General features: G+C 31.9%; 1 protein-coding gene and 2 long non-coding RNA genes across 5 annotated transcripts; 2 read left to right on the top strand and 1 right to left on the bottom strand.

Annotated features, from left to right (window-relative positions):
* The first annotated feature begins 21411 nt into the window (after positions 1-21411).
* LOC115880687 lies at positions 21412-22118 on the top strand. Its single transcript, XR_004049925.1, has 2 exons — positions 21412-21576; positions 21818-22118. It is a non-coding gene; the product is annotated as an uncharacterized LOC115880687 (long non-coding RNA).
* Positions 22119-41957: 19839 nt separating this feature from the next.
* LOC115880660 (anoctamin-10) lies at positions 41958-121378 on the top strand. Of its 3 annotated transcripts, none has more exons than XM_030897941.1 (12): positions 41958-41983; positions 51488-51787; positions 53702-53939; positions 59720-59875; positions 81489-81661; positions 90653-90811; positions 91004-91211; positions 95406-95629; positions 97809-97937; positions 102499-102723; positions 109275-109523; positions 121146-121378. In XM_030897941.1, exons 2-12 carry the CDS (start codon positions 51590-51592, stop codon positions 121215-121217), a joined length of 2031 nt encoding a protein of 676 aa, XP_030753801.1. In that variant the 5' UTR covers positions 41958-41983; positions 51488-51589; the 3' UTR covers positions 121218-121378. The 3 variants fall into 3 exon arrangements, with proteins under 3 accessions (XP_030753801.1, XP_030753802.1, XP_030753800.1); XM_030897942.1 differs by lacking the exon at positions 41958-41983 and adding an exon at positions 42257-42417; XM_030897940.1 differs by lacking the exon at positions 41958-41983 and adding an exon at positions 42257-42468.
* On the bottom strand, positions 83099-86962 carry LOC115880661. The gene is made up of 4 exons (XR_004049919.1): positions 86314-86962; positions 84270-84380; positions 84076-84215; positions 83099-84003 (listed from the first exon to the last, which is right to left on the bottom strand). It is a non-coding gene; the product is annotated as an uncharacterized LOC115880661 (long non-coding RNA).
* Positions 121379-144179: the final 22801 nt, after the last annotated feature.

Here is a 144179-nt window from a genome sequence, read left to right as displayed (position 1 = left end):
ATATATCCTCGTACATGCGTTTGCACTTAAATAAAATTTTCAAGTTTTTTATTCTAGGAGCTACACATGCCCGACGTACTATTAAGGTAAGCTCGCATTTGTTCGCACCGAACGCAACGGACGCATCGGACGAATCGCAATATACTTGTTATCATCGCATATTATATTCGGATTTTCTTCCCGCATTTTCATTTTAGTGCAATCCTCGAAGCGGGCTAATACGAAACTTCTGTTTTTCACATTTGCTTCCCAAATTTAAAATGAGTAGTATTTCTGATGAAGAATTATTATTTGCAATTGCATGTGCATTTTAAGAGGAAGAGCAAAGGAACAAGAAAAAAAAACGAATTTGGGTCCATAATGTAAATATGAACAGTATTTTTAAAAAGATGTTAAACTGATTTTTCTGCTGTTTAAATATACCTATATGTTAAAGATTTATTCTATTATATTCCGTCTACGTCCCTGGTTGTTTCATTATCTGCCCAATTTCCTCCCATATATTTTGGCGACCTTGCTGATTACTGTACTCTTTGTTTTTTAAATTATAAAGTTCATTTTATTGTTGCACTAAAGAAATTAATAGTCCGTCATCCATTTTCACTCTTTTAGGCACCTGCTCAAAATAATGTTAAAAACAAATCAAATTCTGCAAGTCGATTCCTTTTTACATCGCGCATTTCATCGAATTTACGAACGACGTCATCCGCACGCATCGTATATACGGATTTAATTCTTTCCTAATAATTCTGAATGGATTTCCGTGTCTACGATGCGTCCGATACGTATGTATGTGCGTTGTCTCATTTAAAATAAGGCAAATAATAATTTTCGTCCGTTCCGTGTGTCCGATACGTCCGTCCGATGCGAATAAATGCGCGCTTACCTTTACCGAACCCTATAGGTCAGGCGTCGAGTTTTTGAAGTTTTTCTTAAATTACTTAAAATTGGCCACGGGTATGCATCACCTGGTATATAAACCCATTCATAGTTTTTCCCTAAATTTAGGGAAAAATATGGGCTGACCTTGGGCTCAAGTGTCCCCATGCCTACTGTAGTAAATCTAATCAAATTTACCTTTATTTTAATCGTAGAAACTAAAAATGTAAAAATATACAGGGCGTTCCATTTAAAAAAATACATCTTTAATATTTTTTATTTATTTGGAACACTCTGTACCTTTTGAAAATAATTTTAAACTGTCGCTTTAGTAGTCCTCGAACGATACCATCACTCACAAATTTCCAATTTTTCCAAAATCTGTTTGCCAGACTGTATCGTGGGCATTCCTCATGCATTTAAGTGTCTAGGGACAATACTAAATTTTTTCTTCAAACTTGTTCTTTTGTTATTTTCCTCATATTTTAGAATACACTGATGTAGTCACAATCTCCACTCCTCAAGAAACCATGGATGCCGTGTACGATTCCTGCAAAGATGTCTCTCTACCAAGTACCGGCGAAGCAGTACTACAAAGCGCTTGTGGAAACTACGGTGCTATTTGGTGCACTCCTCTAAGGTGAGACTTACAGAGATATAACAAATAGATGCGAGTAGTGTTGTAAAATGCACGAGAAAAAATACTAATATTACTCTAAAAGTTTAGTTACACTTTCGTTTTAAAGGCCCTATTTTTAAAACATTTCTTGTTTCGTATTTGGATGGTGTACCTTAATATTATTAAAACATATGCATCTCATATTCTAGGTGGTTTTTATATATGAACGATCCTGATCAAAATATTAAAAATATTTTTAGTAAAATAAATGGATTGGTATGGCCGTCATCTGCTTTTTTTCTTTCATCCTCTGTCCAAATCTTACCTGAGTCGTAAAACAGAGTCTATATAATATATTTATGTATTAGAATATTAAAATTAGAACCTATATCTTGAAGAACGTGGCATACAACAGTTAAAATAAAGATATTTCAAATATAACTTTTCAAAAACAAATTCAGCTCACGTCATACATAGACTAAACGGAATAACAGAATGCGTTTTCTAGGTAACACAAAAATAATCAAAAAAGCATTCTCACAAAAGAAGCTGTCCTCGACATGCAATCGGCAAACACAAAGAAACGGTCGGTCCGTTTCGAATTACTATGCAGATTTGGCCGTTATTATTCCTGGCAGTAAATTGACTTGTCAATCCTGAGTAATATATGAGTCCCAGGAGTGGAACCACCTATTATACCACGGAGCAAAGGGTGTCACATTAGATCTTAGGCTCTAGTTAAAAATAGATGGAAATATGCTCGGATTTATTTAAAATTCAAAAATTGGAATTTATATTTACATTTTTTTTTCATAGCAACCGTTAAAATTGCTTTATATCTATCAAAAATAGTAGATAAAATAGTATTTTAACTGCAAGGGTAGGTTAAATGATACTTTAACAGCGAGGATAGGTTAAAAACTTTATTTCTTCTCGCACGTTTTTTAATTGCTTCCATTTTTTAAAATTTTTGTATTCCTTTTCATAAGTTATTCGGGATTTAAATGGAAGTAGTTTGGATATGGCATTTGTCGCCTCAGCCTGAATATCTGTTGGTAATTTACCTATTTTGTTTTGAGCCATTTCTGGCTCCAATTCAACCAGCAATCGACACGAAAGAGAATTAAAAAATATTGACTCAACACTGTGACAACTAAAGAGACAGCTTTATTTATTCGTCAAATTACATAGAAACCAACGCCAACCCATCACAATATTTTTTCTACTCGTAATAAATTCCTTGAAATAATAATTTCTGAATATTTTTTAAAACGTAACTTGCTATGGAAAAAAAATATTGTTTTATACACGACGATAAAATTGCATTATCGTCTCCCGAAATTAATTCACTCGCGATTTCATCGCTCGTGAATTAATATTATCCCCCCGGTCGACGATGAAGTACCACTTTACCGTCTTGTATAAAAAATAACTAGGTATTATATATGCATGGTGTGGTTTTTAAAGCACAATACGAGCCCTAACAAATAAAATGTTCGGATAAACAAAAATTTATTAAAAACCTTTATTTTCATTAACTGAATTATTTACATTTAAGAAATATATTAAAAATATATTGAAATCTAACATTTCTAATGAATGTTTAAATAGTTTAGTTTCTATAAACATTAAAATAAACTGTAGGCCAATAAATAAACAAAAATATTGCACATTATCGTGACCAAACCAAACCAAACTAAATGTTCGGACACTCCAAAAAATAACTGTTCTAATATGGCGTTACATCGGCATGAACTTTTGCAACCACTGCATGTCTGTTTGGCATTGTTTTTATTAATGATTGACATACGCCAGAGTAAAATTTTTGCCATAATTCACTTAATATTTATCATCGTCAAATGGGCAACGGTTTCTTGAAGATCGTGGCACAAATTTTGTTTTGCTTTATGCCACATGTCTCGCTAACATTGAGGTCCGGACTGTACGAAGGCCATGAGGGGACCTTGATGTTCATGTCCCTAAACCATTTTTTAGTAGTTTTAGCCATATGGCATGCCCCACCATCCTGTTGAAATATAAAATTCATATCCTGGTACAGGTCTCTCGCACTTGGCACAAAACTGTTTTTCAAAATTTCTTGATATTTTGACACATTAGTTGTGCCTGTCTACCACTTCATACCTTCCTAAACCCATTGCGGACATAAACTCAAAAAGCATAATGTCTTTAGGAAATTCCACTGTCCATATTTCATAAAGATCATGCATGCGTGCAGATATAATCCTTGAACTTGCAATTGCGATTAGAATTATCAGCGTCGGATTGGAACTTCTGATGTCACAAACTACAAAAATGACATCAAGGTAAAATATTTAATTATTTCACAATCCGACGCTAATAATTCCAATGGCAAATAGCAAGTGCACGGATTACATGTGCACATGAGGCACTTAATATCGATATAATTAACACCGTTAGAGTGTCTATTTGATACAGATTACCTCAAAAGGACAGTGAAATTTCCTAAAGGCATTATGATTTGAAGGAGTATGTCCAAAATAGGCCCAAAAAAGTATGAGGTGGTAGAAGGCATAATTGATGCGTCAAAAAATCAAAAAATTTTGAAAAATATTCTTGTGTCAAGTGGGAAGGACAAAGGTCCTTGTAACCAATTGTTCTGGTAAAGACCAGGACAATAATTTTATATTTCAACAGGATGGCGGGACATGTCATACAGCTAAAACTACTAAAAAATGATTTAGGGACATGAATATCAAGGTCCCCTCATGGCCTTCGCACAGTCCGGACCTTGATGTTATCGAAATATGTGGCATATAAAACAAAACAAAAATTGTGTCACGATCCCCAAGAAACCGTTGCCCATTTGACGATGATATTAAGTGAATTATGGCAAAATTTTGACTCAGGCGTACGTCAATCAATAAAAACTATACCAAACAGACATGCAATGATTGCAAAAGTTCATACCGATGTAACGCCATATTAGAACAGTTATTTTTTAAAGTGTCCGAACATTTAGTTGTCACGATTTTGTGCAATCTTTTTGATTATTCATTGGCCTACAGTTTATTTTAATATTTATAGAATCTAAACTATTTAAATACTCATTAGAAATGTTAGATTTTAATATATTTTTAATGTATTTCTTAAATGTAAATAATTCAGTTAATGGAAATAAAAATTTTTAATAAATTTTTGTTTGTCCGAACATTTAGTTGTTAGGGCTCGTATATTTAAAAAATATTTACCCCCCATTAATCTTTAAAAGATATTTAGGAATCATTATGTAGCTATACTTGCTTTCTGCGAATGAAAAATTTTATACAGGGTGTTTCAAAAAACATGTGCCATCTCTCGTGGGGAGATTCCTCACGTAAGAATTAGGTTTATTCTCATATCAACATAGGGCCGATTCTGCTTTGTTTCGTAGCTACAGGGTGTTTCAAAAAACATGTGCCATCTCTCGTGGGGAGATTTCTCACGTAAAAATATGATTTATTTTTCATATCAACATAGGGCCGATTCTGCTTTGTTTCGTAGCTACAGGGTGTTAGATTTTTAATAATATTTCGATTTATTATATTTTTTTTCCTAGTACTTTTAGTGATTCGAATGAAGTTTTGAGGGTAAAAGTTACTATAAGTGCTACGTATTTTAAAGCTAAAAAAGTGTCGATTAATTCATCAGGGACGTGCATACGGGTTATCACTGAAATATTTAAAGAAAAATCATGTGTGCCACTGACTTTTTTTCTTTTGAAATTAAAATTGTGTAGGTCGTTTAATGCCAATTAAAAGTTATCTCTTGATATTTTGTCAAATTCGACCTCCTTTGATATGAGATATGCAATTATTTTATTAAAGTAAACGTTCTCTAACCCAGTGTGAGTACATATTATCAAAGTAAAACCTCTGAATGCGGGTAAGGGGACAAATAACTCACAATCTTTAAGATGTTTATTTAAATTTAAATGCTTCAAAAAAAGCAGGAGCAGCGACATGTTTTGGGACTTAAACAATTCCCATCATCAGGCCCAGAAAGACAAACGTCAACCTAGGAAGTACCACCACTCGGAAGAAATAAAGTTATCATCAGCCTAACAACTCACATTTTATTTCTTCCGAGTGGTGGTGCTTCCTAGGTTGACGTGTGTCTTTATGGGCCTGATGATGGGAATTGTTTAAGTCCCGAAACATGTCGCCCCCCTGCTTTTTTTTTGAAGCATTTAAATTTAAATAAACATCTTAAAGATTGTGAGTTATTTGTCCCCTTACCCGCGTTCAGAGGTTTTACTTTGAATTATTTTATTAGTCACAGTTAATAAAATTAAAATTAAAATAAAATTAATAAATTATATATTTTACCTAATTTCTTAATTATTACTATTAGTCCAACCTACAGAAATTTCAAATAAAAAATAATGGTATTTAAGATAATTAAAACTATGCATTTACATACCCATGTTTATAGGAACCTATTTTCATATTTTTTGATAAGGAATCAATGTGTACTTATTTAAAACTTTAGCAAGTTAATAATATTAAAATGTTTTAAAGGTTGCTATTAGACTTGGAAGGCAAATTAATAAAATTGCGTTTATCTCATCAAGGAGGCCGAAATCGACAAAATAACAAGAAACAATTGTTAATCGGCATTAAACTGCTTACGCTATTTTGCTAACAAAAGAAAAAAAAGTCAGTGGCGTACATTCCTTTTTAGAAAAATACTTCAGTAATAACCCATATACACGTCCCCGGTGATTAATTATAATAAATCAATAAAATATTAAGAATTTAAAACCCTGTAGCGGGCCCATGTTGATATGAAAATAAACCTAATTTTTACGTGAAGAATCTCCCCACGAGAGATGGCACATGTTTTTTGAAACACCCTGTATCATTTATTACATTTAGATGGTCCAATTTTCGTTATATTTCCGAAACTAAAATTTTCTATTAAAGCATTATTTGTATTTTAACGAAAAATGGCACTTATACAGACTATACGGCGAATGTCTTCCCAGCGTTGATTCAACCAACTCTTGAAGCCTTTGTTACAATATGTTGCTAAACAAATGTTGCAATTTTTAAAATATGTTAACAAAATCGCCTTTGAGAAATTAATAGATAATATAAAATATGTTCAGGCCTGTTAAGATTTTTGGTTTTAACACATTAAGTAATTGTGATCAGGTAGTTAGGAACAAAGGAACGCTTATCAGGAAGATTCCTATTTAGATATCTTTAAGCATAAGCCCTTGAAGCCAAGAAGCAATTTTGAAGCTAAGAAACAACTGAAAATCCAGATTCTGTGAGGAAAATGGTAAAACACCAGAACGCCTCATTACTGGGTGCGCCGAGACGACGACCATTTATGTCATAAACTTTGGTACGACTGGTATCGAAAATGGAGAACTAACCTCTGCAAAACCGTCTGAGATAGACAAAAGCTGGCTTTTATCAAAGCTTTCAGGCGGTATGATGAGTTATGACATAAGAAAGAAGGACACAATGGATCTATAAGTTTGCGGTGATATAACTTCCTTCTATACAATCTACAATCTACACCTTCTTAGAGCTGGTTTAGCACTTTCTAAAAAATCAATTTAAATTATTATTTTATGGTTGCTCTAACATTCAATTTAACCAATTATATGTAGGTACGCTATATATTATTTCAACCTTATTACTGTCATTAGAAGGTCGAACAATACCAATAGAGCAGCAGTGAATTATAGTATCATTAGGGCAACGCTGAAATTAAACCTGCACGAGTAGAGGCTCTAATCTCTCGAGTGTTATTGCGATTATCGGAGCCGAATACGATGCAACTGTAACCTTTAGCCGGGCCAGAGCAGCCTGCTTCGCAAATTGCAATGGCTTTTAATCAGAAATTGTCCGTATCTGACTTTCCTTACAACGCTAATAATAATTAGTATAAGGGTTGTTAGTTAGTATCTTGATAGACTCTGTTTTGTTTTAACTGAAAATAAATCTAATTAAGTAATTATTCAAATTTATAACTATTAATATTTTTACTAATTTTACTTAATATAGTCTGTCTAACAACAACATTCTTAACAGTAATAGATGTGTCTGTCATTTTAGTTTCAAAATAGTTTATTTTATTTTACAAAGAATTAAGTTTGTAGAAATAATAAGTAATGTCAATAATGTAAGTAATGTAAATAAGTTGTTATCTTTCCGTCACTCCAGTCATATTGGAATATGATCTGTCATTACTAAAATAAACCAATAACACACATCTGCTTTTTTTTGTCATCGTAAAAGAGTACCAGTCCAAGAACATACTTTATTTCTTAATCATCATCATCGTCATCATTTTCAGCTGATTTAACCTTTTCCATTTATGGTATAGCCTCCCTCATATTTAGATACTCTGTTTTTAGTTGGACCCATTGTTGCCTGTTGTTATTGTGTTGTTGTTGCCTATTGCTTCCTCTAAGTCTATTAATTTCTGCTGGGTACTATACTGTAATTTTTGTGATCCATCTGTTGTCTGTCCTTCTTGCCAAGTGTCCTGCCTATTGCCACTTGAAGGATTTGATTCTGTGAATAACATCTATTACCAGAAGTTTTTGTCGTATCCACTCTCTTCTTTTACGGTACGACTGGTATCGGAAATGGAGAACTAACCTCTGCAAAACCATCTGAGATAGACAAAAGCTGGCTTTTATCAAAGCTTTCAGGCGGTATGATGAGTTATGACATAAGAAAGAAGGACACAATGGATCTATAAGTTTGCGGTGATATAACTTTCTTCTATACAATCTACAATCTACACCTTGTTAGAGCTGGTTTAGCACTTTCTAAAAAATCAATTTAAATTATTATTTTATGGTTGCTCTAACATTCAATTTAACCGATTATATTTAGGTACGCTATATATTATTTTAACCTTATTACTGTCATTAGAAGGTCGAACAATACCAATAGAGCAGCACTGAATTATAGTATCATTAGGGCAACGCTGAAATTAAACCTGCACGAGTAGAGGCTCTAATCTCTCGAGTGTTATTGCGATTATCGGAGCCGAATACGATGCAACTGTAACCTTTAGCCGGGCCAGAGCAGCCTGCTTCGCAAATTGCAATGGCTTTTAATCAGAAATTGTCCGTATCTGACTTTCCTTACAACGCTAATGATAATGAGTATAAGGGTTGTTAGTTAGTATCTTGATAGACTCTGTTTTGTTTTAACTGAAAATAAATCTAATTAAGTAATTATTCAAATTTATAACTATTAATATTTTTACTAATTTTACTTAATATAGTCTATCTAACAACAACATTTTTAACAGTAATAGATGTGTCTGTCATTTTAGTTTCAAAATAGTTTATTTTATTTTACAAAGAATTAAGTTTGTAGAAATAATAAGTAATGTCAATAATGTAAGTAATGTAAATAAGTTGTTATCTTTCCGTCACTCCAGTCATATTGGAATATGATCTGTCATTACTGAAATAAACCAATAACACACATCTGCTTTTTTTTGTCATCGTAAAAGAGTACCAGTCCAAGAAGATACTTTATTTCTTAATCATCATCATCATCATCATCATTTTCAGCTGATTTAACCTTTTCCATTTATGGTATAGCCTCCCTCATATTTAGATACTCTGTTTTTAGTTGGACCCATTGTTGCCTGTTGTTATTGTGTTGTTGTTGCCTATTGCTTCCTCTAAGTCTATTAATTCCTGCTGGGTACCATACTGTAATTTTTGTGATCCATCTGTTGTCTGTCCTTCTTGCCAAGTGTCCTGCCTATTGCCACTTGAAGGATTTGATTCTGTTAATAACATCTATTACCAGAAGTTTTTGTCGTATCCACTCTCTTCTTTTACGGTCTTTTTTGGCTATTCCCAGCATATTTTTGTGTCTAAGTGTTCAAGTTTTGCACGCATTGGTCATGACTAGTAGTACACATTGATCGAATTTTTTTTCTTGTTTAGATAAAGTGGCATTCTATACTTGAATATGACCGAGTTTTTTTCATAAGCACTCCATGCTAATCTAATTTTTCTGTTGATTTCTGGTAGTAGAGATCCAGAGTTGTGTATTACTTGTCCCAAATATATATATTCTTCTATTATTTCCAGTGTTGTGTTAATATTTTTTTTTTAAATAGATGTTAATATATTAAATATAAAAATAAATAGTGCTACTTGTAAATTTGTCCACTTCTTAAGGTCTGTTATTTAATTCCATTGAGATTTTATTATTAGAAATAATGCGGTAAATACTAACTAATAATATATCAATTACTTCTTATTATAAGAGAAAACGTTCAAAAAATATTCAATAAATTAATGTGATTCGAAATTTACAACTATCACTGCCATTATATTCTTTCGTAAAACAATCTCTATTTACAAAGAAAACAATAATAGGAAAAAAGGAAAGCCAAAATATTAAAGAATAAATTTGAGATACGATTTTATGGCGGAATTTATTCTATGGTAATATTGGCATCCGAACCGCATAAATGTAAACAAAGCCGTATCCAGCCAAATCGTCCAAAATATTTCGTCTCCAAAAAAAGCAAATCGTAAATATAATAATACAAATTCGACGGGAAAAAGAAAATCCAGATTCCAGGGCGAATAGAAAATCTGTGTAGATTTTTTGTGACGTAAGATGTGTATAGATCTCGAACAAAATTTAATAAATATTGTTCGTCAAAAACAGGAAAAATCAAAATATTTTAAATTTATAGTTTAGTGTATTTTTTGTGATTATTTTTATTATTGTAATATCGGTGAATCGTAACAAATAAGATTATGTAATTTTGTATTTTTTGAAAAAATAATAATTACACCCGCCAACAAGAAGAACTGAAAACAAATAGACCACAAAAATTACAGGATGGTACCCACGAAGAACTAAGAGACCTAGAAGAGGACCAACCCTAAGATCAGACCATGATATTAGGAAATTGGAACACAATAGGCCCAACTACAAAGACAGTATTTAAATATGTGAGGAAAGCTACATCATAATTAAAAAAATACATACTACATTAAAAAATGTCGATTATTCACTTCTTTAATCACAATTTACTCATTTGCAATTAAAGCAAATCAGTAAAATAAATTATCTTACATGACATTATTAAATTATTTATTTAAAAAGCATATCACAAACCGTCGCTATATGAGTATAAAAAGGTACTACTACTACAGTAAACAAAACTAAACGATGTGCAAACGTACATTTCTCATAAAATAGACAGAGATAGGAAGATAGTAAGTGGCGCAGCATCTGATATTTCCATATTTTCGAAATATTTGGGAAAATAGGTAAAGTAGATGTACCTGTTAACCGTTACCTGTTGTCGGAAATTTCGCGCCAAAGTATTCAATAAATAGTAAAATAGAAAATTTAAACTCTTCAAACTCGGTACCTATTTTCGGACATTATTTCCCCACAACTTTATGTGCCACAAATGTGCCACCTCTTGATGGGTTAAGACTAAATTAGCAGTAATGAAAAATTTCTATCATGCAGTCACAGCATCGCCATCCTGAATTAGGCTAAACATTTTTCAAAGGCTAGCCAAGAAGAAAATAGTAAGTAAAATTATTTATATTCGACTTTGCGTTACTTTCGGGATAGCTTTAAGGTAAGTGCATAGTAATTTATATTATAAAGCATAAAACATTGAACAAATATTACATTTATGAATTTTTATCGTGTGTACAAATAACAGGTCTTATAAATCGGAATAAAACCCCGAAAACATCTTTATATTTTACCTGCTTATTTGATTTTTTCCTATCTTTTATTTTCTATTTATTGTCTCGCGATCAGTTTTTGTACACCAAAATACCACAAATGTGTCAGTTATAAAATACGTGAAAAGATGTCCGAGAAAACGTAGAATTAATTCTCGAACATTTTTGGACTGTTTATATGGGTATGGTTGCACTATGTCTTCATTTTAATGAGAAAAATAAGCACATCCTGTAGATAAGTGCTCTTTGTGTAGATTTTTTTTATAAAAAAACTAAAATTCTATTGTGGATAAGCTAATTGTGTTTTCAGATGACACCTCGAAAAATATCCCAACCAGTTAAAATCGAACTAACCAAAAAAGCTTTGTCATAAGAAAAAAAAATAAAAAAATACAAATTATAAGATAAAAATAATAAAAATAGAAGGAGAAAGGTAAAAGAGAAAGGTAACTTAAAATATTATAAAAGTGTTTACTGATATAAAAAAACTATGAAAGGGTGTGTCAAAATATCAAAACCTTTTTTCTCTTATGACAACAGAAAAACTATATTTATATTATAGCTGTGTTAAATTAAATAAAACTATGTTACGGTTAGATAATATGAATCAAAAGAGAAAGGAAAAGAGACAGCAGCAAACTAATAGTTATTATTTAATTATTTAACTCTTACTGATCAAACAGGTCAATGCCCAAATCGGTAGCTTCTACGGAGAGTAGGGGGGGTTATAACTAAATGTGTCTAAATTAAATATAAATAAGCGCCACCCACTTTCTGGACCCTAAGAGTAAAAGTGATGTTTCTGAAAGAAAGTGGGAAACAAAATACTAAATAAAACAATAGGAATCACTTAACTCATTTAATAAAGAAGGTTCAGCAGCAATCACGATAAAAAGGTAAAACTCTAAATATTGTATGTATGGCTTAAGATAAAACAGGAAAATCAGTTGTCAATATATCAAATTAAATTATAGAAATCTACCAATATATCAAATAAAACTATTTAAATCTTATACTGAAATAAACTTAATAACTCAGTACATTTATACTAAGGCAAATAATGAGAAGTAATTAACTACAAAACAGTACAGCTCAAAAAGTATCAGCAGTACACAAGTGGTAACTTGAACGATAGTGTCTAAACTTAATACGGTTATAGCGATATCCTAAATCTCAAAATAGTTATATAAACAAACGCCATAAATTACTGAAACGGAAATACGTACTCGCGACACTTATTAGTAAGTTCACAGATCGAGCCGCAAGTAAAAAGTCTAAAGAAGTTAAACTACAACTATCTTAAATTTATACACAAAAATAATTAAACTCAATAAACAATTAATACAACCGTTCGACTGTAGTAATCAAAACAGTAAAATTAAATGAAATGGGTACTTATCAGGACATTCCAGAATCTCGGTGGTCGGTGACTCAGATGGTTGCTTTTTTACTGATTTTCAAAACGGCGGACGGTGAGCTGGCTTCAATACCCCATAGTGGTCGGTCTGGTCGGTCTCAGAAAGTCTTCTGGATCAAATGAGCTAGGTGATGAGGTGATGGTTAGCTCAGAACCACATGGTGGAGAAACTGGATACTGGCTGGCAAGAAAACGGCAGCATACCAAATAAACGTAACCAAATGTTACAAAATGGTCAAAACCAAACTCCAAAAAGAAAACAGAAATAAATAGGAATTAAATTAAATTAAATCCAAATTAAATTCAACCAAATTAAATGGCCTGAAAAAGAAGTTCAAAATTACCTTCAAGAAAAACTACAAAATGGCGTAAAACATACCTGAGATGTCATGTGGCCATTCGTTAACTCTTTTCTTCAAATTCTTGCTATTAAAATAATTGGGAAAATCGGAAAACTCCACTTGAATAGTGCAGAACGGCAAAACTATTCACAAAGTAATTATTTAACAGAATTTGCTAGAACTTAAATCAGCACAAGGCTTTGATCCCAAAACGTGTCTACACACCAGACGGATCATTCTAGAAGAAAGAATACTTGTGTCTAGCCCTAGCAGGCAACTGTTAAGCCCGACCAATCACGTTAGAGTTTTTGACAAACACGAATGAATTAACACACTCCAAATAACCACGCTAACCAACCTGATTGGTCAAGCTTAATAGTTGACGGCTAGAACTAGACACTTCTGAAAGAATCATGGATGAACACCGGACAAAAGGGCAGTAAAAAAATACAGCAAATCAATGTTGCCAATAAACCAAATAACATACTCTCTAAGAGCAAAACATGAAATACGTAAAATATAAAAAATCAATAAATCGAAAGTATTGAAAGTAAAGGAAAATCGAAGAATGAAATCGAAAGTACTACAGAAAATAATATTACGCAACCAATATACAATGTAAAGAATTAAAAAGTCACCATCATATATAAATGTCATATATAACTGTCAATCAAACCCTATAATTCGGTAACTAATGCTAATATGCTCGATATTTACGTTGCCGCAGAATAAGAAACTACAAAATAACCTCAAATATTATTCCGCTGTAAACACATCGCTGTCAAAACACTACTCAAGCCATAGATAAATGAAACAAGTTTTGATTGGAAAGCCCGTAAAAATTTTGGGTCGCGATATTATTTTGGGTCGCGACCGTTATACGCGATCTGGCGCTGCTATAGCGGTCGCTAAGAACAACGGCAAACAAAAACAGAAATAATTTTTTCTTGTCAAAGTCAGAATCTTCAAAAATCATAATAATCTTTCAAAATCTAAACCGCTCTCATTAAAGAAATTCCGAAAAGTGTTTATAGCGTCCATTTACAAAGTAATAATTGCTATCTTGTGAGTTTAATTCAAGTTTTATTTACTCCAACCGGTAATAATTGTGAAAAAGTGGCATTAAAAACTTAAAAAGCTGTGCTGTGAACTGCAAAAACCATCGTGGATCGTGGCATAACGTCGGTTTCCAATGTTTCATAGGTATTTCATACATGAGTCCTTATATAAAATAAAGTTTCTTGTATGCAACACACTGTCTTTTATTTATAAAATTAAACGAAAATATTAATAAATTTGAATAAACAATATTTGGCGATATAATTCCGGAAAAAGCCGAACCGCTCCGAAATTTTCAAAAGTTTTGGGTCGCGACCGTTGCAAGAATAGCGCCAAATAGTGTTTACATTGTCCTTATGAGCACTTTCCAATCTAAACTTGTTGCATTTATCTATGACTCAAGCTAATTTTAATAAAATGACGATTTTGCAAGCCTTTAAGAGACTAAATATCAGCCACACATCGTAAGTAATATATTTAAAAGTACCTATTAATAATTACTAAACGTTTTATTTACTTTTAGTTTATGATGTTCAACAATTGAATGTGCTACACTGATATCAACACTTGTTCGATTCTAAATAAAGTTAAATCCGTATTATAATCATGGGAAAAACTATAGCATTTTTATAATAATGGTACATTCCAAGGAATTTGTGTAAAATATGAGAATATAAACCAAATTTAACTTGTTGAAATAGAAGGCATCATATTTAGCTTCGAAGAACTATAAAGCAGTACGAGACAGAGAAATTTACAGTGAAATTAGATCCTTTTTTATGTTGTTAAAAGAAAAAGTGTAAGGCAACAGTAAATAAACATATTTTAGCCTAGAAATTATATTATTTACCGATTTGTTTTTAGATTTTAAAGAAATGGCGAATGTTCCAGGTTTGATAAAACAATAAACTAAATTCAAGAACTGTCTCTAAAATTACAATATTGAGCCCAAAATAAATAAAATTATAAAAGAAATCTATGAGAATATAAATCCCGTAACAGCTTTTCATTATTCTGAAGAAAAACTGCAGCTGGCATTGCAGTCAGTAAGAAAATTACTAAACATTGAATTAAAAATTATTGATGAGTTATTATTTATATAAATGCTTTAACGTATATGTCGGTGTTATTTTTGTTTAAAAAAAATTACGCCCATGTTTTATTTAATTTTTATAATCGAAATAGAATAAATGATTTCATTTTCATTTAACTTCTTGATTTGTTTTAGTTCTCGTGGACGAAAAACTGTAATTCTCGGCCACCAGCCGGTAAAATGTCTATTTTTTGAAAAAATGCTTTTTTTTAAATAATGGTATTAATTTGGCACTACTTAATATACTGCAATCATTTCTATATACTATAAGGTAGTATATAGTAGTATGTTTAAAGTTTAATGCAGTTAAGTTGTTTAGTTAACTAGTTTAATGCAGTATTTTTATATCGCCATTTCATTCCAGAAATGTCCTTAAGTGGCCGACAACAGGTACTTTCACTCTACCTGAGGACTGTGAGTCCGCGCGCAACCTCAGAAAAGTTAAACAACTGAATATCATAAAATGTAAGAGAGAATGTTATTGCATAATTTAGCCTATTTACTCGTTTTTATTGTTTGTATCTTATTACTGTTATTAGATCCTTTTCAAACCATTCTACTTATTCGTAATTATCGAACATAAATTCAGATAAATATCTCTAAAAGCTCCAAAATGAAATCAGCGCTCACACAAATTCACACATGCAACCACAGTTCTAGGAAGGATGCGGAGGCGTTACCAGCGCCAGCCCTACCGTGAAATATGAACGCAACTGGCGTTAAGTTCTTGTTGCGATTTCATTAACGCTTCTCGCCATTCTCTTTGCCTTCCACGAGGTTTAATCTAGGTGCGAGAGATTAAAATCGGTCTTGTTTCCAATCATTATAATTGGAATTGATGGTGGAATATGGGGAGATAGATTGTTTATTAATAGGTCTTATTAGTTTATGCATGAATCGTCAATTAACAGTCTCGTAGCTTCGATATCGAAGATGAATAATAATTTAGTAACTATATTAACATTGATTTAAAAATATTTTAAATAATAACAATGTGAATATTTTAATGATTTATATAAGAAAGTAACAAAACAACAAATTATTAAAAGTTTACAACAAAACAAAATAAATTTTCACAAGTTTTCCAAACAACGAACACATCCATACTTTCCTTGCACACTGAAGGCATATTGCCTGCTTGCAGGTTACACATAAGTATTTAGTCAGTCTTCTATATTTGCTAGGGCTCAACATATCATTCTACTCAAAGTGTTATTTTCTATCGAATAAAATAGAAATATTATACCAAGGGTGCATTTCCGGCGAAACAGGAAGTGACTAAAAACAATTGAATATGTCAATCAATCCTAATTTATGTCATATGCTAACATATCAAACATATCAGTCGGTATACGACTTCGCTCTAAAATCATTAGAGGAGAGTTTTACCACAGCCAAGGGTCTAACTGAGGTGTAATATCTAATTAGAATGATAAAGAATAAAATAATCCCAATAATACATAAGTTTGATGCTGACATAGTTAAAGAAACATTGTAGTTTTGAAGTTTTTAAAGAAAGATAGTAACTGTTTTTTTTTTATTTCAATAATGAATTATATGCTTAATATAATCAAATTTTTTGTTACGTACTTATATTTTTGAATTTTATTAATACAATATTATAAATTAATAAAAACATAAATAAACATATGAAACAAATTGTCTTGAAACGTGAATGTAATGGTCTATTTTTAGTAAAAGTATTGATGAAGTTATTTGTAATGACTAGCGGAGTAATACCAAAATTACTTCAATATAAATAATAGAGCAGTTTGATGTCTATACATACTAAACTCATACATAATGGACTGGCTGTCATTTATACAGAACCATACTCAATAAAATATCTTTATTTGATTACACTATTACAGTTACATTAGCTGAATAATAATTTGTTTGACAAACAAAGCAACACTGCGGTTTCCTAGACACCCACACTGACACACAGATACACATACATTAATAATATCGGGGGTGATATCAAACCAACTTAATGTGAGATTGCTTTAAATAGGATAGTGGCCACTTTCAATATTGTTGTGCTTCACCACTGATAATATCTGAAAACGCAATGCTGTCATTATGCTGATAATGCTGTTATCTAAATATATTTTAATATTATTAGTAATTATTGTAAAAGAAATGCCATTAAAACACAAAATGTATAAAAGTCTCGCAATCTAGTTTTCCACTACAAAAAGTTGTGAGATCTGATGTAAAACAAGATCAGTTATTGTAGTTAGTATTTATGGAAGCACCTATTTAACAACTTTGTTATACAGGGTGTTTCAAAAGACATGTGTCATCTCTTGTGGGGAGATTCCTCATGTAAAAGAAAGATTTATTTTTCATATCAACATAGGTCCGATTTTACTTTGTTTCGTAGCTACAGGGTGTTAAAGTCTTAATAATCTTTTGATTAATTATAATTTTTTTCCAAGTACTTTTAGCGATTCTAAGGATATATATCTTATATTCTAAGGATAAGTGCTACATATTTTAATGCTAAAAAAATGTCGATAAATTAATCAGGGACGTGATGGGTTATCACTGGAATATTTAAAAATAAATATGTGCGCCAATGACACTTTTTATTTTGATATCAAAATTGTATAGGCCGTTTAATGCCCATTAAAAGTTATCTCTTGATATTTTATCGAATTTGGGCCCCTTGATGAGATAAACGCAAATTTATTTATAACAATTAATAAAATTATAATAAAATAAACTATATATTTTACCTAATTTATTATTAAATATTATTACTATTAGTTATTATTACTATTAGTCCAACCTACAGCAATTTCAAATAAAAAAATAATGGTGTTTAAGATAAAAATGGTATACAAACAACATAATTTTACATAGTTTTAAAATCCTGTAACTCTAAAACTATGCATTTCCATACTCATGTTTATAGGAAATGTTGTCGGTAGTATTTTTTGATAAGGAATCAATGAGTACTAATTTAATACTTTTGTTAAAGAGTTAAAGGTGGCTATTAGACTTGGATCAAGGCAAATTAATAAAATTGCGTTTATCTCATCAACGAGGCCGAATTCAACAAAATACCTAGAGACGACTTTTAATCGCCATTAAAGTGCTTTCACTATTTTGCTAACAAGAGAAAAAAAGTCAGTGGATGACCCTTATGCACCCTGGTGAATATGTCGACACTTTTTTAGCTTTAAAATATGTCGCATTTATAGTAACTTTTACCCTCAAAATTTCCTTAAAACGCTAAAAGTCTTTAACACCCTGTAGATACGAAACAAAGCAGAATCGGACCTACACTGATATGAAAAATAAATCTTATTTTTACGTGAGGAATCTCCCCACGAGAGATAGCACATGTTTTTTGAAACACCCTGTATAATTAATAACCTATAAACATTTATAGTGAGCCTATCAATAATATACATCTTACTACATTACTGGTTTGCAAAAATATTTTTTTATCTCGAGCTCTAACACCATACTTGCTGAAATATGATCAAAGAAATTTCTCACATATCTCATAAGTTAATAACACAAAACATGACAAATATACATACACAAAGATACAGCATAAGTCTTTAAAAGAAAGACACCCCTTCACAACATACGCAGTTATCTCCAAGCAGATAATTTTACCGAATTACCTACTAGGCTTTATTTATACACGCAACGCCATTTTAGCCTGAAACGACAGGATTTTAATTACCTGCCAAATACCAGACACTTCTAATGCCGAAAAGCGCCGAAATGCGTAGACGGAAGCATCCTTGTCGGAGATTAGAAAATTGCCGCATGAAACAAAATTAGGGGAGAAGAAATGTCATTGGAGACGCAGGTTATAATACAAAGGACTACATATAGAGCAGCAATCTACATAGAGTAGCCTAAACATACCCTTTTGCAAATTTTGCGAATTGAGTGGTATTATAGATAGTATTGTAGATATTTAGTTTAATATCTTTCTTGTATTATATACAGGTTGGTCCAAATTGTATTCCGGAAACTTCGGCAGATTATTCTGCAGATAAAAATAAGTAAAAAAGTTCGTATAAATACCCAAGTAGCATTTGGACATAGGATAGATCCAACGACGTTATCTAACGTCGAGTATACGTCGCGTTCAATAAACCCGACGTCGCGTCGGTCACCAACTTCGCGTCGCGCGTCGGTTCGACCGCCTGACGACCCTTATTTGCACCTAAATGGGGAATACAGACTCTGACCTAATAGGGAACGTAATTCTACCAATTACCAACGTCATATTACGTTGGATTTCAGTTACTTAAAATTCGTCGCTAAGCACTTACGTTACGTTTGGTTTCAAATTCGCTACCAAGAATATATAAAAACCTAACCAAACTACCTAATTACAAATGGATTCATAATCATTCCTCGAATATAACTATAAGTGCCTACGTAATTTCATATTATAATAATTCTGAATCATTAATCCAGACATCAGTTTTGTCAACGGAAGACACTTTTTTGATACATCTGATTAAAATACTGCGGAAAACAACGAGCGCCTTCAAAATTAGGCAGATTTATGAAATAGAAATATCTATAAAAAGGTTCTCTCTAGCTGGTTTAATTATAAAACTGTACTGTGGTTTCCCCCAAACTTAACCTTATCAATATTATTCTACTAGAAATCGGAATGTGAATATAAATTTTAAAAACAAAAACGATTTTAAAATGTCTGACAATCGGATACTTGTTAAGAATGGCGGATTTCTGTGTCCGACTTAATATGAACTAACAATATACCAATTCCGACCGGGTCTCCAACATTAGTCGTCTCACACGACTGAAGTCATCAAACCGGACGACCGGCAAGCGTATTATGACGTATATAATTACAACGTACGCCACGTAAAATTAAGTTTGTTTTTTTTCAAAAACTTTATTAGGTTATGTTCATGATGTTCATTAGGTGGCAAATGCTACTTAATGGGTTGTATTTACGGACGTAGAGATACGTAAATTAGATTATAAATATGAACATAAAATACAACAAAATCAAATTGGATACTTTAGGGATTATCAGTGAGACGTATTCTATTCGGACAACGGGTAGACGTCGGACTAGTTCAAGTATATGTACGTCATGCAAGCCAACGTGGGAACGACTTTGGGAAATTAATAAAAATGGTACGTTGTTATTTTGTACGTCGACAGATCGTTGGATTTACCGACTCGGATCCAACGACGTCGCTTTTAATAGGAAAGCGACGTCGCCGATCGTATCACCAGCACCCGACCTAAATTTGCACAAAGTCTGACGTCGCTTCAGGTCAGATTTAGTTCGAAGTCAGAATCCTAAAGATATGTCCTAAAATGCTTCGATTCGGATAAAGGGTGTAGAAGTTTTATTTTTATTTCGATTCTTTCCAAATAATTTCTGAAGTAACTCTTGTAGAGGGCGCCACCTGCATATTTGTAACTGGTTTGAAGAGTAATAACTTTTCGTTCGTACCTGTATAAAACTACTGGGTAAAAAAAGATGCACTTACAATGTTTTTTACGTAAAAAAGGTCTCTTGGTAATAATTCCCACGAGTAATAGTTCGCAATTTTTGGAATTGAATGTCTGTCATCACTGACATAAATTAAACATATTGACTAAATATGTAGCTATCAGACTGAAATAATTAATTTGAAATGTTTTTGTGCCAAAAGTTTAACAGAAACTGTTATATCAATATTTTTTCGAAGCAAAATTTATGATTAATTTAAAAAAATAAAAAGGTTCCAAATTTATCATTTCAGTCAAATAACTATCTACTCAAAATGTTTATTTTTTGGCAATAATAAAATGTATTTACTATTTTTTTTCTAAATATCTTGAGAACGGTTGCTTGTAACGATTTTTACCAAGAAGCATTTTTTACGTAGATAATCACGGAAATGTATATTTTTTTCTCTCAGTAGTTTTATACAGACAGGGACAGAAAAAGATATTACTCTTCACAACAGTTAAAACACATGTAGGTGGCGCCCCTTATAAATAGGAGTCATATTGGCATCAAAATCAAATTTTTCTACAGCTAACCTAGAAAATGCAATTTAACACACGGAAAACTCGATCTGAAATTGGCGTTTTGCAAACTGTCGTGTGCTAAGGACTTAGCGCACGACATGTGTCTTAGTGCACACGACATGTGTTAATTTTAACATTTTTTACTTTAATTTTTTTTTTTTTTTAATTCAATTAAAACTGATATTTTGTGTAATTATATGGAAAATTAGAAATCTCGTATGAAAGGAAAAAAGCATGTATATTTTAATATACAAACAATCTTCCCAGATAAACAATGGTTTAAAAATTTCCAGTATATAGATAGAAGACATATTACAACGTTAATTAGAATGCGTACAGGCCATTGCTTAACAAAAAACCATTTATATAAAATTAAAGTGAAGGAAGATCCATTCTGTGAGTGTGGCTCTGTTGAAGACCTAAATCAGATCTTTTTAGAATGTCCTATAAATTTTTTGTTTAATTTGGATTTATATCAAAAATTTATTGAAATGAATTTTCCTACTCCACTATCAATATTTACAGTTTTGTCTAAGCCAAGTGAAAAATTAATAGAAACTATTATGATATTTTTTAACATTAATAGAATTAAATTATAATGCTCAACTTTCTATTTTTTATTTTCTTTTTGTTTCAGTTTCCGAATGCAGTCTGTTTGTGTGACCTCTATCCTATGTGCCTTTGTGTGTGATATAATCTTCCTTTCAGCGCGTCATTTATATATTTAATAAATAATAATAATAACATTTTACAGTCACAGGTCACAGGTTACCTTCATAGAAGTTAGTTATATTAAAATTTACCCATTATACATTTTACTCAGATAAGAATCAGTGGCCTTGATATGGTTTAGAGCCAGTCAACATCTTGGTCACTCCCAAATTGAGCTGGCGGTTGCCTTGTAGCAGAGCCATCATAAAAAAAAAGAAGAAAAGAATTGTCATCATTACATCGAAGAAGAAAAGTAAGTTATTTATTAAGAAAATTATTCCACAAAACTGACAAAAACTGAGTGAGTCTGCTGCTAATTTGTAGTCGTAGAAAAATAGCGTAAAAAACTCGTTCGAAAACTTCTTTGTACACTCGTTCGATTTGTGGCTCTTGCCTGCGGCTCGAGTCAACAGACTGTCGAACTCGTGTGCAAAACGTCGTTTTCGAAACTCGTTGTTTAATATACTATTCTCATGTTAAACAACTCCCAGATATCAATTTTCATCCAAATATTGACGTTACTTCAGAAATTATTTGGGAAAAATCGAAATAAAAATGAAACTTCTACACCCTGTATCTCCGAAACTAAGCATTTTAGGACATACATTTATACGAACATTTTTACTTTATTCTATCTGCAGAATATGCTGCCAAAGATTCCGGAAAACGGTTTGAAGTACCCTGCATATATTTTTTTCAGAAATGTATTACCATTACTTGCATGTATTACCATTACTTACATCATGAAACCGGTTGCCGGAGTTGTACCACTTGGCCTATCATCTAAAATATATATGAAATATATATTTAGTTGGGATCCATTCTTGGTTTTGAATCAGCAATTGAAAACACAATAATTAAAAGTTATTTTTATTGGCCCAACTGAAATATAGGTATACTATGATTACCTTCTTCATTCATTTAAAAATAGTGTCACTACTGAAAGTTTAACCAACACTTCTTACCATTCGACTATCGCTTTTTCCTATTTTTTTTTTCGATTAAAATCTGCAAATGGAAAAAGTTTTTAATTTTATTACATCGGGTCCGCCAGGTCTCCTTGTCTGAAAGTGGCAGATTTAAGACTTTACCCTGCGTTCCCTAGCTGTAATATTATGCGGAAATATTTTCCAAAGTTTGTTTGTCCAGGACTTGTCTGTCCAGATTGCATTGATTTCACAATTATTATAAAGCACAAGTTATGTAGAGGATTTTACACGTTATTTTGTAATCAAGTTTCTCCAATAAAAAATATACATATGAAATTTAATCCTTTTAGTTCAGAGAATGACCCTAGATATTATGTGACAAAAAGGATTTGTAGGTTGGGACAAATTCTATGTGAAATATGTTTAGTTAATAACACACGACTGAGATTATCGAGTCGCTCTTATATAATTCATCTTATATAATTCGGAGTACTACGACGGAATAAACGAGTTGGGAAGGAAATCCAGTGTTTTATTTATAAAATACGTTCTACGTTTTTATATCAGAAGTGGGATCAACCTATTAAAAGTACCACAAATGTTTCAAAAGTGCCAATATACTATGTTATGTGTGAATCTGCTGGAAAATGAGTTAAAGTCATACAGCAAAAAGTCCAGCAGTGTTTGTTAGTGTATAAAAAGGATGATAGTACCTATAGGAAAATATAGCGGAATTCAATTACCCCGGCATCGGCAGTCGGATTCCGGAAAAGGCAATATCGGCTCTGAAATTCATCACAGAATTAGCACCGCCTCAAGAGCATTCTGAAAATTAAAAGACAGGGTTTCCTACAATCATGACTTGAGCACAAAAACGAAACCTCCAGTTTACCGAGCAATAATAATCCCACCATGCTATATGGAAGCGAAACCTGTAAGCCGTACCGCCGCGCCGACACACGAACGCATTAAACAAGTTGCAAAAGAGACATCTTAGACAACTGTTAAGAATCAAATGGTACCACCATGTCTCAAACGTATACAACCTTGAAAATGCAAGAGTGCCGATATCATGATTACTAAATCCCGCTTAAGATAGGCTGGTCACGTATGCAGGATGCGAGAAAACCGCCTACCGAAATCTCTTCTTTACGGTGAGCTTGTAGGCGGTAAACGGAAACCGCGTAGAAAATTCAAAAGGTATAAATTTTCGAAAAACGAGTTTTATTAAATGATAAATTAGTCGTTTCAATTAGCGTAGAAATTTCAATGTAAGCGTTCAGAACGTCAAAATTAGTGGTACACATTTTCAATTAGTAGAAAAATTTATTAAACTTTTAACTTTTCCACCAATTATACTTCAAAATTTGCGAGAAATGTCATTTTGACCTTTAATTTTCCGTCAAGAGAAATTGTGGTTAGAAATCAAAAGTTGATTGTTTTATAAGCTAAATATTAGGTTTTCTCTATGGATACAACTGACTAACGCAAGCTGTTGCTAGGATATTCTATTAATTTTAACTGTGTTTTTTAAACATTGTGAATGGTCGTAAACTAAAAAGTATAAAGTGTAATTGAAACCACTAATTGCGAGGTTCCGAATGAAGCATTAATCTCAATATAGTTATAAAAAACCTTTTATTATCCTAAGTCAATTATATGTTTTCCGATATAAATAGAAAGGAATTCAACAACCTTACGGAAAACTTTATCACTGTTTGAAGTATTTAACGACAAAACAGGATATAACTACTTCGTCGTCTCAGCCAAAAGTATTCCTCCGCGCTGTCATTCCGCCGATTATGACGTGAAAACGAGAAAAGTTTCTAATTTTATTAGTCTCTGCGGCGGTAATTTCGGCTAAAAGCACAAAAGACGACGCGGTTGGGAAGATAGAAGAAGAACAAAACTTGGCCCTTTTCTTTGTTTTTGCGTTCGTCCTTTTTTGTTGTCGTCGTTACGCTTGTTTCGCTTCGTATGTGACAAGAACGAGAGAAGCCTTTGAAAGTTGTCGGGGCTTTTGCGAGTTCATAAGGGAATAATTACATGGTGTAAGCCTGGAACATGGAATCTTTTAAATTCTTTTGCAGCGTAGTTTAGAGAATAAGTTCTAATGCCGAGATTTTCTTTTGTACATAACAAATTCGAAATATAGATGGGGTATGGGATGGTATTTTTGGATGGGGCTTTTCATTCGACGTTTCGTACACTATAAAACTCCATCCTCAATGGCGAAAAAATCGTCCGATTTAATGGGTCCGTAAGAAACGTCAAAAGTTGATGTCGTTCGATCACGACCAAATTTAATGGGTATAGGCTATGTTCTGACCGTAGTTAGTGACGGTGCAAACGGTCTCACCCTGCAAAGTTGGATACGACGTTTCGTTTACATCTTTATCAAGGTGGGACTAACGATTTGATAGTGAAAAAAATGTGGGTTGATTTCATTGACATTATTCGAGATGGGCTATAGGATGACGTACTCGACGTTTCGAACCGATGCCTCTAAAGTCTAAATGGACAAAATCATCAGGATTTTTCTTAATTATGGGTCGATTGGAACCAAACTCGGCACGTCGATAGAGGTATCCGATTGGAGACCTCAATCGGATAAACAGACGGAAGTAAGAAGTTTCCGGTCACATACACCCTTCCATTTTTTTTTCTTTTAAAGTAAAAAAAAATTTTACTTTTCTTGCAGTAATAGAGTTAAATAAACACCTCATCACTGAGATACATTCTTTCTTGACTGTTCATTGTTTAATTGTATTCCAAGAAGTAATTTCACTATTCACTTTACAGAAAATAAATATGAATTTTCGTTTATATTTTTAAATTACAGCCACAGTTGATGTAAAATTGGCCTTGTTTAATTTTTTTTATTTTTTTATCAAAATCGTTGTCCCGCTTTCAACGTAGTAGAAAAAAACCTATTATAATGTTGTAACAATGTAATAATGACGTAGGGTAAAACATTGAATACGGAAAATCAAATGCAATAAAATATAATATAAACAATCAAATCATTTCCCCGGAAGATGAAATGGAAATTGTAGAGCTGTATAATAGCCAGCGAGGTTCCTGGACTTGGCGCCAAGAGGCGAGGGACATTACTTGACTATATATGAGGCTGAGTCTCAACATTTCTAAAACTAGAGCTTTGTCGTATAAAAACTCGCTGCAGCCTTTTGTACTTAACAACACCTCCATTGACGTCGTAAAATCTGTAAAATTCTTAGGGCTTGTTGTAGACAATTCTTTGAAATGGGACATACATATTGAAGCTTTGTCGAAAAAATTGAGCTCTGCCTGTTTTGCATTAAGTTCTGTTTCTAAGGAGCTTAACTTGTCAGTGGCTAGAACTGTTTATTATGCACTTTTTGAGTCGCACCTCAGGTATGCCCTTCCATTCTGGGATACGTGTTATGCAACTCAATTTGACTGCATTTTCAAGCTCCAGAAGAGAGCTGTTCGATATTCACTGGGACTAAACAGCAGAACTCACTGCCAGGACTTTTTTAAAAAATTAAATATATTGACTCTTCTTTCCTTATTTATATTTGAATCCGTTTGCCTAATACGTAAGCGTGTATCAGCTTCTCAAGAAAAGCCATCTCACACTTATCCACTCAGGAACGCGGAGAAAGATTTTTATCTACCTATCCCACGCTCAGAGTTAGTTAAAAGTTCAATATTATACAACTCGAAAAAAATGCGCAATCACCTGCCTTGAAATCAAATCCATAACATAATTTTCCTCATTTCGCAAAGCATCGAACTCTTATTTACTAGGCAAGGCTGCCTACGCTGTAAATGAATTATATTTTAAAAATCGAATTTGATCTTGTAAACACTGGTCTAATGTTTGCTATTGCTATATTTACTAATGACATCGAAATAAAATTATTTAGAGGTCATTGATATTTACTATAAACTAGCTAAATGTTTTTGAAAGTTGTTTTTATTTTTTTGTTCTTTGACATTGTAAACATTTATAAATGTTTATTTTAAACAATAAGACTGACAATATTATTTGTATAATGTTTTGTATTATCTTTTGTTTGTTTGTTTGTATACCTTGGTTGTTTACTTTGTTTGTTTAGTTTATTTTTGTCTACAAATTGAAAAATTTTTTGACAATAAAGGCATTTATTTATTTAGGTATCAATTACGGTTTCCGAGATACCAATGCTCGTATTGTAGCACCCTGTATACTCAACGTATTGATTTTTTGTCAATAATGACATGTATTGACTATTTCCATTTTCAATATCTTGATAACGATTGCTTGTAGCGATTTTTTCCAAGAGACATTTTTTACGTAAAAAATCACGAAAATATATTTACACACATTAGTTTTATACAGGTACGAACGAAAAGTTATTACTCTTCAAAACAGTTAAATCACATGTAGATGGCAATCCAATTCCAAATAGGAGTCATATTGTCATCAAAATCAAATTTCTCCTATCAAAAAACACCCAGATCCCAAGTTTCATCTAAATATTGACGTTACCTACTTCATAAATTATTTGGAAAAAATCGAAATAAAAATGAAACTTCTACACCCTGTATCTCCGAAACTAAGCATTTTAGGACATCAAAATCATTTTTTCTTATTTATATCTGCAGAATGCGCTGCCGAAGTTACCGGAATACAGTTTGAACCACCCTGTATATCAGCAGATAGCGTGGTAAGAACAATATTAGTAACGTTTCATTTTATAGTATTTTTTCTAGATTATTTTTCTCTCAATTTGTCTCGAAACCTTTTTGTAAAAATTTGCCACAACATTTTCACATGCTTTTCTTTATTATCCGTCATTTCCCAAAGTAATCTAACGCATAATTCTCGCCAACGTAGTCTACTTAACTGGTAAAAATGTCCTCCTATTCCATTCTATTTTGTTCAGCGGAAACCCATCTCAACAAAGCTACTGCCCTCATATATCAGGTGCGGGCGTAGCGCGTTCGTCTCGCCGTAAAAATAAATGTGAGCATAAATTCGCGGCGGTTTATACTAAATTTTAACCGTTAGTTAGTTTTTAACCGGCCGGGCAAATATGCAAGTAATGCAGGGAGTGGAAAAAAACTGCGGAAAAAGTTGATCCGCAATGTTGCGTTTTGATCTTTTAACATTGAAAATGTTTCTGTTATCCTATATAAGGGAGCCCAAATCGAATTAAAATGCTACATTTGCCACACCATGACGTCATATATACAAGGGTATAGGAAATCTCGGCGCAGCGGCGGCAGTCGGCCAGCGCGCGCAAAAACCATTACATCGCTAATTGTTTATTGATATATCTTTATTAGTTTAAAAGCAAAAAATATGGGGTTTGCTTTGATACCTTGTCAAGACATAAGCGAAACTTTTAAATTGTTTCTTTTTTTTATTTAGGCCTACGTTTTTCGTTAAATGAAAGTTATATTAAAAAAAAATTATTTTTAAATCAAATTTTCGCATGATTGAAATGATTATTCATGTTTAAAGTTTTTTTTGATCATAAGCGCTAATGGAAATGTTTTTTTGTAAATAATTATAACAAATTACTCCCTACGAAGACTTTATTGTGTACTGGATCAAAAAATAAGTATTTGTTTTCTCTATACGGTGGTATTAATATATCGATTTTTCATGATAGTGCCCTTTTACCCGGTCTAATTTTGTACTACTTTCGGAATAAGGGTCCCCATATCATGTACTGTACTTCTATCCCTGAAAAATTCAGCTTGTGACACCGAAGTGGGAGGTAATGTCAAAATAAGCTTTAATCTACCTACATCATAGGTAGGTGTAGGTACTCTAGGTATATTCTACCTAGACAGTAGCTGAACTAGCTGACAGTAGTAATTAATTTGTTATCCGATAAGTAGTTGTCATTATATAAGTTTAATCATCTTATACCTCCTATAACGGTAGGTTTTGGATTTTTCCTAATTGGTTTGTTAAACAAAAATATACTGGGCATATAAATATCTGTTACAGGTTAATTCGTTAAAGAAATATGTTACACACATATTATTTTAATAATAATAGTATAATAGTAATGGCTATATTATATTATAACACATACATATGTATTGAATGTACTTATTTTAACCAATGCATTGTTTTGTTTTTTTAATCTCACAAATAAGAAATGTTTTATAGTTTTTATTATAAAAAACAGTGATTACACAATTTATTTACACCCCTTACACTGTTTTCTGTAAGGGGTAACCAGGGAGTATATTTCGTAACCTCTTACGATATAAGAGGGCACAAAGTGTTTTATTACTTAATGCTTAAAATTTAATAATATATTTGTACATAAAATAAAATAGACTAGAAAGTCAATTAATTAATATTGACGTAATTACTAAATAAGTACAAGATTTTTTTTTTCTAATTATTTTAGTGTATTTTTAGTCACCTAATTATGAAGGAGAGATATCCAACCATTGCATTATTTTACTCACAAATAAATGTTTTATGGTTTTATTATAAAACAACGATTAATTTATTATACACCCCTTAACCCAAACACTCCAAGGAGGATATTTCGTGACCCCTTATTTAAAGTGGACAAGCTTTATTAGTCAATGTTTTAATTACCCAGCGTCTTTAATAAAAATCTAATGTAATTTTTCATAGAAATGATCTGACATAAAAAGCAAATTTTATCAAAAAACTTTTTGATTATCTACAAGGAGTAAACCGCTGACAAATGTCTGTATACTAATGCCAAAGTAATGCCAAAAATACAAATTAAATACCAAAATTTCTCATATAATGCCCCACTAATGCCAAGCTGATTCCAATATAATACCACTAATACCACTAATACCACGAATAATATGTAACACATTTGTTTCACCAATGTAGATTTGTTATGAAGTATTTTTATAGTGCTTAATGGCTATTTCTTTGTGTAAAACGACTAAATACTAAAACATACCTGAAAAACACCTACACACAATACCTCCAGAAATAAATTATTTGTCATTGTCAGTGGTGTGTCAGTTAGATTATATATTACGATTTTAAATATTTTAGAGTGAGTTCATGCCGCCAGCTTTAGATACATAAATATTAGCACAAAGGTTCGTTTAAACGACATTAGTGAATTAGCTACACAAAGCGATTTTAGGAAATTCATCCTCTTAGAGAGTAAAATTATCTCGGAACAGTTTGTTGTATGAAAATTCCTTACTATTTGGTCTAGAAGAATGAAATCCTACAAAAAGAATTAGAAGAAATTTTTGAAATTCATCAACCAAATGGGTAAAGTTAGTAAAAATTTATATAAAACTTGGTGACCTCTGGATTATACACATAAAAATTGGCACAAAGGTAAAGCGAATTTATGAAATTTATACCCCTAGGGAGTAGAATAGGGAATGAAAGTTTGCTGTACGAAAATGCAATACTATAAGATTATAAACCAGACAGTATAAAATTTTACACAAGGGTTTATTTAGTGACATCATAACGAAATATATCTTCCTCAACTATCCTTCAAAGAATAAAAAATAACCTATAAAGAGAGTATTAGCGCTCTTAATAAATAAAAAAAGATGAAAAATAAAAAACATCTATGCTCACTAGCTCTCTATAAAGAAGTAAAAAATCATTTTAATCAATGCATGAACGATTCGAGGTGTAACGCAAACGTAGTCGCGAGAAAAAGCTAGTAATTTATTAAATTATTTTATTTAACACATTAATTTTCATTGAAAAGGAATTTTTGTAATTCGCCACTATATTAGTTAAAAACTAAGAAACTCATATCAAATTTAAGTTTTGCGATACTTTTTATCGTTGACTTATACTTTTTACAAAATCTGAACACATTTTAAAAGAAAAAAAGTTTTTGATAATATTTGTGTAGATTGACTACAAGTTGTATAACATAAATTTCTACGACCGGTCTACCTAGTGGTCTGCAGCATCGCCTTGTGGTGCAATCGTGGGCCTGTTAATCTGTGACGTGACGCACAACAGCCAAGAAAAACAGAAGCGTGGCTAAGAATTTAGTAATTTAAAAAAAAGTCTTTTAGATACAGTAGTAGGTATTAAAAAGTTTTGTGTTTAAATGGGGTTTGCCTTTAACAGTTAAAAAATTATATCGTAAAGTGTAACTTTCCGTAAGAATTCTTTATCTGTCATTGATCATGATCTGTCATCATGTTAACCTGATGTTTTGTATCTTATTTTGTTTTTTTCGAGTTTTTTTTTGCTTGCTTGTTTTACGGATAGGTGCGATCGCATAATTATTATTGATAATGTTTTATTTAATGTTAACATTACTACTTTTTCAGTGAATCTTTAAATCTGTTGTTTTTTGTTAAGTTCGTTATTTAAACATATGTATGTAATACACTCATATTAACACTAATCATATTTTTACGTTTTTATTCATCATTTTCAATGCCCCCCCGGTTGCATCTTTGTAAAGGACTGTGAATTTTTAATTGTAGCGATGTAAACTGTGAAGAAGTTACGACGATTTTGTAGCATTATTATTGAATGATAAATGCTGTTAGGCATATCAAGTATAGTCTGTTCAACGACATAACCCTTGACAGTGATTGATGTGTTTGGCATTTTAATTTCAATGTAGTTTATTTTATTCTAAAAATCCAATCGAGTTACAGAGAGAAAAATTACGGTATGTGTTCATGAGGGTTAGTCTTAAATAAGCGCAAATATTTTCAGGGGTGGTATATTTCGACCCCAGGAACACGTCTATGAGGGTTTTTTTCGCAAAAAAGATGTTGAAAATCGTGCATTTTCTTTTAAATTTCCATGTATATTTTTCGAAAACTTTTTAGAACTGCCTGTTCACCGCAAATTTTCCCACGGTACAGTTTCTTAATCTCTGATATTGTCATAGCTACAGCTTTACTCCTTGGTTACAGCACTAAAAAGGATGCAAATACAGAAAAAAATCCGGTGGCTCTCAAAATTTTTTCAAAAAAAAATCATTTTGACTTAAATAACTCGGTTATTTTAGACTTATATGAAAAATGGTAAAGAGAAAATATGTTTCCTTTATCGAGATCTACCAGCCCTGAAAGTATTTGTACTTAGACTCACAAAATATATAGAGTTTTACAGGGTCCCCAAAAAAAAGTTACGCATCAAAGTTGTTTTGTTTGTAATGGAACGCCCTATATATTAATTGATTTTCGGATTTTAAGATAAAAATAAAGGGGAGTTTCATTAACAAAGCATACGCCTAAAATGTAAGATGAATGCACATTTTGTGAAAATAAAGAATAAACATTAAATTTCAATAACAGCTATCTAAATTGTTATTTACCCTGTATAATCTGATATTTAAATACAATAACTTTTGAATGTTAAACCAAATTAAAATTTGACCCCATATGTTATACAGAGTGAGACAAAATTAATATTGAACATTGGCCACTTTGAAAAGCAAGTTACTCCTTTATTTTAAATGAAACACCCAGTATATTATTCCGGTATTCAATGGAAAATTCATATATCTTCAAAATACAAATACCCTCAGACAAAGATTTTCCAAGATATTTTCATTTTTATGGATTTGCGTCAGTAGATATTTACTATTTCATAAAATCTAGATGGTTGTGATATATCTTTTGTTAATTTAACAAAAATTAAAGGATTAAAACATATTTTCATTATTACTGAATTAAAACTAGATATAAACGTATAATTATGTGACAAAAATTAGATAAATGAAATCAAATGCTCCAAATGTTTCCTTTCCTGTTCACTGCATAAAATGATTCTCTTTTCCAAAGATCTTTTCATGTTAAAATGCATACGTGGAGTTCTACTTCGAAATTCAGCCACAATCATTTCTCTCATATTGTCGATAATAGTTGGTAGAGTTTTGTAAATACAGTCTTTAACATATCCCGATAATAAAGTCCAGACTAGATAAATCAAAATCATATTTAAGTATTCTATTAATTGGTGAAGGCACACTGCAGTCCACAACTAATAGAATCATATCAATTCTCTCTGATTTTAGGTAATGCCATTTTCGACAAATTTCTGAGATTTTTTTTTGTTTTAACTGACACAAAATAATAACTAGTTATTAAAGTTGAACTAATCTGACAGCGATGTTGAAATAACGTCAGACATATCACAGCCACCTAGATTTTATCAAATAATAATGATCTATCTATTGACACTAAATCATAAAAATGAAAATATCTAGAACAATCTTAGGGGTAGGCAATATTAATAGTAATTTGAAGAGACATGAATTCCTCATTGAATATCGGAATAATATACTGGTGTTCCATTTAAATTAAAAAAGTAAGGTGACAAATGTATAATATTAATTTTGTCTCACCCTGGATAAATTTTTGGGTCAAATTTTAACTTAAAATTATTTTTTAAAGTACAATAGTTATTTTAACTACATGTTAAGCTATATCGAGTAAGTTCCAATTTAGGTACCTTTTATTGTAATTTTAAAAATTATTCCTCATTTTAAGAAAATGTTAAATATTTCAAAAACCTTACATTTTAGTCATATACTTCTCTAATAAAACTCACCTTTATTTTTCTCCTAGAATCCGAAAATCAATTAATATATAGGGTGTTCCATTACAAAAAACACAACTTTGATGTGTAACTTTTTTGAAGACACCCTGTAGAACTCTCTATATTTTTAAAAAATACTCTAAATTAACATTATGCTCACAAAATTTCATTTCAATACAAACTGTCGTTCTCCTTGAAGCCTACGCGTGGTATGAGAGGCGCCACCCTGTACAAAACAAACAAGGGTGTATTTTAAACAAAACCACATGCCAAAAAATATAAAAAAGAATAATAATTTTAAGGCTTATAGTTAGCGTTAAATTTATGTTATCAACGATCATCAATTTACGTGATTTCATTACTCTTTCTAGATATAATTACCGATAAAAAAATTATAAGGTAATAAAAGACATAAACCTATATGATAACCCTCTGTCATGCTAGACGATTTTAAGATGCAATCGTAAATTTTACATCAGCTTCAATGGATCATAAAATTACTGACATAAATTTTTGATATCCCACTTTATGATAAGAAAATTGTTTCACGGCTTCTAGTTCCCATAAGCTTAATTAAATAGTTTAAGAAAACTACTGGGTGTGTCAAAAAACGTGTGCCATTTCTCGTGGACAGATTCCTCACGTAAAAAGAAGATTTATTTTTCATATCAATATAGGTCTGATTCTGCTTTGTTTCGTAGCTACAGGGTGTTAAAGTCTTAATATTTTTTCGATTTATTATAATTTTCTTCCAAGTACTTTTAGGGTTTTGAAGGAAATTTTGCGGGTAAAAGTTACTATAAATGCGACATGTTTTATGTGTCGACATATTTACCAGGGACGTGCATAGTGCATATGGGTTATAATTGGAATATTTTTCTAAAAAAAGCATGTACGCCACTGAAAAAGTCAGTGGCGTCATATTGTTAGCAAAATTCTCTGGACTGTTTAATGCCGACTAAAACTTGTCTCCTGATATTTTGTTGATTTCGGCCTCCTTGATGAGATAAAGGCAATTTTATTAATTTGCCTTGATCCAAGTCTAATAATTGCAATCTTTAAAACATTTTAATATTATTAACTTGGGAAAGTTTTAAATAACTACTTACTCATTGATTCCTCATCAAAAAATATGAAAAAAAGTTCCTATAAACATGAGTATGAAAATGCATAGTTTTAGAGTTCCAGAGGATGTTAAAACTTTTTAAAATTAGTTTTTTTGTAGTTATATCTTAAATACCATTATGTTTTTATTTGAAATTACTGTATGTTGGACTAATATTAATAATAACTAATAATGTATTAATATTCAGTAATAAATTAGGTCCAGTATCAGTACTAGGTAGTAAACCAGTAAAATACCTAACTGAAATTCAACTTACTGGCGAAACTGAGGGGTTTATATGCGCTATTCAGGATCAGGTGATAGCTACAATATCACATAGATAATTTGTTCTGAAAGAAAACATAAGGGACAGATGTAGAATATGTAACCAATTTTCAGAATCCATACAACACATAAGTTCTGGTTGACCCACGTTAGCACCAACAAGTTATACAGATAGGCATAATAACATAGCAAAAATAATTCAATCCTTGGTTTACAACCTGTGCAGATGAAGTATTTTAATTATAGCCCAAAACCTGTAATGGAAAACAGCAGCCATAGACTATATTGGGATAGGTACACTTATTTAACAGATAAAACAGTAGGTATTACATATAATAAACCCGATATACTCTGGATAAACAAGGACAAGAAAGAATGCTTCATAATTGATGTGGCCGTACCATTAGATCAGAATCTTCAAAAAACCGCAACAGAAAAAATGCAGAATTATCAAGATCTTGCATATGAATTAAAGAGAATATATACCAGCTTAATAAAGCCATGGTTTTACCTTTTGTAATTTCTGCTAATGGATTTATTCGAGATTTTACAAAGAATACGGAATTATTGAAATTAAACCAAACAAAAGCTTACTAACGAGTGCTTAAAAGCAGCCATATTGGGAACAGAGAGAATTGTCCGAAAAGTGCTTAATATTTAAAAAACCCTGAACTAGAGGAGTTCTGCTCGAGAAACCTAACCAACCGAGTTAATTGTGAATTAAAGAAAATAAATTAGGTAATAGTTATTTTTTATACAAGACGATAAAATGGTATTTTATCGTCGACCGAAAAGATGAACGTTGAAATCGCGAGCGAATTAATTTCGGGAGACGATAATGCAATTTTATCGTCGTGTATAAAACAATATTTTTTTTCCATACCGAGTTACGTTTTAAAAAATATTCAGAAATTATTATTTCAAGGAATTTATTACGAGTAGTAAAAATTGGTAAAAATATTGTGCTGGGTTGACGTTGGTTTCTATGTAATTTGACAAATAAATAAAGCTATCTCTTTAGTTGTCAGTTTTGAATCAATATTTTTAATTCTCTTTCGTGTCGATTGCTGACTGAATTGGAGCCAGAAATGGCTCAAAACGAAATAAGTAAATTACCAACAGATATTCAGGCTGAGGCGACAAAGGCCATATCCAAACTACTTCCATTTAAATCCCGAATAACTTATGAAAAGGAATACAAAAATTTTCAAAAATGGAAGCAATTAAAAAATGTGCGAGAAGAAATAAAGTTTTTAACCTATCATTAAGTTTTTAACCTATTAAAGTATCATTGAATCTACCCTTGCGGTTAAAGTACTATTCTATCTACTATTTTTGATGGATATAAGGCAATTTTAACAGTTGCTATGGAAAAAATATATAATTTATTAATTTTATTTTTATTTTAATTTTATTAATTGTGATTAACAAGATCATTTACAAACTATTTTTTAAAGGCGCGTTATTTTAAGACACATTTCACATTAATTTTAAATAAATTTTAATCGGTATTTTTTTCTGACTGTGATATTGTTATTCAACAATCGTCGATCTAATATTGAAAGTCAATCGTCAGAATGGACAGGTTAATTGACTTTTTCATATATCCCCATCTTTCTTTTCTCATCCCTTCCGCAAGAACTGGTCGCGTTATCTCCCTCACTCTCACACAGTTGTCTTTGTCCGTATCCTTTTTGGTGTTCGCCATTCGAAGTGGATAAGTTTTTATCAGTCCGATATACTGGAACAGGGTTGACTGGTCGCCAAAAAGGACTAAATCAAGTGATAAGGATTCCGAATTGAAACTCTATAGAAGGTTTTAATCAAACAGGAAGGGCTGCCGGAGCGTCGAACTACGCTCTAAAATATCGTCGGACTTGTGATATAGAATTAATATTTTTAGTTTTATATAGTTCGCATCAGGTTCGCATTATTAGATAATTCCTTCTATAATTTCATTAAAGGGTTGAATAAAAGCTTTGAATAAAAATAATAAGGAAGGAATGTATATTTATTCAAGTATTATAGATGTAGACATGGGACACAGGGCACAGAATAGATTTAACAACCCTAAATTATAATGAAAGAAAGGATAGCCTCTAAAAGAAAAATAAAAGAGGCATTTTTAATACAATCTAATAAAAATAAATGTATTGCCCATGCATCTGTAGATGTTAGTTATGTATGGCAATCGCTTCTTTGATTTTAAAGAACATAACTTAATAGATATTTACGATACAAGTAAGTTAACAACAGCATCATTAAGATACGCGTGTGAAAGTTGCGAACCTACAGTATAAACGTCAAATTGTTATTAGATCAACATTTTGATAGTCTTTTATCTTTTAATTGCTTTTTCAAAATGCCAAAAACTTCAACTACTTCAAATAATAAAGGCATTTTGAAAAAGCAATTAAAATATAAAAAAACGCTGCTAAGACTATCAAAATGTTGATCTAATAACAATTTGACGTTTATACTATTACGTCAAAAGCAACTTTTTTCCAAAGCCCACTATAACTTCACTGAATCATCGTTTCTTTTTCACTGTTATTAATATCTTAATTATTAGATATTAATACATCTGGTATTATGGTATTCTGGTATTTCGTCGAATTTAAAATGAAATAACTGTTTCTATCTTATTTTTTTGTTAGAATGAGTATAATCAAGAGGGCTACTGATACTGTGTTGGAAAAATAAGGAAATTAAGGGCATATTTTTTGGTATTTATTATAATTTTGCTAATATCTTCGGTTTGAAAGAAGATATCAAGAGGTTTTCGCTGGCTTTTTAAGCTTTTACTACTCTTTACTATCAGCTAAAATTACATATACTATCGTACTTAACTTTTTTGAAAAAACGCGTTATGTTTATTAAATTGTAAGAAAGCGCCCCCTAGCGTCTACGTTCAAAACCCTATTATTATGATTTTTATGGTATAATATATAGTAAGAAACGCTCTTTTAAACGAGCCCTCGCTTATTGGATTCTGATCATCCAGTCCGGAGTTATTAACATTTAAATAAAGATAGATCTAAACTTCCCCCACCACTTTATTTTAGCAGATACGGGAAAATGGTTCTAACAAAAAAAAATCCAAAATTGACTGAAGATTATGAAGCTATTATTTATAGTACCCATTATCTGGGCAAAATTCTGTAAAAATTATATTTGTTATTTTTCATAGCAGTTGCGCCCCCTAGCGGCCATTTTACAAACTTGAAAATAATTTCCAGCAATTTCTCATAGCCCCTTTAGTTATAAATATTTTTTTCCCTAAGCCGTACGCTTAATACATTCCGAGATACAGCCGAGAGCTATTCTTAGTGGGATACCCGGTACAATATTTTATCTACGTCTAACTATAAAAACACATAATGAATTTTAAAAATTCTTGTACTTAACTACCCATATAACACACAATATCCGCAGGATATTCATAGAATGTCGGAATGTCCCATTATAAGATCATCTTATAAAGACATCTATAGGATATCCTCCAGACATCCTGAAATCCGGTAGATGTCTCAGAATAAAATATCCTATGGATATCTCTGTCATATATCTAATGTACATCCAGCTGAGATATTCAAACATGCTCATGATAATAAAATATCCTAACAATATCGTCTAGATATTTAGGAAAAATAAATAATGTACTACTTTTTATATTACATAAAATGCAATAAACCATACAGATAGATATATATTACGTCAAGGCAACAAAATATCCTGTTGATATCTTCTGGATAATCTGGATATTTATGAGCTTGGCCACTCCCAGTAATACAGAGAATTTAAAACGCCCGCGCCAAAAATTTCCCACAATCCATCTCGACCACAGAACACACTAAAGAAGAACGCTAACTCCCATGCATTTTTTAGTTTCAAAACGGTTTCAAATTTGTAAAGAAATCTGTAATCTGTATATTGAAGTGGCGCCATCTAGCCACCCATCTCGACAGTTGTTTATTTTTGCATCGTGTATTATTCAGTTCTTTGATTTAGTGAAATTCGAGGTGAATTCGGTCGTTTGTCGATATTGGATGGGCTTAAAAATGACTGAAACTAATAAAACTGGTTGAGTTTGACTTAGTTTTTTCTTATACTCATAGTTCTAGCCTTGTTCTAGCAGAAATTCTATCCTAACCTCAACCAGGGCCAGTCAACTGAGATATACGACCTTGAACGATCTTTTTTTGGGGTAGTAATTTCCTGGGGCGCTAGATGGCGTATTTTTATTTTAATTTTTCTAGTTGCCTAACAATTGCGTACAAAATTGTTTTTATAGTTGCCTAAATAAGCCTATTAATTATGTTCTGTCATTGTGCTGTATGTCAAATCAGTTTTCCGTTTCCGGCTTCCTCCTTCCTCTTCAGTTGTGTTTTGCAATTGAACGGAGATGTGCGTTTCGCTGTTTTCTGGTTGTTTGGCTGTGTTTTTTGCAATCTTCATTTTACAATCGTGATTTTGTATTTTTGAATTTTTTGAACTTTGTTTTGTGTTTGATTTTTAAGATCTTATTAAAGGTAAGGTTTAAGTTAAAGGTCTTTGATTTATCTAACAATTTTATTTAATAATCCGAGAAAGTGAGGTGAGGTAACCTAACCAAGTCCAAATGTTTGTGAATTTTATTTTTTAACAATGTAATATTTACAACGCCATATATTTTTACAAAAAAATATTGATCAACTCCATATTTTTGTACATAAATTCCACAATGTGATATTACACAATTGTTCAAGTCCATAATGTAAAAAATACACGTAAATAAAACATTGTTTCTAATGGACGTCACTTTCTCTTGTATTCCAACGATATTTGTTATGTGTTCTTAAATCTGGTACTATAATAAATATTATACTTTTAAATCTGTTGTTTTATTTGTCTGTAAAATGTTTCATGGTATAATTTTCTGTAAATTAAAATAAATTATTTATTGTAGGTTTTTATGCACATAAAATGATATAAGCAAACCATTTAACACTTTACAATAGTTTAACCTGGTTTAACCTTTATATATAAATCCTTGTTTTTTACCATTTGACTTGTTTGCCAATTTGGGACCAATCAGATGACTACACATTATTTTGTAGAAATCTGATTGGCTCTAACTGGCGAACAAGTCAATACGTTTTGCTTAAAAATAAATTACATCTATTTAAATTTGCCGCCACATTTGTTACTTTCCTGGGTGGCTAGATGGCGCCACTTCAACATACAGATTACAGATTTCTTTACAAATTTGAAACCGCTTTGAAACTAAAAAATGCATGGGAGTTAGCGTTCTTCTTTAGTGTGTTCTGTGACCTCAACTAATGTCGAAAAACGACGAACAACTCAGGGTCTCACAATGAAAAATTTGTGACAAAATTATAGGTGAAAATTTGTTGAAAATCGCTTGTTCTTTATCCCTAAACCCATTTTCGTGTTTGATCTATTCAAACAGAAATCCTATTTTTGGGTTTAAATTGTGAGTTTCTGGAATGTGTGGTGTTAGAAATTATACCTGTATCCTGTGTGCTAACTTTGATGTAAACTGTTAGACATAAACTGCTAGACTCCATAAAGGGTAGTATAATCTGGTATAATACCATATGATCTAAAAAACGGCGTCAGAGGTGGCTTGGAAATGAAGATAGCTGTTACTTGGTACGTAAAATTATATGGGGAATGTCATCGATCGTAATTTTCAAGCCAATTGAACGCCGTTTTTTTTCGATGGTACAGTATAAATTGAAAGCTCTTAACTTATACAAATAAACTTCTAAATTTTGACGCAAAATTCATTGACATGTAGGTATATTTTAGAGCTGTTAATAAAAATATCCAATGAATAAAGTCAAAATGTGGCTAAATAAAATTAAATCGCGAACGTTTTTACTATAAACTAAGGATGAAGTAAGTATTGTCAAATAACAGTCCTCATATAATGTCCTAAAAATATTCTATAATACTCCCAACATCATCCTTGTATTATCCTAGAAATATCCCAAATAATCGTAAAAGGCTTGCTAGGGATGTCTTGAAGATGACTTTTTTTGTCCCACTTGGATATCCCATCAATATCCTCCTCTAGTTTTTGGATATCCCTAAGATATTTACTATATCCTTGGTGGATATCCTCAAGATATCTATAGGATTGTGTTGTGTTATATGGGATATACCTATCCTAAAAATCAATTACCTTAATACCTTTGTTCAAATAACACCATGCATGGCAATATCAATATGACAGTAGGTAAATAATATTGATGTCACTAGTTTAAAAAATGAGCGGTTCGGAAAGTATTCCCTCTGACATTGAAGAAGAGGCATTCAGAGCCATTTCTGGATTGCTTCCAGCAAGATCGAAACAGGAGTATGAATATACATACTCTAAGTATAAAAAATGGTGCACCGAAAAAAAAAGTACACAACTATGGAAATGAAAAGGTACTCATAACATATTTTTCCAATTTAGTGCAAAATAAACGTTTTACAAAATATTTTTTTCTCTTTGGTAGTCATCTATACAAGGAGTACGGTAATGAAAATGCGTGAGTTAAGAAGCTCTTAACTCACTCAAAATGCGAGTTAGGAGTTTCTTAACTCACTGATGTAGATAAATAAACATAAAATCAACATACGTAAAAATTACTTCTACTTAGATAGGTATATTTGCCCGTTATATTTTAATTTTAAATTCATTACTCCTCTTGAGAATCATCATGGTCTAATCTGATTAAATCTATTAATGTATAAGCCAAATCTAAAACATGTAATGATATTTGTTTTGTTTTTTTCTCTATTAAGTATTTCCTACTAAGTAATTATAATTTTGTTACCTTTAATACAAATTCCGCAAAATATGATAAACGATATTCCAAAATATATAAGCAATATTTTGATCCAAACATTTATATCTAATTGAGCTTCAAGCATGATTAAAGTTAAAAAATATTTTTATTAAAAATGTCAACCCTATAAATAAAATAATCAAATAAGTGTGTCTGTGGCGACATCTTACAGTAACTCCGAAATATAAAATACCTTAATTTATTCATTTAAAATTACAGTCATCATTGTTGAGGATGCAAGACGGAAAAAAGTATTCTATAATTCTATTGATCCATTTCGTGCTGCCATCTTTTGTTGCCTGACAGAAGCTTTCAATTACAGCTTTTTATTTTACAAAAATAATTAATGAAAAGTGATGAAAATGTGACCTGTGAAGAAAAAAATGTGCCTGGACAGGTATACAATTTACATTTTGTTAATTTATTGTACAAACATTTTTTGTAATTTGAAATAGATTTAATTTTTAACAAAAATGTAAAATTAATTATTCTGAAAAGCCGTCAATGCTAGTATATTCTGTGCGTCAAATGGCGTCAATGTAATTTAAATCTGGTGTAAATAATAACCGTAAATTTATGGTTTATGACATGTCATAAAAGATAATAAAATACAGGTTTCTGTTTGATGACTTAAGCCCTGGAATTACCACTGATTTTCAATATTTTCACTTAAGTAATTTAAGTGTAATTGCCGTGGTAATTTCTTAAATTAACTGCAGTAAATTGAAATCCTAACCTTACTTACGTGATGTAAAATATTAAAGACTGAAACATATTTTTAAACATGAAGTGATTATTTAATGAATGTTATTATATTAGAGTTAATATTAGGTATTATTTAATTATTGTTATTATATGCATAATTATTTATTTATCTTATCGGTAAGTGTCTTGTAAATGTACTATGTTGTTACTAACAAAACTAACTTTATTTAATTTTTGAATGTTAATAGGTAAACCATAATATTCAACATTTTAAAATTTACAATTTTTTTTAGTTACTTATATACTCATTGTGTCTATTTTTAAAACATAATTTATTACCATGTCATAAGATGTTTTATGTTATATTTATTACAGCTAGATAATGTATTCAAAACAAACTGTAATTTATTTTAAAAATTGGACATTTTGTAGACCAGAAAAAAGATAATAAACTCGTTCATTTTAATCTTGATTATTAACCAATAAAAGTTTATACCTATAATATGAGGATTATAACACGGCTTTATACATAAAACCTCTGGTCAATTATCTATTTTTATCTAGGAGTTTACTTAAAAACCACACATATTTTTTTGAGAATTTCCATGCTAAGGTTTTGTTCCTAAGTACCTATGGGGGCATCATAAAAAAAACATTGCAAATACCTATCTATATGTCCAATGCTTTTCCAAACTGTAAAACTAATGAGAAATAATATAAAATAAAAATAGGTTTCTAAAAGGTATAGAATGATGTGAGGTAGCAGTGGGCACATCTAGATAATAAACTTAGTTTGGTCTGGATTGGGATTAATAATCACATAATAATGTGCTTTTATCTATAATAAAATTATAGTTTAGAATACATGGATTAATGTTTATTAATCGTATAATATGAATTTCATTCTTCTGGCTTATAAATGGCGAATGCGCCAGGTTAATTCATATATCTAAGTATAAGATTTATTTATATTGAATAGAAATAATTCTTGTAAATACATAGGAATGTGATTCTATACAAAGTATTCTGTTAATAATATATTTTTTATACAGTGTGCCACATTGGATTTTATTTCTATTATTATCATAATTATGTTTTGCTTCTACTATACTTGTGTTACTACTTATTGTTAATCTAAGGCATATCTAAGGTTACTACGAACTAATATGCGAACTAATCGGTTCTAGTGTTAAGATTTTTTTTTTTAATGTCACAAAAGTATTAATTTTTGCAACGTGATTAACAATATAAAAAAGTCATTTTAAGGCCTAGGCATAAACATATGATAAAAGTAAAGCATTTTTACGCCGAAGCACAAAAGTAAGAAAATATATTATTCAGAGAGATATTATTAAACTGATATAAAGTGTCAAATTCAACGAGCGTAACCATAGTTTCTCGATATATAATTACTTGCTACAAAAAGTATCATTTTTACTCCTAATAAAACAGTATACCTACTATTTTTCAAACGACTCAAAATTATAAATTTTTGCTACGTGATTGACAATATAAAAAGTCATTTTAACGCTTAGGCATAAAAGTAAATCATTTTTACGCCTAAATCTTTGAATAAGAAGACTAAGGAAGGAGTATATCAAAAATCTTAGGTCCACCGCGATGGGCCTCGAATATGGCCGACTTAAATTCCGGTTTGTCAGTGCCGTTCTAATTTTATTTAAAAAATGTAAAACTATGATGTAGGGTAGACGTGGGGTAGACTCAATATATTTTTTTTAGTATTGAAAATACTTCTGGGCGCGTTTATATGGGACCCATCTTTGAAAAAGCGACATGCTAGATGCGATGTGGTACGGCCGAGTTCAATAACCTGCCTAATCATCAACTTGTCAACACGTATAGAGCAAGGACGTTCAAGGGCCGAAATGAGGTCTTATCAGTAGGCCAACTATTTTATGGATATGGATGTTTAGTATGGGCCGGTGGATAAAAAAAGCCAATATTATAAAAAAGAATATGCGTCAAGGCATATGGGTTGTTAGGTACAGGTTGACTATTTTAATCTAACTCTTTCCGTATGCGAAGCAAGGGGCAAATTATACGTGAAAGAGCGGAATAACATAAATAATAAATTTAGACTAATGCAATATTTTTTCTTGGCGCGTAGGATAAGATAAGTAAATGCATTAAAGGGAATAATTAATTAAATCATTAGGTTCCAAAACATAATAACCCGGGTCTCATCGGATCTGTTGATACATTTTTCTAAAATTTAGGCTATTAGGACTTATATATTTTATGATTATTTTTTTAATTAACAACTTAGGACAAAGCAATAGCTTGCATGGTATCCACCGCCAACAGGCGTAAAAACAAATGAATCCAAGGCGTTGCCAAATATTTATTGGGATAAGTTTTTATCGTTCGAATATTGTTTTAAATAATAATTATCATTTAATTAGTGCTAACTTATCAAAGTTCACAACACGGAGAAATTTCAACAAAATCGGCCAACGGATCTTTGAGATATTAATAAAAAAAGGTCTATTAGGAAACACCTTGACACCCTGTATCTTTAAAATTATACATTTCCGGACACATGTTTATATGAACTTTTTACCTTAAAAAACACTCAAAGAATCACCTCCTGAAGTTTGGCCAGATACTTAATTAACACCCTGTATTTAAAAATGGCTAGCTGTGTTTTAGTAAGCTATGTTTATGTTTATTTTAATGAGAAAAAATACATTTCATAAAAAATAAAAAAACTCATAATACAAATACTAGGTATACCCTAATTAATTAATTCTAAATGTATCTAAATAGGCACTTTAATAATTGAAAAATCGACAGAGCACTTAAAATCACTTCATAGAATATACCAAATATGCAAAAAAGTCCAATAAAAAAACCACAAATGGCACATTAAAATCTGCATTATCTGAAATCAAACTATACCCTAAAAGGCTAATAAAATAATAGTGACAAGACTAAATAAAAGTGACAAGACGCCGACATCGATAACGCGATGAGCAGTTTTTAATAATTATTCCGAGTTATTATTACATAAGTTGTTTTACAATTATTGTAATATAGTAGCATTCCTTAAAATAATTTTTTATTTAAGTATTGTTAATATAGTCATATTAATGATTATAGCCCGTATGATATCTAAAATAAAAAATCAAGCGTGTTTTTATCAGAATTATTAAATGACTAGCGTGTACCAGCGACTTCGTTCGCATCGAATTAATCATTTGTAATGATGATGATAAAACAAAGCAAGAATTTCCATTAACATACAAACTGGCTGGATAAAATTTTCTCACATTTATGTCAGCATGAGAAAAAACAATATGGCGATATTATTATACAACTTGGTAATATTTGAGGGGTAGTTTCATCTTGTTGGAATTTGACTTCAAAAAATCCGTTTGCCAAAAATAAGCTTTTTACGTCAAGCAGTTTAAGCAGAAAATCGTGGTTAAGAAATTACCCAACTTTTTGGAACACCCTGTATGATATTTTAAAAAATTTCAAAATATGTAAAAAACCAAATAAATTATGCTTGTCCAAGCGTTTTCTCGAAAGACTAACCGTTTTTTAAATAACAAATATTGTAATATTTGAGGGGCGTTTTCACCCTCTTGGAATTTGAGATTCGAGAAACCCCTCCTTATCGAACTTCTACACCCCACAGTCAATCCGTTTGCCAAAAATCAGCTTTAAACGTCAAGCAGTTTAAGCAGAATCGTGATTACTCAATGCGTGTGGTCATATTTTATGAAACACCCTGTGGGGGAAACATAGTGTCGTGTCGTTTACAAAAAATCCATCACGATAAAAATCAAATTGCGCTGCGAACGGTTCACTTGTTCATTATACGTATCTGGAATATATTTGTGAATGGCGATTAGCGATACGTTTACGTTAGACTGCCGGAGTGCTGACGTCACGAATATCAATTACTTTCCATACAAGGTTTAGTTCTTTTATATTTCTATTGAGCTCTTCCAAATGACGTCACAAGTTAATATAAAATTTAAAACAACAGGTGATTGCCGACAACCGCCGACTTGTGTCTGGTATTTTCAATACACCTATGACGGTTGCGCATGTTGCAAAATCTGTGAATTTTTTATTTTACGTTGTGAATTAATGTTGATAGTTATTAAAATTGTTATAAAAATATAAAATTTTAATAAAAATAGATAAGTTATAATAATTATTTATGACCATGAACATCCGATACGCTACTGAAGCAGGTAAGTCCAATTGACGTATCTAAATTCTTTGACATCTAATCTTTGACAAGTAGTAAATAAAAGGAAAAATGCAAGAAAAAATATATAATTAGTTAATTTAAGTGAATTTCATAAATGATCGGTTTACTACACGTATGTATATTATATAGTCACTTACTAGCGAAAAGTTTTTCCATTATTTCACTCGATTTTTGCCGAGATCTACCACGCGCTACACAACCAATTATTTTAGAGTATATTTCGATAAATCGCGATGGTGTCACTGTTAATTTAAGTTCTGCCACAATTTCCATCTAGATTTACTACCTTTGTACAACTATCAGTAGTTGAATAAATAATAAATAACATAAAATAAGCTCCGTAAAGACTGACAAATCCACAAAATCTCAAATCAAATTCAAATGTGTCAAATGAATCGTCAAACAGAACTGTCAAGGATCCCCACCCTAGAGTTCTTTTTCCGCCCGCCATGCATGAATCTATCTATGTATTCGTTATGCTCCTTCCTTAGTCTTCTTCCTAGATCATATACACTACTGGCAAAGGAATATTATCAATAGGAGGTTTTCAATGCGATAAAAAAAGATGGTAAGGCTGCAAAATACACTGCAGTGCAACAGAGACGGATAAAGTGTCTTTTCCCTACCATCGTATAGGGGAAGTGATCATAGAAGTGATACGACGAGAGAGCCCCTGCGAGAGGGGGCGCCGGGCGGGTCTTTAAGACGCTTGTGTGGGGGCTACCGCCTACTAATAGAACAGAATCGAAAAAATAGAAACAGGACGGACAGTGTTGCCATTCAATTAAATCGAAATTATGTTGGCTTGTCAAAATCCTAAATCTTCTAATCCCATTATCTTGCCTACTTAATGAAATATTAAATAAAGTACGAAACAATTTTACGAATGTTTTCTCTAGGCACATAACTTCTTTCTAAAACGAAAAGTAACATGCAAAACTTTGATATCATTTCTAAAATAGCAAGTGCAATTCTATGAAATGGCAATACTGTACGATCTTCCTAGCAGTCGCCCCGACACAGTCGGTCGGCGGCGGCGCTTCACAAAGCCGCGGCTGTGACAAAGGAATTAGGCCGAAAAAAACTTTATAAGGAGTAGACGAACAGGGTTGCCGGGTTTGTTAGATTATAATTCCATACGAGAACAAAATTCTCGGTAGATCTTCAACAAAAATTAAAAGTACAGAAACGAAATAAAATATAATATTTAAGTCCAAAATTAGCATTCCTATGTGTCGTAATAATAGATCACTCAAATAAAATACAAATATAATAAATATAACAAGAATTAGAAATAGCTAGGTATATTATTTAATATTAAAAAAAATATTGAATTAAATAATATTAATATATTAATAAAAACATATAAAACTATAACAAGTAGGGATAGCAGTCACAAATTAGTGTAGCAGTCACTTTTTACCTTTGTACAAATTTTGATCAGTGATATCTAAAATTAATTTCATTTCAATGGGAAAGCTGTAGCAACTCTCAACTCTTTTTTCATATTAATATATTTTTTTGACGGGAAAATCACTAAAATATTTGTCGGAATTTAGGTTTCTTAACTTAAATTTTGTTTTTTGTTTACATTTTTTGGGGGAAAATATGGGTTCAACTTTAGTAGATGAATGAAATAAAATCTTTTCAAAAGATATCAACTTCTTCGGGCATGTCGCCAATACCGCGCCTAATAAGGAGTAATAAGGATTTTTAGGAACATATCTGTAACTCTGCAACTACACAGAACGATGACCTGTATGTGTGTTATTACTAAATAAAATTTAATGAAACAATAATAAAATCAGATTATACAGATTCCAACGCGGCAGTCGCTTAATTTTTAGTCAAATAAGTCAGCTTTTTAAAAGTGCTTCTATTGTAAAAACTAAAGACGCAGTTGAATATATCGTTAGATTTTTCTTTAAATCGGTAGATCGGTAGCTTACAGACGAAACCGGTAGACCTGGCAACTCTGTGATGAACTGACGGGAGTCGGAATAGCGAGGTGCGGAGGCGCGGAGGGAAATAAAATAATGGCGATAAATAAAGGGCAGGAGATGGGTATCATGAGTGGATGGGAGGTGGCGGAATTTCCAAAATTTGTTATCTTATTGGAGTTTGTCTAAGTAGACAGTCGTAGTGGAAGTGGAAACGGGGAAGTTGTTGTCCATCTCTGTTTAAGCATAGACTTTTTATAGGCGTTTCATTCCAATGCATGTAATTCCTATGCCTAGAGATCCATTGCCGGGCCTGTATACTTACGTGGATAAGTAAATCACTATGGAGACTGTCCCAATCATATCAACGACTTCCATTTATCTTCTTTTTTTGTTGCACATGCGGTGCTTCTACTCTATCTATCCTTGTCGAGGACCTATCGCCAAATTTGAACATTAATTTTAGAAATTTAATTTGTAAAATGCATATATTTCAACAATAATTGAATACTATCACAAAAATTAAATTATATAAAAAATAAATTAGCCACTCCGTACGAATATCAATATTCTTAGGAAATCTAACCAGAAAGTATGCATGTGGATTAATATACATAAAAGAACAACTGAATACTTTACTTGCCTGTGAAAAGATAATTCGGGGACATTTATATTATAATTTCCACACACCAAACACTTTCTTGTCATTTTACGAGTATTTACCCAAAAATTAAAACTCAACGAATAAAGAATAGAAATATAATTGCACAAACTTAAAATTAACTTCTCACTGAACACACTTGCATCCTTGGCTATATAAAAGGGGTCGATAAAAGAGTAATTAATACAATGTTCAAAATAAAAAACGCAAAAAACAAGCGTCGTTACACAATGAAAATAACATTATGACATATGATTATGACAATGAAAAGTTGGTTTCCATAACAATGTATAATTTGTACTTTCTAAACCGGATAAAATTGTAATTATTTTGGAAATACGTCCCACCTTTAATGCGCATGCTTAAAGTCAGGTCCTCGAGAAAGACAAACCTATTGAACGTTTCATAAGTGCAATAAAGAAGGTTTGAAAATGGCATGTCGTGATATTGGGGACATATTTTTTAATGCTAAACTTATGGCGTTGCTTTATCCACGTAAGTATATATGATCTAGGGTCTTCTTATTCAAAGGCCTAAACACAAAGATACGAAAATATATTATTAAAACTGACATAAAGTGTCAAATTTAACGAGTGTAACTATAGTTTCTCGATATACAGGGTGATTCATAAATAAGTGCAAATATTTTTAGGGGTGGTAGATATATTTCGACCCCAGGAATACGCCTATGAGGTTTTTATCGCAAAAAAAAGATGTTGAAAATCGCGCATTTTTTAAATTTTTTAGTGCAAATTTTTCCACGGTATAATTTCTTAATCTCTAATATTACCATGGTTACGGCTTTATACTATATGGTTACGACACGAAAAGGGATAGAAATAGAGAAAAAAATCTGCTGGATCTCAAAATTTTTTAAAAATAAATCTTAAAAAACATTTAATTTTTTAATTTTTAACTTGAATAACTCGATTATTTTGGACTTATTTGAAAAACAGTAAAGAGAAAATATGTTTTTAGTGAGATCTACCAGACTTATTACTTTTTAAATATTAGTATACAGGTATTGCTTTTAAATATTTTTATATTATTTGCAACGTTTGAAATTGGCCAAAAAAATATATGTGACGTTTGAAGAAAATGCATGTTCTATTCGGAGTAAAAATGTACGAAAAGTATAATTTTTACTCCTAATAAAACAATAAACGGGTAAAACGCGGCAAAACAATAATACTAATGTCTCAAAAGTGGCTCACCCCTATATTTTTTTTTATTTTTACACTTTAAAAAACGAGGTTTCGTATGTTAGTATATGATATAAATTAGGATTTATAGACGTATTTATTTGTTTTTGGTTACTTACTATTTCTCCGGAAATGAAAACAAATTTTGATTTTTAAATGGCACCATCGGTATATTTTTACTTTATTCGATAGAAAACGACACCGAATAGAATGACATATCATATGTCAACTTAAATTTCATTCTAGAGTGCCATGGTTGTGTTAAAAATACGAATTTTTAATCAAGGAGCCTTGGAAAAATAGATTTGATCTTTTATTGTTTTCGGTGTCTTGTCCTGGCTGGTTAAAAGATGCCCAAATCGTAGGTATTTTTAATCATATCTCAATTTTTTTTTAAATTGAAACAAAGGTGGCTCATTAGCATATTTGGAAACAACATTTTTTCACGAATAATTTGGTACCACACACTTGGTATTTTGAGGCAAATTGTCGTTATAAACCGCAATGTTACAATTTCAAATAAACCATATGCAAGAATGTGAAAAGTTGACATATTATATTTTATTCTATTCAGAGTGTCATTTTCTATCGAAAAAAGTAAATAAATACCGAGTGTGGCATTTAAAAAACGAAAGTTGTAGTCATTTCCGATGAAACAGGAAGTGACCAAAACCAATTGAATACGTCAACCAATCCTAATAAGTCCTAGTATGTCATATACTAACATACCAAATCTCGTTTTTTTATTTGAAAAAATAAAAAAAGCTATAGGGGTGTTATTATCATGATTTTTATATTTCACTTTATTCTAATTTATAACATTTGCGGTAAATAAATATACCCATTTAAAAAAATGGTTTTTGTAGCTATACATGGTGATTGAAATATTACCAGTTGTATTTTTTTGTCAATGAGTTTGCCATAATGATAGAGTCTATATATATTAGTAGAAATGAAATAGGTAACCTAGAAAAGTCGTTCATTTTCCCAAACCTGTCCAAGATATGGCTCGACGTGTTCTGTAACAATATTAAATATAATTTAACAAGGTTAAAAATTAGTTCTCTCAAGTCGAAAAACTCCATAACTTGATCTCCAATTCCAGCTTAACACAATTCTCTTATTTTTATTATGTTTTCTTTTTCAGCAATTCCCAATCCGTCCGAATCAGCGCAAAAATCATCTAATCTCGTAAAACAAATCCGATAGCCGGCTGCGCCCTCTGTCCGCCGTCCGTCGCAAACCGGAAATGGGATACGCTTCCGCCGTGGAATTGGCGGACGACGAGGAACAGACGCAATTACCGCCGACGTACGTCGTGGTCAAGGTCGTGCCGGACATCCACGAGAGGGCGCTACAGTGGCTGGTGGGCAAGATCAGGGCGAAGAAGAGCGATGGGGGTGGGGAGCTGGTTATCATGATGGAGGAGAAGTATTCGTCTGAGCAGGTATAGGAGAATGATTTTCTTTCCTTAATATTAAAAGGTAGTCAATAATATTTAATGCTTATTATATTAAATATTAAAAAATTATGTGTGCTCATATTGGAAGTGAAACTTCTTACTAACAGCTATTAAATCGAAGGATTTGAAGGACATGTTTGAAAAAGTGTAGTTTGAAATGTTGAAAAAGTAATAAATTAAAAATTATTAAAGAATTTGATTCATTTTCACAAAATTTGTATTAAAATGACCACCTGTCTGTCTGATGACTCTATTCGGGTACCTCTACACACGTGCCGCGTTTGGTTCCAATCGACCCATAATTAAGAATAATCCTGATGATTTCGTTCATTTAGAGGCATCGGTTCGAAACGTTGAGGGCGTCATTTTGTAGCCCGTCCCCAATTATGCCGAAATAGATCCACATTTTTCTTTAATATCAAATCCTTAGTCCCACTCTGATGAAGATGCAAACGAAACGTCGTATCCAACTTTTGAGGATGGGACCGTGTGAACCGTCGCTTACATAGCCTACCCACTAAAATTGGTCGCGATCGGACGACATCAACTTTTGGACGTTTCTTATGTCAGAACTATCTGCCACAGTGACACGTGTCACGTGTCGTATACGGTCAAGTTGACCTTGGTCCAATCTATCGACATTCTTCTTATCACGCCCTCTCCTCCAAATGGCAATTGTGGCTCTGGAAACTGCAGCTCAGTTTTGTAGTGCATGAAACGTCGTCAAAAGATGGTGCTCTTCGAACCCATCTACATTCCGAGTTTCAGCTTCTTAGCTCACATGGGGCCCGAATTACAACGCTCCATAGACTTATTTCAACTTCCTCATTGGCGTTCCACGGTTACCATTTTTCTTTACCACTACGAAAAGTCTAAAGCGATATGACAAGTAATTTATGAATATTACAGTTGAGGGTTGGAACCTTTGGTGTTAGAACAGCCAAATAAAGCATTAATTCTCCACAATACACCAAAACACTTTTACTTTTACACTGGACGTGCGATTCGCTAAGAGTAGTTTAAGTTTGTAGATATTAGTTTAATTTTAATCAAGTGTTTTGGGGTATTATGGTGAATTAGTGTTTTATCTTGCTAATTTTTTAAATACTATATAAGTACTATAAAAAGTTTTTTAATAAGTTACAAATAAAAGTTAGAGTCAATTTCTTAGCGTATTGTCTAATCAAGCTGTCTTTTGTGATGTTTTTAATAAGATAGGAAGATTGCTGGTTTCTATTTTCGTTTATTTGAAAGTATCAGTAGTATTTTTTGTTATGTGATAGTTGGTGATAGTAGCTACACTACTATAATATAATAATTATCGCATATTTCAAAAAAAGTAATTATTACATATTTCTAAATGAACCTTGCATTTTTCTGACTTCCTCCTGCTGGTTTTTTGGGGATATTAGGCTACGTGCTGGATATGTAATTTTTAGTCGGCCAACTTTAGTTGCAAAACTGAAACCAATACATTCTTATGGCTATTTGATTGCATTGCGTAGCCATAAGCTATGCGATGACAAGCAATTTTTAGTCGGCCGACTATTTAGTTGCAGATTTGTAACCAGTATGCTCTTATGGAGCCGCGCTCACATACAATTAAATAGTCGGCTGATCGGCTTCATAAGAATGTATCGTTTTCACATAACTAAATAGTCGATAGTCAACCGACTAAAAATTGCATGTCAGCGCATAAGCTTATTGTTTCGAATTTCCCTTTACAGTATTTAGTATTCCACTTATTTAAAAACGTAATTCAGAGAATTGAAGGTGTCTTGTTTTTCAAATTACCTAATATTATTTGTTAAAAAAATATGCGATAATTATTTTGAATAGTTTATATCATTAAATTAGGCGATGAACAGTGGTTGTTACTAATTATTGTTTTTTTTTCAGGAATATACCTTCCATATATCCGCTACTAAGATCAAATTACTAGAAATAGCCGAAGAATTAGAACTAATTAAAAGAGATGCTCATGGGAAACTTAGGGAATTTACAGTGGCCCAGCTCGATGACTTTCTTCCTAATGATAAGACTATAGATGATCTCCTAACTCTCTCTGATAAACAAACTCTAGTCACTCACGAGCTGGAAAATATTAGAGCATCATCCGATGATAAATTTATACCAGGTATGTACTTATTGAGAACTCCTCACCTATATAATCCTATTGTTTTGGGCATACCTCAAAGTTCATTGTTGTGTACCTATCCTATATTCTTATCGGGCAACGGCCCAGCTACGTCGAAACACCGGTTCCCATTAGAACACCGAAGTTAAGCGACGTAAGGCGATACTGGTGGATGGACGGGTGACCGGTTCGAAACTCTCTATCGTGCTGTTATCCAATAAAAAGGCAAAAGTGTAAAATCTATTGACACACACTGCTCATTCACTCCGGTTCGAGGCCGGATGAGATCGGATATTTCATGAGTAAGAGTCGATTTAGACACCTGCCAAGTCGGTAGGCCATTGACCATAATATGGCCGAGGACCGCGGTTCGGATTCCGCGTAAACAAACTAGGCCCCGTCCAGATTAGCCCTGGCAGCAAAAAGGAGACTTTAACTGAAATATTTACTTTACTTATATTCTTATCTTCATCTATACAAATGAGGTATTATAAAAGTATCATACTTCAGCCACAAATTAACTACAACAGATGCGAAAGAAAGCGACTGCATCGGAAACCGCTCGGCAAACCCGACACGCCTATTGAGTAGTGTAAATACACCAGTCGTTTAGTCCGGAAACCTATGCTGTGTCGTGTTCGCTTGCTGGAATGACATAGTGCGTGGTTATATGTTTCTTTTTAAAAACGCGTGTAGGATTTTTGTTGAACTTTTGAACTGTTATTTCTAAGTTTTGGTAGTTTGGTTTGGTAGTTTGATCTTATTTAAAACGGGATGCAAATGTGTTTATTTATATGGAAAAAAAAGATATTTATAGTATAAAAAATTAATTTATTTAACAAAATTTAATTAAAAATGTGACAAAATAGTTACCTTTCTATTGGTTCTATCGGACTTTTTTGGACTATATAAATCTTTATTTTTAAACTTTAATACATCAAATATCTTCAATCTAATAAATCATTTAATGATGCAAATAAGAGGAAATTTCTCACATGGGTGGTAAAAGTTTATAGTTTTCATTGTATCAAACAGCCTCTGAGAAATGTTTTCAACTCAAAATGCCTTTAATTATGTTTGACTACATCATTAAAAAGGATCTTCAAATACATCAATGTGATATTTGTCTAAAATTTGCAAAAGAATCCGAATCTCTGGATAACTCGAAATTATTTACCCATTTAAAAGCCTTTGATCATGAAAGTGGAAAAATTTGTTCATTTTATTTAGAGGCTGGAAAAATTATTTATATTAAATTTTGATGAGTTTTGCACTGAAGAAAACATTCAGAGGCTGTTTGATATAATGAAAACTATAGAATTTGATCACCCATGTGAGAAATTTCCTCTTATTTACATCATTAAATGATTTATTAGATTCAAAATATTTGATGTATTAAAGTTTAAAAATAAAGATTTATATAGTCGAAAAAAGTCCGGTAGAACCAATAGAAATGTAACTATTTTATCGCATCTTTAATTAAATTTTGTTAAATAAATTAATTTTTTATACTATAAATATCTTTTTTTTCCCAATCTCCTACGAGCTGATATAATATGACGAGCAATCTATTAAATTACTGTGAGATTATACAGAAAAGTCCACAGACTTCGAGACATAGGAAAATCAAGTCCATTTAGCGTGTGTCCAAATTTTGACAAGTTTTCAAAAATGACAGTTTTGTTTAGACTGACGTTTAATTTCACCTGACTTCTCGGTGAATGATTTCTTTTATGGGGGGTACATAAAATCTAAAATTTACGGCCATGAAGAAATTCAAAACTTGGAGCAGTTAAGGCAGAAAATATTTAATGCCTTTGACACTGTCACCCCTGATATGTTATCCAATGTGAAGAGGGGATTTTATGATCGTTTGGATTAATGCAAGAGGGAGGCACTTTTGAACAATTTTTGTAATTTTTTAAATTTCATTATCCTGTTTTTTACCGTTTACCCATTACCTACCTTGACGAACATGGGAAAACGAAGGTCCTTTTCAGGACCACAAATATTTTGATTGAGAAAATTGGTAACTTTTTTTGGATTAAAAAACAAAAGTTGTTAATATAATACCAATTTAAAAGTGTTTTAGTAGTTTTAATACACACTATGATATAAAATTTATTATTATTATAATGTACATTATTAATACTATTGTTCATTCGAAATGGCATTAAGGCCCAATTGCAACAATCATTTAAATTTTTCTTAAAGACAAGTAGAGCTTAGAATGAGCTGTATTTATATTTACTTTAATATTCACCTTAAATGAGGGAATTTGACTGATACAATTTTTGAATTTGAATTGTTTTTAATGATACTAACAATTTTAGTTCAATTTTTAATAAAATTTATTTAATATTAATAGAAATCCAAGAGATTTGATACCTCTTTTAGCGATTTATATCATTCTCAAATGAATTACAGGTGCCTTTATTTTTTATGAAAATCACACAGCTTTTTTCATAGTCGCTGCAGTTGCTATAGCTATAAAAAACTAATTTTTTAAGGTGTGAAAATTGCGACACACGCTAAATGGACTTGATTTTTCGTATGTCTCGAAGTCTGTGGACCTTTTTGTATGCCTCGATAACATATTGGTGCAGATTATTTTCACCCAAACAAATAATAACCCAAACTATACATTAATGCGGATTGTCTATAAACTTTTTCTGAAGGTCACAGAAACCTCAACGCGTAATTCGGTGTTCTTTCGCATCTGTTATAGGCAGGGCCAGTAAACTGAGATATACGGCCTTGAACGATCTGTTTTTGGGATAGTAATTTCCTTGGGCTCTAGATGGCGCATTTTTATTTGAATTTTTATAGTTGCCTAATAATTGCGTACAAAATTATTTTTGTAGTTGCCTGAATAGGCCTATTAATTATGTTCTGTCATTGTTCTGTATGTCAAATCAGTTTTACGTTTCCGGCTTCCTCCTTCCTCTTCAGTTGTGTTTTGCCATTGAGCGGAGATGTGCGTTTCGCTGTTTTCTGGTTGTTTCGCTGTGTTTTTTTGCAATCTTCATTTTACAATCGTGATTTTGTATTTTTGAATTTTTTTGAACTTTGTTTTGTGTTTGATTTTTAAGATCTTTATTAAAGGTAAGGTCTGAGTTAAAGGTCTTTGATTTATCTAAAAATTTTATTTAATAATCCGAGAAAGTGAGGTGAGGTAACATAACCAAGTCCTAATATTCGTGAATTTTATTTTTTAACAATGTAATATTTACGCCATATATTTTGACAATATAAAATCGATCAACTCCATATTTTTGTACATAAACTCCACAATGTTATATTACACAATTGTTCAAGTCCATATGTAAAAAATACATGTAAATAAAACATTGTTTCTAATGGACTTATATAGTCACTTTCTCTTGTATTCCAACGATATATGTTATATGTTCTTAAATCTGGTACTATAGTAAATATAATACTTTTTAATCTGGTGTTTTATTTCTTTGTAAAATGTTTCATGGTATAATTTTCTGTAAATTAAAATAAATTATTTATTGTAGGTTTTTATGCACATAAAATGATATAAGCAAACCATTTAACACTTTACTTAGTGTTAAATGGTAATAATAGTTTAATCTTTATATATAAATCCTTGTTTTTTACCATTTGACTTGTTTGCCAACTTGGGACAATCAGATGACTACACATTATTTTGTATAAATCTGATTGGCTCTAACTGGCGAACAAGTCAAAACGTCTTGCTTAAAAATAAATTGCATCTATTTAAATTTGCCGCCACCTTTGTTACTTTCCTGGGTGGCTAGATGGCGCCACTTCAATATACAGATTACAGATTTCTCTACAAATTTGAAATCGTTTTGAAACTAAACAATGCATGGGAGTTAGCGTTCTTCTTTAGTGTGTTCTGTGGTTATAGGTAATTTGTGCTTCAGCGTTAAAAGCTATGCCGTTTTTTGTAACATTGGTTAAACCTAAGTCGTATTATATTATATATTTTATTACATATTTTATATCGATATGGAAATTAATGCGTATAAAATGTTCAGTCATGTAAATAGCATTAATAATACTGGTTGTAATGTCTAGTTCAATACTGGTTCTGTCAGCCAGAATTAATACTGGAAATAAATAAAATAAATATACATCAGTGATTTCAAAAATATAACAGAACGTTTAAATAATTAATATAACAAAAAATTGATTATTCTTTACCAGAAATGTGATGATAAATTTATTTAATGTATAATTATTTTTTATTTTTATTAAAAAGTAAAATATTATTTAAAAAATTGAAGGGTAATAATACCTTAGTTTGATACATTAGGTACATAAAAAATAAATACAGGATTTTAAAAAGTGGTTCACCCCCTATAAATTTTTTATTCTTTCAGATAAAAGATCGAGATTTGGTATATTTCAGCATATGACATAAATCGGGATTGATTGACGTATCAATGAGTTTCAGTCACTTCCCGTTTCACTGGAAATGACTACTTCTTTTGATTTTTAATTTGTGCCGTCGGTGTTTTTTTACTTTATTTGATAGAAAATGACATTCTGAATAGAATGACATATCACATGTCAATTTTTGACACTTTCTCTTAAAAAGTGTATATAAATATCAATCTAGAGGCTCATGACTTTGTTAAAACCACTAAATTTTAATCAAGGAGGCTTGGAAAAATATATTTGATCGTCTAATGCTTTTCTTGTCCTGTTCTAGTAGGATAAAGAATGCCTAAGTCGTATTTTTAATCGTTAAAAATAAATAACTCATTTTTTTCAAATGGAATGAGGGTGGCTCATTAGCATATTTGGCAAAAACAGGTTTTTACGAATCACATCCTTGACATTTCGAGTTTACTTACAAATAAAATAAAATAAAAATACAGAAGGTACGGTTTAAAAATCAAAAATTGCAGTATTTACAGTGAAACAAGAAGTGACCGAAACTACTTCAATACGTTTATCAATTGTAATTTACTTCATATATTAAAATATCAGATTGGTTTTTTTATTATTTCATTCAAATAACTATCTACTCCACATGTTTATTTTTTGTCAATAATGACATGGATTGACTATTTCCATTCTTATAATCTTTGGAACAGTTGTTCCTAACAATTTTTATAAAGAGATATTTTTTGCGTAAAAAAGCACGGAAATGTATATTTTCCACCTTTTATACAGGTACGGGCGAAAAGTTATTACTCTTCAAAACAGTTTAAACACAATACATGTAGGTGGCGCCCTCTACAAATAGGAGTCTTACTTATATCAAAATAAAATTTCGCATGACTCCCAGACACCAATTTTTATCCAAATATTGACGTTACTTCAGAAATTATTTAGAAAAAACCGAAATAAAAATGGAACTTCTTCACCCTGTAGCCCCGAAACTAAGCATTCTAGGACATAGGTACATTTATACGAACTTTTTTATTTATTTTTATCTACAGAATATTCTGCCGAAATTTTCGTAATACAGTTTTTGCTACCCTGTATTAAATTTTTAAAATTTAGTATTATATAAATAAGTTTATGTTAAATTTATATTTATGGATATAACAAGACCCACCCGATCCGCCAAAGCAAGCCAAACGAAAACTAGAATTTATTTCCATACCTTTTGAAAACGTATGCAAATGGAGACAAATATTTCTTATTTGTACATCCAACTTACATGCCCTACCTATACATACGCTTCTTTATACCTGAAAGAGTTCATATTTTACTTCAGCCTACTCCGAAACCCGTCATTGAAATCCCCCATAATAAATTTAACGTATTTTTAGGTTATCCGTTATTCAAGTTGTACGATAACCAGGCCATAATACCCTTTGCTCAGAATTGGGGCTTGATAACGAAAATATATCCGTTGCACGAGGAGGAGGCGCTGAAAAAGCTGGCTGGGAGTTGGTACATGCCGAGGTTCATGAGGCAGCCCATCGGTAAGTTTGCGGTCAAAGTACAGTATGATAAAAAAAATGTTATTCTATTTAGAATGTTATTTACTAACTAAATATTATTGCCCGGTTGCGTAGAGGTACAGGCTTTCGTCTACCAATCTCAAGGTAGTGGGTTCGAATCCCACACCCAGCATTTCATCAGCCGACTATTTTTATTAAAATAAAAACAGTTTGGTACGTAGGTCGACTCAGCCTTAAATGAGTACTTGGGATTCACAATCTTGAGGTAATAATAGGCGGTTGAAGCGTAGTGCTAGCCACATTACCTTCCTTGTATACCGAACGGTTCTAGTATGGCAAGCTGTATCTTGCTACTCCCAAGGTGTCAAACGCTATATACGGGAGCTATTATTATTATATTTTCTATCAAATATTAAGGTGCCTGGTGGCGTAAAGGTACAGCTCTAGTCTACCAATCCAAAGGATGTGGGTTCGAATCCTACAGCCGGCATTTCATCAGCCTACCATTTTTAATAAAATAAAAATAGCTTCGGTACCTAGGTCGGCTCAGCCTTAAATGAGGACTTCGGATTCACAATCCTGAGGTAATAATAGGCGGTTGAAGTGTAGTGCTAGCCATATTACCTTCCTTTTATACTGAACGGCTCTAGCATGGCAAGCTGAACCTTGCTACTCCCAAGACGTTAAAAGCTATATCCGGGAGCTGTTATTATTAATATTTTCTATCAAATAAGCCAAAAAATACCGTGGGCGCCCTTTAAAAATCAAAAGTTCAAGTCATTTCCGGTGAAACAGGAAGTGACGGGAACTAATTGAATACGTCAACCAATCAAGATTTATGTCGTGCACTAACCTACCAAATTTTGTTTTTTCTATCTGAAAAAAATTTAAAAAAAATTGTGTATGCGCTATGTGCGCATATTTGAAATGAAACTTCTTACTAACAGCTATTAAACTGGAGGATTTGAAGGACATGTTTGAAAAAGTGACATATAATGCTGTTTTAATATAAATGTTATTGTCAATTTGTTTCCGTAATCTGTACATTTTCTGTTTCGCCAATAGCCTGCAAATGCTATGCTGCACCCACAATACACACTTTTACACACGTTTAAATATATATAAGAACAGAAAATTTTTTGAACTTAACCAACAGTTTGTATTTATAATGGTTTACAGTAATTTTTTTTCAAATAAAAGTTCGAGTGGCTTAACTCTAATAACTCTAATTCTGACGTAGCTAAATGATTTACCTTACCTTAATTTATTTAAAACATATCAATGAAAATATGTATAAAAATTTACTTCCTAGCACACGACCAGAGGATATTGATACCGAGATCAAGTTTACTATAACTCTGGTCTTAGCTTTAAATCAAATGTTTTTTGGTGTTTGCGCAATCCTTACCTGTCAAGGTCATGTCGTGTTGAATTTTTGTATTTTTACTCCAATCGCGCGTAAAAAGTTTCACTTCAAAAAGTTATAGAAGTTGTTATCCATTTTTTTTGAAAAACACGGTATGTTCCACAAAATTAAGATTTGAACACGCATTTTTAGCATTTAGGTATAGCAAAAGTGTGAGGACAATTTTTTCCAGTTAATGTATAGGAATATAATTATTACAATATTTTTATTATTTTTTACAACACGTTTCAGGTATTCTCTAATTAGACATATTTTACATAAATAAAATCATAATTTATTGTTCGATGCATTTTGTTTGGATTGTCTGGAGCATTACTTACTTACTTACTGCCATTACTCGGTGAAGAGAGTATTTGACACGCATCAGAAGATGGTTACGCAAGGCATTTCCCTTCGCAAGCTTTTCTGTAACTGAAAAGCCCAATACGTGATGGATGTTATCTCTCTTCCGCACTCAGGACATTCAAAAATCTCATTACTTTGTTGCCTCTTTACTTTTTGGTTGTCGCTGTTAACTGAGTTTACAATTCTTCTCCATTGCGTTCTATTGTGCGCTGCTTCCTCCCACTGATTCCGTGTGCTTTTACCCTTTAAGTTTTCATGGAAAATATCCTTGTATCTTTTTAGTTGTCCACCCGGTTTCCTCTTACCGTCTGCAAGCTCACCGTAAAGAAGATATTTCTGTAGACGGTTTTCTTGCATCCTGCATACGTGGCCAGCCCATCTTAAACGGGATTTAGTAATCATGACTTCAGCGCTCTCACAGCTTGCTTTTTCAAGGAGTGATACGTTTGAGACATGGTGGTACCATTTGATTCTTAACAGTTGTCTAAGGTGTCTCTGTTGCAACTTGTTTAATGCGCTTATGTGTCGGCGGTACGGCATCTGCACCCAGGTTTCGCTTCCATATAACATGGGGGGAATTATTGCTCGGTACACTGCAAGTTTCATTTTTGTGCTCAAGTCATAATTGTAGAATACCCTGCCTTTTAATTTCCAAGATGCTCTTGAGGCGCTGCTAATTCTGTGCTGAATTTCAGAGTCGATATTGGCCATTTCAACTGCCGAGGTAATTGAATTGCTCTACATATTCCAGTAGTTCTTTTCAGATGTTTCTAGCAGTGTTATGATTTTTCAGGGGAGTGCACACGATATTAGTTTGATCGATGTTCAGCTTAAGGCCCAAAGCCTCGTATGCCCAGATATACAGGGTCCGGCAATAGTGCGTCGGGCATTTGTAGCTCCTAGAATAAAAAACTTGAGAATTTTGTTTAAGTGCAAACCTAAAGTATGTACCAGGATGTATTTCAGGAAAATATTTTAACTTCTAAAGGGTGGCACAAAAAAGTGTGAGAGGATCTTGATGATTTTTTTTAAATGGAACACCCTGTATATTATTGCATTTTTGGCTTCCTTTCAGACAACTTTACATAACCCTAAGATATGAATAAATATATTTCGATAGTTTCAGAGATATTAAAAAATAAATCAAAAATATATATTTTTCAGCCCTTCTTTAAAAAAATATTAAAAATACAAGAACTGTTCTGAAATCAAAACTATATTAGGTACTTACTTTAGATAGTCTGTACTTACTTTGCTATAAATATGAAAATCGTAAGTTATACAGGATGTTCAAAATTCTACGCGAAACTTTCTAAAATATAAAATACTTTCTCTTCGTTTTTTTTAAATGGAACACCCTGTATATTATTTTTTCAATAGACAGAGAATTAAAAAATGAACATTTTTTGTATTAAGAGTATTTAAATTTTTTTAACGGTTTCGCAGATATTTGCGGGTTTGTCTTTCATATGGCATTTTCCACAGTAAATTTTTATCAAAGCCACCCAATCATTTTTCTCTCGTATTTTACCATTGAAAGCGCCACGTGAAATAATACTGCGCGTATCTGCGAAACCGCTAAAAATTTTGAAATACTCTAAATGCAAAAAATGTTCATTTTTTAACTCTCCATCTAATAAAAAAATAATATACAGGGTGTTCCATTTAAAATAACAAAGAAAAATTATTTTATATTTCAGAAAGTTTGGCGTAGAATATTGAACATCCTGTATTATTTACGATTACCATATTTATAGCAAAGTAAGAACAGACCATCTAAAGTAAATACCTAATATAGTTTTGATTTCAGAACAGTTCTTGTATTTTTAATATTTTTTTTAAGAAGGGCTGAAAAATATATATTTTTTATTTATTATTTAATATCTCTGAAACTATCGAAATATATTTATTCATATCTTAGGGTCATGTAAAGTGATCTGAAAGGAAGCCAAAAATGCAATAATATACAGGGTGTTCCATTTAAAAAAAATCATCCAGGTCCACTCACCTTTTTTTGAGCCACCCTATAGAAGTTAAAATATTTTCCTGAAATATATCCTGGTACATACTTTAGGTTTGCACTTAAACAAAATTCTCAAGTTTTTTATTCTAGGAGCTACAGATGCCCGACGCACTATTGCCGGACCCTGTATATCTACAGCATTTCTTTTTGCAACTAAAACGCAGTTATCAGCATATTGAAGTTCTGTGATGAATTTTATAATTTAATTAATTTTTTTGCCCTGCGTCTTTTTATGTTGAACAGATCTCCGTCATACCTGTATCTATTATGGAGCATAGAGTCTGGAGCACTTGTTTTATTCTTCTACCTATACTGTGTAATAAAAAAAATACTATACGATAAGAACTCTATATTCCACAGTCGATATTTTGGCATAATATTATTCCTAATCATACTTGGTTACATTATACGCTTTCCGCTCTGCATCAAGCGGTCTGTTAAACAAAATAGAAGAGGCCGAAAGGCGGACTGGAATTTGCGAAATAAAATGTTGGTTTGCATAGAATCCGGCATGGGAAATTGAATTTTAGAGGGTCGTCGCATGATCGGCAAAAATATATTGTAGGCATGTTTGTTTTTTAGTTGGAAAATACACTGGTTTCGTATATTTGGCGGCGGATTTAAAAACGCTGTTTGCATATTTCCAGCTCCATTTGCATAACTTTGGTTTTAAAATAATTGTATTTTTTTGGTGTGTCGGCTGATGTTTAGAGAGCATTTTAGAGATTTATGCCTGGATTTATGGATATTTTTTAAAAATACACAAATTTATGTTTTTTGATTTTTACATTGAATTCAGGTTATTGTATGTTATGCGCATGGCCATCGCTGTACAACGAAACATACGAGAGTCTCCACCAATCAGGTTGGTCGAGTACAGGATTGAATTGAAGCAGTTATTTTTAGAAAATATTTATCTTCTATAATAGACAGAACGAAAGAACTCAGTTAATTAAATATATGTACAGGGTGTCCCATTTTGGTTGAAATCTTACAGTATCTCCGTTATTAGTAAAGATAGGAGGATGCGGTTTGTCAAACCGATAATGCTGTCGACAAAATTTTCATAACTCCCTTCGTTTCTGAGCTACACTGTCGTTTTGCAAATTTCGCAATTTTGGACAGCCGCCATATCTTCGTTATTGTGAAAGGTATCGAGAAGGTTAAAACTGATTCTTGTAGATTTTTTTACGTAGAATACAGTGGCGTAGTCTGTTTTCTACGAAAAAAAAATTAATCAAATATACCTATATCTACAAAGTTGCGCGAAAGAGTTTTGATTGCATTGGTTTCAACTATGCGGAGGGGATTAATTATTTTTTGTTATATTATATTAAAAAAAGGTTAACCCCCTCCGCAAAGAAGTTACATAAAGACTATTTATATCCCCGAAGTTGCACGAAAGAGTTTTGATTGCACTGGTTACAACTTCTATGTGGAGGGGTTTAATCTTTTTTTGATATAATATATAGCGATGGGAACTATCGAATGAATTAGACTATCGAATGGTTACTGAATGAATGATTTCAACTATCGAATGGTTTTATTCGAATAAAATCATTCATTCATTTGTATACTAAAGCATATGTGACAACCTCGCCGTGCGACTAAATGGTTATCGGAGCCACGACTATCGAATGCTTTTGATAAATGAAATTTAGTATTCGTTTGATGTTTGTGTGCGTCAGTGCATTATTAGTTCTTCCAAATTTTTATAACTTCGCCTTATAAATACTGTGCTATTTTTGCGTTTATTAAAATATTTAAAATACTAAAATAGTAGTTTATTTTAATTGACGATTGTGTGCGTATGCAGGTGTCAAAATTTTTCCGAAAATTTGTGTGATTTTCCGTAGCCCGATCTTTCAATTATTTTATTTTATATGGTATATGGTCTATTTTTTAATGGGAAATTTTGAGAAGTAGCAATTTTTAAGAGAGATGAGATGAACTTGGAATTCATTTTAAAAATACATATTTGTATTTTAGATGTTTTAATAATATGAATTAGTTGAACTTAATAATCATATTTAAGTAATGTGGTTAAGTAAATGGTTATCGAACTCAAACTATGGGGTGAGAACATTAAATGGAAAGTTTTACACGTGCCAATTTAAAAAAAAAGTTCACGATGTATTTTGTTTATGCTAATTCTCTTACATGTAGTTTTTTGCGAAGAAATATTTCATTTATTTTTTAAAGTAAATGCCAGTAAAAGTAAATATTATTTTTAAATAGTAATATAAAGTAGGTACCTAATATAAATAATTTTGATTTCTAATTTTTTATTTATATTTTCCTTCCATTACACTGCATGATTAGAAAATTAATAAATGTTTATATTTCATGATTTTAAAGTTTGTTGTTAATATAACAAATTAATTCTGTAATAATTATTATTTAATAAACCAACGTTGCCAAAAAATTTAAAGACTATATTATTTTCAAATAGGATCTAATATAAATAATTTTGACATCTAATTTGTTGTTTATATTTTGCTAGTACGTAAAAAAATGTTTATATTAAATTATTTTAAATTTTGTTGTTAATAGGTATAACAAATTATTACTGTTATTATTATTTTTATTAAACCAGTCTGCTTAAAAACATTAAAAATCATTTTCCTACATCCAAAATAACAAGTGTTATTGCAGTGTAACAACAGAATATTAATAAAAAAAAATGCAAAATATATAGACATACTATCCCTAACTAACTAAAGCCAAACAATAATATACTTTGCTAATATCAACTAATACCAATATATGGCAACAGCGCCCTTCATAATGTATTTTCTGTGTAAATACTAGCACCTCAATAAAAAAAATAATATGTCCTTATCTTTATATGACTCCGCAAAAAATCAGATGCCGGCTTCTTTCAGCATTGCCACCGACCGCTGTCGGGTTTCTCGGAAAGAAACCTTCGTCGCCGGGCGACAACTAAAATCCAGTTAATATTTTATTATAATCGATCCTGACGAATAAATGAATTTCATATATGAATGAATTTTATAAATGAATGGTTTTTGCTGCCGAATTACTAGAATACAATATTTCAAGGCAGATGACGCATCTATTCGATAATTTTTACTAGCTATCGAATTATTCGAATGAATTGCAACTATCGAATGTTTCGATAGTATTCATTCGATAGTTCCCACTACTAATAATATAACAAAAAAAAAGATTAACCCCCTCCGCATAGAAGTTGTAACCAATGCAATTGAAACTCTTTGCCGAGGGTTGGTATAATATAACAAAAAAATTCACAGATTTTGCAACATGCGCAACCATCATAGGCGTATTGAAAATACCACACACAAGTCGGCGGTTGTCGACAATCACCTGCTTTTTTACATTTTATATTAACTTGTGGCGTTATTTGGGAGAGCTCAATAGAAATATAAAAGAACTAAACCTTGTTCGTTGGAAAGCAATTTGACATTCGTGACGTCAGCAATTCGGCAGTCTAACGTAAAGGTATCATTGATCGCTATTCACAAATATATTCCAGATACGTATAGTGAACAAGTTTAACGTTCGCAACGTTAAATAATTTTGATATTTGATTTTTATCGTGATGGTTTTGTGTAAAAGTGAAGAATTTAGTGAGGAAAATATTAATGATGGATATGAACGTGTGCGGATTCGTGATTTGTCACGATCACGGTCACGACACTACGACGGGCTCCTATACCCACGTAGGAGCCCAAAATATGCAAAAGGGGCAGTTTTGCTTAAGTTTAGATTAGGTCTATATTTTTTATTAATGCAAAACAAACTAAAACCTAATTCTAATCTAACCTAAACTCACTTCTTCTTTTGCATATTTCGGGGTATTACCTCGGTATTCCTAGGTTTAACCAATATTCGAACTTAGGTGTAAATTTAAATTTATGGATGGCCCATAAATTTATATTCGCCGTACAAAAAAAATACTTTTCACCAATTTTCACAATAAAAATTAAAAGTTATAAATCATAATACTTTTTTAAAGAAATGAGGGAATAAGGGTGAACGGGGTGCCGCGCCGGTAGACCAAGAAGATACTTGGAATGTAAATGTTAATTTATACTCGAATGGAGTTGTCTCACAGTATAGTCATATTTTGAACCCCTACCGTGCATAGTTACTGTAGATAAAAATAAATTAAAATATAGTTGGCTCCAACGATAATTTAGTTTGCAGCTTCTTTTCATCATGCCTAATAAAAAACCGTCACAACCACTACTCATAGCATGTACCTATGTATTTTTAAACATCATTATGAAATTAAAAATACATAGGTGCCCATAATATGAGTAGCGGTATTTTTTTTTCGTTTCATCATAACGGATTTTGTTGTGCTGAAAATAAGCAGCAAAATATATTATCGATTGCAACAACTATACCTAGTTTACATTTATGTATATAATGTTACATTTATGTACAATTAATATAGAACATTATAACTAAGCATATACTTTTAAAAATTTGCTACCAATATATTTTGATAGTTGAGTTTTTGAAATTATTTGTTAGCTTCTTAAACAAAACAGACCCATAATAATTCAAATCTTTATCATTCAAGACTTCCAAGAATTATGAAGTAATCTCACGTCAAATTTTTTTAAAATTATTACATGCCTTAAGTATTTGCAAAGTTAACAAAGATATTTCTTTGTTCAATTTAGATTGTGTGTGACAGAACGAAGAGTTAAAGTGCAACGTGAACGACCAGAAAAATATCAAGTAAAAAAAATTGTTAAGTTTTAATTACTAGTTACGCAGTCCTTCCCCCCATATTGGTTTCCCTCTTGCCTAAAATTTATATTGCCTTTCCTAACATTTAAAATATAAATGATTAAAACTCATACAAGTTTACCATAATTTAAACTTAAGATATAGTCCCTAATTATATTAAAATATAACACTTACCAAGTTAATAAATATTAACTATTTCTACTTATTTTTAATCATTTAATAATTCTGATAAAAACACGCTTGATTTTTTTATTTTAGAAATTATACTGGCTATAATAATTAATATGACTATATTAACAATACTTAAATTAAAATTTATTTGAAGGAATGCTACTGTATTACAATAATTGTAAAACACGTATGTAATAATAACTCGGAATAATATAATAATTATTTAAAACTGCTCATCGCGTTATCGATGTCGGCGCCTTGTCACTTTTATTTAGTCTTGTCAGTATTATTTTTTTTATTAGCCGTTTGGGTATAGTTTGATTTCAGATAATGCAGATTTTAATGTGTCATTTGTGTTTTTTTTATTGGATTTTTTTTGCATATTTGGTATATTCTATGAAGTGATTTTAAGTGCTCCTGGCCGATTTAGATACATTTAAAATGAATTAATTAGTGTATAGTATTTGTATTATGAGTTTGTTTATTTTTTATGAGATGTATTTTTTTCCATTAAAATACACATAGCTTACTAAATCACTAGCTAGCCATTTTTAAATACAGGGTGTTACTTAAATATCTGGCCAAACTTCAGGAGGTAATTCTTTGAGTGTTTTAAGGTAAAAAGTTCATATAAACATGTGTCCGGAAATGTATAATTTTAAAGATACAGGGGTCAAGGTGTTTTCCAATAGACCTTTTTTATTAATATCCCAAAGATCCGTTGGCCGATTTTGTTCAAATTTCGCCATGTTGTGAACTTTGATAAGTTAGCACTATTTAAATGATAATTATTATTTACAACAATATTCAAAGGATAAAATCTTATCCTAATAAATATTTGGCAACGTCTTGGATTCATGTGTTTTTACGCCTGTTGGAGGTGGAAACTATGCAAGCTTTTTCTTTGACCTAAGTTGTTAATTAAAAAAATAATAATCATAAAAAATATAGGTCCTAATAGCCTAAATTTTAGCAAAATGTATCAGCAGATCCGATGAGATCCGAGTTATTATGTTTTGGAACTTAATGATTTAATTAATTATTCCCTTTAATGCATTTACATATTCTACGCGCCAAGAAAAAAATATTGCATTAGTCTAGATTTATTATTTATGTGATTTCACGCTTTCACGTATAATTTGCCCCTTGTTTCTCATACGGAAAGAGTTAGATTAAAATTTCTCGAAGAAGTTTCTGAGGGCTTATGATCAAGAAAAATCACAGATCTTCCTGGGTCTGAGTAAGAACAATCTTCGGATTGTCACGGGGTTTTTAACAGGACACTGTCTCCTCAATGAACACCTCAGTAGATTGAAACTAAGAAGAAACGGCGAATGCAGATTCTGTGGGGAAGATGGGAAACACCAGTACACCTCATCACTGAGTGCGCCGAGACGACAACCATTCGTGCCATGAATTTTGGTACGACTGATATTGGAGATGGAGAACTACCCTCTATAAAACCGTCCCAGATACTGGCTTTTGTCAAAGCCCTGGGACTGTATGATGAGTTATGATTCAAGAAAGGGGGACACAATGGATCTGTAAGGTCGAAGTGATTAACCCCCCTCCCACTCATTCTAAATTCTAAATTCTAGATTAAAATAGCCAAACTGTACCTAACAACTCATATGCCTTGACGCATATTCTTTTTTATAATAATATGGGCTTTCTTTATCCGCCGGCCCAGACAAACATCCACATCCATAAAATAGTTGGCCCACGCACACACACACACACTGATAAATTAATAAGACGTCATTTCGGCCCTCAAACGTCCTTCGATGATCAACGCCGGCTAAACTATCGACTTACGTGTTGACAAGTTGATTAGGCAGGTTATATTGAACTCGTGTGGCATCGAGCATGTCGTTTTTTCAAAGATGGGTCCCATATAAACGCGGCCAGAAGTATTTTCAATACTAAAAAATAACCCCCTTCGCATAGAAGTTGTAACCAATGCAATCAAAACTCTTTCGTGCAGCTTCGTGGTTATAAATAGTTTGGTTTGGTTGCGTTTGATCTTGTTGGTAAAATAGCAGTTATGGGATGGAGCCATTCCTCTGGCGACCGCCTTTCGTAATCCCAGAATGAGCGAAAAAACGCGCTAAATTTAGGTTTAGCAACGTTGCTTTATATATCAGAAACACATAACCCAACATTTTCAGATTGTTTACAAATTTATTTTAGCAAATTTTCCTCTATTATGCATAGAATTGGTTAACAAAGTAACAGAAAATAGCAAAAACCTCATTGTTTATTGAATACCTAACAAAATATATGCCAGAAACCCTTAAAAATATGAGAAATTAAGAAAAAATCGATTTTGAAATCATATTTCGTTTTTCTGAAAAACGGTAAGAGACCGCCAGAAAAAAAGTTCAGATTCGTAATCTACGACCTCAAATTAGGGTGTATACCAGTTTTGTTGAAAATCGGACGAGTTCCAGTTTTTCCAATAATTACCGATATTACTTAGTGTGCATTTTTATATGGGACACCATGTATAATGGGATGAGGACGATTAAAGTATGAAAATTAAATACTCGACGAGTTTTGAGGATAACGGGAACGCACCGTTGTCGAGCGGTGGTCGGTGCGCCTAGCATTCCTATCTTCGGAATTAATATAACGTGATTTATAGAGTTGCGCTGAGCGGAAGATTATCAACGAATTTTATGGAGGCGATTACCCTTCGCGGCATTATTTCTAGACTGAATTTTATACCGCGTCGCGCCGGATCAGATTATGCATTTTAAAAATCCGTCAGATAAAGAATTATTTAAAAATACAATCCAGAAAGAATAGAAAAAATATTATTGTACAGGGTGGGTCAAATTCGACGCTTTTAAATAGAAACACCCTTTTCTATAGGAGATAGACGAAAACTAATATCGGTGTCTGAGCTCAATTTTTATCAAAAACATGATGGTGAAAACCGCACATCAATATCTGTTACCGTGTCGGAGTTACGGGGTGTTTTTCAAAAATGTGCATTTTTAACAAATCGCTGTAACTTTTTCGCTATGGACAATTTTGTATTTCTATGAAAACATTTCCAAAGCACCTTTTTACGTAGAATTTAATGGTTTAAGTATAATTTTTTTAAAATTAATAATTTAAGAGTTATCAACAGAAAAATTGATTTTTTATTTGGGACACCCTCTATATTTTTAATTAACTGAAAATAATTTAAAATTACCTTTTTAAAAATATAGCACACTTGATATTTTGTTATAATACATACATACATACATACATACATACAGCCGTTACTCGCTGACGAGTATTCGACACACATAAAGAAAATGGTCACGCAAGGCGTTTTCTTTCATGAGCTTTTCTGTGACTGAAAAGCCCGATACGTGATGTTATCTGCCTACCGCACTCCGGACATTCAAAAATCTCATTGCTTTGTTGCCTCTCTACTTTTTGGTTGCCGCTGTTAACTGAGTTTACAACCCTTCTCCATTGAGTTCTATTGTGAGCTGCTTTTTCCCACTCATTCTGCATGTTAATTCCCTTTAAATTTTCGTGGAAAATGTCCTTGTATCTTTTCAGTTGTCCACCCGGCCTCCTCTTACCGTCCACAAGCTCACCGTAAAGCAGAGATTTTGGTATGCGGTTTTCTTGCATTCTGCATACGTGACCAGCCCATCTTAAGCGGGATTTTGTGACCATGACTTCAATACTCTCGCAGTTAGATTTTTCAAGGACCGATACGTTTGAGACATGATGGAACCACCGGACTCTTAAGAGTTGTCTAAGGTGTCTCTGTTGCAACTTGTTCAATGCGTTCATGTGTCGGCGGTAAGGCACCCAGGTTTCGCTCCCATATATCATGGTGGGGATTATAATTGCTCGGTATACTGCAAGTTTTGTTTTTGTACTCGAGTCATGTTTGTTATAATCCCCTTCGAAATACAGAATTTTTCAAAGTTCGCCCCTTTTAACTAGTAGGCTTTGGACCCCTTATTGATGATATGCTCTTAATGGAACTCGAAAACATATTTTTCCAGCAAGACGACGCACCGCCTCTGAACGCTGAAGTTATCAGCCAATTTTTGCAGCCAATTTCAAGAATAATTGAATAGCTAACCAAGATCCCAGCCGTTGGCCGCCGAGGCCGCCTGACTTAGTGCCCATGGATCTAATCCTATGAATATATTTGCGGAAGAATAAAGGTTCCTTATTCTTCCGTATAATCTAGACAAGGATTAGAAATACTTAGCAGTTATGAAAGGCTATCTTTCACCCCCAATGAGTTAATGAATTCCGCGAGAAATGTTCAAAAACTGCCCCGTCTGTCCATAACAGAAGACGGTCGATATGTCGAACACCTGTAGGCAAAATCTCATGTCTTGGTTTGCTACTTATTTTTATTGTTATTAGATATAGTTTAAATGTGTTGATGCTGGTTAAATATATTTTAAATTGTTATAAAATTCTGCATCTCTCATAGCAAATATTATTTTCGTTTTAATTGATGCTCACAGCTAGATTTTTTTTTGCATTACAGCCGGTGCCGTTCAAAGCCTACTTATTTAAAGTGGGCGAATTTTTATATACTCTATATCTCGAAGAGGAATCGAGCAAAATATCAAGTGTGTTATATTTTTGGAAAAGTAATTTTATATTCTTTTAAATAAATTAAAAATATACAGGTTGTCCCATATAAAAAATCAAATTTTCTGTTGACAATTCTTAAATTATTAATTTTAAAAAAAATATACTTAAATCATTACATTTCACGTAAAAAGGTGCTTTGGAAATGTTTTCATAAAAATACAAAATTTTGAAATACAAAGTTTTTCAAAAATGCATATTTTTGAAAAACACCCTGTAACTCCGAAACGGTAACAGATATAGATATGCGGTTTTCACCATCATGTTTTTGACAAAAATTGAACTCCAGGCACCGATATTAGTTTTTGTCTCTCTCCTATAGAAAAGGGTGTTTCCATTTAAAAGCGTCGAATTTGACCCACCCTGTACAGCGTTGCAGTCTATTTGTTTTTTTTTATTTTAAAAATAAAGGCACGGTATTATGTAAAAATTTACTAGGTTTATAATCCAGAGAGGTACAATTCTCAGTTGTTCTATATTTGTAGAGGAATATTTTTAGTAAAAAAAAATATGTTTTGTAGGGTATGTCCTCCTTCTTGTTGGAAGTAAATAAAATTATTTAAATATCTTTAAATATTTTTTAAATTATTTCTAAGATTCTTTGCTTTCGTGATGGTTGCAGGTAGATAGATACCTTTTGAGACGTTAGGTATTTTCTATTTGAACAGGTGTAGTGACCTGTAATACTTGTAATAATTATCTATTTGTAGGTTTACTAATTACAGTAACAGGCAATGAAATAAACACTAAAATTTGAAAATCAGAAAATTTGCAATGAAATTGTGAACCCATAACAAACTAAAAAATTGTTTTCAAAATACACTCAGATATTAGGCAGTGTATCATTGACCGTTATCAATTGTGAACTCTTGATAACGGTCAGTGATAGTTCTGACCGAAACGTTGTGTAAGCAAAATAAATAAAGACAATGGAAGTCCGAAACTCTTTTAGTTTTAATACTGAAATCAAATCTCATTGTTTACCACATTCATGCTATAATATTGTTAATTCCTAAAATTAAAAAAATGGCGCTTATCATCACATCAGGCACATTTTATTTGCCATTTTTTTTATTAGGGTTCCGTACAAAAGGGTAAAAACGGGAACCCTGTTACTAAGACTTTGCTATCCGTCCGTCCGTCTGTCACAAAGGTCTATCTTATGAACCGTTATAGCTAGACAGTTGAAATTTTTACAGATAATGTATCTATGTTGCCGCTATAAGAACAAATACTAAAACCAGAATTACATAAATGTTTATAAATAAAAAAGTACTTTCACTAAACATTATCTTTTAAGTAAAAATTTTATATAGAATCTTTCAAGTTCTTGGTGGCCACGTGGTTAAAGGCGTTAGGACTTTACGCTGCTATGACGTTGGAGCCGTAGTAAGGCAGGTTCGAATCCTAGTCAAGGCGACTTTTTTTAATCGTTTTTTTTAATCTTTACATATTTTTACATATATATTTTTACTTTTTACATATTTATTAGTGATTAATACAATTTTTAGGAATGTGTTTCTTCATTTTTTTTAAATTACTTATACGCGCATTCAAAATTTTAGCTAAATCGGAAAAAAAGTTTATAATAATATAGTGTCTAATGTTGTATAGATAATGAATGGCACGGAACCCTTCGTGCCCGAGTCCGACTCAATCCTGACCAATTTTTTTATGAATAAGAGAGAATTTTGAAAAAGAAAACAACTCAAATCATTTATTTTGATAATATGTCTATAATTGCGGTCAGTTTTCTAACGAGAAACACACTGGGTATCATATTGTAATATATTATGAAGATATTTGTATTTTCGTAAATACATTGTCCCATTTTACTTAAAATATATATTTTTGTTTATTAATAAAAAAAAGAACCTTAAGGATGTTGCAAACCTTAGTTAATTTTTAATGAAACCAAGATTGCCACAAGTTTCCATGCGTTCAAAATGGTAGATATTGCACATGTTATAAATGCAGTACTTAGACTTAATCTTAAGTCTCTAATAACTTATCAAATATTTAAACATACTAAAATAAAACAAATAAACAGGTCAATAAAAAAGCAGGTCCGTATTTAAAAAAATTAAATTGGCCTATGATGTATCTCATAAATTATCAGTTAATTTGAAAATGTAATAATACTATCAGATAGCCCTGATAAAGTGTCTACGACATTGTGCAATTAGTTTTTTGAATTTTCTAAAAACTAACGACAGGAAAAAATAAAATTTATTTTCAAAAAAAAAATCGTTTTTTCGAAATAACTCAGCAATCCTTGAAATTTCTGAAAGTTTTTTGACAGCATGTTGACGAATTTTTCAAGGTGAAACTTTGCCCCAATTTAGTCATCTTCATATCTATTAGGGTTTTCGAGATACCAATGCTCATACCTCGAATCTGTAGCACCCTCTATACCCACAGAATGTTGATCCAAAATACTTTTTTGTGTGTTCTTTAAAAAGTGTATAAATAAAGTGTGAGAAGCTCTGGGAATTTTCACTTTACTTTTTCGATATAGTTTATGTAGTGTAAACACTGGCTGATGGATTTCATACTTCGATTAACTTTTTTTTATTGTATGTGCAAGCTCGAAAACGGCGGTCGGCGCGTACCCATTAAATATGGCGTTAGTAATTCGATAAGCCATTCAAAATTCCGAAATAATTGAATTTTCGACTCCGTCTCTCTCTCTCTCTGTACGAAATTCCCATAAACAAGGTCTTGCGTGTAAGCGGAGGTTGCGGACGCATTTTCGCCCTTAGAGTAACAAAAGGCATTAATTGGCTTGTTTGTAGTTATTTACCATGTACATGGTTATGTGTATTGTTTTGTGTACTTAACCAGATGGATGCGTGAACAAAGATTAGTAATAGCTGTAAAAAAGGTGATTTACTGAGCCGCAAGCGAAATTTCATCATATAAAGTTTAATTTTAAGGATATAATAATAAATCCAGTCAAATTAGTCAACTATCTATACTTAGTATACCAATGCTTCGAAGCAAAAGGTATCTACCCCAGCATCCTTCAGGCTGAAATATACGCTATCGAAAGATATGTAAGTTATGAAGTTGGTCAAAAAATAGAGAATCTAAACAAATTAGGCAAAGAAAATAAACTCTTCCTACTTTGGATGCCAGCTAATGAAAAAGCAAACGATCTAGCTCAAAAAAGAACGAACAATCTACCAACTGGACAAGAAGCGTTCTGCTTTGCAAGTGGAAACCAATTTATGGCAGAACTTAAGAACCTGGGGAACCTCGTCCGTAACCTGGAATAGGATTCCTGCAACGGTCTAAGACCTAGAAACTCAAAGAAATTTCCCAGGACTTACTACCGAGAAAAATCAAAGATGTTCTTAGATTAAATTAAGAACAATCTGGATTGTTACGGGGTTGTAAAAAATGGGGTAAAAAATGTCTCTTGGTAAAAACCGCACCAAGCAACCTTACTCAAGATATTTGGAATGGAAATAGTCAATACATGTCATTATTGACCAAAAATAAACAGATTGAGTAGATAGTTATTTGACTGAAATTATAAATTTGGTAACTTTTTATTTTTTTAATCATAAAATTTGCTTCGAAAAAATGATGATAAAACAGTTTCTGTTGAACTTTTAGCACATAAAACATAAAAAAAATTTGGTCTAATAACTATTTAGTCAACATGTCTTATTTATGTCAATGATGACAGGTATTGATAATTTCTATTCCAAATATCTCGAGAACTATTACTCGCAGCAATTCTTACCAAGAGACCTTTTTTTACGTAAAAAACGTTGCAATTGTATATTTTTTACTCAGTAGTTTTATACAGGTACGGACAAAAAGATATTACTCTTCAAACCAGTTAAAAAATATGTAGGTGGCGCCCTCTACTAGTAGGAGTCATATTGACATTAAAATCAAATTTCTCATGTCAAATAACTTCCAGACATCGATTTTGATCCAAATATTGACGTTACTTCAGAAATTATTTGGAAAAAATCGAAATAAAATTGAAATATCTACACCCTGTATCTCCGAAACTATGCATTATATTTTTATTTTTTATTATATTTATACGAACTTTTTTACTTCTTTTTTATCTGCAAAATATTCTGCCAAAGTTTCCGGAAGACAGTTCGGACCACCCTGTTTATTTACTTTACTGCCTTGCAGATTTTGACTTTCTTCTAAGTCCTTAGTTTCAATTTAGAGGTTTTTTTTATTACTAGCAGATAGTCTGTTTGTTTATTATTATTTAATAATTATGCTTTAAAAATGATTGGAACTATGCATTTCACTGGAACCTTAAAAAATATAAGAAATATTTATACAGGGTGAGTCAAGGCTGGTAGATCTCGATAAAAGAAACATATTTTCTCTTAATCATTTTTCAGATAAGTCCAAAATAACCGAGTTATTTAAGTTTGAAAAATAAAAAAAAAATATTTTTTTTGAAAAAATTTTGACAGCCACCGGATTTTTTCTGTATTTGCATCCCTTTTATTGCCGTAACCATGGAGTAAAGCCGTAACTACGGTAATATCAGAGATTAAGAAATTATACCGTGGGAAAATTTGCGGTGAACAGGCAGTTCTAAAAAGTTTTTGAAAAATATACAGGGAAATTTAAAACAAAATGCACGATTTTCAACATCTTCTATTTGCGAAAAAAGCCTCATAGACGTGTTTCTCGGGTCGAAATATACCACCCCTGAAAATATTTGCACTGATTTAAGACTCACCCTGTATAGAGATGTAGTGTTACAACCCAAATTCGTCAACAAAGTTGAAGAGGTAATATTTTGGCCAACTGTATAACAAGAAATTTAAATGAAAGAAAGGAACCTACGTTGTGTTAAATATTTTTTTATTATGATTACCTCGGATGCGCCTCGACAAAGCAATATTTTGGGAAATTTGAGGAGAATAGGTTATGTAAATAAAACGCTAAATTTGTAAATAGCCCTACTTATTTTATTAAATGAAATGAAAGGAGTGCCGTACTCTGCCTGGAATTCACATGTAAAAGAGCACGGCAGAGAAAACCATGATCACTATTCCAGAGAATCTAACTATGCTGTCCTGAACTTTCATAAAAGAGAAATAATACTATAGAAACTGTCCTCATACCTAGGTTTATAGTTTAATACATTCAAAACATGCCACATTTATATCGTTCAAAACTGAAGAGGTTTTTGTTAGTTTAACGGGTCCCCACCCGTAGGTACGAAGTCCCTTGTTGCGGAATCGACCCTAAATTGGAGGTTTGGCGCCAATATCTTATAATTTAATAAATTGTAAGTTATTCTATGAATTATTTTATTTATTGTTTTTGTTTGCCCTTTTGCGAGCTAAGATATTCGCCCATGCAAGGTCGAAAATTGTAAGTACACTCAACAAGGCTCTTATTCTCACAAACCACAAACATCGGCACGAAGGAACAGTAAACGATTTTATTTAGATTACTTTTAAACTGAAATTATTTACAGCATAAATAGATTCCATTTAATGTATACACATGTTATATATTGTCTTTGTCAGATCAAATGAATGAGGAATAACTTTAGAAAAGAATTACAACAAGAAAACAAAATAATATGATTTAGTTAACATTAGTTAAATAATGAGAAAACATTTGCTTTACCTTTAATAACATTCTTTTCACAAAACTTACGAACCAAAATAATATTAATGCGTCTTGAATGGTAGTCTAGAAGCTATTATCTAACAAACATCACCTCTGTTCGTCGCCTGATTTCCCTCTCCCTAGTTTGTGAATAATATTTTAAAAATCAATAATCTTGTTTATGTATACAGAGTGTCTTAAAAATGAATGTTTTGAATTTAAATAAATATGTCTATTTTTAAATAGGCGGTTCATCTCAGAGAGAAAACTTGTTTTTGCTTTGGGGTTCTTAGGGGACCTATGTTGAGTATTTACGTTGATATTAAAAGCATGGGGGTTTAAGGGTTAATGTATAATATATGTATGAATGGCACTTTTTTATTTTTTTATTGTTCTGAGCCTTGGCCTGTTCGCTTGCCGGCCAGACCGACCAACCGACCCGGTCGCCACGTCTGAAATTTTAGCATACGAGCAGATATGAATTAAGCAGATTAAATGCCTCGCGTTCCCCCTAATAATAATAAAAATGTTGCGGCTCTAATTTTATTTAATCGTGACTGCCCGTTTGTTTTTGTTTGTATTTAGAGCGCGATGTTTGGTTTTGTTGCTATCCGAGATTTAAAACAATTCACATATCTTTATAGTACAAATATTGTATATGTTGATGGACTCAAAGGAAGTCTTGCTGAGACAGTACCTAGTATTTTTGTGTCTTTTGTTATAACTTCTAAAGATGTCTCAAAGTTCAAAGTGGAGTTAAAATCATCTTTTTGCCGCCAAGGCTAATCTGGACGTGGCCTACTTTGTTTATTCGGAATCCGAACCGCGGTAGGTACTCGTCCATATCATTGTCAATGGGCTACAGACTTGGCGAGTGTTTAAATCGACTCTACGAGATATCCGATCTCATCCAGCTGGAAATTGGCCTGAATGAGCAGTGTGTCCCAATATATTTTAAATTCTTGCCAATGAACAATAGCACGACAAAGTTTTTAACATCGCTTAACTTTGGTTATCTATCGGGCCATTGCTATAAAGATGTCTATATGGTCTATATTATCATCATTTCCAATTTATTCAACCATTTCCAATTATGGTGTAGCCTTCCTCACATACTCTTTTTGTAGTTGAGCTCATTGTTGTATATTGTTGGCTACGCGGGCCCAAGTTATACCTGCTAATTTCCTCCTATCATGGTCCCGTCTCAGGTTCGGTCTTCTTCTAGGTCTCTTAATTCCTCGTGGGTACCATGCTGTAATTTTTGTGGTTCATCTGTCGTCCGTTCTTCTTGCCCGGTGTCCTGCCTATTGCTATTTGAGGGACTGGACTCTGTGGATGACATATATTAATTACCTGGGTCTTTTGTCGTATTCATTCTATTCTTTGTCACTCATTCTACAGGGTGGTCCCAACTGTATTCCGGAAACTTTGGCAGCATATTCTGCAGATAAAAATAAGTAAAAAAGTTCGTATAAATGTATGTCCTAAAAGACTTAGTTTCGGAAATACAGGGTGTAGAAGTTTCATTTTTATTTCGATTTTTTCCAAATAATTTCTGAAGTAACGTCAATATTTGGATGAAAATTGGTATCTGGGAGTTTTGTGCCACGAGAAATTTGATTTTGATGTCAAAATGACTCCTATTTGTAGGGGGCGCCACCTACATGCGTTTTAACTGTTTTGAAGAATAATAACTTTTCTCGTCCGTACCTGTATAAAACTACTGACTAAAAAAATATACATTTCCATGACTTTTTAGGTAAAAAATGTCTCTTTGTAAAAATCGCTACGAGCAACTGTTCTCAAGATCTTTAGAATGGAAATAGTCAATACATGTCATTATTGACAAAAAATAAGCATATACGTTGAGGATGGTTATTTTACTGAAATAATAAATTTTTATTTTTTTAATTAATCATAAATTTTTCTGGGAAAAAATGATGATTAAACAGTTTCTGTTTAACTTTTGGCACAAAAGATTTCAAATTTATGATTTCGGTCTAAAATTACTATTGAGTCAACATGTTTAATTTATGACAATGATGACAGGTATTAATAATTTCAACTCCAAATATCTCGAGAACCATTACTCGTAGCGATTTTTACCAAGGGATCTTTTGTATGTTGAAAAAGTTGTAAATGTATATTTTTTTTACTCAGTTGTTTTATACAAGTATGGACGAAAAGTTATTACTCTTCATACCAGTTAAAACATATGTAGGTGGCGCCCTCTACAAGTACGAGTCATATTGACATGAAAATCAAATTTCTCATGTCAAAAAACTTTCAGACACCAATTTTCATACAGGTCATCCAAATATTGACGTTACTTCATAAATTATTTGGAAAAAATCGAAATAAAAATTAAACCTTTACACCCTGTATCTCCGAAACTCAGCATTTTAGGACATACATTTATACAAACTTTTTTACTTAATTTAACCTGTAGAATATGCTGCCGAAGTTTCCGGAATACAGTTCGGACCACCCTGTATATTATTATTATATCCTTAATCATATTTGGATAGTTTACGAATATGAGGCCAAAAGAAAATATAATTAAAATTGATTTAGTAGTTAAGAAAATAATAAAATGGATTTATTATAACATAGAACCGTGAAATTATGCCCTAATTTTGACGAGAAGTTCTGACTGAGATTAATCTGTTTTATTTTTGTTTCAGAGGACATTAGGAATTATTTTGGAGAAACTATTGCTCTTTACTTCGCTTTTTTGGAATACTACACTTTATCGCTGGTTGTGCCAGTTATTTTAGGACTGTTAGGATACGTCTTCACAGAAACCGTGCCATTTTTCTGTGCCTTTAATGTCGTTTGGGTGACATTATTTTTAGAAGTGAGTATTATAGAGAGAGTAGTAAGTAAGTATAGAATATATAGTTTATAAAGAAAATGAGATTTGGTATGTTAGTATATGACATAAATTAGGATTGATTGACGTATTCAATTGTTTTCGGTCACTTTCTGTTTCACCGGAAATGACAAACTTTTGATTTTTAAACGACACCCTTGGTATTTTTTTACTTTAATCGATAGAGAATGACATTCTGAATAGAATGACTCACTTTCCGCAAATCGTATTTTAAAATTCAATCTAGAGTGTAATGGCTATGTTAAAAACACTAATTCTTAATCAAGGAGTCTTAAAAATAGATTTGATCGTCTAATGTTTTTAATGTCTTGTCCTGGCCAGTTAGAAAATTCTCAAATCGTATTTTAATCATATCTCAATTTGTTCAAATGGAACGAGGGTGGCTCATTAGCATATTTGGAAAAAGAATTTTTTACAAATAATTTGATACCACACACTTGGTATTTCGAGTCAAATTGTCGTTAGGAACCGCATGTTACAATTTAAAGTAAACCATATACAAAAATGTCAAAAGTTGACGTATGATATGTCATTCTATTCAGAGTGTCATTTTCTATAATAAAGTAAAAAAATAGAGAGGATGCTATATAAAAATCAAAAGTTGTAGTAATTTCCGGTGAAACAGGAAGTGACCGAAAACAATTGAATACGTCAATCCATCCTAATTTATGTCATATACTAACATACCAAATATCGTTTTTTTAACTTAAAAAATAAAAAAGTTATAGGGGTGAGCAACTTTTGAGACGCAGCCGGTATACAGAGAGAAAATTTGAGTTAATTTTATATGCAGAATTATTTATATAAATACACTTATTTTCAAGTCGGTGTCAAAATATTATTATAAAATAATTATACTTTTAAGTCTATGTTAATATCAGTTGAATTAAAAGCCCTATGTAGTTCAAATTATATATAATTTTCAAATACAAATTTCAAATTATATACACCTGTAAATAATATCATAAATATGTATGAATGTCTAGGCCAATCTTTAGTAGCTTCTAGTGAAGTAAAATATCTATAACTTTTTAGTATTAGTAGATACTAAACATATAAACATAATAACATGTAGACTAGAATAAGAAAATATTAAAAATAATAATTGATCTAAAAGTACGACACAAATAAGTAAACAACATTTATCGGTTCTCTTTTCACAGGCTGCATAACAAAATTTACTAGTACCATTTTTTTTCCTAAAATACATTCTAGTAAATACACAGTTCTCAAATAATCCTTAAATTCTTTATTATGCAGGGTGTTCCTTAATTGTGTACTAATATTATTTAAGAGAGTAATTCTCTAAGTGACATTCTAAGGAAAAAATTTCATATGTATATATGTCCATACAATAATAACATAACTAATAATAATAATGTCAGGCCCGACAGAGGAAAGTAACCGGGATAGGGTTCTTTACTGTGTCCGCTACGGTACCCAGGGCAAGCCGTACAGCCTGTGCCATACCCCGACGGGAGCGGGCTCCACTAATACAGACTATCTTCCCATACACCTATCCCCATACAGACACATAACACAAAACTTGACCCTAGACGGTCACAACTACTCCTTTGGCGGGCTAACCACCCTTCAAGGGAAGATAAAATAATCGGTTCTACAAACTAGAAAACAAGCCTCGGATGCGACAGGTGGAGGATCGGCGCCTGTTCGCCAGACTGAACCGACCTTAGCGGAGGTAGGCGAAGCAAGTGGCGCCCCAACGCGAAATCGTACCACAAGGTCACGCGACGGAAACGGACAAAGCACCGATAATGGAGGGTTAGAAAACTTGGGTCGTACTCAAAATGACCCCGTTCCTAACCCGCAGCCCCGCACGAGACGTGTGCGCTGGACCAGGAATGATAACCTAGATTTGATACGCGCATACTACAGGGCAACTAATGGCGAACAGAACAAGACAGGATATAGAATACGGCTTTATGAACAGTGGATCAGTCTTAGACCCGATTTCCCTAGAGAATCGCAACAACTTGCAGACCAATTACGCTCAGTATTACGTAGAAAAGTCATATCAAACGCAGAACTGGATCATCTAAAGCAAGCAGTACTAGCAGAAACACAAGACCCGGAACAGGAACAGAATGACAACCTAAATGAAATTTCAGAGACCACCCACAACACACCTCAATCCCGTGAACACGCGTCTTCAATTCGCAGACAATCACGGCACTCGGTCATACCACACCCTGAAGAAAATATAGTAACCGAAGAAATTGGACGGATATTTGAAGAGTACCGTATGAAATATAGTGGTGTTGACTTCTTAAGTCGTCCAAGGCTTCCTAAAATTAAATATAATAATCAAACAAAGTCAACTGTCGCCATCATGAATAGAGCATTAAGCCAATACTTACCGCAAAGTTTATCTCTTCAGGACACATGTGATTTAATCTACTGCGCCGCTGCTGCTGTCTGTCATGTTACCGGATTGAGGATAGGAGAGATGGCGCAATCATCAAATCATAAACCTCAAATACCACCTTGGAAGAGGAGACTGGAAAATAAAATAAAAGATATTAGGGTAACTATTGGAGTACTACATACATACCTAACAAATGATAACCCGTCGAACAGAACCAAACGAATAGTAAATGATATCATCCGACAAAATAACTTGGAAGCTGGTTCCGTTCGTATCCTAAGGGAATTTATGGACAACCTGAAACAAAAAATAGCTGCATTAGGGTGTCGTTTGCGACGATACAATGAGAGTGAAAAACGGCGCAAACAAAATAAACAATTTATTACCAACCAGAAGTTGTTTCTTAGAGCACTGAGCACCCAAAAAGAAGAACCTGATAGGGCGCTTGTTAAAGCTGATGAAATGTATAACTTCTGGAATAACATCTGGGGAAATGAGCAAGAACATCAAGATGCTTACTGGATTAAAGAAGAAATACACCGCACGCAAGATTTACCGAAAATGAGGGAAATCCAGATAACAGAGAACGATATTAAACAGGCCGTTAGCTCACTAGGAAACTGGAAAGCACCCGGAATTGATAAAATCCAGGCATACTGGTGGAAGCACCTCACACATGTCCATGCAGTCTTGGCAATACAATTGACCCAAGCAATAAAAAATCCCGCTGAAACAATACCTGCTTTTTTCACCATGGGCATCACGCATATGATACCTAAAAATAAATTTATTGATGATCCTAAAAACTTCAGGCCAATAACTTGCCTACCAGTCATATATAAAATTTTCACGTCTGTATTCGAAAAATCAATATCAAAACACCTAACAAATCACCATATACTGGCAAGAGAACAAAACGGCAGCCGAAAAGGGTCTAGAGGAAGTACAGAGTGGCTTATAATTGATAATGTAATCGGAAAGCAAGCATATAAAAACCAAAGAAACATATCTATCGCTTGGATCGATTACAAGAAAGCGTTCGACTCTGTACCACATTCATGGCTACTTAAAATTCTGGAGATCTACAAGATAGATACCTCAATAGTCAGAACTCTTCAATATTTAATGCAGCAATGGCAAACATCTCTTCTCGTTACTTCCTCAAGGGACAGCTATCAAACCAAACCATTAAAAGTCCGAAGAGGGATATTCCAGGGGGATAGCTTGAGCCCACTAATGTTTTGCATGGCCATAAACCCACTAAGTTTTATGCTTAAGTCTAGCAAATATGGCTATGCTGTGAAGAACAATCCCCAAGTAAAGATTTCCCATTTGCTTTACATGGATGATTTAAAATGTTACGCGAGCAACCCAGAACAACTTAAAGGGCAAATGGAACTTGTAGCATCCTTTAGCCAAGCTGTTCGTATGGAATTTGGTATGGAAAAATGTGCATTCTTGCACTGTAAAAAAGGGAAAATCCAAGAATCTAACGAGATTATTTTAACTAACGAAATAACATTCTCACCGTTACATCTGGGTGAAACCTACAAATATCTTGGTATCCATCAAGCTCTAAAAATTGATGATGGAGTAATAAAGAAGACTGCGGAGGATGCATTTATGAAGAGGGTTTGTAAAGTCTTGGGAACAGAGCTTCATGCGAAGAATAAAATAGCTGCGATCAATGTGTGGGCAGCACCTGTAATTCTTAATACATTCGGAGTTCTAAAATGGTCACAAACCGACCTGGAGTCTCTCGATAGGAAAGTCAGAACATCAATGACAAGGCACCGAATGCACCACCCTCATGCTTCAACCATTAGACTCTACATGCCAAGGGACAAAGGTGGAAGAGGAATTATTAGTCTCATTGCTATGCATGAAAAGCATATCAGAAGTCTGCAGCATTGCTTTGACCAATCAAATGACCCTCTCCTTTCAGCTATTAAGACCGCCGACAGGAATTTCACACCTTTAAACTTAGCAGGTCAAAGATTACCTGCAGGTACTAGGGGTGCTGAGGAACTAATCGAAGAATGGAAAGGGAAAGCCTTGCACGAAAGATATCCATCCAACTTATATAACCCAGACGTTGACCGAAATCTGTCATTACGTTTTCTCAGAGATGGAGAGCTCAGAGCTGAGACCGAAGGATTTATTATAGCTATACAAGACCAGCAAATACCAACTAAAAATTTCCTAAAAATAATAGCCAAAAAGGACTTACCTAATGACAGATGCCGACTATGCAATGCCTTTCCGGAAACAATTCAACACATCTGCTCTGGATGTACCTATCTTGCACCGCGGCATTATCTGGACAGGCACAACCGGGTGGCTGGTATTCTACACCAAGAAATCTGCAAAAAAGAAAATCTTTTAAATGAAATTACACCGTACTACCGATACTTACCTGAAAAAATAGTAGAAAACGAAAACGTAAAAGTATACTGGGATACTGACATCATCACAGATCGTACTGTGCAGCATAATAGACCTGATATAGTAGTCTTCTATAAAAAACAGAAACATGCTTACCTGCTGGATATCAGAATACCACTAGACGAAAATATTAAAAATGCAAGAAAAGAGAAAATCACAAAATATGAAGCACTGGCACAAGAACTAAAAGCGATATACGATTTGAGCAAGACTTTTATATTACCAATAATACTTACCTGTAACGGCCTAGTAGACGTAAACCTTGTTCAAAGCCTTAAAAAACTCCAACTTCACAACCCGGAAAGAATCATCTCTACCATGCAGAAGTCCACAATTCTTTCTACCTGTTCTATCGTTCGCACTGTGTTGAACCGCGATTAGGTCGTTGATAAGAATTATCCCGACTTAGTCGCTAAAACCGGCTTTAAGCTGTGAAAAAAAAAAAAATAAATAAACCTCGTTAACTTTTGAGATACAGGATGATAATTTTTTTTATTTTTTTTATAAGAACTCTGAGGTTATTATAATTATGTTTATGTAATTTCATACTCGTCTTCTATGAGAAAAAGGTTTTTTTTATATTTACCACTCTATATCTCAAAAGTTAAGACGTTTAGAACACACATTCATATGAACTTATTTTTTCTTAGAATAGGTCCAGGAATCACCCTTAAATACTAGCATGTTATTAAGGAACACCCCTGAGTGTGCTTAACGCACTGTTGCAGAAACCTGTATAAATATTTTAAATATTATAAAATTATTCATTAGTCTGAAATAAAAATAGATACCCAAGTAAAAAAATATTTTATGTAATGAGCAAAAATAAAAACTAAATCAAATTCTCTACACTAGATGTAGCTTAAAAACATTTGATTAATACTTTTCTATATACACTAAAACAAAGGAATCTAAACCTAGATATTAAATGCAAAATCCCTTTCGCTATTTTTACATTTTACAGTTTTCCGTTTACCCTCTTAGGGATGATTTAATTCACCAACGCCGCTTGCTATAACTGGCTACACTCCAAAATAACACGTTTATATTCCGAATAATTTTCTTCGGGCTTATCTTTGGCGAGCGAGAAAAAACCTCGAAATGAAATGAAACAAAAAGAACAACAAATTTGCGTCATTCCAGCACTCGACAATAACTGTCTTTTTTAACCCCAATAAAAAAAGCGGTAATCCTTTTGAAGTTCTTTTAGAAACATTTGGACACTCCAATCAGCGCTAACGGTTATAAAAGAAATTGTTATTCGGTTAGCGGGGAGGAATGTCGTTGGAAAATTCAACCTGACCTAGAAATTAAATTGATAATCTTGGACGTGTCTAGGGAACTAAAGAGACGCAAAACCCCAAAAATTTGACGTTACATAATAACGAATTTTCTTTATGAAAATAAAAACCATAATACCTATATTTGCAAGAAATAATAATGGAGATAAGACACGAAATTATGTATAGAAAAATTTGAATCCAGAAATACGATATTTGAAAAAAATGTCCACTAATCGTATGCAGGATGTTTCAAAACAAATTTAAAATACTTTAAGGGGTGATTTCTTGTTAAAAATAAAGGGTAGTTTGTTATATAATCATTGGATGCATCAGCAGGTATAGCCTTAGCAACAAATTTAACATAACCATACTAGGATGGGAAGATTGCGATAGAAGGTGTACCCATTCAAGCTGATGCAATCTGGTATACCAACGACTTAAGAACATTGGAGGGTGTAGGAGCTCGAATAGTAGGGCCGGCAAGGAATATATTTCTACGTAGGCCTATCTAAGCCCACGGCCACACAGAAAGCGTTTGCGTTTTTTGCGTGTCAAGCGTTTTTTGCGATTTTACCGTTTGAAGCGTTTTTTTCGATTAGTGAACACGCAAAAGACGCGGCAGGTCTGCAGTTTCTATCAAGATGTTAATTAGTAACGTCGCAAGCTCGTGGATTCTCGGTCCGTTTAACAATCAATCCTGTGAGAAAGAGATAAGTTTCGTTAAGTTAGGCGAGATCGGCGCGGTTAGCGTTGAAGAGACGAAGATAAAAGATGCTGGGATTGAATTGTGGACGGGCCGGGGCATGCAGGGTGGTCCGAACTGTATTCCGGAAACTTCGGCAACATATTCTGCAGATAAAAATAAGTAAAAAAGTTCGTATAAATGTATGTCCTAAAATACTTAGTTTCGGAGATACAGTGTGTAGAAATTTCATTTTTATTTCGATTTTTTCTAAATAATTTCTGAAGTAACGTCAATATTTGGACAAAAGTTGGCACCTGGAAGTTTTGTGACACCAGAAATTTTGATGTCAAAATGACTCCTATTTGTAGGGGGCGCCACCTACATGCGCTTTGACTGTTTTAAAGAGTAATAACTTTTCGTCCGTACCTGTATAAAACTATTGACTAAAAAATATACATTTCCGTGACTTTCTACGTAAAAAACATATCTTGGTAAAAATCGCTACGAGCAATCGTTCTCAAGATATTTAGAATGGAAATAGTCAATACATGTCATTATTGACAAAAAATAAGCACGTTGAGTATAGTTATTTGACCGAAATAATACATTTTTATTTTTTTTTAATTAATCATAAATTTTTCTGCTAAAAAATTATGATTAAACAGTTTCTGTTGAACTTTTGGCACAAAAAGATTTCAAATTTATGTTTTGATTCTAATAACAATTTAGTCAACATGTTTAGTTTATGTCAATGATGACAGGTATTGATAATTTCAATTCCAAATATCTCGAGAATCATTACTCGTAGCGATATTTACCAAGAGACCTTTTTTATGAAAAAATGTTGTAAATGTATATTATTTTACTCAGTAATTTTTACACACTAGTGCCAATCTAGACTAGTCTAGACTGTCTAGATTGTGTGTGTGCTCCAAATACTTTCGGTGGGCGTAGCAATGTTACTTCAGCCAAGGTACCAGGGCACGATGGTCACAAGCGTAACGAGAAGGAAGATGAAATGGCCAAACAAGGCTCAACAAAGGTCAAACAGTCACAAGAATGACCACAAAATGGTGAATGGCCCACAAATTTCTAGAATGTTGAAGAAATTTATCAGGACAAAGACAGGCAAACAAGTTCATAGTGGAACATTCTCCAAAATTTATGGCAGACCTGATAAGCAAAGGCAGAAAGACAGTCAACGCTGTAGTGGGTTTACTTGCATTGTAAGCTTAATAGGCATATAATGCTGATGATATTGCCATGGACGAAGCCACGTGTAGATTTTATGTCGGTAGGGCCTGGTAAATGTGCGATTCTTTGTACTAGAATGATAGGCCATTCAGAAAGAGTTATATGGAAGTTGCTAAGACTTATCTCGAAGTTGCTAAACTTTTTGAAAAGTACAGGACTGGAGAATGTAACCTTAAGATCAGAAGAGGACTAAAATAGATCTGAAAATGCCTCAGTGGAAGAGGACAACAGCCACCTCAAAAATTTAATCTATATGATCATTGGATCAAAAGTCAACCATCAGGAAGATATTGCAGTTAAAAAATGACGATTTTTTTTTTCTTTTCAATTTGGAGTATTACTACTGTGAAAACACTAACTTTATATTTTTTGAGGTTGAAATAGACTATCGCTAAAAACTAACTCTCTTCGAAGACACTAAATTTGGATATCTTAGTATATTTAGAAAGTGTTTCACTTCCTCCAATTTTTTTACGTAACTTTTTTGTGAAATTAAAAAATAAAATATAAACATTACGTATCGAGACAAAGAAATTTATTTAGGATTCTAGTTGTCTACTTTCAAACACAATTTTATTTTTAAATTTTCTTACAAACAACATGTCTTAAATATCATTGATTAAAAACATTTTGACTCATCAAGAAAATCGTCCTAGAAAATAACCATTAAGTTTCAGATAATTTGATTTTGATTAACCTAATAAATAATAAAATATTTTATGTTAAAAACTGAGATTGTCAAATAAAGCAATAAGCAATACTAGAAGAGTTCAATAAACGTTCACTTACAACCTAGCATTTTTCTTTTAACATTTGGTTTGTATATATTAGCTTCGTTAGTTTTTACACATTAAGGTTTGTCTATAAATATTATTTATCTGAGAGATTATTTGTTATTGCAGCTATGGAAGAGGAAAAGCAATTCGCTAGCCTACAATTGGGGTACTATTGGTATGACGAGTCTGGACGAACCGAGACCTGGTTTTCGTGGAGTCATGGGTGTGGATGCTGTCACAGGAAAAGTGTGTCCGCAGAGTCCCAGGTTTATGACTACCCTCAAAGTAATTTACTTAAAATCGATACATTTATGTAAAATTACATAAAACCCGTTCTTAAAATACTTCTAGTTTATAACTTTTGATTTAAATAATTTTGTTTGATTTTTTTTTGTATATAACTTATTCCCTAATTTTCAATTTCCAATTTAATAGTCATTGTAAATATTATGCTACAATATTGTATGTTTATTTTAGATGTACCTTGTGTCCCTTCCCATTGTGGCTGTATGCATGGTTTTAGCCTTCTACCTTATGCTGATCTCTTTTTGGGTGGAGGAGTATATGAAAGAGTATGTGGATCCCGATGGATGGCTTATTATGATCCCTAGTGTGGTGTACAGCTTGCTGGTCACTATTGTTAGTGCTTACTTTAGGGATTTTGCAACTTATCTTACGGAATGGGGTAAATTTCATTTTATTTATTTAGTGACGATTTTTTCGATTTATTTATTTTTTTTACATAATATAAAGATCATGCAGTTATTAACTGCGAATCATATTCTGATATGTTATGAATAAATTTGTATTTCTGTGTGTTAATAATAATTTTATTTCTCTATTCCATATGAGTAATATTCATAAAGGAAATAAATTTATTTTTTAGAATGAGAGAAAATACTTAAACTCTTAATGCATATACGGAGCGATCAAAAATGATTTAAGTAGTTGGCTATTCTGATTTTGCTCGTTCGATTGGTAATCAATTTAAGAAATACGAATATTGATCGGCTGCTATCACTAGCGTCAGAACAAACCAAAAATTAAATAATATAATTAATTTTTTGAAAATATTCAAATTAGTTTTTTTATAATAATTTTGGTGAATCAAAACAAGATGAGAAATAAATGGATTTAATCTGAAGGTTTCTTTAATTTTTCGTTTTTTTTTCGAATTACCTAGTAGTAAAAATTTCAACAGATTTTTATAAATTTAAAATGCAAAATATACCTTTATATGGGCTTATCAAATCGTTTCATCTAACTTTGTTACTTTCTGGTTATACAATATTTTGAAATCGTTTAATATACTTTTCTGATATTCAATAAATAATTAAACTCTGCTTAAAATTAGGTTCATTTTCTACCTTGTTTTGAACACCGGTATATATATATATATATATATATATATATATATATATATATATATATATATATATATATATATGTAAGTAATATTTTTTGCATGTTGAACATTATATTTGTATTGAAAATTGTATTTTTTACATTGGAAATTGTGTCGATTTCACAAATAGTAGGGTTAAAATTTCTTTTAGTATCAACAAAGTTAAAACTTTTTGACACTAAAGTAAAACTTTGTTGACCCTAACCCTAACGTACATTCTCAAGAAAATTAAGAAAAACCATAAAACGACGTCAATGAATTGACATAATTTACTAAAAATTGTCTTTCAATAATTTCTTCTAGCGTCAGTGTTGCCAGAAATGTTCGAGCGAATTTCTTCAACGGAGCATTAAAAACCCTTCATATGTAAAATCGCTTATTTCTGGGGCTTACTCAACCGGGTCTCACAATGCAAATTCACCTCAAATATCCATTTAGTTGGTCATGGGCAAGCACTCTCTCATTGTACATGAAAATAACAAAACAAACATTTACTGATCTGGATAAAATTGATAATTAAATACTAAGACTCACCCGGGGGTACTCCGCCCCCTAATAACTGACATCACTGACATTCTATTCAATATATGACATTTCATATCTTTCATCTAATTCAAATATTATTCGGATTTATTGGTTAATAATCTTTAACAACTAGCTAGTGTCACCTGAAATAGTATAGGGGCTTCCCCCGGACTCAAATCTGCCGCTAAACAGATTCGCATCCCAATCGAATAGGCTAATTGGGGTAGCTCACTACCCCAACGCCGCATCGTGTCAATCAAGAAGACAAGGGAGACCTCAAACTCTCAAGACCAACCTCGAAGGCAAGACGTCACACCACAAGAGGTTTTCTTCCGGTCAAACGACCCGTTGCCTTACAGTACTTGCAACGTTTATAGTCAAAAGACTTTCAACCCCCAAATATCAGCTCTATGACAAAACACAACACAACAGCCGGCCGGCATATCAACTACTGACTCGCTTTCGGCAAGCTAAGCCTCCTCTTACATCACAATTTTACCGGATAGTAAATATTTACATTACTTGCCAATGAATCATACTATTTTCTCTAATCGACTTTAAAATAGAGTGTTTTGGCATTACTAGATAAATAAATAGAGAGTTTCCGAAGGAATGCATATTGTTTATTAGAATAGTTAATAAATAAAAGCATTATTATGACGAACTTATTTTCCAAGTTTTACACATATTTCTTTAAATTTACAAAAAAATTCAGATCTTGTGAAAAATCACCAAATTTCGTGTATTTTACCTACTTTATAATTAGGAGAAAATTTTTAAAAACTTGTTTGTCGTAATTTTTGGACACCGATGGTATTTAAATAAACTTTTTATTAAAAAATAACACGATCGAAAATGCTGTGATAAATACTCGACAGCAGTATTATAAAGCATGTTTCAAAAAATGTATTGCTTACAATGAGATAAATTAATCGTGCAAGACGCCATGATTAGCTGACTTATTAGATATGCTTCCCATTTACCTATTTATTTCTTTTCAGCATTAAGAACTTTGGTTTAATTATGGTATAGTGTGTGATAAGACGTGTTGAAACATAAAAATATATATTATTTTTTTATTAACTGTTAAAATCTTTTGAATTGCGGACTTTTTGACAGCAACATTGCTTTAAACTGAGGCATCCATAATTTAAACACCTTTAAAGAGAAAAAATTGATGCAGAAAAAACAAGAAATACTCCTACTACATATTTTAACAATTTTTATTGTACAAAACTGCCAGAAACCTTCATATGGTGTTCTTTTTGGATAAAAATTTGACTGTAAAAGCCTTTATATTTAAAGAAATCCTTCAATTCTGGCAACACTGATCAGTACCAATAAAAAATATAATATTCTAAAATCCTTTCACAAAGTATCGTCATCTATTTCATTGGAAGCAATGAATAAATATCGATAAAGATTTTTTTTAGATGTATATTTATTTTACTTTTTATTTTATCTATATTTATGTATTTATAATCTAACGTTTCTCATTTTTTATTATTAAAAAAAACTATTAGCTGATCTACAGGGTCCGGCAATAGTGCGTCGGACATCTGTAGCTCCTAGAATAAACAAAATGAGAATTTTGTTTAAGTGCAAACCTAAAGTATGTACAAGGATGTATTTCAGGAAAATATATTAACTTCTATATGGTGGCTCAAAAAAGTGTGAGTGGATCGGGATGATTTTTTTTAAATGGAATACCCTGTATATTATTGCATTTTTGGCTTCCTTTCAGATCACTTTACATAATCCTAAGATATGAGTAAATCTATTTCCATAGTTTCAGAGATATTAAAAAATTAATCAAAAATATATATTTTTCGAACCTTCTTAAAAAAAATATTAAAAATACAAGAACTATTCTGATATCAAAACTATATTAGATATTTAGTTTAGATGGTCTGTTCTTACTTTCCTATAAATATGGTAATCATAAATCATACAGGATGTTCAATATTTTACGCCAAACTTTCAAAAGTATAAAATAATTTTTCTTCGTTTTTTTAAATATATTTTTTTATATTATTTTTTTATTGGATGGAGAAATAAAAAATGAACAATTTTTGTATTTAAAGTATTTCAAAATTTTTAATAGTTTTCTGGATACACGCAGTATTATTTCATATGGCGCTGTCAATGGTAAAATACGAGAGAAAAATCATTAGGTGGCTTTGATGAAAATTTACTGTGGAAAATGCCATATGGTATACAAAACCGAGAATATCTGCGAGACCGTTAAAAATTTTGAAATGCTCTAAATACAAAAAATGTTCATTGTTTAATTCTCCATCTATTGAAAAAATAATATACAGGGTATTCCATTTAAAAAAAACTAAGAAAAATTATTTTATATTTTAGATAGTTTGGCGTAGAATTTTGAACATCCTGTATGATTTACGATTTCCATATTTTTAGCAAAGTAAGAACAGACCATCTAAAGTATATACCTAATATAGTTTTGATTTCAGAACAGTTCTTGTATTTTTAATATTTTTTTTAAGAAGGGTTGAAAAATATATAATTTTTATTTATTTATTAATATCTCTGAAATTATCTAAATATATTTACTCATGTCTTAGGATGATGTAAAGTGATCTGAAAGGAAGCCAAAAATGCAATAATATACAGGGTGTTCCATTTAAAAAAAATCATCCCGATCCACTCACACTTTTTTGAGCCACCCTATAGAAGTTAACATATTTTCCTGAAATACATCCTAGTACATAATTTAGGTTTGCACTTAAACAAAATTTCCAAGTTTTTTATTCTAGGAGCTACAGATGCCCGACGCACTATTGCCGGACCCTGTATATTAATTAAACGAATTCCATCTTTTGTTCGCTTTTGCACCCAAAAACACTTTCTTCCAGTCACTTACAACTTAAATTAAGCGATCTAAAAACGAACAATAGCTTATTATTCCCACTGTTGTTCTCTCAGAGAATCATCGCACCCAGTCACAGTTCGAGAGGCATCGGGTGACGAAGTTGGTGCTGTTCGAGTTCGTCAACCAGTTCCTCTCCTTGTTTTATATCGCCTTCATTATGAAAGACATCTCCATGCTGAGAAGCCAACTGAAAACTATGCTGATAATTTCGCAGGGCGCCAATCATTTCCAAGAGGTTTTTATGCCGCTTACCATGAATTACTACTATAGCAGCAAGGTGAGAATTTCTTGTTACTGCGTTCTAGTCTAAGTTTGTTTTGGAATTTATGGAATTTGGGATAGTTGTCGATGTAGAAACTTTGCTGAAACGACATTATTAATTATTTATTATACACTAATATAAGACGTCATATTTTTGATCTGCTTAATGGATATTTAAAAAGAAATTGTGTGTACACTATGTGCGCATATTTGAAGTGAAACTTCTTACTAACAGCTATTAAATTGAAGGATTTGAAGGACACTTTTGAAAAAGTGTAGTTTGAAATGTTGAAAGTGTAATAAAATAAAAATATAATTTTTTTTTTATTTTATTACCTTGTACGTGTAACAAATAGTTTTATACACGTAAAAAATAGTTTCTTACTTCACAGTGCTATAACAAATTCTCATTTTTATGTTAATTTAATATACAGGATAAAGCACAAGAAGTGTAATACTTTTTAACTAAAATTTAAACTGCGACACCGGATTTTTTCTGGTATATATAGGCAATTACACACCTATGGTATTGTAAAGATTTTTTTATGCATTTTCTTTTTTGCTTATCTTTTTATCTTTAACAGTTTTAAAGTTATACCACTTTATCCAGAACATTACTGACATTGATGACATTGATGACACATTACTTACGTGATGATAACAAAATGAATACTTACCGAAAATTAGTTAATAGGTATTGATGGTATGCGCACAGCTTGTATTAGTATACAGGGTGGTCGTCCGAATTGCATTTGGGAAACTTTGGCAGCATATTCTGCAGTAAAGTAAAAACGTTTCTATAAAAACTTCCCAAATTTACAATTCCTGTGTTTCTTAGATAAAAATGACGGAAATGTATATTTTTTCATTCACTAGTTTTATACAGGTACGGACGAAAAGTTGACTCTTCAAACCAGTTAAACAATATGTAGGTGGCGCCCTCTACAAGTAGGAGTTGTATTCACATCAAAATCAAATTTATCATGTCAAAAAACTCCCAGACACCAATTTTCATCCAAATATCGACATTAGTTCAGGAATTAATTTGAAAAAATCAAAATAAGTATGTAACTTCCACACCCCGTATATTCGAAACTTTTTTACTGATTTTTATCTGCAGAATACACTGCCAAACTTTCCCAAATAAAATTCGGACTACCCTGTAGATCAGAATAGGTATTTAATAATTATATTAACATTTTTATTTGGAGAGAAACAAAAAAGAAAATGTAGAAAAAATAACTTTATTTAAAATTATATGCGTCTCGAAAGTGGCTCATCCCTTTTTTATTTTTTTTTTAGATAAAACACGAGATTTGGTATGTTAATATATGACATAAGTTAGGATGAATTGACGTATTTAATTGTTTTTGGTCACTCCCTGTTTCACCGGAAATGACTACAACTTTTGATTTTTAAATGGCACCCTCGGTATTTTTTTTACTTTATTTGATATAAGATGACACTCCGAATAGAATGGCATATCATATGTCAACTTTTTACATTTTTGCTTGAAAAAAAAATCGTATTTTAAATTTCAATCTAGAGTGCTATGGCTATGTTAAAAATACTAATTCTTAAACAAGGAGTTTTAGAAAAACAGATTTGATCGTCTAATGTTTTTAGTGTCTTGTCCTGGCCAATTAGAAAATGCTAAAATCGTATTTTAATCATATCTCATTTTTTTCAAATAGAACGAGAGTGGCTCATTAGAATATATTTGGAAAAAAATTTTTTTACGAATAATTTGGTACCATACACTTGGTATTTCGTGTCAAATTGGCGTTATGAACCGCATGTGGCAATTGCAAATAAACCATATGCGAAAATGTCAAAAATTGGCATATGATACGTCATTCTATTCCGAGTGTCATTTTCTATCGAATAAAGTATACAAATACCGAGGGTGACATTTAAAAATCAAAAGTTGTAGTAATTTCCGGTGAAACAGGAAGTGACCAAAAACAATTGAATACTTCAATCAATCCTAATTTATGTCACATATTAAAATAAAAAAGTTATATTGGTAAGCCACTTTTGAAACGCACCCGGTATTAATTCGAATTAAACGAAAGAAAAAGTTTTATTAGACAGTAGTAGCTCTTTTTAAAGATTTAATCATCGTTTAATCATTGACTTTTTTCTATAATTTTCTTCTCTATAAGCACTTTTTAATTCCCAACTTCTTTCTGCAGACTGAAAAACTGAAGCAAAAAGCTAGACGCAGCTCGGAGGCCGGCCAGGCCCAGGAAAAAGCCGTCGAAAGAAGTTTTCCTTTATTAAACATCCCCCAGTTGCCAGTCGACGATCCCAGAATAAGTCAGGTAGTTTTTCTCTGTTCTTTTTCTTTTCGGGAAAGTTTGCTGCAAATCGACAATTCATTGTTTCCGTAAGGCGCGTTCCATTACTACTTAACGACGTTTAAAATTGTTTCGAACGAGATGATGACGACAGTTTTCCTTCTTATGCAAATTGAATTAACGTCAGAAATAAAATCGGTCTATGGAGCCAGTCGTTTTGCGTCTGTTACCTCTATATAAAGTTGATTAGGGTTAGACCTTTGAATAAAAAGGTAAAGGAATGAATACTAAGGGCTGGCAAAGGTTAGTCTTGGGTCGAGATTTCCGTATGTAAGAAGAGTACAATGCATTTATAATGTACTGAACAAAGAGAGGACAGTAAACACGTTGCCAAACATATGAAATAAACCGAGAAACTGTGCACATTGCTAAGAGACGTGGAAGGGGATATAGCAGATTTGTCGCAGTTGGCCGGTCGACCCAATCAATACCTCTGTTAGTACTTAAAGTTCTAGGGAAAGGTGTACGTCATGCGTTCAGCTTCACCATTTAATTACGTCTCGTGATACTTAATTTGTTCATTTATTAACGAATCGTTGTAATTTTCCCTATAGCTTGAATTTTTTAAGTGCAAGCTAGAAACAATTGCATTTTTGGTAAAAATAAATGGAATTGAGTGGGTGTTCGATAGTGGTCGCGTTATTAGAACTCGATATCTCGAAATCTATTAGAAATAATAGATTGTAGTTTTTTCAAGAACTTTGTTAATATTTCTGCTGTATTTTCTTTGTAGACAGTATGTGAAAATCTTTATCAATAAAAAAATTACACGATTGCTGAAAATTGATATGCTCTAAAAGTAAACGGATGGATTGTTTACAATTTTTGAATAGAAAAAACAACCTTATCGAATTTTTCTTATGTAAATATATTGTAAAATATCCGATCTTGAAAATAAAAAAAAATTTCAATATGTAAAGTGGTTCTTGAGTTATGGCCTGTTATGTGTTAAAAAGTTGAGTTTTTAAATTATCGCGATTACTGAGGTTTTTTCGTTATAAAAAAAATGACACCTTAACGATATCCTTATAATTCCATTTCAGATACTCAGAAACATGTCTAATGATTTTATTTAGTTATCTCTTGAAAAAAAGTCTTTTAAAAATAAGCGGTTTGCGATCGTGATTTTACTTTACTTGATAGGTAAAGGCATATCGGCAACGCCGCAACAGCACACCGTCGCGCGTCGCGTCGGTCGGTCGCATTTCTCTCACTCCGACTTAATAAGATCCCTATGCGATTTACTTCCACACATGTAAATGCCGGCCCAAAAGTAACCGTTGCCAGCACGGTATAAATAAGATGTATATCACAGAAATATTAAACGATTTTCAAATAGCCCGACAGATGGCTATTCCAGAACTGTCTGATATCGTTTGCTAATGTTATTCGTTTCTTGCTTATCATTTATCAAAACATCATCATATCATTTTACCAAAACAGTTCCCTTTTTTAGTATTGGATTCAGATTTAATAAATTTCACCCTTACTAAATTAAAAGTATGCCCAAATGACACTTCAGTTTGAGTGAGTGCTGTTGCATTTTTTATGTATTTATGGCCTTGCATACCTTTTTCTAGATATTGGGTAGTCTGCCCAATATATAGTATGTCCCCGGATTGTCTATACAAGAGGAAAAATTTTTTTAGACGTTTTGAGAAAAATGCATTCTTCATAAAAAATTTGCTTGTTTTAAAATGGTAAATTCCGTTTATATTTATGAAAATATGGTTGATTTTTTGAAGCCCTAAAAATTAAATTGCGTTTCTATGGTAATATAGCATCGATTTCATTCTTTGATAGATTGTTATTGATATAATTTTAATCACAAAACACCCCCCTTTAGAACTTAATCTGTCATGTTAAGAAATGAAGGTAAATATAATAAAGCGCCTCTCGTGTTTGTTCGCACTCAAAAAAATCAATTAATGCCTGTATATATTTTTAATACATTTTTAAATTTTTTTTAATTGTAAAGTAATATATTACATTTACATGGAATATATTACATAACAATTATGTCAATTACAGGATTACAAGCTTGTTTTCTAACATTTTTTAAATAAAACGAATTATAAAATTTCAATATATGTATATTATTATTTGTCGTAGGTATGAAAAAAGTAAAATATAAAATGGACAAACGCTTACTTACATTGAAATAAAACTTCCACATTTAGTTTTGCAATCCAAACGCAATATTTCTATTTCACAAATAAAAATATCCTATAACACTAAAATCACTGAAACTTCCGCGGCTGACAACGAAAACTGAAAAATATAACGGCACTTTTTATTTTGGACCTGCATATCAACATTACGCTGTACTATTATGTTTTTGTTGTTGAAATAATATAAAATATCTAATTATAACTTGTAAATTTTAATATTTTAACATGATTTTAACTACTTTTGACAATAACTAACTTTTTGTTATCAAGATGACATTTTAGACGGCAACTGACATATGTCATAATATTTGAATCTTAAATATGTATGTAATATAATTTAAATTACTATAATGCAACTTTATACTAAGAAAACATTTATACATTCACAAAATACAACAAAGTCTAATAATATAGTTTGAAAACAATGAATATTGAATTAAAATTGAAAAAGTTAAGCGCGATCCCTTGTGTCAATATTAGATGATTAAATTTTTGCAATTTTTACACCATTTGATGACCGCGCCTCTAGTGTTTGTTTGGGCGGTTGGTCTTTTACTCCCGCTAATGGCCATTAAAGAAAAAGTTCTAAAGGGGGATGTTTTGTGATTTTACTTAACGTCATATTTTTTGCTGTTTTAAAATATCAAAGAAGCACAAAATTTATTTAGTTCAATGCTGCTGGGAGGGTGATAATAGTTATTGGAAAATATGATACTTTAATAATAGAAAAAATGACTTTAATCAAAATTAATAATAACCAGTTATCAAAGAATGAAATCGAAATTATATTACCATAGAAACGCGTTTAAATTTTTAGGTCTTCAAAAAATCAACCATATTTTCATGGTTTTATTATTTTTTCTCTGAAAAGTATAAACGAGATTAACCATTTTATACAAGCAAAATTTTTTATGTAGAATGTATTTTTCTCAAAATGTCAATGATAAAAAAGTTTTCCTTTTGCAAAGACAATCCGGGGACATACTGTATGTATACACCATTGCAATTTTTACAGTGAAATTTATATACGACGTTTTTTTTATTGGCTATCTCAGCCAAAACGCGTAATGTTTATTAAATTGTAAGACAGTGCCCCTAGCGTCTACGTTCAGAAGCTTATTATTATTGTTTATATGGCATAATATAGAGTAAGAAAGGCTCTTTTAAACGTCTGTCCGGAGTTATTAATATTTAAATAAAAATAGATATAACCTTCCCCCACCACTTTATTTTTGTAGATAGGGGAAAATGGCTCTCACAAAAAATATTTAAAATTTACTGAAGATGATGAAGATATTATTTATAATACCCCTTATCTAAGCAAAATTGTGTAAAAACTCCATTTTCTTATTTTTTGTTTCAGTTGCGCCCCCTAGCGGTCGTTTTACAAACTTGAAAATAATTTGCAGTAATTTCTCATAGCCTCTTTAGTTTTAAATATTTTTTTTTCCGCAGGCCCTACGGCTAATACTTCCCGAGAAACAGCCGAGAGCTATTCTTAGTGGGACACCCTGTACAAATCCAAATTTTATTATATCATCTCGAGAAATAAAAGTAATTCATATTTTCTAAATAAAATAAACTATTAATTGATTTAATAATATAATAATTTTTGCAAAATAAATATCTATTTAGTTTTTTTATAGGGGATATAATAAATTATACAGGAAATATGTATCCTAAACGTCCAAATTATGAAAAAAATTGTTTATTTTAATTATTTAATTGTAATTGCTTTATATAAATATCGATAGATATGGTTTATGTATTGTTATATCACTATTTTAGATTTAGACTGTAGAAAATCAGTCTTATCGTTTATAAAAATGCAAATTCTAATTTGAATTTTGAATTATGCAATAAATGTTAACAAGACGACTGTGACTGTATCAGCAAATTACATTTGCATTCGTAAATTTTGTTGGCAGAACTTGCATAAGCTATATAATAAGTATTTTGTTTCAAACAAGATTGTCTGAGATCTCAAAGCTAAAAGATGTAGTTTTGTTTTAAAAAAAGCAGTTCTTGTTAGAACTATTTTATTATTTTTACGTAAGCTATATACGATGGGCGTTCTAATTCAAATTTATCGATATTTCAGTTTATTTTTAAAATTGAATTTTAATATGTTTTGTTATTTTTAAAATATATGTACTAATGGCAAAAAATAATGGTTTATTATGAATCCATATAAATGGCCAGCTTATGACAAAATAAAAATCTTTTTTATTAAATTCAATAAGTTTTATATTAAATTCAATAAGAATATAGTAGACTAATTATACAAAATGTAATGTCAACAATCAAAAATATTTGCGTAATATTTATAAAACTTTTCTTTTAATGCTTTATAGGCTGAAAATGAAGGAAATATGGAAGAATACCAGGACACTTTTGACGATTACTTAGAGCTTTACATACAATTCGGCTACGTCTTTTTATTCTCTTCGGTGTATCCGATAGCTGCTCTGTGGGCGTTGATTAATAACGTCCTTGAAATCAGAGCGGATGCTTACAAGATTTGCAAATTGTACCGAAGACCGACAGCAAGACGAGTTAAGGACATCGGAGCTTGGCAGGTACTAACAATAATGTGATTAATTTATTAATTTAGAATATTATTATGATAAATATAGGTCTGTTTGTTCTCACTGTTTCCGTTAAATAATCTTTCTAATTTAAATTTCTAGTGATACAAAAAATATTTTCAAATTTTTAATTTTGTTAATATGTACAATTTTACTACAAATTAAAGAAATTTTAATATTAATCTTTATTTAGAATTACCTGTCAAAAAAAAACTCTATTAGGTTTACTTTTCTGTTCTTATAAATTAAATCTATTAATTTTTGTTTTCTATATTTCAATTTATAAAAGCTGTGATAAAACCATCAAAAAATTTATTATTTGAAAATTGTCTCTTTTAGAACGTTTTTCACTGTTCGAAATTCTAAATACGTTCATTTTTAAAACAAGCATAAATATACGATACAGGATATTTTGCCGGACGATTATCGACTATAATTACAAATTTAACAAAGTTAAATGATAATTTATACGTTTGCTATGAAACAAAACACTGCACGCATTAACAATTAGGACTTGTTTTGACGTTTTTTGATAATAAAGTTACAACTTGGTATACTTTTTCATTAAAATTGCACGGCGTCATAAGGTTTATTCCGAATTTAATGGGCCTAATTTTTGCTGTTATATAATTATAGGCAGTTTAAATTAAAAAAAAAATACTTTTAAACTATTTTCTTAAGGCGGGTGTACACCTGTCAGTCTCATTGTCGCAGTTTGACTGATTCATGATTAATGAAAAATTAATGGAAAACGGCGCATGTTTCACTCTATTCATTTTGCTGGTTAAACACATTCGGTTGTTCGAGACATCTTTATCTCGATCCTCATATGGCCATAAATTATTCAACACAAAATGTTTTTAAATAATGGAGTATTTTTTAACCTGTCGATGAAAGTTTTGAATTTACTGGTCAGATAAAATTTGAATTTGATGTAAATTTCTTTGGGGTATCCACGTAACGCAACTTTTCTAATTTTATTTACACAGTTAGCAAGACGAGCAATCAATCAGCAAGCTCAACAATCAAATAAAACTAGCATAATTTTATTTGATCTACAGGTGTTAATTACAACCGCACAAACCTGAGTTTAGTTTCTTCACACGATCCAAATTAATGACTCCTACCTCGCGAATTAACCAAACGTTTACCTTCTACTTTAAACTGCTACGGACATTTTAGCCGTACTTTTCTTATACTCGCTTACAGTTTTAACTGGTAATAGTGGAGAGTCTATGCTCAGAGTAGTAAAAATATTTAAAAATTAATTATATAAAAAAGTTGTTCTTTTAAGGCTTGTTAAGTTATTCTCGATCTGAGTGATTGAAATAGAATCAAACAAGGGGTGTCTTTTTTTCTTGGCAGTCGCTGGCATCAGTTGACTATAATTGCATGGCAGACATCTTTGAATAAGAAGACTAAGGAAGGAGCATAATGCTATTCATGTATTCATGCATGGTGGGCGGAAAAAGGACTCTAGGGTGGGGATCCTTGACAGTTCTGTTTGACGATTCATTTGACACATTTGAATTTGATTTGAAATTTTGTGGATTTGTTAGTCTTTACGGAGCTTATTTTATGTTATTTATTATTTATTCTACTACTGATAGTTGTATAAATGTAGTAAATCTAGATGGAAATTGTGGAAGAACTTAAATTAACACTGACACTATCGCGATTTATCGAAAAAGACTAAAATAGTTGGTTGTGTAGCGTGCGGTAGATCTCGGCAAAAATCGAGTGAAATAATGGAACAACTTTTCGCTGTAAGTGACTATATAATATACATACGTGTAGTAAACCGATCATTTATGAAATTCACTTAAATTAACTAATAATATATTTTTTCTTGCATTTTTGCTTTTATTTACTACTTGTCAAAGATTAGATGTCAAAGAATTTAGATACGTCAATTTGTCTTACCTACTTCAGTAGCGTATCGGATGTTTGTCTTAATAAATAATTATTAAAAATTATCTATTTTTATTATAATAATATGTTTTTATAACAATTGTAATAACTACCAACATTTATTTACAACGTAAAATAAAATAATAAATTATTGAATCTACCCTACATCATAGTTTTAGATTTTTTAAATTAAATTAGAACGGCACTGATAAACCGGAATTTAAGTCGGCCATATTTGCGTCCCATCGCGGTGGACCTAAGATTTTTGATATTCTCCTTCCTTAGTCTTCTTATTCAAAGGCAGACATAGATAGTCTTCTTCGCAGTCATTGGCAGTCGCTGGCCAGTAAAATGATATCTTGGCAGTATATGTACATGTTTTACCCAAGTGCCCTCAAGAGGCACCCCTCGGAATAGATTGAAGAAATTCGAGTATTTATGTTACCTTTTTTATGAAACTAAAGATGTTACATACAGATTTGTCCTAAACCTCTTTGTTCCTAAAAAGGCGAATTTGAAATTGTTGGATTTTTTGACACCCTCATATCTGGCTTATCTTCCGAGTCCTGTAGAGTTTATTACGTAGAATTCCGTGGCTAACTATTTATATAAAATTAAATTTCGCTGTGACTTGTGATTCTTGAATTATGACCTAGAGTTATTTGTTTTTTTAAATGAAACTCCTTTACGCGCGATGGGAGTAAAAATTGAAGGCCGTGACACACGAGACGCGAGAGGAAAAGTGGTAACGTTGACTTTTTAATCTTGGAGCGTCGTAACTTGGGTCCTATGCGGGCTAAGGGACTCAAACTCGGAACGTAGCCGCATTTCTTGGAGCCTCATTTTTTCATGATATTTTGACGACGTTTCGTGCACTACGAAAACCCATCATCAATAGATCAAATAAAAAAATCGTCCGATTTAAATGAAATTTGGTCTGTCGATAGATTGGACCAAGGCCAATTTACCGTGTGCGACACGTGTCACTGTGACAGTTAGTTTTGACGTAAGAAACGTCAAAAGTTGATGTCGTCCGATCGCTATCAAATTTGGTGGGTAGGCGTGAGCGATGGTGCACAGGGTCCCACCCTGCAAAGTTGGATACGACGTTTCGTTTACAGCTATATCAGGATGGGACTAAGGATTTAATATTGAAGAAAAATGTGGGTCGATTTCGGCATAATTGGGTACGAGCTACAGGATGACGCCCTCGACGTTTCGAACCGATGCCTCTAAATAAACAAAGTCATCAGGATTTTTCTTAATTATGGATCGATTAGAACCAAACTCGGCACGTGGATAGAGGTACCCGTATAGAGTTTTCAGACGGACAGACGGAAATAAGAAGAAGTTTCACTTCAAATATATGCACGTAGTGCACACGTATTTTTTTAATATGGGATATCGTGTATACTATTCCTTATTATATTTATTTTTCATGACCTGTCTAAAATTATAATATATTCTATACTTATTTATATGATCAAGATAAGAAAATGCATTCTTTAACGTTTTAACATAGGCGGCCGGTATACAGTAGGTAATCAAAACAATCGAATAATTTATCCGACGTCAAATTTTGGTTATTGACTATTCCACGCTAGTTTCTGTATATGAAATTACTGCATAGTGCATCAAAATATCAATAAATGCGATTGACAGCTTAGTATTTTAAAGCTGCACAAGTCTATTTTCAGTGTGTCTTGTTAATATAACACGATGGAAAGAATATAACACACAAAATTATCTGGCTAAATAAAATAAAATACTCTCTTAGTATATTATATTAAGAGTGTATTACGCTGTACTTTCGGGTCGCCCTCAAGAATCAGGTAAAGCTGGTGTGTGACCGAAGGAAATATATATTATATTTCAGAAATTTGCCTAAGGCTTAGCCCGATCCTGTCGTGTTAAGCCACACCCAAAATTCCAAACGCACGTGCTTTCATTAAGACTTGATTAAGGTTCGCAGAGCTTCAGCATTTGCCATAAGCAAATTGTTACAAAACCATATAGATTATATATCACTGTAATCACAAAACCTTAATCTATTTCCGTATTGTAACGGAATTTGAAATTATGGCTTTATTTTCGAGAAAATTTAGTCCAAATATACGGAAAATTTTGTTGATGTTTGATCATCAAAATCTTTAAAATAAAGAAGTTGTCTGAAAATGTGCTATAATACGGATATAGTATATATCCTTTATCTTTAATTTCCTTCTTCATTTGTGTAAAAATACCTTGTTCCACATCATTCCGTTAACATACTTAATACTTCCAGACACATTTTTAGATAAAGAATTTTTTTCTCTTACTCTGAACAATTTTCTATGTGCTAGCCGTTTCCTTAATAAGATCGCGGAAATTAGAGCGAGCGACCGCCTCTAAAGTTTGCAAAGTATTTCGTCGGGCGTCAGCTGGAAAAGTTAAAGATATCGGAGAAGGTTGGCAGGTAATTTTAGTGGAAAGAGAGTTGTTTTGCGCTTGTTGGGGTGCACGGTTGGGCAGTTTAATTTAACCGAACGGTTGTTGAGGTTTTTATATCTGATGATGTTTTAAATTTATCCTTTCTAATTTTTGCATTTTTTAAAATCCTCTTTTGTAGTAAAAAATATAACAGAAAATTTTAGCTAACCTCAATTTTGCTCTTTTTGTGACAGTACTATAGTCTGTCCAACGACAAGATCCTTGATCCAAGTGATAGATGTGTCTGTTATTTTAATTTCAAAGTAGTTTATTTTATTTTACAAAGAAATAAGTTGGTACAACTGGAACGCATAGCAGGAAATTAATAATTTAAAATTTGACTGATAATTGATTACCGTGTGATTACTTCAAAATATTGTGAAAAACACTGTGTAAAACTGAAAAAATGTAATCTAGTTATATTATTAAAAACAGTATATGTGTTAATACAAAACAAACAAGAACATCACACCACATACCAAAAAAAATAAAAAAAAAACTATTTCTTACTTTCAAGCTTCAAGAAACTTTCCGCATTTATTATTATATTTTTCAATGTAACTTTTCTACAAATACAAATTTGTAATATTCCACAGGACTAAATAAAACAAACTATTTTATTTATAATAACACTTACCAAATTTTATACCTTACCTAGAGGTTGATTAATTACTTATCTACGACGAGACGGTATAAAAACTTTATTAATGGTAACTATTGGTGTATAAGACTTTCTGCCTGGGCAGCGAGTATTAACTATAAACTGTGCTCTGGATCTACAGTTAATTTTTCATCGATTTTTTCTCCACTTGACTTCAAAAGACACAAAACACACGTAATAACACGAATCAAAATGCATCATCTTCCAAAACGCAAATATTTGACATAAGTTGACACAAAATTATAACCTATAATTTAGCAAGACTTTAACAAGTCTCAAAAATCTAAAGTCGAGTTCATACGTGTCGGCGTCCGTTTGTCGATCATCGTTTCGTCAAACCAATAAAATTGAAATACGATCTGTCATTTTTGAAATAAACCAATAAAACTGGTTATAATTAAACCCATCCATAGTTAACTTAAAAAATATTAGAAACTTTTTTTTAGTAAAATAAATAAATTGGTATGGGACGTCATCTGCTTTTCTTCTGTCATCGTCTGTCGAAATCTTACATGAGAAAAAAAAAACAGAGTATATACAAGGTGAATCGTGAGTTAAAATATTTTCATGTTTTGAAAGATCTCGATAAAAGAAACACATTTTCTCTTAACCATTTTTTCTAGGTCTAAAATAGCTGAGTTATTTCTACCTTGAAAATTAAAAAAAAATGTTTTTTTTTGGATTTTCAGAGCCACTGGGTTTTCGTTTGGTTTAAATTTAATCTTCCTACCTGTGTTTTGCCATATTATGAAGATACTATGTTTTTTAACTGAAAATTTAAAAAAATCCACGAATTTTTTTTTGCAAAAATCCTTATGAGACGTTTTCCTGGAACAACAATTTCCAATTATGGTGCAGCCTCCCTCACATATTTAGATACTCTCTTGGTAGTTGGGCCCATTTTGTGGTCTATTGTTGGCTATGCGGGCTCAAGTTATCCCTACTAATTTCTTAATATCATGATCCCATTTCAGGTTTGATCTTCCTCTAGGTGTCTTTATTGCTCGTGGGTATAATGCTGTAATTTTTGTTGTCCATCTGTTGTCCATCCTTTTTGTCAGGTGTCCTGTCTATTGCCACTTGACGGATTTAATTCTGTGGGGAATCTATTACCTGGGTCGTTTATCGTATCTACTCTATTCTTTTACGGTCTCTCCTGGGTATTCCCAGCATATTTCGTTCCATTGAGCATTGTGCGACCTACAGCTTCCTTCGAATTATAGATTATGAAATTTTGGTATACCTGAAATGGAAAATCTATTGAACGGTATATTATACTCCTTCTATTTAAAAAAGTACAGATTTAGTTTAAATAAAAATAAAATTATAATATTTGAATCTTTTCAGATCTACGAAAAACAAAATGTGGGTATATTTTGTAAAAAAAAGTTTGGAGTATGTCAAGTAAGAGACCTGGTATAGCGCTTTTGAATATTTGATCACCCTGTATATGCATAAGATCTCTGAAACAGGTTATATAATCATTATTTTTTAATTACAGAGATCCTTCGAAGTCCTTGGAGGTCTATCCATCATGACGAACTGTGGCGTGTTGTACTTAAGTCCCGATGTAAGAATGCTGCTTCCCGATTGGTCAGAAGTTCGGATCCTCCTGTTGTTCATATGCCTGGCTCAATTTTTATTGGGTGTTAGATATTTTCTACACATCGGCATATCCGACAAACCAGAATGGGTCAGGGTAGCTCTAGCGAGGAAAAATTACGAGTCGAGACAGGCTCTTAAGTTTGAGGTAAGTCTGTTTTGTTCCATGCTATATACAGGGTTGAGTTTTAAGTAAGTACAAATATTTTAGGATGGTATATTTCGATCCTAGGAACACATTTATGAGGCTTTTTCACAAAAAAAATTATTATCGTGCATTTTATTTATATTTTCCTGTATATTTTAAAAAACGTTTTAGAACTGCCTGTTCACCGCAAATTTTCCCCGGTATAATGTCTTAACCTCTGATATTGCCATGGTTACGGCTTTACTCTATGGTTACCGCACTAAAAGGGATGTAAATATAGAAAAAAATCCAGTCGCTTTCAACATTTTTTAAAAATAAATCAATTTTTTTTAATTTACACACTTGAATAATTCGGTTATTTTGGACTTATATAATTGGTTATTTTGAAAAAAAAACGTCAAAGAGACTATACGTTTCTTTTATCGAGATCTACCAGCACTGAAAATATTTGCACTAATCACCGTAGACTCACCCTGTATAATAGTAAAATTTAATGTTAGATAGAGCTGAAAAATTGATATTTTTAGAAAAATTGTATTTTAATGTTGTTATGTTTCAACAAACCCTAGGAAACCGAATTTGGTCCCTTGATTTATTTATATAGAAAAATTTATTTGTAAAAAAAAATATAACACACATGTATTGCATACGTTCTATACAGCGTATTACTAAGTAAATCTAAAAAGTGTACTTAAGAATAACGCATTTTAATTAGTAGAATACGTTACAACAATTAAACGGCAACAATAATTTAACGTTAACGGCAATTGCACGTAGAGTACGTGCAATTGCCAAGTTATTATTATTATAGAAATAGATCTGTATAATATTGATATCACTTTAAAAGCTGATACATAAATGATTAGATAGAAATATATAACCATGTTGTTGTATAGATGCGTCCTTAGACACTATAACTAAAATAATTGACTTGGATTTAGATGTGATCTCACAACTTTTTGCAGTACAAGAACTGCCTTGTGAGAATTTGCATTTTTTACATTTTATGTTTTTAATTGGATTCATAATATACGACTAACCAGAGTAAATAATTTAATACATAAAATACGTTATCGAACAGAATGATACATAATACTCACTTTACTACAAATCCGAAATATAAACTTTCATAAACGGCTCAATTATAAATACGTCCAATCTCTACATCATAATATTATTACTGAAACGTTTTATTGACATAAGAGACAATATAATGCAAATATTTCCATTTTATCAAACGCCGCTTGAGAGCTAGAAATCTCTGCAATAAAACCGTAACATTTTTATTAGATTCGTATCTGAAAGCTTCCATGCAAATACTTCTGCATCTGCTTTTCAAAAGAATCGTAAGAGTTGCTTTCTTGTGGTTTCGCTAAAGATGCACATATAATATCGATTTTGTCTGGAAGCGATTTTGTACATGCGATGATAGATATTATTGCGACATCGTTTTTCGTTTTAATCTTTGCTAGTCGTAAAGGAATAAAAGAAATAATTTTAATTTATTTGAAACGCTGTGATGATGCCGTGAAAAGTAAATATCAAATAGAGGGTGTTTCATTATGACACTGGATCTATTTTATTTTTAAGTATATTTTAAATTATTGATATAGTATGTCCAACGACAGAATCCTTCACAGTGATAGATGTGTCTGTCATTTTAATTTCAAAGTAGTTGGTTAGGTTAGGTTGTTATTTTCCAAAGAAATTAAGTTGGTACAATTGGAATACAAAACGGTAAATTATTATAATTTTAAAATTTTAGTGACAAATGAGTATCAAAATATTATGAAAAAAACTGTATATAACTGAAAATATTTAGAAAAATATTTTAGGATTATATAGGGTGGTTCAAAAAAGTGTGAGTGGATCGGGATGATTTTTTTTAAATGGAACATCCTGTATATTATTGCATTTTTGGCTTCCTTTCGGACTATTTTACATAATCCTAAGATATGAGTAAATATATTTCGATAGTTTCAGAGATAATAAACAAATAAAAAATATATATTTTTGAGCCTTTTAAAAAAACTAATAAAAATACAAGAACTGCCCTAAAATCAAAACTGTATTAGGTATTTACTTTAGATGATCTGTACTTACTTTGCTATAAATACAGGGTGTCCCAGAAATAAGTGCAAGTATTTTAAGGGGTGGTAGATCTCGATAAAAGAAACATATTTTCTCTTTATCGTTTTTCAAGTAAGTCCAAAATAACGGAGTAACGGATTTTACTTTAAAAATTTACAAAAAAAAAAATTCCTAAAATTTTGAGAACCACTGGATCTTTTCTGAATTTTCTTTTTTGTAAATTTAATCTAATACCTATGTTGTCATACTATCAAGAAAATATGTTTTTAAACTAAAAACTAAAAAAGTTTCAATTTTTTTTTTAAAAAGTTGCGAATTTTCAAAATTTTTTTTTCGTGAAAAAAAACCTCATAGGCGTGTTTTTGGGGTTGAACTATACTACCAGTTAAAATACTTGGACTTATTTCTGGAACACCCTGTATAGTAATCGTAAATCATAGAGGATGTTCAAAATTCTAGGCTATAGTAGTAAACTTTAAAGTAAACGTGAAAATAAACTTTTTAGAATATAAAATAATTTCTTACATAGTTTTTTCGTTCTTTTCGTTAGTTTTTAATGGAACACCTTGTATATTATTTTTTCAGTAGGTGAAGAATTAAAAAATGAACATTTTTTGTATTTTATATGGCATTTTTCACAGTAAGTAAATTTTTAACAAAGCCAGCCAATGATTTTTCTCTTTTATTTTACCGTTGAAAGAGCCATATGAAATAATGATACGTGTATCTGCGAAACCATTAAAATTTTTAAAACACTTTAAATACAAAAAGTATTCATTTTCTTATGAGTAGAATAGTAAGTAGAATAGTAACTAGAATAATAATTATTCTACCTTTATTAGATAACTAGCGTGTATGTTCGCGTCGAATTACTCATTTGTAATGGTGATGATAAAGTAAAGCAAGAATTTCCATTAACATACAAACTGGATAAAATGTTCTCACATTTATGTCAGCATGAGAAAAAACAATATGGCGCTATTATTATATAACTTGATAATATTTGAGGGGTAGAAAGAATTTGACTTTCGAAAAATCCGTTTGCCAAAAATATGCTTTTTACGTCAAGCAGTTTAAGCAGAATCGTGGTTAAGAAATTGCCCAACTTTTTTGAACACCCTGTATGATTTTTTAAAAAATTTCAAAATATGTAAAAAAAAACAAATAAATTATGTTTGTCCAAGCGTTTTCCCGAAAGACTAACCGTTTTATAAATAACAAATATTGTAATATTTGAGGGGCGTTTTCACCCTCTTGGAATTTGAGATTCGAGAAACCCCTCCTTCTACACCCCACAGTCAATCCTTTTGCCTTGCGTTTTTGCTTTAAACGTCAAGCAGTTTAAGCAGAATCGTGATTACTCAATGGTCATATTTTATGAAACACCTTGTATAGATTTATAAAAAAATTTAAAATATGTAAAACAACAAAATAAAATATTCGTGTTTAAGAGTTTTTCCGAAAAACTCACCGGCTTTTATATAAAAAATATTTTAATATTTGATTGATAGTTTCACCCCCTTAGAATTTGAGTTTCGAAAAATCCGTTCTTATCGAACATCTACACCCTAAAGTCAATCTGTTTTCCAAAAATCAGTTTTTTACGTCAATTATGTCAAGCGCTTTAAGCAGGATCGTGATTAATCAATGACCAGATTTTTCGAAACACCCTGTATACATTTTTAAAAAATCTTAAAATATGTAAAAAAACAAAATAAAATATACGTGTTTAAGCGTTTTTTTCGGAAACTCGGCCGTTTTTTAAATAAAAAATATTGTAATATTTGAGGGGTGGTTTCACCCTCTTGGAACTGGAATTTCGAAAAATCCCTTTTTATCGAACCTCTACACCCTAGAATCAACCTGTATGCCAAGATTGACCTTCTTACGTTGAGTGGTTTGAGCAGGATCCTGATTAATCAGTATGTCAGTCACTTAAGGATTTTATATATTAGTATAGATTATTATCTAATAAAAAAATAATATACAGGGTTTTCCATTTAAAAAAAAATAATCCCGATCCACTCATACTTTTTTGAGCCACCCTATAGAAGTTAAAATATTTTCCTGAGATGTATCTTCGTACAGACTTTAGGTTTGCACTTAAATAAAATATTCAAGTGTTTTATTCTTGGAGCTACAGTACTCACTATCGCCAGACCCTGTATAAACCCATCCTTTCTAATATTTTTTAAGTTAACTTTAAACTTTTTTGTGAAATAAATGGATTCGTATGGATGTGTCTGCTTTGTTTTCTGTCATCTTCTGTCAAAATCTTTCCTGAATCATTAAATAGAGTATACTAAAATAGAAGTTTTAAATTATCGATATAAGCTGTAAAAATTTGACACCCTTCATGATATATTCAAAAAAAGAAATGGGAAATATTTAAAACCGACAGAAGTGGCATCGGCATTGAATCGGTGCCAGACAAAATCGATGCCATTCATTTTTCATCGCAACCACCTGGCAGCAACTTCATCAAATCCACGTCAATGGCTGACGCGGACCGTTTCAATGCGAACCTAATAAAAGTCTTTTGTTGTACTTTTGGATGAAGCGGGCGGATCAAAAGGGGACGAAACGTACTCGCCGCTGAAATCTCTTCAATATTTTAGGATAAGCGTCGATGGAAATGTAAAGCTAATTCTATTATTGGCCTGAATGGAACATTGACAGCTGACGATTAAAAACGAATATTTTATTATTAAGCAGAATTTTTTCTACTTTAATTAAAACCCTATGTCCAATAATATTGAACATAATATATACAAGATGTTTCAAAATATTCTAAAAAGTGCTATCTGTTATAGTGAGATCCCTAACGTAAAATAGTTTAGCTACTTACTTACTGCCAATGTCGCTGACGAGTATTTGACACGCATCAGAAGATAGTTATGCAGGGTGTCTCCTTTCATGAGCTTCTCTGTGTCTGGAAAGCCCGATACGTGATGTTATCTCTCTTCCGTACTCCGGACATTCAAAATATCATTACTTTGTTGCCGCTTTACTTTTTGGATGTTGTTGTTAACTGAGTTTACAATTGTTCTCAATTGCGTTCTATTGTACGCTGCTTCTACCCACTGATTCTGTATGCTTATCCTTTTTAAGTTTACGTTGGAAATATCCTTGTACCTTTTGAGTTATACGCCCGGTGTCCTCTCACCGTCTACCAGCTTGTCGTAAAGAAGAGATTTTGGTGGGCCATTTTCTTACATTCTGCAAATGTGACCAGCCCACCTTTAGCGGGATTTAGTAATCATGACTTCAGTGCTCCCGTAGCTAGCTTTTTCAAGAACCGATACGTTTGAGACATGATGGAACCATTTGATCCTTAATAGTTGTCAAAGATGTTGCAACTTGTTTAATGCGATCATGTGCCGGCGCGGCGGTACGTCATCGGCACCCAGGTTTCGCTTCCATATAACATGGTGGGGATTATTACTGCTCGGTACACTGCAAGGCTTATGACAGCATACCATTAAATAAATTGTGGAAAACGTTGGAAATAACTAATATCAATATCAACTTACTCAAAGTAGTTTAGAATATATACCCAGAACACCACTGCTAGAATATAAATACGAGACTCATTGTCAGAAAACATAAAAATTACAAAAGGTATCAAGCGGGGATGTTGCCTATACTATTCAAAATATACCTGCAACAAACACTAAAAAATGGTTGCTAAAATGTAGAGGAATGGCAATCCCCCTAATAAACGATTACACTCTATACACCCTATTTTTTTCGGACGACCAAGATAATCCTAGCCCAAAACCACGAAGACCTTGAGTACATGGCAAGGAAGTTGATAGAAGAGTATAAGAAATGGAGTTTGGAGGTAAATATTACAAAAACTGAATGTATGACTGTAGAGGGGGCATAAGAGAACATAGTCTTAGAGGATGGAAGAGTGATAAAAAACTGTGACAAATATAAATAACTTGTTACTTGTATCCTTTAATTTGTATTATGCTGAATCGATAAATATTCTTGTATCGCGGCATACAAAACGAATCTTATTGCACTAAAATCACTAATTTGGTATCACTTTATTTTCGTACAGCTCACGTGAGATGTCACTATAAATTTAAAAAACTTGTAACACCACACCACATCTGGTGTTACAAATTTTTTTACGAAGGCCGAAAGGCCCAATACTTAATAGAAATCATTTGTTATTATGCAGTTTCTTAGAGATTTTAATGTGCAGAATATTTAATATAAAATTAGTAATATTTTAAAAATAACCCAGCATACATTATGGTATTATACTGAGCAAAAAAAAATCATAGTTTCTAAGACAAATATTTAAGAATTATTAATTTCAAAATAGTATATTATTGTGTGGCTGTTTTTCACGCGGATGAAGTTTATGTTTAGCGAGTGTCATAAATCATCCAAGTGAATAACTGCCATTAGATGCGAGTAGAATACTATACTTTATCCAGGACTATCAAAAAAAAATAGTTAATAATAATAAGTTTTTATTTTTAAAAAACAACTTTTGAAACCCCCCATAGATGAATACAAAAAACAACATTGAAAACGTCAAATTTTTAAATCAAATTTTAGAATGCAAAAAGTGACATTTAAAACTTCAAATTTTTAAATCGAATTTTAGAGTAGAAAATGAGGGAATTTTAACATTGTTTCTTCGTAATGGTGTTTAATAATTTGTTTACATGTCGAGATATAACATGAGAGACGTATTAAAAAGGAAAAAATATTTTAAAAATCTTATGACAAGAAAAGCAACTTTTGGAACACCCCATAGATGAATGCAAAAAGTGACATTAAAAACTTCAAATTTTTAAATTTAATTTTAGAGTAGAAAATTAGGGAATTTTAACATTTTCTCTTCATAATGGTATTTAATATTTTGTTTACATGGCGAGATACTTAATACAGGGTGGCCCATCGAAAACGTTCCGCAAGGCATAACGGCTAAGGTATTCTTTTTTTTCAAAAAATCCAAAAACACATCAATTTTGTTTGTGAGGGGGACAACTTTTGCCCCAAAAATGATTGCAAAATCGTCAACCCTCTAAGCGGGGGTGTCATCCCCCAACTTTTTTCAAATGGGAAGGGGGGTCAAGTAGCGCCGCAATGAAAAGAGCTTTCTATTCTCTATATTTCCCCGCATCGTTTTTGAAAATCGGTCGAGTCATTGAGAAAATATGAAGGATTGAAATTTGAAAAGTTTATTTAAACATTTATCAGAGTAAATGATAAGAATAAATTCCTTCGACTAATTTGAGTTTTTTTCTTATTATTTCTAGATGTTTACGCATTTTTTCACTTGCCACAAGGTTGAACGATCAGGTGCGGTAGTTGCTAGATAGCTGTTCTGTGACTTGTGCGTTGAAGTTCTTCTCAATATCGTTAAACTGACCTAGAATAGAATTTCCAGAAATACCAGCCCACATGTTCAATTTCTGAGGGTTTTTTTGTGTGCACCTCGTGAAAAACCCTGGGGTTGTCCTCAGCCGGGTACCGACAGTTGTGCTGATTAACTACACCGTTCAAAAAGAAAATACACTCATCTGAAATACACACATTAAATTGGAAATTATTATTATTCGCCACTCGTTCACTCATAGTTTCACAAAATTGCAAGCGATCAAAATCGTCTTCGTTGTGTTTTTGTACCAACTGAATTTTGTACGGATGGAACTTGTTTTTTTTTTAATATCCTTTTGACACTTGTACAATTCATGCCGGTCTCATTGGCTAATTTTCTTGTACTCAGCGTACTATCCATGGGAACTTGCAATACGAATACCTCCATAGCTTCATTTACTACAGAATTTTCCTTCTGCCTCTTTTTATTCATAACGGAACCAGTTTCGCGAAATTTTGCTACTAACTCGCGAACAATTTTGCCATAAAGGTGTTTGTCAGGATGGCGTTCATTGAATATCTGCGCAAACCGATTGCCACATTCATTATTTTTCAAAATAAAGTTCGATTATATCCACTGTTTCTGCAAGTGAGTACACCATAATTGTTAAAAAGTTTAACGATATTGAGAAGAACTTCAACGCACAAGTCACAGAACAGCTATCTAGCAACTACCGCACCTGATCACTCAACCTTGTGGCAAGTGAAAAAATGCGTAAACATCTAGAAATAAAAAAAAACCCAAATTGGTCGAAGGAATTTATCCTTATCATTAACTCTGATAAATGTTTAAATAAACTTTTCAAATTTCAATCCTTCATATTTTCTCAATGACTCGACCGATTTTTAAAAACGAAGCGGGAAAGTATAGAGAATAAAAAGCCCTTTTCATTGCGGTACTACTTGACCCCCCTTCCCATTTGAAAAAAGTTGGGGGATGACACCCCCGCTTAGAGGGTTGAAGATTTTGCAAACATTTTTGGGGCAAACGTTGTCCCCTTCATAAACAAAATTGACGTGTTTTTGAATTTTGAAATTTTTTTTTGGCTTTGAAAAAAAATTACCCTGGCCGTTATGCCTTGCGGAACGTTTTCTATGGGCCACCCTGTATTATGATATTATGGCATCTTAGAGAAAATCTACCGAAAAATCTACTAAAAATTGTTAATTTCAAAAACAGATTTCAACCGACTAATTAATGTAAATTCACGTAATAAAATAGAAAAATTGTAGTAAGGCAATTACAGACAAGATCAATATTATACATTTTTCGGCAAAACCGCCAGAAAGCAATTCAATCAGGTTTCTGTCAATAACGGATGCAAAGCGTATTCGCGTTCGACCTTTTCAATGGCAGTTCAATAAAAGTCTTTTGTTGTACTTTTGGATGGAGTTCGACAACGCTCCAGGTTAGGAATACGAGGAACGTATGGGAATATCGCCGGTATTTCGCGGCGTACGGGCGATGGAAATGCGGGGTTAATTCTATTATTCTTCGCAATAGAATAGAATATATTGGAAGGGAGCATTTAAAACGAATAATTTTAGGTCGCAGGACATGAAAAATCCATTTCTGATCTTGCTCGAAGATATATTATAAGAAATGCGGATCGTGTAACATTATATTGTGAAAAAAATGTCTATTATCTGACAAACGGATCTGAAGCAGCGACAGGAATGCGGACAAAAAGTATGGATGTTGTCAAGTTTAACTATGCAAAAGCAAAATTGCTCGATATTACCTGCAAATTTAATATATTTCTAGTCCAGTCCAGCATACATAATTATACAAGGTGAGTGTTAAATTAGTGCAAACATTTTTAGCACTGATATATCTCGATAAAAGAAACATCTTTTTTACCGTTTTCCAAATAAATCCAAAATAACCGAGTTATTACATTGAAATTTTACTAAAAAAATCACTTTTTGCTAAAATTTTGAGAGCCACTAGACATTTTCTGGGTTTTCTTCCTTGTAAATGTAATCTATGTTGCCATATTATCAAGAAATTATGGTTTTTAACTAAAAAGTAAAAAAAATCCAAAATTTTTTTCAGAAAATTCCAAATTTTCTGAAATTTCTGATTTTTTTTGCGAAAAAAACTTCATAATTGTGATTCTGTGGTCGAAATATACTACCCCTAAAAATATTTGCACTTATTTAAGACTCAACCTGTATATACCTAGGTATAGTAAGTATTTCAACATAGTTCTTGTTGTTAAATATATGTATATTTATTTAGTTAACTGGTTTCTTTCTTTCTGTCTATTATAAAAGCTAAATATTTCCTAAGATATCAACCGCTTCGGGCGAGTCAGCCGCTGAGAAAATTAGAAATTGATAACAAATGCTAAATAAATGTATATAAAAAACTTAATGTAATATGTATTAAAAAAATTGGGCCCAGTTCGTGTGATTTGCATTTTAAGTTCTAACTATATGGAAAGGTATACAGATTATGTTTGCTCATATTATGTACAGTTTTTATCATATTGAAAAGGTCAAATTTATTTTAAATCTTGAAAAAATAAAAAAGACAGTTCTTTGATTTTATAAATACAACTTTATTGATATACAGTGTGCCCACGAAATAAATTGACACGAAGAGGAAAAAATCAGTTTTATTTTAATACAAAAAGTCAACCGATATAACCACCCGGTATAACATCCGGCGGCAATTCGCGGCAGCCAGTGGCAATTAATTTATATGCAATATACTTTAAGCAACAAGTATTATCATGCCGTTTAAGAGGATTTGGAAGGGAAAGTAGTTAAAAGTCTTAAAGAGTAACATGCAAAAATGTAAAAATACTACTTTTATTGCCTTTAAATAAACTGCCGTAAACTAATATTACTTAGGTTTAATTAAGTGCAAAAAAGAAAAAACAGTTCTTTCTACCTTCTTTTCGAACGTCCATTACAGAAAAGGCAACAGCTTTTATCAATTTTAATAAAATAGGTAATTAATTGGCGTTATCAGAAAACTGTTTATGTCAGCTTGATACCAGTAACAAAAATGTGACTTTTCTAATAAAAAAAGCGCTACACTAGGCTTATTTGATTTTGTTATTTATTATGTATCGTTTACAGGGGAATATAAGAAAAGTATTAGCAACAGTTTCATGGAAACATTTTGAAATTAATATTTCTAAGTAATGACCAATCTGGGAACCACTATGATCCCGACGTCAACCAATCTAATTGAAGGAAATACTTGCATGTTTCGTTACCATATGGTAGCCATGCGCATAATGCTTTCCTATTGGCTAGTGCCCAAGGGTATTTATTTAACAGGTTGCCTCGTAACTTTGGACCAATCACAGTAGTTGGCGCGATTACGTCAGCTAACGGGACATTTAAAATAACTGTTAACAAAATGTTTAATAGTAATAACAATTACCCACAAGCTAAATTGTTTTTCTATAAAGTCTATATATTTTTTTCAAATTTTGCTGACATTTAACATTTTTAAGCAATGTTTGTATTCGAAAAAAAAATAGTTTTAGCTTTTTACCATATTAAAATATCGCAAGCTAGTCGAAATAATTTATTATACATATACATCACACAACAAAAACAATATTGAGCATTATAGGCTGTTACAGGTAGGAATAATCTCTATTTCTAAGGAAAATTTGATAAATAATTTTAAAAAAACTCTCTAGTTTATCAATTATTATACGTTAAGTACACTGAAACTAAAAAAAATATAGTATGCCCACTAAAACTGTCCTATAATCCACTGACATGCATTTAATACACGGAAAACATTCAGAAAACAATGTAAAATTATTTGTAAACGAGCTGAAAACTGCTGGCTACCAGACGATGACGCGCAATATGGCGGCTAATGTCAAGTTACCAGGCAACCTGTTTAATTTAATAACCTTATCATAAATTATCAATAACCGCATCCCCAATTTTATGCCTCTCCCTGGAAATAGTTGAAGTATTGACTAGTATTGAACTATTCAGTGGCGTATTGTATTTTAGGCAGTTAGCTATTGTATAGTCTTGAACATTGTTCTACCATCAATATTTTCATTGAAATGATATTTGTATAATTTTATTTATTTCAGATTTGTTTATGCTATATTTTATTATTATATGTATTTTTTCTTCTAGCGATCCCAAAGAAATAAGAAGATACTTTATCGATTTAGAACCATCCATGGAACACCAGCACGTAGACATTAATTCTCAAAAATGTGTCTATGAAATCATAAATGTATAAAAATATAACTAACGTTAATATAAATTTTCTATAACGCTTTGTACTGAATTTTTTTCTGTAAGTTCTGAAATTATTAAACAATAATGCTTATATTTGTTATGTTTGAAATAAATATTGAAAGTTATGCATAATTTTTTCATCTGCAGAATCTAAGCTACGTAAAATTTACACTTTACCATGTTAAAAAAATTGCTAAAAAGAGTGCTACTGATAAACCTAAATTGAACCCAGTCGTAATAAAATACCTTCACGGTCTGGTTAATTTTGATCGTATAGTCCTTTCCATATATGATACCAATTAATCATTTAGTTACGTTTTTGGTTTAAATAAATAATTTTATGATTCTTTAAAAAAAAAGCTTAAAAATGTTTACTAAAAGACCTTGCAGTCGACCATTGTTCTTTTTAGAACATCTTTTAGTGCAAAGTGTACAAGATAGCTTAATAACCGTAAAAAAACTCATCGCTATTTTATACCCCTTAAGTGCTGTTAAGAAGGTGAGTTTTTGATGTAAATAATAACTGTTTGTATATTTTTAATTAATTTATTTTTGTTTCCTAAAATATTTTGATTAAAAGAAAATAGGTAAAAGTAGGCAACGGTGTGCCGGTCAAGTTTAATCACGTGACTAAAAGTTTATTTGATAATAACTTTAAGTCTTCTTATTCAGCGTATTAATTTTATATAAAATTCTTTGCCGCAAATCAATTACCCCCGTTAAATACTCTCATCTATGGCGATAATTCGATTCTGTGGCACGTCTCCAATAGCTAGGTGACTGCTACATCTATCTATTCGTTTCGATATTAATTTTCTCGGCGACCAATCGAACGGCGGCAAGAGATTTGCCCGAAATAAGCTCGGAGATGAATTCTTCGACTTGATTAATAATATTCCGGCCGGTGAATTACTTGAGGGATTAGTTATCATCCGGCTCAGGAGCGGAATTTAAAAGTTACGTGAGCGCACATTTATTGGCAATTTTTCATTAAAATTCCCAGATTTATTTTGGTTGCTTTTTATAATCGAGTAGTTATATAAAATTGTCTGTCTAAGTAATACAATATTATCCAGAAATTTTACGATAAAGTTTGCTTGAAACTAAAAGGATCTCGGACTTCCATTGTCTTTTTTTTTATTAACACAACGGTCAGCAAAAAGTTGGGTGCAGTCAATCCACGTGAAGTTGTCCACTTGAAAGGCCTGCATTGGTGCGTTTTATCAGTGGTTGCCATATCGTAGATATTTCCGTACTAGAATTCCTAAAAATTATATTATTGTTTGTCATAAAAACTGCTTCTTTAAATTTACGCTTTTTCCAGTGAGGTTTCCTGTGGACAACCCGAGCTTCAGACCACTTTCTATTGTGCTGTTTTGACCAAACATGGTGAGCAATACCTGACTTCATTGTTTCACTTTTTTGTACATGTTTTTTGTGCTCGCGAAGTCATACATTTAGAGGACGTTTAGTCTCTCCAATATATGACTCACCACATTTACAAGGTACCTGATAGATGCGCTCTTTCTCTTGTTTCAATGATTCCGGCCTTGTTTTTGTTAGGACACTTCTTAGAGTCGATCTAGATTTGAAGACAGTTTTAATGTTATACTTTTTGGCTATTCGCCTTATCTTTTCTGACGTTCCTTTCACATATGGAATAGTCAAGAGAGAGGTAAAGCATCCTCCTTAGGTCGATGAACCACAAGTTGATATAATTTTGTCTAGGGACTTCTCTGAATAACCATTCTGAAGCAAATCCGTTTTAATATTATTTAATTCAACATTAAGTGATGCTTAGTTAAGTTAAGAATCACTTAATGTTAGCACATTAAGTGGGTTTTCTGTATACAGGAATCTCAATAGATCCCCCATTTCTGCTAACAAGGACTTCTAAAAACGGCAGACAGATGTTTTTCTCTTTCCCAGTCGTAAATTTGATGGAAGCAGTTTGTGAGTTGAGATGATTGAGGAAGGAATCCAGCTGTCTATCAGTTCCGTTCAAGATCATGAAAGTATCGTCAACATATCGAAGCAGATTTTAGGTTTGACGACTGCAGAGCTAATGGCATGGGTTTCAAACCATTCCATATGTTTATTAGCCATCACTGGAGAGAGCGAGGAACTCATCGGTATCTTTACCTTGAAAGTAAGAATTTTATAGAAACACCTCAAGACTTCCATCACTCCCCTAAGAGGCAGCGAAGTTCTTTCAGGAAAGGTTATGTCTGTTATACAGAGAAGACCAGGCTACTAGTAACATAGCAAGTTGCCGGACGAATTTACGTTTACCGGATTTGCGTTCGTACTAGAGATTCACTGCCGGCTAGTCGGCTAGTCAGGCAGTATGCAATTGCAGTTGTGCTTGGACGGGTCGGTCGTGACACTAGGAATATGACGCGAGGAGTGCCGAGTATTTATTATTTTCATTTTAAGTGTTTACCTTCACTTAAGGTAACATTTAAAATAAAAATACTTAGATATTTCTTATTTGAGTGTGTTAAATATTTATTATTGAGTGTACAAGCCAAAATTAAAAATAAATAAATTCTCTAAACCCGAAAAGAACTAAAATATTACTCTAAATAAAAAAAAAGTTATAACAAGTGTTCAAAAAGACCACCTTCTTGTGCTAGAGAGAAGCCTAGGCGGTCGTAAAATCCCCGTCTGACTGATTGGCTAACATATTAGGGCTAATAGTTTGGAAAGCCTCTCATATTTTTACTTGAAGCTCATCCAGATTATTAGCCCTATTATGACCATACACTTTGAATTTTACATAACCCTACAAAAAGAAATCATTGGGAGAAAGATCTGGTAATCTAGCGGGCCACAAAATAGTTCCATGTTCACTAATTAAACGGTTGGGAAAAGTATTGTTCAAATATTCTTGAACAATACGGGTATTGTGGGTAGGGCAACCATCTTGTTGAAACCAGACATTGTGGAATATTTCTCCCAATAACTCACGAATTCTAGCGCCAATCTGCTGCTGTAACAAGTCCAAATACTTTGCAACAGTTAAATTACCCTTTATAAAAAATGGACCAATCATATGCTTCCCTACAAAACCACCCCAAACACTTGCTTTAACTCCTGTTCTTCATTAATCAACACATCAGGCAACTCTTGATATAGTAGGTAAAGATGGAATTGGCCTGTTTACAAAAGTTTGTGGAAAAATTGTTTGTATATCCCGATAAGACTATTTTGGAAATACCATTTTACAATTTACAATTTGAATTTTGCCACGAACTTCGTAAACATCCATTATTTTACTTAAAAAATAAATTTTACACAAGAGCTGTAGCGAGAATCCATGTATTCGTTTTGGCTATTAAAACACGAATAAATACAAATTCTGTAACATTCTCATCACATATCTACCTATTTTTATTTTATCGCATTTTTTCGCCTGCTTTTTATCCGGCGGACGCGACGGGTATACGCTAATTCGTCCGGTTCTGCCTATGTTACTACTGCGGTGGTCCGGTCTGTATAGCCTCGACAATGTCGATCGATTCCTCCAAGGGGAAGTAAGTATATCAATTTTTCACAGCAAAACTAACAAATTTATTTGAAGGACTTAATTCTATATATTTGAGTATTTCTACAAAATCTTTTGAATTTTTAACACATGAAGTTGTTCCTTCTTTTAAGAACCCGATTGGTTAGGGTGCTTGTTAAAACATCAGTTAGTGTTTTGTTGATTAATAAATCGAACTATGCTAGAGTGTTACGGGTTCGGTTACGGGGTATAAAAAGTGCAGGCAGTAAAAGTTCGACTAATTAGATTCAATATTTCGATGAGCAGTGACCAAAGCGATCAGGTAACTTGTAGTTGGTTAACCTTGTAGTTCGTTACCGGCTGTAGACGGTCAAATAAATCTGATGAAATAAAATAAAAAGCAAAATACAAATAGAAAAGTAATAATTTCTAAATTTTACTATTTTATTTACTATTTATTTCTATTCCGACCGATAGTATACATACGCCTATGTAAAATAAATTTTAAAATGATGGTAAAGTGTTAATAAGGAAAAAAATAATAAAATATTCACTGTAGATACATACAAGAAAAAATCTAGAAATTACCAAAAAATCAGAAACAATTTTTTAAACATTCGCGTTGGATTAAATCAACTGAAAGCAAAGACAATGTTCATTCTAGAAGTAAAGTCAATAATAAATTAAAATACTCTTATTAATATTTTTTTATATAAAAATATATTTTTTTAACTAATATATATTTAGTAATTATTTAGTTAATTGAGTTGAATGACAGGTTTATCACCAGTGCAAAACCCAAGTAGCATTTTTGCACGACTTGCGACCACATGTTTACTAAACACAACGTTGGATTAGATACGAAAAATAGTTAGCTCCGTACCTTAGGTATTAAAATAAATGTAAACGTTGTTGTAACGTTGTGCCGACGTTGACCTAGTACTACAACAAAGTAAAAGCTTCTGCGACGTCGAATAAACGTTGTTTTGTAACCTTTTTTGCTTAAGTGATCTTTAGGTGATTCGGACAACGTAGTTACAATGTTGGGCAATAAAGAGTTTTCCGACGTCACTTTTAGGACCTATTCCAACGTTATGCAAACGTCGTCTGTTTTACTAATTCCAACGTTGTTTAGATTTCCTTATTCTTACGTTGGTAGGACGTCGAGCCACTACCTTTTTGCAATTGTATTGAACCATAACCTTAAATCTTAAATTTTCACTTCATTGTTCTGTTCAATCAGACAGTGCAGTGCAGTTTTTGTTTTTATAAAAAAAACTTAATTAAAATGGAACATAAGAAAGGTACATATAAAACTAAATTTAAATATACATCGACATATTACCGATACTTTATCCACTCCCTCGTTTATTTAGAATATAGAGGGCGGCACAAGCTAGACTCTAGGATGACTAAATTAGGTAATCTTGCGACTAGTATACTACCTGTTAAGGCTGAACTGCGACTTTATTAGTCCAGTATGCGACTACTCGAACTACTCCATCTTAATCTCCAAAACAACAAAGTGAAAGCCGCCATGTTGTTGAATAAGAAAATGGTTCGTTCTTAAAATAGCAATTCCTACTTTTTGAATACATTAACTTGAAATATTTGACCCTAAACAACACGCGGAAACAATTTTTTCGACTGCGAATAAATTATTCTCATTTTACTAAAAAAAGAATTCAAGAAATTGTTTAAAACTTCTTTAATTTTAAGGCCCATTAGTATTTTTCAAAGTAGAAACAATACATTTATCATAAAGTTGTTTGCGTTTAACTTTTTTTGCCTTGGGTAACGAGTTACAGAGTCGGTTAAAGTGTTTCAATAATTAAGATCTTCAAACATCCTCCACACTTAAATACTTTTGTTTTGTTTTCCTTTACTGCCATCTGGCATATGTCTCTAACTAAATCATAAAAATAATATTTTTACTATAATTATCCCAATTTAGGATAAAACGCGACTTAGACGCCATATTATTATATTTTTGTATTTCTGTGAATTAGGATTTTAAACAACGTTGCAGTTTGTACTAAATTAGGCTGGTTAGGCTAATTAGGCTAGCCAACGTCGGTATCCAACGTCGTTTCGACCCAAAAATTATTCTCCAAACTAGTGCAGACTAGGGTTGGCACGAGGTTGTGCCGACGTCCAAATGCTGCTTGGGAAGGGTTGTAGATCTTTATATTTTCGTAATATTATAGGTTTCGGCCCAGAGTTTAGTTTAGAATGTGATGCTGAAAGAATTTGCTATTGGTTTTAGGGTTACTGTTCTATAAATTTCGCGAGTTATCGGTAACAGCTGGTTGGGTATAAATAATTCACCTGTTTTTTTTTTAATGCATAAGCAATATAACGGATTTAGTAAAATTGCCCGAAACCCATTGATTCAAAAGAAAATTAACCAAAAACATAGTTGCCCGAAAAGAAAAGTCATCGAATTACAATTGACAGAAATAAAAATTACCCAAAATGTCGATTTTTGGTATAGTATAAACACATGGTCCATTTAATAAAAACCAAACTAAACAAAAACAAAACATGTTTCTTCATCCGTACCTTTTTGATGCAAATAACTGTGGAGTAACAGTCTCTGTTTTTCTTGTTCACTGATAACAAATTCAACTTCCATTCTACGTGTTTATGCCCGATGATGATAGGGATGAAAATAATACTGACCCGACAATGATAATGCGATGAAAATTATTGAATTTTTCGTGCAACTTTCTGGTTCGCTAAAATGTTCTTAGGGAAATTATGATTTCGGGAAAATTTCCATTCGGGCAATCTTCGTTTCGGTGATATGATTTCGGTCAATTTTCCTTCGGCCATTTATCCTTGGACAATTTTTTGGATCTAACTCATTCTGATCATGAGTTTTTGGCAAAAAATCAGACTCAAAATCACACTGTAAAAGAGAGCTGCTACCATGATAGAAGTTTTATTTTGTCCCAAGCAACCATTAGCAAATAATTAGGCAGAATGTGTCATTTTCTCTTTCACGCATTCATAACTTAAGACAAAAGAACCTATCTCAAATACCATCTTTCTTGTAGTATAACAATTATTGGTATAACAATTGATACAACAAAGTGCCATATCTCAACATACGTCTCTTCCCAAGAAACACCGTTCAAGAGTATATACGATTAATAAACGTTACTATCCGTATAAATATCGTATATTATTTTAAAGGTATAAATAATATACGTATTTCATATTACTTTTTTATATGCAACGTATAATATACACATATTAAAGGGCTTTAATTTCCGTTAATCTTAGTATATACGTTTCTTATAGTGAATATTATTATACTGCTTTTTAACGTATATTCGAAACATAAAATTTAAGTATATAATATTTCGATTTTAGCACCAAGTCAGTTATATTCGTAATTTTTGAAAAGTTCAGACACAAAGGACATAATAAGTAATTATCAAACTGTTTTTTGTGATTTTTTGATAAATTTGAACTCCAATATAAAAATATTAAAAAGAACTGAATTTCAAAAACGTATATATCCAGTATAAATAAATTGTATAGAAATGGTATAGAGACTACAAATACGAAACGTTTATTCGACACTATAAAACCTGGTCAAGTGATTAGATCTACCAATCATATCGTTAGACTTTTTACAGCAGATGGAATCTAAATCGAATATAGTTTACTTATGTGAAACCTATACTCGACACTACAAAATTTTGTCACATGATCAAATCTACCCAATCACGTTGCATCTTCTATGAAACATCTAGGCTCAGGGTATTCATAAGCGTGATCAAGGGTAAAGACGCCATTGTGTCCACACATTGTTTGTTTGATATAAATATAAGGTGCGTTATTTAATATAATACTTTTCATAAAGACATAAATATGGTATATCCAGCTACTCCTTTTACACAATTTATAGTTCAATTGCAGAAGGAAGACAAAGTACACTTAGGTTCTGTTACTTACGTATTACGCGTTGTAGCGTTTTGAGGATTTTTTTCGTCATTTTTTTCCTTTGGAAACGTAATTGAGGGTAAGTTTTAAATTTATCAATAATTATAAGCTTTTATTTAACTTTACATGTACGTATTTATGTAAATTTTTATATGCATGAATATGTTCATGTTCAGTGACAAGTTTTTGCAGTGCTGAGCATAGGTTTTGTAAACGTATACTGTATATACCGTTTACATACCCCAGTTGCAATTTAAAAAAACAATTCGCGCAAACGCTTTTTTAAACAAACAGACCTTTCTTAAACCTAAACTTTTTTTATTACTTTTAATACATGGATTAAATAAAAACTTGTTGTTAGGAAGATATTTATTACACCCTATCAGTAATTGTATAATATATCGTTTGCCCTTTCTCCATTTTTTAGAAGCTGTCAAACTTTCTTATTCTGGTAGACAACTGGATTGATTTAAACAATTTTGTAAAATAATATACTACTAGTATAATAGAGAAAAAATGTGAACGTATGTTATATTATTCTTTATATTTTATGTTTAGTTATATTTATGCATTGTCAGTTTTCTTATTTTAAGAATTATGATATGTTTTGTTTATTTTTAGTTCAGTAATGTACGGTATATGTCTCCAATTTTTAAGATATTATTAAAGAAGATTTCCAATTAAGTTTTTTATATACTTATTCATTAAAAATCCTACCATTAATCATAAAAAATGTATTAGCAAATTAAATTTAGTAATTTAACCACCTAGCATTATTGTTTTTATTAATAGGAAGAATTTTTGAAGCAGTAAAAAACTTAATTTTAGGTTACTGAAAGATTGCAATATTATGTTATATAAAGGGGTTATAGGGTATAATTTATGTCACCATTATGTAGCATTTCTTAAGTAACCTAAGGTTTGTTTATAACTGGTTCAAAAATCCTTCATATTAATGAAAAACAATAATGCTAGGTGGTTGTATTACTAAATTTCATTTCCTGGATACGTATAAATTTGTATGTAAAAATAACATTTAATAAACGGTTCTGTTTCACGTATAAATTTCTAAAGTAAATTAACATTTAATACACGTATTTGGTCTACGTGTAATCCTAGTATATCATAAATTGCTAATATACGTTTACCATCTTGTATAATATTGGTATATGTATATATGATTATAAAAGGAATATAGAAACCTTAAATATATACGTTGAAGTCGCGGATATTTTGCAGTTTATTATACGTTTCACATTCTTTGTCGTATACCTAGATAAGACGGACGGTATTAGATCAGTTTAAACGTATAATATACCATTGTGTGTTGCTTGGGTTCGCCATTACGAAGAATTCTAGTATTTGAGATTGGGCAAATTTTTAAACGAATATAAAATGAAAAATGTATTATATTGTTAAAAAATGACATGTCATGACGTTGATATCTCAAAATCGCCAAAAATCAAGATACGCCTTTTCGTGATAAAGCCGACGATATTTTAATAGCTTTATGTAATTTTTATTTTAGGTTGCAAACAAATATGGATTTACAAACTACTTGTCCCCCTTATAAGTTTATTACACTCTACAGCCGCCTCTGAAACCGGCGAAAAACTTGCTGTGCTGTTTCGTGCCGAAACACTGGAAAGTTTAAGCCTCGGATTGGGTGCATGTGTGCGGAAAAGTTTTGTCTTTTAAAAGTTTCTTTTTGTTTCTGCCATCTTTCACGAAGGATCTTGGGATCCGACGAATTGATGACGACTTATCAACTTTGGGAAAATATCGCGCTGCGAGCGTGCCATATGGAGAATACAAATTGGGACGGAGCGTATATTGTCGACTGGAACTAGATTGCGTCTGCGGAGGATAAAGGATGAATAATTTACGGAGAACTATGAGTAAAGACGTGTTCGCTGCATTGTTCTCTTGTTGGGTATAATTTCGTCGAAATATTGCAACTGGCTTTCTTATTAAAATTGGCTTGGTTTGGTTTGGTTTGGTTGTGAACAAACATACATAAAATGTTACGTCAAAAATTGATACTTGACTAGTTTTAAATTAATCAGAAATTTTGCAATCGGAAAAAATGCGCTGTTATTTTGAAGGAATTCGCCCTTCCTTACAATACAGCTCGTAATCAGTAGCAGTCTTTAAAAAATCTGGTTAAAATGAGGATTTGATGTCAGTTGACTAAAATAGTATTTAGGTTAGACACTTACCAGATCGTTTATTTACAAAGTCTATTTCAGTTCATCAGTAGAAGCACAGGTAAGTCTATACAGGGTCCGGTAATAGTGCGTCGGACATCTGTAGCTCCTAGAATAAAAAACTTGGGAATCTTGTTTAAGTGCAAACCTAAAGTATGTACTAGGATGTATTTCAGGAAAATATTTTAACATCTAACATAGCAGCTCAACGGGATGATTTTTTTTAATGAAACACCCTGTAAATTATTACATTTTTGGCTTCCTTTCAGGTCACTTTACATAATCCTAAGATATGAGTAAATATATTTCGATAGTTTTAGAGATTATATAATTTTAAACCTTTCTTTTTTAAAAGAAATCATCACACATAAGTATAAGAACTGTCATTAAATCAAAACTATATTAAGTATTTACTTTAAATGGTCTCTTAATCTTAAATCATACGGTGTGTTCAAAATTCTACGCCAAACGTTCGAAAATATAAAATCATTTCTCTTCGGGTTTTTTTAAATGGAACACCCTGTGTATTATCAGCCGACCATACCAATAAGTATGGTAGGCTATTAAGATCGGCAAAAATTTTTTTTTTTAATTTCACTCAAAATGAGTTATTTGGGTCATAAATGACCTAAATACAAAATATTTTCATGGTGTCTGTCTGTCTGTCCGTTTTTTTTAGATTTAACAGGTTAAGGAGGAAACCTGCAACAGGTACTCGCCTGGGAAAACCTACTATACTAAATACTACTTCGTCGGGGCGTTCTTATTTGGTGTTACTGCTGTCTATTCTTCGTAGGTGGTGCGAAGATCCTTGAGTATGGTCTCAGCATACTCCGCTACCTTGTTCCATGCCGATTGACTCTTCAGCATGCAGTCCACTATATTTTCTGGGCTGATGGACAAGCATAGATTTCTCCCGAGTTCCGTCCTTATCTCTTCGTATAGAGGGCATCGGAAGAACACGTGCTCCGCAGTTCGGGGAGTCACTTCTCTTCCCAGTCATGAGTTGGGTGATGTAGAATCCAACTTCCCCGTGCACACGGGTGATCCATTTGGTGACATCCGGGATTAGTCGATGTGTCTACCGACCTTTCGTCGAGCTGTCCCATCTCACTTGCCAGAGACGATGACTTTCAGGCCTCTCTTCTTCACAGAAGACCTGTCGCTGCTCGGCTTTCTTCTTACGGTGTTGTCGCTAGCGTTCTCCCGCCAAGATGTCGATAGGCAGGCATAATGCCACTACACTCACTGCATCCTGTGATACCGTCAGGTATGCTGACGCCACTCTGATCGCTGAGAGTTGGTGTACTGATGTCATTGTCTGTCTGTCTGTCCGTCTGTAACACGATAACTCAAAAACCGCTAAACCGATTTTAACCAAATTTGGCACAAAAATAATGTGGCACCCGAGAATCTGGCCATTACTTTTTGGTGGGGGTGGAGTGTTGGTAAGGGGGTATGGGAGGGGGTTAAACATTTTAAAAAATCGTAACTCCAAAATTACAGTAGCTAGCGAACGCTAGAGTGTGTCGCGGTTTTCAATTTAAGATTAGGAATAATATTTGCAACAAAATTTGTAATAACATCAAAATCAATCAAAGTCGCAGTTTTTGAGGTAAAGAGAAGAAATATTTGTAACTAAAGCAACTTTATTAAACTGTGCTAATTAATAAAATGTTTACATAATCTCTCATTCACATCTAAACAACACCCCAAATTGTAAAATTCATGCCTCAAAATACAAAGCTGTTAAGTGGGGAGTCTTTAGCATTCCACAGAGATGTCGTTTTCAGTCCATCTAAATTTTTGTATTTAATATGCCCATAAAGACGGTTTTTGAGTGTGCTCCACAGGAAGAAATCGTTTGGCGAAAAATCCTGTGGTATTTTTCTACTGTATCCCCAATGAACGGGAGTCAATGTTTTTCTTTTCTTCAACGTGATTCTTCCAAATCAAATCTATTCAAGTCATTGTTGTTTTCTTTCGGTTCAATTATTTTTGTCTTCACACTTTCATGTGCTTAATACCTTAGTGCTTTTAGGGCCTTGTGCAGAACAGGGCCCCACGAAATCGTGTTTTTTTTAATTTTTAATGTGGATCCCATAGTTAATGGAATGGTTTAAAAGAAAAAAATTGTTGGATGAACCACTTTTTCTACGAAAAAAAATAATTGAAAGTTCCAAATTTTCACTACATTTCAATGCGAAAACTCCCTATTATAACCTTCATAAAGACAGTAAAATACAAGGTTATGCACAGTGTTGTGTACTTCCAAACACTCCCCACCAACCTAACCTAACCAATGCATTAACACCCCCAAATAACCAGGCTAACCAATGCATTAACACCCTCCAAATAACCAGACTAACCAATGCATTACCACCCTCCAAATAACCAGAATATCTAACCTAACCTAACCAATGCATTAACACCCCCAAATAACCAGGCTACCCAATGCATTAACACCATCCAAATCACCAGGCTAACCAATGCATTAACACCCTCCAAATAATCAGGCTAACCAATGCATTACCACCCTCCAAATAACCAGCCTATCTAACCTAACCTAACCAATGCATTAACACCCCCAAATAACCAGGCTAACCAATGCATTAACACCCTCCAAATAACCATGCTAACCAATGCATTACCACCCTCCAAATAACCAGGCTAACCAATGCATTAACACCCCCAAATAACCAGGCTAACCAATGCATTAACACCCTCCAAATAACCAGGCTAACCAATGCATTACCACCCTCCAAATAACCAGGCTAACCATTGCATTAACACCCTCCAAATAACCAGGCTAACCAATGCATTACCACCTTCCAAATAACCAGGCTAACCTAATTGAGCCTAATGACAAAACTTCATTGATTACGCGTCGAAAAACAGTATATATTAAAAAAACTTATATTTTCGTAGAACCTGAAAAATCCGCAAATTTTATTTCAGAAATTGCTTTAAAATAATCCACACTAACGAATAAGCTACTAGACAGTTCAATTTTTGTTGCACTAAAGTGATAACTTACCGTTTTAAGTCCCTCCACAACAACTTTATTTCAGAAGAAAATCATATAAAGTAATTTTATTGACAACGTCGCAAATTCTATGCGAAGGCCATAGATGACATACCGATGATCGATTAACTGTCAATCGAAAAAGTCATAAAATTGCTAGCTTGAGCTGATGTAAATAAATATATTTTCTTAATTTTTATGCTTACAAAGAAGATTCGTTACATTTTTGTGCTTAAATTAGATCATTCCACATCTATATAAGGTAATAAAGTACTAATATGTGATGTTTTTACTGAATCCGTGTAGAAAATTTAACATATTTACTGTCCGTCGCCTGTACCTAAAATACGTTTTTTGCCGCTTTTTAAAGATAAAACACATTCATCCAACAATTTTTATGCTTAAAAATATTCAGTTTAAGATAATCTTGCAAAAACATCCCAAAAAAGTGTTAAATGCGTGGGGACCTATTGTGCACCAGAGCCGTGCTTTTAGTTTCAAACCTCTGGTTTATTCTTTAAACTGTTGATTTATTTGGTATAGGCTTTCCGGAAACTGCGCTGCGCACATATCTAACACAGCGGGAATACTATTTCCAGCAAAATGTCGTTTAACCATCGTAACTTTTTCAGAAGTTGGGATATTTATAATTATTTTATACAAAATTACTCTAATTTGGTACCTTCAAATTTTTGTAAACAAAATGTGACATCAAATTTGTCAATGACACAATCACATTTTTACTGGTATTTTAATTCTAGCTTCTCTGGGCTGTATTATAAATTTTACTAAGTACAACTTTAACGCCTCTTCAAAAAAATCTAATACAACTTTTGCATAAAATTATCTGGGGAGATAATATTTGATCCTTTCAAAATTTACATGTGATTTCCTATGTCGCATGTTCCGATGCACCACGCGGTATACTTCTTTTATAGAGTAAAATAAAAAGTTTTCGTTTTTTCTCAGACTTTCATACATTTGTAGAGGCGCCACTGTTTTTTCTCTTGTCGGAGCTTGGGAGCATCGGGCGTAAATTCGAGAACAGCAGTTTGCGAACCGATTGAGCTGAAAATGGCGGAATTATATGGAGCCCCGAATGGATTTGCCATGCAGCGAAGTATTTATTTCGTCGCGTCGGCTGTTACGGGCGCATTATGTTTTTGATGGACATTACTTCTGCTAGATTTGAAGGCGAGCGATACGGATATTATTTTTCGCTTCTGTTTTGCCAAAAACGCTTATTTAATCGGAATTTTATATGGTACGGCTTGAGTTTGTCGTTTTGAATAGCCAATAACAAGATTTCATGCAACAGATCTGATTTTCGTCGATATACAGTGTGTTTATACCGTGCTGGCAACTCTTACTTTTGGGTCGGTATTTACATCTGTGGAAGTAAATCGCATAGGAATCTCATTAAGTCGGAGTGAGAGAAATGCGACGGTGTGCTGTTGCGGCGTTGCCACATTTCTCCGGTACGCCTTTCCCTACCAAGTAAAGTAAAATCACGATCGCAAACCGCTTATTTTTAAAAGGTTTTTTTGAAAAGATAACTAGATAAAATCATTAGATATGTTTCTGTGCATCTGAAATTGAATGATAAGGATATCGTTAGGGTGTCCATTTTTTTATAACGAGAAAACGTCAGTATCGCGATAATTTAAAAACTCAACTTTTTAACACATAACACGCGATAACTCAAGAACCACTTTAGATATTAAAGCTTTTTTTATTTTGAAGTTCGTATCTTTTACAAGATGTTTAAATAAGAAAAAATTGATAGGCTGTTTTTTTTTTCATTCAAAAATTAAAAAAAAAAGTTTTAGTGCATAGCAATTTTCAGCAATCATGTAACTTTTTTAATTATAAAGATTTTCACATACTGTCTGCGAAGAAAATATAGCAGAAATATTAAGAAAGTTTTTGAAAAAAGAAACACAATCAATTGTTTCTAATTGATTTCGAGATATCGAGTTCTAATAGTGCGACCACTGTCAAACACCAACTCCATTTCACTTGTTTTTACCAAAAGTGCAAGTGTTTCTAACTTGCACTTAAAAACGTACAAGCTATAGCGAAAATTACGACTCGTTAATAATTAAACAAATAAAGTATAACGAGACCTAATTAAATCGTGAAGCTGAACGCATGATATACACCCTTTCCTGGAATTTTAAGTACTAATCGGGTCACTCTACGCCTCTTAGCAATGTACACAGTTTCTCGGTTTATCTCATACGTTTGGCAGCGTTCTTGCTGTTCTCTCTTTGTTCAGTACATTATAAACGTATTGTACTCTTCTTCTTGTACCTGCTTGAAACTACTGTGTGAAAAAATAACTTTTATCCACGACTCGTCTATAATTTGATTATTATACATGAGTTTACGAAATAATAATAATATACATTATTCACTAGTGAATAATGGTTTTATTATTCACCGCTTCCACGGATATCTCGATCCAAACTCCAAACAAGAGCTATTTGAAGTTTTTAATGTCACTTTTTGCATTCATATTCAATTCAAGATTTTTAAAATATTTTTTCCTTTTCAATAACGTTCTATAAGAAGAGATAAATGGGAACATAATAAATTAATAAGTAGATAAACAATAGTTATTTTTTATACAAGGCGATAAAATGGTATTTTATCGTCGACCGAAAAGATTAATTCGGGAGAATGAATTAATTTCGGGAGACGATAATGCAGTTTTATCGTCGTGTATAAAACAATATTTTTTTCCATAGCGAGTTACGTTTTAAAAAATATTCAGAAATTATTATTTCAAGGAATTCATTACGAGTAAAAAAAATATTGTGCTGCGTCTAGGTTGGTTTCTATGTAATTTGACAAATAAATAAAGCTGTCTCTTTAGTTGTCAGTTTTGAGTCAATATTTTTTAATTCTTTTTCGTTTCGATTGCTGATTGAATTCGAGCCAGAAATGGCTCAAAACGAAATAAGTAAATTATCAACATATTATATTATATATATAGGATATATTAGATATTCAGACTGAGGCGACAAACGCCATATTTAAACTACTTCCATTTAAATCCCGAATAACTTATGAAAAGTAATACAAAATTTTCAAAAATGAAAGCAATTAAAAAACGTGCGAGAAGAAATAAAGTTTTTAACCTCGCTGTTAAATACTTGCTGTTAAAGTACTATTTTATCTACTATTTTTAATAGATATAAGGCAATTTTAACAGTTGCTATGGAAAAAAGCATAAAATATATTTTTTAATAAAATAGCACTAACAACACTATCAAACGAACCTCCCCTGATTATTTTTGTTATAATTAATGAACTGAAAACCATTTTTTCCAAACAACAACCTTTTTACCGAGGTACCTTCTTGAATAATCACCTTATCCAGACGTTTCCCATTTGCCACTTTATTACTTTGCTGGATTTATCGGTCTTTTGTTATCCGCCTAATCTTCCGTCATATTTTAAGGCCTCCAGTCTACCGTGGAGCATCATCTGGTCGTTCTCACACAAAAAATGTCCAAATGAATCGTCAGAATCAAAGTATAAATGACGATTATCAAAGAAATCGTCGCAAATGTCGCTGATAAATTACTCCAAGCATTTAGTGGGAGGTTGAAATATATTTAGATCGTGGATATAACAATCGTTGTCCTGTACGTGTATCAAAAGCATATAACTATATATTTTATTTATATATTTTCTTTTTAGGTTTGTTATAAAATAGAATCTGTCATGATTAGTGAAGAAGTATCATCCTTTCCGTAATACTAAATTAAATAAATTTTGTGCGTTTTACCATTTTAACTAGCAAAAAATATCCTTAATCAAAATTTATGAGTTTCCCCCCCCAAGCATATTAAAAATTTTGAAAAAGTAAAACGGGACGAACCATTTTAGTACAGTAAAAAAACAGTCGATTTTTTTTTAGTAACGGGAAATATCAGATAATGGATGACAATTTTCCTGTAGAAAATGTGAAAAAGTTTTAACTTTATTATAGGTCTATATTATACAGCACCTTTCTCATGTCTAAAACTATATTAAATATTTAGAAAGATATTGACGGAAGCTATTGTCCAAATTGGATGCCATACTTTCGAATAAATGTTGGATATAGAGTAAAAGTTTTTAAAAATTTTAAATAATATAGGTAGCAAAGACTTTTTGGACATTTAATAGGTTGTATATATTTTTTAGAAGTAAAGGAGTAATTATGGCATAATAAATAGAATATAAAAAATAACAAAATGAAACTAAAAAGTTCTCGCTTTTTTTAAATTACATATACAGGGTGATTTTTAACCTATACGCATAAACGTGGAAAATTATTGCTGATGACAAATAATGACTAATAATGAAAAAAAAAAGTTAGTAACATATTTTTGTTTACGGAGATAACAAACTATTTGAAATAAAAACAAAAAACGTATATTCCATTAAATTGAATATGCATTTACTGATAAAGTTGATAAATTTTTGTGAAAAAAAACTCAAATTATTTCAGTATCTAAAAATATTTTACTGACACTTTTTTTTTCATTATTGGTCATTATTTTTCATCAGCAATAATTTCCCAAGTTTATGCGTGTAGGTTAAAAATCACCCTGTATACTATGATATTTTTCATAAATATGGACAAACAGATACTAAACAAACACTCACAAATAAAATCCCTTATTAAATAAATTCTCAGAGCTTCCAGAATATGTTAATAAAAATAGACAAATCTGTTGAACGTAAATCAAATAACATTAATAATTTAGAATAAGATTCGATACACATAGTATAGGATAAAATGTACGAAACTGCATTTGTATTTTACATTATTCAGTTGTTGACATCGCCATATCGCTATATATGCTCCCAGTGGACACATACATAGAGTGACTAGTATGAAAACTAGAAAAGATTTTACAGAGTTTTGTAAAAGAGCCATATGGTACTTTAAAATAAGAATAAGAACCAAACGATATATAAATAAGATATAGCTATAAAGATTGACTACGAAAAATATTAAATAAAAAAGTGAGCAAAAAATTGAAAACTAAAATATATTTAAAAAGGTGGATTATCTATCAAAATTATATTCTAGTTTTGTGTATTTGTACAGGGTACCAGATGGGTTTTCCCAATTAGAATAACAAAAACCAATAATTATTTATATTGATGCTCTCATGTGTGGGTATATGTTTGTGTGAACATCTAATTGTTTGCAATATATTGCATATTTGACTGATTTTAAACTATTTAATATATACTTTGTATATCAAAAAAGCAGTTTTAGGATATTTATCTGTGCTTTTATAACTGATTTCCTAGTCGGCCTAACATATTTTTGTTCGAAATCCTTACATATATTTTCTTTATCTGATTTCTTTTCTTTATTAAAATTGTAAAGAAATAATTGTACTACATTTTCAATGCTTATTTTGCATCCATTTTTCGTCATTACACACAAAATGTATCAGATCCAAATAAATTATGAAAACATAATGCGCAAAATCAATTAACAATAGTTATTAAAATTTTAAAGACGTTATATTGGTTAGGTTATCAGATTTCACTGTTTAAATCGCAATAAAAGAGAGGAAATGTCGTAACAAGATTTGAAATTATAGAATCGTAGAACCAACATAAGAGCGCTATCGAAAATTCAGAATGGTTGTCATTGTACGGGAATTGGCAAGAACAGAATATTCAATAAAATTTAATAACTGCAATATATACGCTGCGGAAGCTGAATAGTTAAAGCAGTTAGTTAGTGAAGAAGTTTTGCAGTACGTAGTTTGCGATTGTAGAAATTGATGTCTGGTTGAGTTTAAGAAGATGAAAGGTATATTTTTTCACTCAGTAGTTTAATACATAAAATTATTGTTGTTCAAAACAGTTAAAAACGTGTAAGTTGCGCCTCCTACAATTAAGAGTTCTATTGACATCGAAATCAAATTTCTTAAGTTGAAAACACATAGGGACCAATTTTCTAAGAGAAGATAGAAGAAAAGATAGAAATAAAAATTAAACTTCTACATCCTGTATCTCGGAAACGAAACATTTTGGAACATAAACTTATACTCATTTTTATCTGCAAAATATACAGCTGAACAATGACTAAAAAATACAAGAAAACTTTCATATACAGGCTGGAGCAGAATTTGTGTTGTTAAACGCCTTTTTTTGAAGACATCGGATGTGTCATCACCGACAATTTTAGCAATTTTTAATAGTTTGTTGTGTGTAGTGAACTTTGTATAAACTTTATTACAATGGTGAATTGTTCAGCTTTAAAGTGTAAAACCCGCAATGATAAGAAAGAACCAGGAGTTACGTTTCACAGGTAAATAAACAGTCTACTCCACCTTTTTATCGTTTTCTTATTAAATTTGATAATTATTTTTCTGATATTATATATACTAGATATGTAATATACGTTGATACTAGTTTTGAATCATTTTTTCACATTTGAATGTTTTTTTGGTTATAATTAGTTATTTAGGTGCCCGATGGCGTAGAGGTATAGGCTCTCGTCTACAAATCTCAAGGTAGTGGGTTCGAATCCCACACCCGGCATTTCATCAGCCGACTATTTTTATTTAAAATAAAAATAGTTTGGGTACCTAGGTCGACTCAGCCTTAAATGAGTACTTGGGATTCACAATCCTGAGGTAATAATAGGCGGTTGAAGCGTAGTGCTAGCCACATTACCTTCTTTCTATACCGAACGGCTCTAGTATAGCAAGCTGTACCTTGCTACTCCCAAGGCGTTAAACGCTATATACGGGAGCTATTATTATTATTATAATAAGTTATTATTGGTTGGGTTATACGGTTATAATAGCCAACGATATACAAGAACTGCAAAGCATTATTGATTCCGTAGTCCACTATAGTGGTATGTTTGGACTGCATCTCAGTATCTCCAAGACCAAACTATTGGTCTTTTCTAAGACTCCAATAAATGCACACCTGCGTGTCAAGGGACAAACAATCGAACACGTGACCTCAATAAAGTATTTAGGAGCTAACATCAATAGTCAGTGCGACCCAAAAAGAAAAATATTTTCAAGAACTGAGCAAGCGAGAAAAATCTTCGTGAGAATGAAATCATTTTTTACAAGACGAGACCTCAGTGCGGAACTCAGAACTCGAATGGCCAGATGCTACGTCTTCTCTGTGTTACTCTATGAATGTGAGAGCTGGACACTGGATTCACAGACCGAAAAGAGAATAGAACCCTTTGAAATGTATGTATACAGACGGATGCTGCGAATCTCATGGGTACAAAAGATCACCAACGATGAAGTACTCCAGCGCATGCAGAAACAAAAAGAGATACTGAACACCATCAAGGAAATAAAAATGCAATACCTGGGTCATGTGATGAGAGGTTACGAAATGAGAGGTGATTAGAGGATACGAAATACTGCGCCTCATAATAGAGGGCAAAGTGCAAGAGAAAAGATCAGTAAGAAGACTTCAGAACTCATGGCTAAAAGATTTGAAGAGATGATTTGAACGCTCGTCTGCGGAGGAAATCTTCCGGGCTGCAGTTTCCAGAGCCACAATTGCCATTTGGATCGCCAACTTTCGGCAGGAGGGGGCGTGATAAGAAGAAGATTATTGGTTGAACTTTGGCTGAAATTTCCCGAATAGAATTCGGACCACCCTGTATAAGTCAATACATTAACGTGTAATATTTCAAAATTTAAGACAGTGTCAGACCAAGAGGATATATTATTTCATACTTCACATATTATCTGTCGTTTTATGTTTTTGTATAAATATTTTAATAATATCCTTTTTTAAATTCCTTTAATAAAAAAAAATCCTGAAAAAAGGGTTTTTGATTTAAATTTTCCGCAAAATAACTCTGTGATTTAAATACATTTTGCGGAAATAATTAGTCGAAAAAGTTATTATAAATTCAGTTTGGGATAAGTCTATGAATTTTAACGTTGTAAGCGTGTCTGCTGCAAGTGCCGTACATCTGCGTTTAAAATTAATTTCACTGAAAATGAATCTATTAAAGGTAGTTTCACGAAAACAGGGAAAAGAACGCTCGATGTTCTTTTCTTTATTTTAATATTTTCATGCACCCTTTGTCTCGGTTATTTAATTAAATTTTAGTATTTTAAATTTTGTTTGAAAACTAAATTTCTGCTAAATTATATTGTACAGAATAGAATAGAGAAACAAGGGACTTACCTGGCTGGTTATTTTAGAATGAGTGCATTGTTGTATCTCATACACAATACAGGTATTGTGTAAGGAAATGTAATATATATATCCATAGAAGTCAGGAGCACAAAATTTACCCAAAACAAGACTTTATGTAACAAAACAAGAAACAATATGACCCAAAAATTCTGCATTATTAACACAATATCAGTGGTTCCTTGCTAAACTTACTTATAATTATTAACCTTTGTTAAAAATACTCAAGAAGAAGTATAATGCCATCTATGTATTCATGCTTTAAAGACGAAATAGACATCATGAAACTGCAATTTTGATGACGTTTCAATTGACACAATGATCGACATTTCGATCGATTCATTCGAGACTAAAAAATTAAATTTTATTTAATCTTTCAATCTTTCAAAAATTTTTTTTTAGTCTTCTTTAATCTTTCAAAATTTTCAAAGATTAAAGAAGATTTTTGAAAAAACTTAGCAAATATTTCTTTGGAAATCTATTTTACTTTTTCCTGTCGTTACTTTTAAGAAAATTGAAAGACTAATTGCATATTCTATAGCAAATTTATCTGGATTATCTAATAGAATTTTTAGATTTTCAAACTAGCTTATAGTTTATGAGATACATAGTTTCTGAGATACATTCATAACCAACCTTAATTATTTTCTTAATGCGGACCTGGATATTTTATTTCAGGTATATTATGTACGATATAATAATACACATAATTATAGTATTGTACAAGTACATGTATATTTTTTACCTAAGTGAGACCCCAGCTTTAATGTTTAATGAAACTGTGATAGTAATAGATCATAGAATTTTTTTTTTCGTAAAACTTATTTGCATTTTTTCTACGAAATTTAATAAAATATGTTAAAAAATAATATTCTATTCCCCGAGGATTCATTATATCTTGGTAGCAGCTGTATGCAAAGCACAATTTTCGTCGGCAAAATTTTTGATGAAAGAATTTCTCGCGCTGTAATTTAACTTCGCACGTGACTAGTATGCCTGTAACTGGCTGCGTAGATGATTCAAATTAATTTAAAAATTTAAGTTTCTCAGAGAAATTTTAGCATTTATTTTATGAATTAATTAAAGTTAGACATTAAAAATACAAGTACTTTCTATTTTTTTTTAAATCTTTACCAGAATAAGACCACAATAAAACACTAAATCACCACAAACACTTTTACTTTTACACTGGACGCGCGTTTCGCTAACTATATTAGCCTCATCAGCAGATGATTAAAACTCTTTTGTAAAAGAAAGTAAAAGATATTCAAAACTCTTTTAGTTTTAATCGTAATTATTTAATAACAAAAATACGCTACGTAATTTTGACAAGTTTTAAACCAAAGCGAAAATGTAAGAAAAAATATATAACAAGTTAATTTTAAATGAATTTCATAATTTATTGGTTGTACTGAACGTAATGTTTATTATATAGGGTGAGTCATAAATTTATTTTAAGTTTAAAATCATAATAACTTTATAGTCGGGCGACATAGGTAGTAGATTAAATTTACAAGAAAGTAAACCCAGAAAATATACAGTGGTTTTCAATATTTCCCCATAAAATCATTTTTTTCTTAAATTTTCAAAGTAAAAATTTTTTCACAAAATTTAAAAATAATATCTTTAAAATGCTGACATGGGTAATATTTTTTTGAATCTTTTTTCAATTGGCTCAAATTTCCTTATTCAATGTTAATTAGCGCTCATCAATATGTTACGATGAATATAATGAGGTTAAATAATTTAACAAACCAGAGCCGAACTTGAAGTTAGTATAAAAACCCAAAATAAAATAAGAAATATTATCTAATTCTTTCAAAACCTAATATAAAAAATCCAGGTCCGCATTAAAAAAAGTAATTAGGGTTGGTATGAATGTATCTCAGAAATTATGTATCTCAGAAACTATGTATCTCAGAAACTATAAGTTAGTTTGAAAATCTAAAAATACTATCAGATAATCCTGATAAAGTTGCTATAGAATGTGCAATTAATTTTTTAATTTTCTTAAAAGTAAC

This window comes from Sitophilus oryzae, unplaced genomic scaffold (assembly GCF_002938485.1).
Source record: "Sitophilus oryzae breed Bouriz unplaced genomic scaffold, Soryzae_2.0 scaffold_1640_pilon_pilon, whole genome shotgun sequence".
Lineage (NCBI taxonomy): Eukaryota > Metazoa > Arthropoda > Insecta > Coleoptera > Curculionidae > Sitophilus > Sitophilus oryzae.
This window is presented reverse-complemented; position numbering and strand designations above follow the sequence as displayed.

Coding starts and splice junctions, on each gene's coding strand:
- LOC115880660 (XM_030897941.1), top strand. CDS start 51,590: ATGGGATACGCTTCCGCCGTGGAATTGGCGGACGACGAGGAACAGACG. Junction 51,788..53,701: donor AGAAGTATTCGTCTGAGCAG/GTATAGGAGAAT, acceptor TTTTTTTTTCAG/GAATATACCTTCCATATATC. Junction 95,630..97,808: donor ATTACTACTATAGCAGCAAG/GTGAGAATTTCT, acceptor TTCTTTCTGCAG/ACTGAAAAACTGAAGCAAAA.